This window comes from Anopheles ziemanni, chromosome 2, assembly GCF_943734765.1.
Source record: "Anopheles ziemanni chromosome 2, idAnoZiCoDA_A2_x.2, whole genome shotgun sequence".
Classification (NCBI taxonomy): Eukaryota; Metazoa; Arthropoda; class Insecta; order Diptera; family Culicidae; genus Anopheles; species Anopheles ziemanni.
This window is the reverse complement of record NC_080705.1, coordinates 85043983-85185394: the sequence shown is the minus strand read 5'-3', so window position 1 is coordinate 85185394 and position 141412 is coordinate 85043983. Positions and strand designations below refer to the sequence as shown.

The window sequence follows — 141412 nt, the reverse complement described above, 5'->3', positions numbered from 1 at the left end:
CATATAACTACGGTGACCTTGATATTGAAAACACCAAAAAAGTATACTACTAAGTATACTCATCAAGCTTTATTTAAAATTAGAATACTAAGAACGAAATATCCTTTCTAATGCAGAATAGTCGCGTGAAAAATATATGAAACTCAACTACTTTTTGACAAACGAAAACAAATATGATGATGTACATATATTTTGCTTGGTTAACGAAACCAAGTAAAACCCAAGTAAAATATATCGCATAATATTTGTTTTTGATCATCTTCCTATGCAATTTACTTTCTTTGAATTTGTTACGTTATGTTTAGTTGTCGCACCGGCAGAAAGTGTCTCCATGATCCCATAACGGGGTCGACGGGTTGCGTAACATAATTTATGCTAATAGGAAACACCCGAAAGGGAACCATCCCATGGAAGGGCCACCGGACCGCTTTCTAACGCTATCCAGTGGACCCATCCGAAGGGTGTCAATGTGTAGGTTGCGTATTTTCCTTCAGGTCGATAGTGGATATTTTCTATACACTCCATTTTATTACACTCCTTGATGTAAGGGCTTCCGATTCGAAGGGAACCACCGGTGCAATTGAAAGCAGGGAGACGGGGAACGGACGTTCCGAGCCGGTGTCGCGTGTCGTAACACACTCACGAACATAACGACGACGACGATGTGCATGTGCAACCGGGCCGGGTCCGTTCGCCAGACAAACGTTAGGAAGCGCGCGTTGTCATTCGGAAGAAGGAAGCACTCGAACTGTGCAACCCTTGACAGAGGGTCCAACAAGCGCGAAGGGGCAGGGATTTGTACGCTGACCGGTGGCACATAAACTGAGGAAACCAACGCCGGACGGTGTGGGTGGAGACGGTGGGAAGTGTTGCGCTAACCTATTGAAAAGCGCCCCGAACCTCGCGAAGGTAATTTCCTTCGTTGGCCACCACCCGACCCGACATCCGCCCTTTTGGTTGGAAAATGGGGGTGGGGGGGGAGTCTTCGGCGAGCATAAATTGCAAACATGCACTACCACCGGCGGCACACTTCGGGTCAGGGCATCCCGAGCGCACTGGCGAACCGTGCTTCCTGTCTAATTACGACGTTCCCTAGCCGCTCGGGCGTCGCTTGCGCATGAAAGATTGATTGTGTGCGCACCGTACTGGAAGTGGCCTCCTCCACCCCGGTGGGGGGCTTGTGGGTGAAAGGGGTACCGTGTGTTATGTGCACTATGTTGATGCGAACAATCAAAAATAAAAAAAACAGCGGGAAACTCCGATTGCATAGAACGGTGCAGCACTGCATCTAACCTTCCTCCGCTTAGGTGCATTGTATATTGGACGGGGGAGGGAAAGATCCCTAAACTCCTCCCGACCACCCCCAAGCTGGGAGAACCCACCGCGTGTTGCGAGTGAAATATGAGACAGTGCATTCGGTTGTCGTACGCGTTGAGCCACGGACCGTAAGTTCGTCTCATTGTGGGAATCATTGAGATGAGAATACAATCATCCACTCCATCCTTCTTTGTCTTGTGGGTTCGTTCACTCTGCTTGCGAAAAAGTAGAAAAAGTTCCCAGGGTTCATAGGTTATGCGAACACACTTAGCACTAAACATACTCGATCAAAGTGAGACGTTAGCTACGATAAATATTAAAATAATGCTATATGAAGAAGTACTTACTTTACATTTGATGATTGGTGGTATTCAAATAAAATGCTAAAATAGTTCAATATTTAAAAAAATGTACAAATTTTACAATTTTTTCGTCGACTTCAAAATCAAACAAAGAAAATTAAATATTTCCCAATTGCAGTTTTGTAATTTACGTTCCTGAGGCATCTTCTCTGTCCATTTTGCTCCAATTTCATTTTATCAATATTTTTATTCTATGAATTTTTTTTATGCTATGTGGGTTACGGACTTATAAGTCTATTACAGCTCAACTATTAAGAACCTCAATAAAACATAAACAATATAAACAGCCATGCGATATATAATAGATATAATTACATACAGAAAAATTGAAATCAAATGTATGATAATCCATCCAAACTTACTTGTTCTACTAGTAGTGTTTGACATTTATTTAGTACAGAGGCAAATAGATGAGTACTGATGTGAGTAGTGAGATTAAATTTTGGTAATGACCTTTTTTTCATTTTTAACTAGAAAAAGTGTTCTTTGGAATTGTTGCACGAAAGTAACCTTGTTCCTCTTAACGTTCAAACAACAAACACAAAACAGAAAAAAATATTTAATACACAGCGTTGTTCCCGGCAGCAAAAATCTAAACAAACAGACTTATTATTCGAAATGAAAGCTGTGTGACACAAAAAAAAAAGCTTACCGTACATTAAAATTGATTGAATCTTTAATTGATGTTTTAATCAAAGCACCATCGCATTCACAGGGAATTGCTTCTGCATATTTTCAATCAATGAAGAAAATTAATTGAGGTGTGGAGAAGATTGCATTCTCCGTTTCATTACATCGGCATTGAATCTTTCCGACCATCATTTGGTTGTCTTTTATACGCGGAGAAAGCATTGCCACCGGTGGATGACTGTCCGGCAGTGGAAAGCAATTGATGTAAGGCTTCCCAGATTACAGCATACCTCAAGCACGGGCCTTATCTTGCGCCGCCGTTGACAACAATTTACAAATCTCACGAGCCTGACATCATCGGCGGGGCACACACGTGAAGATGTTGAGCGCTTCCTTTTTCGATCGCTGCATTCCCCGCGATCCTGCAACCGCTCCTCGGAGGTGGAGCTTTCAATTGGCACGTCGGGCCAGCTTTGGCTGGTGGCGATTTTGCGGTTACCACTTCGCACCACGGTCCCAGACGATGACAGATGTTTCCCAAAGCGTGGCTGCGCGCTCCCCCTCGGTACATCTTGACATGGGTCGCGCAGATAGTGACGCAGCCCGTGCGCGGTACGGCAGCTCGTGACATTGCCGGCAGCGGTTTCGGACGTTACGTAAACGACGATCCGCATGCATGAGAAATCCCATCCCGTGGCAAACTTCAAACACGCGAGCCACGGTTTGTCGGGGGCTCTGGGAAGAAAAACGCAGGAAAACAAGCTGTATAAGCCAATGCTTCCATACCGTGCTGCGTGTGAAACGGTTGCGTAAGAAACACGCGCTCGTCGAAGTCTGGAGCGCCGCGCACTGAAACAGGAAAGCATCGCTCTTCGCCATCGTCCATTAGGGCGATCTCGCAGGGGAGAGCTTTAGGAGACAGATTAGGTGATCTCTTGCCATGGCTTGCACAGCCGCCACTTCCTGTACGAAATAGTTGTTTCTTACCATGGCCTGGTCTCGTTGACATGGTGATTAATTTTTAGTGCAACAAATTGAGAGCAGGATTTTTTTCGAGGTACATACAACACAGCAACATAATACGGCGCCCAACTGCAATGGCGGGATTTGTCTTAGAGCAAAGTGAAGCGATAGTATAAAAAAGGTTGAATAATGTTTCCAAGCGTAATCGTACTCTTTTCTCGCATCGGGGGTTGATTGTAATGTGCATTAATTTATTCAAAAGCCGTAAGCGCTACATGGTTGTACATTAACTTTCAATCGACAAACATAACCGATTATGTTTAAAATATGCCTGATTTATTTTACCGCTGCGTTGACGACACATAATTCCCCCGGATTTGATTATTTATCGTTAAATAGTGCATAAATTTACTTCGCTGCCAGGCATGAATTGCACTTCCTCAATTACTAATATTAAACTAAAGTGAAAAAAAAACTGATGAAACATCCAATATTCATTTGCTAGAATATAGAATCTTCTTGAATAATAATCACTGGTACTCGGAGGCATTCAAGGTGAACAACATTTCTGGCCACTGTACAAGCTGCGAACGGATCGATATTTCCGGAGAGCATCTTCTGCGGATGCCATTGGCGCATCCTATTATTTTCAGCACCCACCGACCAAAATCTGCATAATCGCCCGCGGCGTGCAACTGCAACGTGCACAGATTAACACCGCCATCGACGCTGTCGATTAATGATGATGCGCGAAACATATGCCGGTATCGCCGATCGCTTGTATTATAACAAGCTTCCGCCAGGAACGTGATCAAAAGTTCCTACATCGAACGAGAGGATGCTCTTATCATGGGAACTTTGTTGTTTTTTCCTCAAACAAACTGCAAATACTCGGAATTGTAATTTACATCCACTTTACAGGGAACATAAAAGCTGCAATCGTTTGGATTTTAATTGGACCATTGGATACGAAAGGGTTTTAACAATAGTGGTGACCAGAGCAGAGTCCGTCAGGGTTCTTTTTAATAAATATTCATTCAATTTCATAAGCTATCTGCGTTAAATGGCGGCAGATAAACAATTACAAAAGTAATAGTACATTGCAAAAACTTCATGTTTGTGATAGAAGTTAAAATTGACGATTGATGGGTAGTGGAATAAGGCAATGGAATTAGCTCTTCAATTCGTCTGCTCCAAGCTATTTCTCATTGCAATTATTGCCTCATCTGATATATTATATAGTAGCTTAACAGTTTCATAGTTTATTTTTAATGTATCTGAATACTTTGAAGGATAGTCTTAAGTATAGTTTAATGTTTATTCTAACATGTGAACTAACTCAATTAAATCTGGAGATCCTTCTTTCATTAGCCTCTCTTCTGTTGCTAATGCCCTTACGTAAATCATTTACACATTTGTCGGGTTTATCCTTAGACACTAACAAGTTTCTTGAAGCAGTTTCTCATAACAACGACTATCCAACATCCATGATTTCTATTGACCGTTTGACCCAAGAAAAAATCCAATGGGCAGAGATGTTCGAATCCATCGAAATTCCGCCAGTCATCGGACGCAAACTTGTATGGCGCTTGCAGCATCCAAATTATGCTGAGCGTGAGAATGAGCAATTATCAGACGATTGTTTTCGTCCGTTTCTTCGCCGGTTTGGCGAATGAAGAAGCGCCCGCGGGTCGTAGGTCGCCGCTCGCGCGATTCTTACCAACTTCACCCCTGACACCGTTTTTGTGCTGTATTATTTTCCAATTCAGCCATGATACGTCAGCGGATAAAGCGATACGCGCCAAGGGCAGGTTTTAGTTGATTTTGAGCTTCTCCTGTCTGTCGTTTCAAGTTATCCTAAACTCAGCAATCAATAGATAAACCCGGTAGAATAAAGTTATTATTATAACATAAGTCAATTTGTTGCAAGACCATGTTTATGGCGAATCGATTATCTTGAACTCCATAGCCAACTTAACCATACTTGCCTTCGCCTGTTCAATTGCCCAGTTCGATCTTGGGTCAATAAATCAGCGCCAAGGGTTTCGGGGTTAATTGGTCACCTTCCGCAATCGGCGGCGCGTACGATGTCCTCCTTAGCTGTGGCCTTCATGTCGCAATCATCTCTCGATTAGCACCTGCGCTGACGATGTTGACGGATCGTCTCCGTCCAACCAGCACGTACCGAATACCGAGCACTCGAACATTTGCCAATCATTTTACTGCCTTATTTTGACCTGCTCTTGCAAATTACCTCCAACTCCCGATGGTCAGTCGATGCCTGGCCAAGCGTTTCTGGAAGGGGTCATCGGTACGATGGCTTTTGCAGTGCTTCGGTTCGATCTGCTCCACGCGGTCGGTTTGAGTGACAATTTCTTGGCCTGCCCGACCGACCGGGTGAGGAAGTTACCTAATCAACTGCCGTCAGCTGACGAGCCGCAACGTCGTCAACAGCGGCAGCCCCTCCAGGGGTCTCGATGATCGATTCGAATCGCTTTAATCGACCGCGGCGAACCAGCTTGATCGAAGCGCCGAACAGCGATCGATCAATCGATCATACGATCGTCGGACGGTGGATGAAAAATGAACCCCGTCACGGCGGGTGGCAAATGCAAATGGCCCGGACTGGTCCAAGACCGGGGGGGCCGGGGACGGACTGTCGGGATTTGTTAAGCTGTCGAATGTTGGACGTGTGACGGTTGATTGAGGCTCCCTCGGGTCGATTGACTTTTTTCCGCGATTGATCGCAAGCCTCCAACTCCCGTTGGTACCTAATGTCTTATTTTACCATTCGTGGACTATTTTTTCACCATTCTCTCTCTCTCTCCCGCCCTTTCTTTTTGGTTACAGGGACGCAAACCGGCACCACGACTCCGGCGACGATGACCAAGCGAAGGATGACTAATCGGGACAACAAGCTGATGTCGGTGCTGCAGGCACGCCGGACCGCCCTTTCTCGGGATCGCTGGCGGAAGGAGTACCACACGCCTGCGTCCGCTCTGAAGGCTTCCCTACAGCGGCAGCATGCGGCGAGTGTGGCGGGCAATCTCGTCGAGGACAGCAGCACCCCGGAATCGAACCTGATAGCTCCGGTCCAGGGCATGTCGCCGGGTTCCGGCCGGCAGGTGTCGGGTGGCGTCGCCGACGAGTTTCTCGACACGGACGAGTCCATCCACGGTATGTACGTGGTGAATCCACGCACGGGAAAGATCGCGATCCAGCAGACCGGCGCCAGCATTAAGCTAGCCAAAGAGACGAACAATTTCATCGGAGCTGGTCCACTGTCCGGTAACAAATCACTTGAGATCACCAAGCTTACCTCGGCGAAAGCAACTGTCGCGACGAGTCCGGTGCCCTACCAGACACGGGGACATTACGCGGAGTCGCGCGGAAAACGATTGCGGGAGCGGAAAACCTTCGTCCCACTGTCGACCGAGCGCTCCGTGGAGGAGAGTGATCTCATCCCGTACCAGTTCTTTGGCCAGAAGCTACTTCCCGCACACCATAAGGGGCTGGATGCACGCAATCAGGTCATCAACTCACGCCGGACGCATCTGAACAAGCTGAAGGAGGATCCGAGCCTGCTGGAGATGGGTGAACTACCGGTGGCGAAACCGTCGACGGAGAAGAGCAAGTTCTGGTCTAACCGATACCCGTCGAGGAATGGCGTTGCGCTGAACAACTACCTTCGGCGAGGTAGTGGCACGACCACGTCAACTTCGACCACAACCACGACGACTACCAGCACTTACAGTCCACCGGGGGCCGGCATGGTACACTCCGATACCCTAACCAACTCCATGATTGCCCTCAGTAACCTCTCCGATGGGGATGGAGAAGATGAGAAGCAGGTGTTTTCCCGAAGCGCCAACTATACGTCCGCCAAAAAGACTGAAGAAGCTGGTGCTACGACTACGGTCAGTACCACAGGTGTTAAGGAACCAAGTTCCAGCTTAGAACAAGCGAATACGGCAAGTTCCACCACAAGTTCCGAGCTTCCGAGCAATCATAAACCCGAGGTAGAGCAGGAATACTCTTCCCCACCGGGGCTGTACAATTCTGGCATAGCGAAGCTGATCATCAACTACCCCGATGTGGCCACTCCCGAGGAGTTCTATCACCCTCTCCACACCTTTGAAACGCATGCACAGATTGTCAATCTACAGGAGGCCACCGAGGAACCCCTTCCAACGACATCCGCTCCCCCGCAGGCTATCGAACAGGAGGAGGAAGAGGAGGACTACGAAACGCCACGGAATTTGGTGTCCCTGCCAGATATCAACCAGATCTTCCGAAATCTTTCCACACCGACCACCACGGAGATGACGACTACGACAACGAAAGCTACGACGACGACGACGACAAGGAGAGCTTTAACGAGTACCATGGCACCCGCACCGGCGCGGTCGAGGTTAAACACAAGGGTATATGTGCCCGTGAGCCGATCGACAACAACCCGCTCGACAACGACGCCACGCACAACGACGACCAGCACCACCACGACCACAACCACCGAGCGTCCATCGGTCCAGGAAGAGGATATTGATACTCCAACGACGGTATTGATACTAACTTCTAATCCAACGACGACGGAGAGTACCTCCACGACAACTCCAACGATTCCGGTGAGGACCACCACTGATACTCCAGTGAGTTCCGTGGTTCCTTCAGCGACGCCATCGTCGGTTCCAGCGAGATCGACCACCATGAGGAACTTCCAGCGTCCATCTGCTCTTCCCACCATGGCTTCACCACCGAAGTCGACACCATCTTCTAGACCTGTCACTACAACCACCACCACCACAACAACAACCACGACAACGACATCCACCGTGGCTCCACCAGAACGGGGGACGGTTTCGGTCTTCACCGGGCTCCGTCCAAGTCCTCCGGAAGTCAACAGTACCGGTGTGGATGCGGGCTTCAACCCGATCCTGTCGCACATCTTCCCAAAGCTCACCGGACCCGGTCTGCCAACGCGTGCCCTCTCCAACCTGGACCTCTCGCTTGCCTTCACCTCTCCGCCTCCGGCGGATCATAGCTCCGGCACGAAGAAGCCGGCCGTGTCGTTCGACGGTGTCCTACTGCACCACAACAGCGACGTCGTGATCGAAATGCGCAAGATGAACACGGCCACGTTTGTGCTGGCCGGGCTGGGCATGCTCCCGATCGTCATCATCGTGCTGTACGTGATCAAGGCGACCGTGTTCAACCGGGAGAACAAGGTGTCGCACGACCTGGAGCGCTACATCCCGGACGGACAGCCACCGATCAGTCCGGTGGTGCGCCTCGAGCAGTCGGACACCTCGAGCGCGACGGACGAGTCGATCATGACCGAGCACGACTTCAACCGGGGTAACTTGCGGTTCAAGAGTCTCCTTGGGGAGGGCAACTTCGGGCAGGTCTGGAAGGCGGAGGCTGATGATCTTGCCGGGCACCTCGGCACGACGCGTATCGTTGCCGTGAAGACGGAACGGAGTGATAACGGGCACGGAGATCTTAAGGCGGAGGCGGAGATTATGCGAAAGTTAGGGTCGCATCCGAATGTGGTGACGCTTCTTGGTGCCTGCTTGGAACAGGGTAAGGGTACAAAATAGACAACTCGGGGGGGAGTTCTAGGTACTAACTCTTGACCTCTTGTATCTGTTTTAAGATCCACAACTACTCATCATGGAATACGCCATGCGTGGACGTCTTCTATCACTTCTGAGAGCCGCCCGGGGAGCCGTCAACGGGTTGGCGCCCTCGGTGCATAACAACAGGCCACCGATTATGCCTCTTTCACCGCGACGGTTGGCCGGTTTCGCGCACGACATCGCCCGAGGGATGGAGTACATTTCGGAGAAGAAGGTAACATATCTAAAATCCAACAAGATCTCTTGTATAGTTTTAATTACCCTCCGCCTTTCGTTGCAGATCGTACACAGGGATCTCGCCGCTCGGAACGTGCTGCTGGATCACAACGGGATCTGTAAGATCTGTGACTTTGGCATGTCGATCGACCTGGAGAAGGTAAAGTCGACGCACGCCCAAATTCGGCTCCCGAGGGCCCCACACGCGCACAGCGAGTCGCGGTTCAAGTTCGATCTGAGCGCCCGATCGTTCGGCATCGGAAGGCACCACGGCCATGACGCGAGTGGGACTCACGGGCGCCATGGCGATGGCGGAGGTCACAGTAGTCACGGGCACGATACGAAGAGTCGGCCCGCGTTACCGATCCGCTGGATGGCACCGGAGGCCCTGTCCTACCACATATTCTCTCGCGAAACCGACGTTTGGGCGTTCGGGATTGTACTGTGGGAGATCGCCACTTTGGGTAAGCTACAGTTAAACAGTGGAAGATCTCGACAAAACTTCACCTGCAAGATATCTAAACGGTTGCTTTTTCTTTTCCTTCGCCACAGGTTGCACTCCCTACCCGAACCTGTCCGGGCGGGAAGTCGTCCGGAGTGTGCCGAACGGTGCCCGGCCCGAGGTGCCCGCCGACTGTCGGCCGGAGTTGTACGAGCTGATGCAGCGCACCTGGCGCAAGGATCCCCGCCAGCGGCCCACCTTCAGCGAGGCCCGCACCTGCCTGGCGCGGACACTCTGCCAGTGGCAGCTGGAGGATAACGACACCTCGAACACGTCCGAGTACCTCGATGTCAGTGGGTTCAGCGAGGACCTAGAACAGGGCATGGTCTACTTCAACCGGCGGATATCAGAGTTCGAGTGCGAAATCTAGAATTTTCCCGCCGGATGAAAAAAGGGAGAGAGGAGGGGTCCTTCTCCTCCTAATCGTTTTCCTGGCGAAAACGAGCCTTCTTGCGAGTGCGTGATCTAAGCATAACTCGCTACACTTGTCTTATAACGATGCTTACATTAAAGTTTGTACATATTTACGCTCTCTTTCTTCACCCGTTTTGTGTGTTGTCTCTCGAGCTCTATCTGCTACCCTTTTTTAGACAAATGATCATTTTCCATTCCATTCTTTCAATCATCACATCGCATCATCATCTGCATCGATGTCACCGAACTTGGTTAGTGTTTTTTGCCCCATCGGCAAAGGTCCTAGCAAGTACCGGACACATATCGTAAATTATCTTCATCTGTAGAGTATGGCTAGACTGGGATAGTATGTTTTACGGAGAAATACGCATCATGCGATCGCACTGACTCAAAAAAGAAAAACAATACACACAATATATAAAACAAAACGAAATAAACAAAGATAGAAATCGTACAGGAGAGCTCGCTAAACGAAACAAATTAAACTAAAGCTAAGCGGCAAAAGGCACCACAACATGTAGGATGCATTAGAACGACAAAAGCAGGGCGGCTAGTGCAAGTGATAGCGAAGTGCACGGGCAAGTAGTGATTTTTAAGTGGTTTGTCTTCGTTTTCTGTTTGCGGGCCCGATGCTCGACTCGGTTCGGGTGCGAGCATTTGAATCGTGTCCCTTTTCAAAGACAACGGTGATTCCAGTAGCCCGTAAGCGAGCCCACTCATTTTCCCTTCCCCTTAGTGGTACGATTATTTTATTGATATTTTTATACGTTTGCGTTGTACGACGCGGCGGTTGCATCGATGTCGGACAGCCCCGCTGAAGAAGAAGAATAAAAGTTTTGATGTTTTGCGACAATACCAGTAGATGTGTTAAACATTTTCAAGATGGATTGTTTTTATCCGAAAGAAAATTCTTGGAATCTATGAAATATTTGATTAAACTACACGCACTTTTTTCAAGCACAATAATCAGTCATGTTTAAAACATTTGTTTGCCATTTTCTCACCCTTTAAGTATGACAAGTTGGAGTAGAGTGGTTCAATTCCGATACAGTAGTTCAGTAATTTTAAAAGAACAGAAAATCAAAGACCAAACAAAGAAAATATAAAATTAAAGACCCTTTTTGTGTCGCACGATCCACGCCAATGAAAGAATCATGAAGATTCGTGAAAGATCCATGAAAGATTCATAAAGATTCATTAAAGTTTCGACAGAAGATACGATTTTTTTTAATTTGAAAATACGAATCTCAACAGATTCAAAAATTCTTTTGATGAATCTTGCCTCAAGATTCATAAGAAGATAGATTCAACACTACTTCGGAGAGTTTTATCTATTAATCTGCAAACCATGCAGATACATGTTTAAATATGAATACTTAAGAAACACAACACTTCCGATATTGTTGAACAGAAAGTTAACTTTTTCGAAATCATTCTTCAACCCAAGAAATACAATTTGATATAAAAAAAGATTATTTATGTGTTCTACGATGAAAGTTGATGAAAAGAATCCGGTTTAATATCACCATTGAACATAGAAGAACTACTTTTGATATTTTAAATCGATTTATAAAATGCTCCAAAATTTCAAGAAAAAATGGTAAAGCTTTTCCATTTACACTGAAACATTTCCAAGTTTTACAACTAATTATAGTGGCACTTGGTCACCACGATCGATCGTAAGCTTTCATGCTTTCGTTAAGATTTCGTCATGTTTAAAGCATATCGGAAGCTTTTACAAGTCGAAAGCTTTCCGACATACAGTGTTATGCAAAATAAAACGAACAACTTAAATATTAGGAAAAATACAGTAGAACCTGAATCGAACAGGCGTCACCATCTGAGGATTGCGTTGTGTTAATACATGATGGAAATAAAAATACACACGAGTTGAATTTGCAACAATCAAGAAACGATTAACTCCATTTCCTCGTAGGAAAGAAGAAAGTAAATTTATTACAAGGTGAAAAATATTTGATATGTTTTATCAATAATCAAATTCTATATCAATCAATACAGCATAAAGAATTGTATATCGAGGCAGGTAGAAAAATGAAATGCAGAAACAAAAGTACATGATGAAATGAGATGATATACCAAAACAAAACAATGAAGCAAAAGTAAATGCGAAACCGACGCAATAAAGAAATGCTAAAATTTCACGTTGTTTTGCCATGTTGTAAGTCCTTGACCCGCCCACCGCAATTAACATTGACTTTCCAACTGCGGCTTGACATCCTCCTTTCTTTTCCGTTTTCTTTCACTTCAGCATTAACCCTCGCGCAACGACAACGACCACAGGTTGTTCACTCCCCGACCCAATGTATCTTTTTCATGTTTCATTTTCTCCGCCCGCAAGAAACGTTTCCTTTTCAATCGACACCGCTCCTTTTATTTATTTATTTATTTTTTTTTTGTACACCAAGCCTTCCTCGTTCCTTCTCCGCGCGATTGCGCCCGGCCCAACAGCTCAAACCAGCTCCGTCCGGCGGAGCGTACAGGAAGACTGGCGCGTCAAGATCAAAACTGTGTCAATGACCGAGTGAAAAGGAAAAGATTCCAGTTCTCCGGTGTACGCGGGGCGTATGTAGGTGAGTCGGTCTGTCACTTTTCCTTACCGTACGGTTGGGGGCTCGGGTTTCTTGGCTTTCTTCAGAATCCCCGTCGGCACGGTTGCGAGCGTCGGGTGGCTTCAGCGCCCTTTTAGGAACCGGTGGAAGGGATTTAAAAAAGCCATCTGGGAGCCGGTTTTATTTTTCGGGAACATCTTCACCCGACTCACGCCGACTCATCTCTTCCCGATGCTGTCGAACAGAATGGGAGACCCCGTTTTTCTTTACGGTTGTTGCCTTTTGTCCGGTTCTACACTCCCGATCCCGAGGGGGGATGTTTCTTCACAACTCTGAATCCCACCAATCAACCCGCGGGTGCGTTTAATAATCGTGATGGAGTGGTATTTCGAAAATTTCTTAAGCACCAGAGGTGAAGAGAGAACGATAAAGGAGAAGGAAAAAAAACGCTTGTTTGACCAACAATAACCTTGACTGATATTTAAATTATCTTTCTCTCGCTGGAACCGGCTCAGCGCCCAACATCGCAGGCCGCTGTCCTCTCCTGCTACCCGGTCCCTCTCCAGAGCTTCCCGCGAAACAGTAACGATCTCCAATCGAACCGGCATCGTTCGCGATCGTTAGCGTGGCCGCCAAACGGTATGAAAACCGTTTCAGAAAAACATACGGACAGTTTGGCGTTCCCCGTTGGCGGGAATGTGTGAACGGAATGTCTGCCACTGCTACTGCTTCTGGGAGTCCGGAGGAGCGTTTTGGGAGTTTTCGACACCGTTCAGCTATGCTGTGTTTGGAAGCCACCCCTGTGCCACTCGCTGTTGCGTACGGTTAAGCCACCAGCGACCTGCCGGCGATTGTTGGTGTGCAATACCACACGACCGAACTTGGACGATTGCATGACGAAGGAAATGTAGCTGACAGGGAAATGTGTGTTTCAATGAAAAGACAAGGCATTTTAGTTCGAATCAGTTTGGTACGAGGTAAAACTGTTTCAGTTGCTTGTAAGTTAAAAACCGGCCCGAGTGTCGCTTGATTTGATTGACTTGATCAACGTTCGAAAGTATTCACCTAATTAGAGTGTTTCTGTTTAATAGAAGCATTCAGCCAATGCTGTACACCCACCAACCAAAAGCCAACAATTAAACCAAACCAAAAAGTCACCCCACATTAACCCGGGGCTAACCGAAAACGCACCCGTGACACCGATCCATCAGAGACGTCGTAAATAATCTCGACCACAAGGCCTCTCTAGTCAAAGACCCAAACGAACGCCACTCAACAGGCTTACGTTTTGCTAGAAGAGAAAAAAAAGAAGAAAAACGGCTTCTCTAGATATCGCGAAATCATAAAAATCACCAACCAGCTATCCCGGTCCGGCAGACTTTTGCGGTGACCTACAAAGAGGGAAAAAAGCACGTCAACCCGGGAGGAGGCAAGGGAAAAATATTCCTCCAACTCCCAACACCCGCTTTTTCCCGTTCGACAGGCAGAAAAATGGACCAGAAAAAAAAACAGCGAGATAGTGACGCACCGGTACGGTTCCATCGAAGCGTTTGGCGAACTCCCCCAAAATGTTTAACCGTGTGAGTATGAAACCAATCGGCACAAAGGCACAACCATGCGGTAGACTCAAACAGAAGAGTGGAAAACTGGTCACCCGAAACTGAAGCACCCTCGAATTAGTGCGCCATGGTAAATCTCACGCCGCTACTTCTTGCTCCCTTCTTGCCGCCGAAGGGAATTTGGGCAGGAGACGACATCGAGCTGATCCCTCAGAGAAGTGCGGTTCGAATCCAGCACGCAACGGATCCAATTGCAGCGAGTGGTTCGCGTTCCTTTTTTTTTTGCTTCTCTAGGTCACGGACGGCGTATGGAATGACCGCAACCGCGCACTCTCCCCCCGACCACGCAGCCGCTGCTGGCTCGCCGTTTGTGAGGGCAGCTTTCTCAAAACGTACGCGCTCTCGTCGCCGGATTACCTCGCGGAAATATGGTGCGTCAGAGAAAAGGTACGTGTGAAACCTCTCCCGCACGTCGATCGCCGAAGGAAACGAGTTAACACTGGCTGTACCATCGGTGGTTGTTTGAACGATTTCCTTATACAAGTTTAAATGGTCGGAAGACCCGATTTCATCTTTGGTCCTTAGGGTCCTTTTATGTTTTATTGTTAAAAGCTCAATTTTGAAACATGCATTTCCTGCAGTAGAATATTTATTATCCACGGTAGACGTATCTACACGGTATGGTATCCACGGATAAGCCAACTCAGTAAATAATCCGTGACATGTTAAAAAGATCACTAGCCAGTACAAATCAGCTGTTGACATGAAATATTATCGAAAAACTGAGTTAAATAGCTCCTTGATCATAGAAATGATTCATTTTTAAGTAACTTTAACTTGAAGACGGAAGTTGCAATAGAAAAGCATGCGATCTTAGATAACTTGGCAGTGAGTCACTCAGTCTTCTAGGCTGCAACAATCAACTCATCATCTCAGTTGTCTTTTAGATAGTAATAAGCGCCACTACTAGTTATGCTGACTTAAATACATATGTCTGCGCATCACTTTCTTCACAATCCACCGCCAGTCAACACACACAACAGTGAAATAAATAATAAAACCGATACTAAAGCGAATGTAATTATATACAAGCTGCTTTAATAGTTGATACTCTTTTAAATGAGCTAGAAATAATCAATTCTAAGAGAAAATTCATTTTTAAATGAATTCTTATTTCAGTCACTTTATTTAGGTAAGGTTTAAAAGCCTTTAATTTATGTATGTTAAGAAGAAAAGTTTGTACCAAAACCATCTTTGTGATAAGAAAAAAAAAACAATAAAATGGTAATTCGCTACAAAACTACACAATCGTTCACTTGAAACCATCAGTAGACATTCAAATTCAAAACGGATTTATATGATTTACCCAGGAGGGGTCAAAATGATCTCTGCGAGCCAATAATTGTATGTTTTTAATTCAGTTACCGCTACAGTGAAGCGGACGGAATCCCCGCGATCCGGAGAGAAGGAGAGATTTCAAAACCACAACATTGAAAGCTCTCACCGATGCTTCACGATGATCAACCCGAGGATCGGCTCCAGTTCGAGTTCAGTTCAGTGCGAGACGTCGAACCGCTTGGTTCACAGTGCGAGTGTTTCCCGTTCGTTGTACTAAGTTTACCCCTAGTGATTTGCATGTTTCGGTTAGTGTGTTTCTAGTAGTGATGTGTCGTTGGTTAAAGGGACGAAGCTACTCTCCCAAATGAAACATAAATTGTAACCTATCCGTCCTGCGCAGACAGTTTGGTTTACAAAACAACAAGTTAAAAACACCAAACGGAAATGACGACGTTGAACTGGCCAACGGATGAAACGTTCGATTAAAATTTTGCGCTCGAACGGGCTGGACCCGTAATAATGGAAGTACGCGTGCGTGCAGGTGCAGGTGTTGCGTATTGCACTCCCAGTTTTCCCCAAACCACCTAGGGTTTTAATTACAAACGTGAAACGAGTGAAGTTCGACGTACGTGGTGCTCGTGGTGTTTACTGCAGCCGAAGGAAAGCAGTTCCGGTATCGAATCGTCGCTTCGTTCGAATACGCAATCAGATTCAGAAGGGTGGATCAATCCATCTCTCCAATCGTGAACGGTGACATTCCGTGAAGCCACGAAGGGCGATATTGTTGTTGTAGGATGTTGAATCCTCTTTACACGTGCTTACAACACCCGCTCCTTCATCAAACCAAACCAAAAGACAGAGTTTCACAATGTTAAACTGTGCATTTTTTACCATCCAAAAGAGATCAAGGGAAAAAGAAATAATGGAAAAATGAGGTTAATCAAAGCAAAACTGTGCCAAATTGGTGTGTGAACTGTTTGCCTTCTTGTGTCTCTCCATTTCCTCATTTCCCCTGTGGCGGCACATGGCCTTTCCACACAGATGGGCCACGGCATGAAACAAAGCAAGGAATAAAACATTTGAACACACCCATCCACCCACTTTTGCGGTGGGACTCGGATGGGATGCGCATGCGAGCTTCGGCCACCGGTTCGGCCGAAACCGGAACGGACGATGGCTATCTGGGAAGACTGAGGAAAAAACGTGTCAATCACAAGCAGTTTTATGCAATGGAAGATTTCTCTAGCTTTATTCTCTTTGTGGAAATGTTGGTATGTTGCATGGGTTGTAAGCAATAACCTGGATATTTTTTTCAAACGAATTAAAGATGTGCGTCGTAATTGTTGTTTTTTAAGTGGAAATTCACAACCGAACACGCAAAAATGTAACATTCACGAACGAGTTTTTTAACGCAGTGATGCATCATTGGAATAATATTAGCATCTCAAGCACATAAAAAAAAGCATTATGTGATTTAAATATATGCCCGATACAAACGAAAACCAATAGAGTATAAAACGGAAACATTAGCCAACCAACGGCGGGCACAATCTGCACGTGCGGTTTGCAGAGTGCAAGTGTACGCGCGCGTGAGGGTTCGTGTCTTATTTTCCCGTTCAAATCTTGCGTTTGCGCACTTCGCGAACGGCTCGCACAAAGTTTATCCGCTCGCAGCGTGTTTTCTCCCCGTGCAATCCGTCGAACCCCCGTGGTGCCAATGGCTTGGCCTGACACAACCACGCAGCAACCGGCAGGTGGGTTCACCTGCCCGCAGAAACCCAACCGGGATAGCATCGCACTTATGTTGAAGCGGCGGCTAACTATTTTTTTTTTTTCAAGTTCATTGCACCTTACGTTTATTGCCATCGATGCGGTATGTGTGTTTGTACGGGGGTACAAACCGGCGCCGGCTTTGCTCGTGCGGGAAACTCTGGTGAGGCAGCACTCGCACACGCGGCAAACCCTTGGTGGCGGCAATGATCACGTTAAAGGTTAAAGAAAAAGCACCGTTTCTGGTGATCGTTTTTAACCATTTCTCTCAATTACCCGGCCTGCCGGGAGGTTCGAAAGCTATTTTACTAGTTACTAGTTGGCCATGCAGTGATGTTTAGCTATTTTTCTCGTCAAACAACCATTTGTCGGAGCACATTACACTGCCGAACACTAACGACGACATGTTTTTGCTAATTTACTATATGCATTTTGTTTTACACAACAGTTTGAGTGTTTGAGGTGCATCATCATCATCACCTGTGACGAGTTGCAATTGTTGAAGCATGAAAATAGTTTTAATTTTATGTTTGTATTTTAAATTACACTTTTGATTTTATTTTGCAAAATACTGCATTGCAATCGGTTTCATACTACAAGTGAAGCTGGGGAACAATCGTTGTGTTGAAACGTTTTAAATTTCTTTTCTCCTATTTCTTTAACACATTGAAAGTGTCCACATAACTATTTTACACCTTCCCATGTTTGGAACGCAAAATTAATCATATTTAGTGAACTTATGTTGAAATCATGTTCAAGAAATATGGTCCCCTCAAAGCAACTGAACAAGGTCACTGAGAAGAAACGAGCTGGAAAGTTTGCCGGAGGTTAACTGGACTTGTTCGGTCGCGGTTCGTAGCTTCGGTCGCATCTGGTGGAGCAAACCGCTCCGTCGATGTTAAATAGCGCCGCATCGTTTCCCATCTGACCTGACCTGCGCCACAACAAACAATCTTTCGCACATCGAGAGCAACCTCAAAACACCATTACCCAGCGCGACACTGGGTGAATCGGTGCACAACCGACCATTCAAAAACGCCACCCCAAGGGTGGAAGGGTTTTTGCTTTCCTTTCCTCCTTTTGTTTTCACCCCAAAGCACATCATCGGCACGACGTAACCAAGACAACCGCTTTCGTAAAGAAACAAAACACTACACCCATCCGCTTCGGCGCTCCCACGCTGGACGGGCGCTAATCAGAATTGAGCCAGCGAATTACCCAATATGCATTACCTGTACGTGGCGCGTGGTGCTGGCCGAAGCCATTCCGATGCAGCAGCAACAGGAAGTCAAGCCACGACGCTTCGCGTTCGACTTCAGTTATCGCTCCCATTTCCAAGCTGCCCGGTACGTTGCACAGTGCGAAGGAGCAGAAGGTGTTGGCATAATTTTCGATTCCATTCGGCTCCATTTCGGTGCAGCGGGCCGAACTTCCTTAAAACGTGCGCAACGTGACCCACGGAAATTGAAATGGCGGAAGAGGCGCGTTTCGTAACGGCTGCCAACCGTGTGGATGTTTTTTTTTCTGCACCTGCCTTTGCAAGTGTTAACTGCTGCGGACAGCAGTGTTTCTTTTTTTCACTTGTGTTTTATTTTGCAAACCTCCCATGAGCCTACTTTAATCCGCAATAATCCAATCCAATCAGGAATCCACTGTATCACATATTTTTCGTCCTAAACTGCACACTCCAGTTTGTCGTCGTTGGCCAAAGTGGAAAAGTTTCACCGCGACAACGCTTTCGAATCTCGATCCAGACTTTTCCTGACAAATAATTCATCCCGAGCTCATGAACGCAATCGTCCCGGGTATACGCACGTTCGGTGTCGAACCAATTAGAAAGTCAAACAGATGTCAACAGGTCCGGTCTTAGACACTTGTGCGATTGAGAAAACAGCATCGAGAAATTACCATCCCACGGATATCCTCCCCAGCCTCAGTGCGATCCCCCTCCCATCTCACCCGACCTTGCCATTCGGAATTAAAAACCAATCGATGAAAGTTTGTTTAATCTTGCAACGGCGTACAGAAACCGACGGTGGTCGTTTGCAGTCGTGAGTGGAAATCACAGGGTGGCCCCGCGGGCACGTTTCCGGAGCTCCAGTTTCTTAATCATGCCCGTTGTCACACATGATAAATTGTTATCTGCTGCTTGCAGGGAAGCGGTTCCATTTCCGGCCCCTCGGTGAAAACCTTTCTATCGTTAACGAGTGCTGCTTTCCTATAAAATGATTTCTAATTGAAGTCTCCGCTTTTGGAAAGCACTTTCGCTAACACTCACTCTTTCCCTGTCGTAAAAGTGTCACAGATTTTGCTTTCAATTTTATCAATGTAATATTTAGCTGGTAGCCAATATCTTATCACCTTGTGTCCGGTCGCCATTAGCCCATCGCGTCGTGCATTTAATTGAAGATGGCGTTACCCTAACCTCGTTTCTCAACTTTGTATTTTTAATCGTGAAGGTGTTGATATTGATAAACCCGTTTCCAACGTGTCAAACAATGGATAATGCGGAGTAAGTGTGTGTGACAAAAATAGTTGTGAACACTAAAATAAAGCACTATCCAAGAAGCGGCTTGGAAATCGTTTGTGTTCAGTGAATCTATCAAGTATAGACAATGCAATCGCGAGTGAAGTTGACCCTGCTGGTCATCCTGTGGATTGCGGCAGTGTTGCCTTACCACCCGGCATGCGCTACGTCCGATTCCGGCCTTCCCGACTTCGAAATGGACGACGGAAAGGACGAGGCGGACGACTACTACTACGTGAACGATGGTAGCGATCAGCAGATGCAACCGTCGCATAAGATCATCAGCTACGCGAAGCCACCACCACCGCCACCGGAACCGGCAGAGGCGGTGGCACCGGACCACCAGCCCCAGGACACGCTGGAACCGTTCTTGATGGAAGACGACGACACCAGCTTCGAGGTGATGGACGACGTTGAGTTCGTCGAACAAGGTACTATGGACTTCCAGCGGAAGGCTGAGCGCATGAAGCGCATCATGCTGAAGGCGTTCGCCAACCGAGAGTTCCAGCGAAAGTTCGGCGAGGTGCTGCCGCTGCTGAAGGTGATGTCCAAAACGCAGAAGTCTACGCTGGCTGCACTCATTACGGCGCAGGTGAACTCGCGCGAAGGCCACACACTGACGCTGGAGCAGGTTAGTAGATACTTTCTTAAAATTCGTAGTCAATGCAAGAGGATCAAGTCTTAAGTGGAGGCATTTAATAGATCTGGGTTAACCTAATTGAAAAATATTGACGATCATTTTAATCGTTCAAAACATCGTTTCAACCAACTTCATCCCGCAAGCGAAATCATATATTGTACCGCTCTTATCATCCTGTTTTCACCTTCACTCGTTTCTTCAACTTAGAAACCGTCGAAGGAAGCAAACAAAAACTGTTCAACGTATGTGCCATAGAAACGAGACCTTCATTCTTATTTGGCTTTGACACTTTTTCGATACTTGCCATATAATCCTTATCATGTGTCTATATCAAACTACATTGGGATCTGTGACAGCCGAGCGATTACGTTGGTAGGACATCAGCCGCGGTACGAAAGGGTCATCTACGTACTCAAAGGGAAATAGTTGAGTAAGCTCTAAATAAGGCATAACCGAAGACGGACGTTACGCCAACAACGAGATAAAATACAGCCATCTTGAACCAAAACCGCTGACTGCCAACAACACTTATGATGACAGCAATGTGGGGTTTTTATCAAAGGTTGATTTATATTCCATAAACGAGTTGATATCTCTTGATTTCCTTGATTGATACGTACCTAACAGTATGCGAGCTCCAATAATTCCAATTACTATTGTGCGTCCAATTAATGACCCAAAACGAATCATGTGGATAGAAGAAAAGTGTAATTCCTGAAATCATATGTTTGCAATCAGAAAACCCAAATTTCAGTTAGGATTATAAGTGTTTCAATGTATCTTACATGTTTTGTACTATCCAATAATTGATGCCTGTATACTTTTCTCTCACACCTAAAAGCAGCAAATTTGTTTGAGGCTTAGTTGAAGTTTTTTATTCCTTATCACACTTCCCTTCGGCTATGGAAACAGCAAATGATTAGATCAAGGCCCGATTGGATTCTTAAGCTCGATCAATAAATTGTGGATAATCGATACCGATATCTCTCGTTTCCCAGAAACTAACCCAAGATGCTAGGAAATTTGATAAGGTTTATCAAGTGAGGCTTTAATTCCTACAATGTAACGTTCCATTTTTGTCACTAGCATAGACTAAAAGGCAATTGGATACAGCATGTGATCGGTTGAGGCTCGCATTTAGTTGGCTTACGCCTATCAACTGAAACACTGCATTCCACCAACGATGGCCAAGTGTGTTGCATTTGTGCTGGCTCTGTTAGTTGCCGGTGGTTTAGGACAAACTCCCACCACGCTTCGGAACACGGTGCCGGGGGAGTTTCCATCGGTGGTCGTGATAACAACTCCTACACCCCGTCTGTATTGCCTCGGAACCGTGTTAAACGAGTACCACGTGCTTACCGCAGCGCCGTGCGTGCTGACCAACGACAATATGCGCATCTTCCCACCCCGTCTGGTGCATGTGATTGGTGGCGATTTGACCATCATGCCGGTCGGAATCCACCGTCAAACGCGTGCTGTCGAGCATATTTTCGTACACGAAAACTATCGACCGCACACCAATGAGAATAGCTTCGCTGTTATCCGTGTAAGTATCGTGGTGCTATTGCCTTCTTGAAAGCGTTAGTAATTAGATCCGCCATATCTGTAGCTAGCAGAACCGTTCGACCTGCCGAGCAACGTCATCGAGGAGGTGGAGATACAGACGCGAATCCTACCGGACGGCCATCCGTGTGACGTGGTCAGGTGGTTCCGTCCGGGAGGCACAGGAGAACCCACTTCGGTGCCACGGCAACAGGCTTTCAACGTCAACATCCGCAACCGTGATGTCTGCATCTCTCGTCGCCCTTGGGAACTTACCATACGGGAGGATCTGCTCTGCATGGAGCTGACCGTCGCCAACATAAACACCATTGAAGGCGATCTCATGTTTTGCGATGGTCGATTAGCGGCCATATTATCCTTTGTATGGTTCAGAACTGTTGGTGATGTGGAAACCATGCATATAGCGGCCACACAACCTCGATTCCACAGCCACTGGATCAACCAGCAGCTCAATCGCACCCAACCTATGCCGGAAGGATGGAATCCAGTGGAGTTTTAAGCTTGACTGAATGATAAAATAAGCAATGCTAATAACAATATAATAACAATTTATGCCGACAATTAACTGTGTGAGATTTTTCACAGAAACACAGTTCCACAGTTGAAAAAGTTTTGCAAACATTCATGATAGTATCACAATAAATGTTAGGTAACAGCAAACGATGCGTTAGAAACCATCGAAGGAACCTAACAAAAGGATTAAACACTTTTTGTCTGCTTATAATCCTTATTATTTGTCTCAAACTATAATCAACCTACCGTGGGGTTCCGTGACAACTGAGCGGTAACACCCGTTAGAAAATTGACCCAAGAGCTTCAAGGCGCTCCCTAAAGTCTGGTATGCTCTGAATGGACAGGTATGAACGAAGACGGAGAAAGAGATAAAATACAATCACCTTGAACCAAAATCGCAGTATTAGTGGCGTAAATTTGGGGTCTTTTATCAAAGATCGATTTATAATCCACTTCTCCTCCATACACCATTCTCCCTCGAAGACTGCTAGGTCATTGGCGTCTTCCGTGAGCAGAGTCCAGGATTCATGTCCATAGAGAACGACTGGTCCACAATTCGTGCATGGGAGAAGCCATGTGGATCTCAGTAGGTTGTTGAGCCCATAATAGACACGATTCCCCTGAACAATGCGCCTCCGGATTTCGCAGCTTACGTCGTGGTCCGGAGCTACCACAGTGCCGAGGCATCAAAACTCCGCTACTACCTCAAGTTCGTCGCCATCCACAGATACACTGTTCCCCAGCCTGGCTCTGTCACTGTCAGAGCCATCGACGAGCAGGTAGTTTGTTTTCGTCGCATTGATCATTTATCCAATCCTTGCGGCCTCGCGTTTCAGTCGGGTGTACGCCTTGCAAACCATCCTAGTGTTCCACCCCATGGTGTCGATGTCGACTCCAAAACCGAGGAATTAGAGAGAGCGGGTGAAAATCGAAGTCCGCGCTCCTCATGACACCTTCCAGAGCGATGTTGATTAGAAAGCAGGAGAGTCTATCACCTTCCCTCAGACCCCGGTGAGGTGCCAACGGAAGATCTACACTTCTGGAGGATCTGCAGTAGAGTGAAGATCTGGTCGATGGTGGAATCACCTCCAACAAACCCAGGTTGGTAGATTCCGACGAAATCTGTAACAATGGGCGCGAGTCTGCAGAAGAGTTTCTGAGGTAGGATTTTTTAGGCAACATTGAGGACTCAGCGATGGCTTGAAAGTTAGCATAATCCATTCTTGTACAATGAGTGGATGACATTCACTTTCCAGTCTTTAGGTATCCTTTCCTACTCCCAGATTTTCACAATTAGCTGGTGCATGCTGACTCCGTTGAAGTAGCACCTGCACTATTCACCAGTTGTTCATCAGACTCCTCGAAGTGGCGCTTCTTACTCTCGAAGATTCGGGTTTGCGGTGCCCTCAGTCGTTTGTAGTGTTCCACATTCTGACGGGTTTCAAGCTGCAGCATTCGGCCGCATGCGGCGTTCTTATCGGATAGTACCCGCCTGCACCCGTTATCGAACCACTCATTCCTCTGGTTTCGTGGCTTAGGGCCTGGTGTCTGCTCGGCTGTGCTGTTGATGATGTTGTATCGCTCCACCATACGCCAGTGGTCATTGAGGCAACAGCAGGTGTCCTACAGTTCCATGTACCGAGCTTCCAATTCCAAGTAAACAGAGAAAAAGGACTACGTTTACGTCGCGTAAGGTCTGGCACGATTGATCCAAATCGATTCTTCATTATGCTATCTTTTCGTTGCAATGATACAGAGGGTGACTTGCAAGGCCTCTCCCTCGCCTCCTATCTCGTCAGTGGAAAAACGCATCCTAGCCGTTTTACGTCCCGTAGAACACCAGGAGAGAATATAAAGCTGCTCCTAACATGGGCAGCAAACGCTGGTCTGAGTCACTCCTAACATGGAGAACAGACGCTCCTGCATGGACATGCTAACAAGCAGCAGTCCATTCCTCCACTCAATTCAGCCCATACGCCCAAGAGGATGAATTTCCTCGTATACCCAAGCTTGGATATTTAGGCGACAAGTTCGAATTCGAATTTTATTTTTCATTCACACTTCAAACCAGCAAATTAAATGCAGGCTTATTTGAAGTTTGTAATTCCACACCGCGGGGGTCCGCGACAGCCGTGCGGTAGCGCCGGTTAGAAAATCGGTCCATGAGCGCCGGGGCTCACCACCTCGACGGCGTGGGTTCGAATCCCAACCGAGACCGGACCCTCCCCCTGTACGAGAGGACTGACTATCCACGTACACATAGGGTAAAAAGTCTCGTAAGCCCTTGAAGGGCAGGCATGACCAAGAGGTCGTTACGCCAAGAAGAAGAAGAATTCCACACCGCGGCTAATGCTCTCTTCTCCCACGGCTAATGCTTCACATGTAAACAGCAAATGATTAGATCAAGACACGATTGAATTTCTAAGCTCGATGATAAACACATATGGATAATCGATACCGATATCTCTAGTTTCCGAAAAACTACCGCTAGGTGCTAGGGAATTTGATAATATTTATCTAATTAGGATATAATCCTCACAATGTAACGTTCCTTTTTTGTCACTGGACACGGACCAAGAGACAGTTGCATAGCGTTTTAGTTATCCTACACCTGTCAACCGAAACACTACGTTCCACCAACGATGGCCAAGTGTGTTGCATTTGTGCTGGCTCTGTTAGTTGTCGGTGGTTTGGGACAAACTCCCACCACCTTGCGGGACACCGTGCCGGGGGAGTTTCCATCGGTGGTCGTGATAACAACTCCTACACCCCGTCGGTATTGCCTCGGAACCGTGTTAAACGAGTACCACGTGCTTACCGCAGCGCCGTGCGTGCTGACCAACGACAATATGCGCATCTTCCCACCCCGTCTGGTGCATGTGATTGGTGGCGATTTGACCATCATGCCGGTCGGAATCCACCGTCAAACGCGTGCTGTCGAGCATATTTTCGTACACGAAAACTATCGACCGCACACCAATGAGAATAGCTTCGCTGTTATCCGTGTAAGTATCGTGGTGCTATTGCCTTCTTGAAAGCGTTAGTAATTAGATCCGCCACATCTGCAGCTAGCAGAACCGTTCGACCTGCCGAGCAACGTTATCGAGGAGGTGGAGATACAGACGCGAATCCTACCGGACGGCCATCCGTGTGACGTGGTCAGGTGGTTCCGTCCGGGAGGCACAGGAGAACCCACTTCGGTGCCACGGCAACAGGCTTTCAACGTCAACATCCGCAACCGTGATGTCTGCATCTCTCGTCGCCCTTGGGAACTTACCATACGGGAGGATCTGCTCTGCATGGAACTGAGCGCCGCCGGCTTTGCCACCACTGTAGGCGATCTCATGTTTTGCGATGGTCGATTAGCGGCAATATTATCCTTCAGATGGAACTCCAGCCAAATCCCCCATATAGCGGCCACACAACCTCGATTCCACAGCCACTGGATCAACCAGCAGCTCAACAGAACGCAACCTATGCCGGAAGGATGGAATCCAGTGGAGTTTTAGGCTTCACTGAACGATAAAAGAAATCAATTCGAATAACAATCTAACGACGAAGTAGTATGAGTGATCGCAATGGCTTAGTTGAAATAGTTTTGAAAACATTCATGATAGTATCAAAATAAACGTTCGGTATCAGCAAACGATGTGTAAGAACCTTTCCCAACTCAACTTTTCCTGGATTTAGAAGAATACAAATTCAATCCATCTTGTTATTAATACTTTAAGCTCTACGGTCTACGGAAAGCATACTACTCCGCTATGATTTGGGTTGATTCAGTTCAGATGTAGCGCACCGCGTTGAGCTTACCCCAATACGTTCCTAGTGGGTTGTGTGGAATAGATGAAATTCATGACCGGCTTTATCTAGTCCTTCACAGCGCTTAGTCAAGGTGGATGGAGCTATACCTATCTGCAGATACCGTATCTAAGATTAACCGCTAATCCCTCGGTCCGATTCCGATAAAATCGACCGTCAAACGGGTGCAGGTGATGTCGCGTTTAGGTTCCTGCCCTGAGCGAAGGTTCATAAGCTTGGTGTCGATCGAGTGAAGCACACTGGGCACGACTAGTAGTGGTGAACAATGGCAAAGTTTTGTGCATTAACGTTTCTGCTTGTCTGCGTCGCGGGAAGCTTGGCTCAAGTTCCTGACACAGTGCGCGATGCCTTCCCGGGTGAGTTTCCCTCGGTGGTTGTCGTGAAAACACCCGAAGAGGAACGCTTTTGTCTCGGCGAAGTGATTGACGCTACGCATATCCTGACGTCGGCGTTCTGCGTGCTGAATGCGGAGCGCACACGCGTATTCCCCGCCCGTCTGGTGCGTGTCTTTGGCGGTGATATATCCACCAGGGAGATCGCCCTAACGCGCCAGACCCGCGTCGCACAGCACATCTTCGTGCACGAGAACTACCGGTCGCACGCGTTCGAGAACAATCTGGCGGTGATTCGGGTAAGATGAGGAACATTTGGTGCTCCTACCGGGTGACTCACCGTGTCCTGACTCCCTCTTCATTGGACCGGTTTCGGTATTTTTTCGCAGCTCGCTGAACCGTTCCATCTGCCCAGTAACGCCATCGAGCCGGCAGTGATTCGCATGCGGATCGTACCGGACAATCACGCATGTTACGCGTTGAACTGGGTCCGGCCGGAAATTGGAGTAACCGTTACCTTCACACCACGTCTTCAGGCGGTGCCAGTGACGATCCGAAACCGAGATTTGTGCAATACAGACCGTCTCATCGAACCGAACGTGCGCGAGGACAACCTGTGCATGCAGCAGAGCAACACGTTCATAACGCTTCAGGGTGACCCGCTGTTCTGCGATGGCCAACTGACGGCGATCCATTCGTGGCGATGGGATTTGACACAACAGACACCGATTGTATCCAACCTGGTGTCGACGCAAGTGCGGTTCCACATGCACTGGATCCACCAGCAGCTCAACCGCACCCAGCCCATGCCACCAGGATGGAACCCAGTGGAGTTTTAATTCTTATCGACTATCCAGCTCACTTAGCTGAATTCTAGAGTTCCCAAATAAATGAGCGTGTTTCGTTCGAAAATCTGTCGATTTTGATCATCAAGAACCCTAGCTATGAGAAAGATGCTGACTCACAAACTGATTCTGAAGAGTGGTTCCTATTCGATCGGAACTATAGAAGCTTCTTCTAGCATGAACCACCAGAAGTCGTAAGTTCATGTTTAGAATCTGGAACTTCGTTAATGAGTTACCGTTTCTACTCCTGGGAGATGATAAGTCAAATTTCAGTTAGGGAAGATAGGCCATTTAAAAAAAAATCATAGCGCACTCCACGCAACAACAAAGTATACCATAATCTTTTTACACTTTGATCTTTCAGAAATGTGAACAACTGTACATCATCGTTTGTTTTAGCACATTGAACTTCGGAAAGAAAAAACTTAACCTTCAGTCGAATTGTGGAACTGATCGTGTTTACGTTTTATTGACATTCGATAGCGTCAGCACTCTTGAAAACCCTCCTTACAGTGGCTGCGGAGGAACCCAGCCCGGTGGCGGGTTGTCCGTGCGCGTGAACTGCTGCTGGATCCACTGGGCGTACTGTCGCACGTCCATGTAGACGCCAGGTTGGTTAGCGACACCGCAGCCCATTCCGAACGCCAGCACACCGGTCAACCGTCCGTTGCAGTACAGTCCACCACCCATGTTGCCTAGGCACACCGCGTTCGGGTTCTGGGCGAGCGCACCGGCACAGACCATGGTCTGCTGGACGCGATTGTTGTGCACGTTGGCGGCATTACACTGGGCCGTCGTCAGGAGCGGCTGCGTGATGACGTACTGAGCCGGGCGGACGGCGGCCGTCACCTGATTGGCGGTGGCACCCCAGCCTGCGAACTCACACTGCGTGTTGTCGGGCAGCAGCCGCTCGTTCATCAGCGCCGGCTCGATCGTGTTGTGGAACTCCGAGAACGGCAGATCGACGCGCAGCACCGCCAGGTTGTTGCCGTCCGTCAGCCGGTTGTAGTTCGGGTGCACGTAGCTCCGGGAGACGTTACGCACCTCGCGCCGAATCGTCGGCTGCACGATGTTGATGTCACCGGCAATCACCCGCAGCCAGAACGGGTTGATCATGGCGAACGTGGTCGGATTCATGACGCAGCTGGCCGCCGTCAGCACGTGCTGCCGGTTCACCACCGTGCCCATGCAGTTCTGCGCGATGTACGGCGTCTCGATGATGACCGCCGACGGGAACTGGCCCGGGACGGTTAGCGCACCACCCGTCACACGAGGTCCGCCATCCGGAGCGGCCTGGGCTACCGCCAACAGGACACCGATAAGTACTAACTTCTGCATTTCGCTCTCTTCGCTCAAGTCCGAAGCCTACGAGTGCTGGACGTCAACTGAACACAACCTGTAGCTACCCTTGTTTAAGCAAGCTCCCACGACATTAACGAGTGAGGTGTGGTATCCTCCTACAGAACGGAAGAAAAAGACCACGGACTAAACAATGGTAAAAGATTATCTTATCTCGACCTGCCGGAGCCTATGCGCTACCTGATGTTCACTCCCATGCGTGAGTCAGGACTGCGGCATGATAACAGGGAACCTAATCCACTTTACCACCCTCGGGAGGCCTATAGAAAAAAAGAGGCAGGATACCCCCCTCTTGAATACTCTCCATCTAAAGCCAACGTTGGCTTTTACAGCGGACAACCCTGACAGTTCCTATCAGTGTTTGGAAGGTGTTCATCCACATCGCACGAAATGAGAGGAACCGCGTTTGTTGTGCTGGCTTTTGGTAAGGCATCGAACCAAGGGCATACGACCAAATCCTCCTAAATTTAGTTTAACTAATTTCGAACTTCGCTCGACCTACTCTGCATCCGCCCTAGCCCTCGCTTGCAGTGCCCTGGTTAGTGGGCAAAGGTACGCGGAGTTGGAGGAGGAGTTTGGCTACGAACCGTTCCAGCCATTCATTGCCGGCGGCACCAATGCCGTCAACGGTCAGTTCCCGTCGCTCGTCGCCGTCGGACTACCGGCACCCCCGAACAATGCCTTCTGCGGGGGAGTCATCCTGAACGAGAACCACGTCCTCACCTCCGCCCGGTGCGTTCTGACGACAACGAACACACTGCTCTTCCCCAACCAGGTCACCATCCTGTCCGGCGCGTTGCAGCTCAACTTCGGAGCACCACGAATCGGGATCACCGCCATCTACGTGCACCCACAGTACAACCCGTTCACGTTCGAGCACAACGTGGCCGTCCTCCGCACGAGCTCGAACTTCTTCGTACCGATTGTGCCCGTACCGGGCCTGGACTTTGCCACGTTCTACGAGGAGATCCCGTTCGACGGGCAGGCCTGTCAGGTGGCCGGCTGGAACAACGCGACCGCCACGCCCGTGCAGCAGTTCATCGCCGCGCCCATCCTCAACCGGGACACGTGCAACGGACTTGCGGTGCACCTCGGCAACATCCGGGAGACGCAGGTGTGCGCCGGTGGAACCAACGCCGGGCCGGGCGTGTGCGCTAGCAACCTCGGCACGGGTCTGTTCTGCGAAGGCCGGCTGGCCGGTATTCTGTCGACAGGACTGGGCTGCGGACAGGCAAACCAACCGGGTGTGTACGCCCAGATCCGTTACTATCTGCCCTGGATTCGGGAGCAGTTCTCGCGCCAGGACATTCCGCTCGGTGGCAGCATGCCGATACCGACGATGTAAGATAGATCTTCCGGAAAATAAAGCTAACACAAGGAGAGATTTCGATAACTAACACATACTGCCTACGTTCGTGTGAAAGAAATAGTGGTTATGATTAACTTCAGGATATAGTGAGTTCAAATAAACTAGGAAAACATGGATGGATAACTTTGCCGACTTCAACTCAATATATCAAGTCGCAACTTGTACGATCTACCCCTGGTATTGGATCTTTGGGATCGTATCAAATGTTGGAATAGCTATTCAAAGAAGTTCAACAAGGTTTTAGATAGTTCAACTTGGATTAATAAATGCTGTGTAGTAGTCTCCTCGGAGTCTACAAATCTGGACCAAGTAACAGGTACTTAGACCAAGATACTGGCACTTAACATTGGGAGTAATTCGAAAACTAAACGCAAAATAGTACATGGAAGGAATTAGGTCTTTATTGGTGCAAAAGAAGCCTGTGTATCACTCAGATGTCCCTTACAACTGGGCTGGAGTCCAGCCGGCGGGCAGTCCCTGCGTTTGGTTCAGCTGCCGCTCGATCCAGTCGTTGTAGAAGCGCACCTGCGTGAAGACTGGCGGGTTGTTGGCCACACCGCAGTTGATACCAAACGAGAGCGTGCCTACTAGCGCCCGGTCGCAGTAGAGCCCAGTGCCGGCGTTGCCAGCGCACGGAGCCGCATTGTTCGATGCGGCCGTGTTCCCAGCGCACAGCTGGCTCTCCAGGACGCGTCCGGCGTGCATGGTTCCCTGGTTGCACAGCTCGCGATCGTTGACCGTCATCGGCAGGAAGCGCTGCAGCACGTTGACCGGTGCGTTGACCGTTGCCGCCGACGCACCCCAGCCCGCCATCTGACAGTTAGCCCCGTTCCGCACGATCCGGCGCGTCCGGTTAGCCATATTAATAGTGTTCGAGGGAAGATCGTACGGGCGGTCGAGCCTCAGCACGGCCACATCGTGCTCGAGCGTAAGGACGTTGAACTGCGGGTGCACGAAGATCTGCGAGACGCGGCGCGTCTGACGGCGTGCTCCAACCGGTGCCAGAGCAATGTCTCCGGCCCGTACCTCGATCCAGTACGGGTCCAGCAGGCGTCGGTTGGCGTTGAACACACACTGGGCGGCCGTCAGGACGTGCTGCCGGTCAACGACGGCGCCTCCACAATGCAGATTGTGGCTGGTGTTGATCGAAACCGCCGACGGAAACTGTCCCCACGGTGCGTTCGTACCACCGATGAGTCGTGGCGCGCGCTCATCCTCACTCTCGGCCCGGATGCACGGGATGGCTGTGTAGAAAAGGCGAACACAGACAACGTAAACAACTACCTTGCGGCAAACCAACCGAGTACCTACCGACGGCCAAACAAACAACAAACACTGTCCACTGCATTGCTTCCGAAGGTACAATCGATACTAAACGACCGAACGGGGCGCGTTTATCCTTCAACCAAAGACACCGAGACCTCTTATCAGGTCGAACGATCCATCCCCGCTGATAAACGCCGGTTTGATCGATGCACGGCGTCGGTGCGACATCTAAGGGCGGAAATCGGATCAGCCCGTCAGCCACCAATACCGCAAGTTCGTTCCTAATCGCATCAGTTAATCTTCCCCCCATTACGAAACAGCTTTTCGGTGGGTGGATTGCAATTGTTTTTTGTATCCCGAAGGACACAGGGAAGGGAAGAAAATGGCACTGATTTGTGGCTCAGATTGATTGCGAAACTCGCACAACCCCTCGGGAGGTGCGATAAGATAGCCCAGGGTGACTGACAATGGTAGAAGGGACAGATAAGATTTCCGCCGGAACGAGTTTTTGGGGGATGAGGTGGCCGCTTTCATTGATTAAATAAGCCACACCGCCACTCACACACAATTATGCCATTTCGCAACGGTCATAAATCAGATGTTGTTGCCTGATGTGGCCTGCAACCGGTAAATACTTGATTGCTCTTCATCGATCAACGAGCGACGCTAATATTTTTAATTAGTACAATTTGAACGATTTACGATATAGTTATGTATGATGGATGCTACGTGATTTTGACGAAATCATTATATGTGAGCCTTAATGCCACAGTCACTTAACCTGCAAATTCCAGTTGACCATCACCCTCTGTTTTATGCAAATAAGATTCTCACAAAGGCAAACATAAAAATGGAAGAATTTAAAAGTGACGAGAAAAATATTGAATACTGAATATAGAAATTCCGTAACCTTGATCTCATTTGTGCCAATGCGATTGTAGTTCGATTTCCTTTTTGTTGTCTAGCCTAAATTGAAATAAAGGCTGTAATCTTGTGATTGTTTAAGCATGTACTTTTCCTTGTTTTTCCATAAACTGTTACATTAAAAAAAACAGAAAATTTTCATTGTTCCACACTTCTTATTTTTGCTGAATTCAGTTATTGAAAACAAAACATGATTTTACTGCTTCACACATGCCTCGTATGCATACCGATAGGGTAGCTTCAATGTATTTACTATCTGTTTAGCACAATTTACATTTAGCACATTCACGATCTTCATTGCTTTATCAGCTGAACGAACACTTGGTATGATTCAAATAAATCTTATCAATTCGTTTGTGCAGTTATACAAATACTGAACCAAATGGGCAGACAATAACTGACCAAACCCCAGCATCGATAGACGTTGACACAAACTGCCAAAATTAGACATTCACCTCCGACCACCTGTGGCTATATATGCTCATTTGCAATTCAATTGTGGTTCGTTGTAGGTGGCGATAAAGGAAAAACAAGAATGAAACCCCACCCATTAAAGTGATCCGAACCGCGACGTTGATACAGGCTCTGCTTTTCGGTGGATTCACAACATCCAAAATGGGGAAGAGGAAGAGAAACGACATCCTCACGTTTCCCGTGAACGAGGCGCGAGTAGAATTTATTTCTTGGAAATAGGCAACAACGGAAAAATAATGGGTCATTATGGGGCTGGCGAGAAGTTGTTATGGCACTTGTGGCCGTGTGTGTTGCAAATAAAACCAACGCAACGGTAAACGGCACGATTAGCCGAGGCCGAGCTGTAAAGGGAAGAGGAGATGAAGTCAATTTTCGAGCCAGTTCGCTTACGAATCGATCTAATGCCGTTGATTGGAGTAATTTCCCGGAGTAGCACCTCCATTTGGTAGCCTACATTCTGCTCGCTTTCGGTAGAACCTTTCATGGAGCTTCGGGGATAGAAATTGGGTCAGTGCGATTACTAACGCGGCTTTCGCCTTCCGGTTTCCATTCTTCCGTTTCGTGTTTGCAGGTCAAGTCGATGTTTGGCAACCGGCCCGAGCTGATTCTACCCCTCGTGTACGATATCGCCAACATGATCCGGACCGTGGCGAAGAAGGAGAGCCTTCTGTTCGAACAGCAGCAGCAGCAACACCATCTGGAGCTCCCCGGTGAAGACGAAGGTCCGCAGGAAGATGAAGGCGTCCTCTCCAACCATCTGCTACGGCGAAGCTTTAGCATCCGCTCGGAACCGCACGGATTTCGTAGGCATGAGACGCCGGTCGCTTCCAACCTTCAGGACGGTCGGCTGATGGTGGATATGTCGGATGAGGCCCAGGTACGCCCGATCGAAGCCAACAGCTCCGAGTCGAGCAGGGCGGCCCGCAACGAGCCCGTGCCGTTCTTCGAGAAGCTCGTCCAAGCGCTGCCCCGATTCAACATCCAGCGTACGCACGACAAGTCCGACGACCGCATGACGTACCACGAGCGGAAGCTCAACATGACCGCCTTCAACGCGTCCGCCAGCCAAAGGGACCAGCTGGCGATGGCTTCCGACGGGCCGATCCCCGTGACGCTGCCCAAGGTGTCCCCCAAGCAGAACGCACCCGTCTCCCCGGCACCGATCGCAACGACCACCGCCCTCAGTCCAACAACGGCCGAACCTAAGCTGACGCTCGAGCAAATCGAGGACCTTGCGTTCGCCGGCCTGAACGGCACGGAAGTGGACGCTGTCAACGCTGTTGGAGCGGTCCACGGGAATGCATCCTCCACCGGGGGTCCCGTGGCGGAGATGCTGATCGGAAATCGGCAACGGCCTCAGGGAATGCACGCGCTGCTACCGAGTGAAAACTGCGAGCACTTCTCCGGAGGTGTTTGCATCCGGGTCGCCAACTATCCCATGTGAGTAGCCTTACCCATCCCAGTTCGAAGCCGAGAAACTTGATGAAGGCGTTGTAAGACAATCGCGTAATTGGAGAAAGTCCTATCGCTCGGCGAAACTCCTAGAGTTTGAGCTGAACCGAGGTATCAAGTGTAGATCAGCTGCTATCCTCAAAGCCCACCGTGGACTACCTTCCTTGAGACGCATGTTCTGAGACGCTCGGTAAAGTCGAGCAGTTTCGCACATAGCGTCGACTTGATCGACCGGAAACGTGACGATCAGATGTTTTTGCCGTTGCGGCTCATGCGTAACCGGCACTGATTGATCTCGGTCGGTACGCATCGGACGCAAGATTGTTCGCCCGATTGTTTACGAACGCATGAACGCACCTTTTTTTCTCTTATGCTTGCGTGAACGTATTGCGCAAACACACTATCGGAGGTACTCGCCGTGCAACGTTGTTTGGGGTGGTAGTTTTTCTCATGCACGAGACGAAATCGGTTCCATCTCCCATCGGTATGGACGCACATAACCCGAGCAGTAAGCCGTTCGATGGCATATGTTTGCGATAAATCACCGGGCATTTTAAACCTGGGCCATTTCCCCGACGATGACAGATCATTTCCAGACCGGCATGAACCGACCGGATGCTTATTAATCCAATCGACTTTCTCCGACATTGGATGAGATGGTTCTCCTGCGACCGGAACAGAGCAGTTCCGTTCCGGCTGGGGATAACTGGCTCCCAGGGGCTGATTGATCGGTCCAGTAATGAATCACTTATCTGTAGATCATCATACAGCGTCGAGAGACAAGCACAGGCTTTGTAATTGCATTAGGTGAAACCTTAGATGTACAATGATTAGATCAGGTGATTGCTGGTCACGTTTTCTACCGGCATTCTGGACGTCATAGTTTTCGTATTAGCATAGTCGCAAGCTGGAAAACCCCGTCGCGTCATTCCAACTACAGTTCGCGTCGAAAGGAATATGTGGGATTTTTATCTCTAATATTATATAAATTAGAGAAAATATTATATAAATTAGAGGTGAATATTATTCACCCTTTTGATCTCTGTTCAAAGGGGATAAGAAAAGGTTTCTCGACGGACAGAATATGGAAAATGAAACGGGCAACATATCTGTCGCTTTGAGCTTTACGATTAAAATACATCCTTTAAATCTGTGAAATCAATGTCCCTTATTAATTTGTTAGGATATTTATTTATTTATTTCCTAATTGCATGGCACACGCAGGGGCCTCAGCAATGCTTAATACTATGCTTAAATATCACCGAACACGTAACAAAAGCGACAATACTAAACATTTGCAAAAAGACACATCGATTTAAAGACGGCTGACGATACATGGAGGTCAAAAAACTGCGAGAAGGTATTGAAAGCTGAGCACATGGAGGTAAATGGGTCGTTGGCGCCCCTGACCGTTCTCGCTAGATCTAGTTTTAAGAGGTTGTGGCGGGGACGAAGTGCATGGTCCGGAGTATAAAAATTAATTCTAGCTAGTAAATATGGATATAAATAGGTTAGAGGATGAAACAATCCTTTCTAAATTGTTTCTAATTCTAATTTCGAAATTGTTAGGTTATGAATAGGTTAAGAGATGAAAATCCCTTATTCGTTTGTTAGGAACGCTTATTTCGATATTATTTGTTTCTTCCTTTATTCATTTGTTAGGAATAAATTCTCTCGTGAATACATGTGTTGCATTGAACATTTGATAAACCTGAAGGGAGAGTCGTAAGACGAACAGCAAAAGAAAATACAATTTTTAAATAACTCTAATTTGTTATGGAAATTGTAGTCTTATAGCACAGTTTGGAAAACAACTGCATTTATTTAAAACTTGGAAAATCACCCTCGAGTCTTCAACACAGTAGGACTGCATTATGATTTTCATTCTATTTGATTGACATATAAAATTGCATGTAAGCATGCAGAGCACATTCTGCACATTTTATTTCAAATAATTTGTAAAATTCGAGCAACGCTTGTAGTCGTTGTCGATCATCACACCGCTCGGTATCGGCTGAAATGTTTCCGAGCCGTTTTATTTTATCGCAACACGCAAGATAACCTTCCAACATTAATACCACGTTAATGTACCGGTGCCATTCTTGCAAGCGTCTTATCACGTTCGCGGGACGTGTTATCGTATAGTTTATATTTTACGGGAATTTGTTTAAGAATTTAGGAAATGAAATTCCCAGAAAATGTCCCACAAACAGTAGCAACAGCGTGCTCTTAAACTGACCGAACATTGATCGAACGCACCACGGCAAGAAAATAATCGAGAGCCGTTGGAGCGATTTGCCTGAATCGCCCATTTCCGATACTTTCACGCAAAGCATACATAGAAATTCATCATGGCTATCATGCGTTTGTGTGGAGCGTGAAAAAAACATGCGGAATTGCGGCCGCTCGTGAGTGGGAAAACTATTCCAAGCGGCCTGGCGAACGGTAGAAACGCTGTCCGCGGCATTTAAATATTGAAACACTGAAACAACACGCGGTGTGTGTTTATGCGAGCCACGGCTGTTTTACATCTCTCTGCAGATAATGTTCAGAGCAGAGGTGGAAAACTGCTGAAAAAAGCTGCCAACTACGGCAGAAGCAGCAACAACGGACACGCCCTGCCAAGTGTTGATTAATTGCAGCACGGTTTAGCCCTTGTTGCAACGTCCGGCACGAGCTCGGGTGTTAATGATCGATCAAATGTGGTACGTTTTAATTTGTGTACTGATTTTACAACTCCGTCGATATCTCCGACGGTTTCAATTTTCCTCGGGTCTGTTACATCGATCAATAAACTTTAGTGCCTCCGGCTGCACCGGGATTGAATTGGAGGGAGGATTGGTTTTCACTTGTTATTCGGGGGAAGACATTTTTTCGGTTTGGGAAATGTAGCATCTCGGTGAGACTATTTTTCTACTCGTTGTTGTCCACCCGCTTCTTGGCTGTTTAATAAATTGGGCTACCAACGAAAGAAAAGGCCACTTTCCCGCCATCCAACATCAACTTTCACCCGTTTCGATTTTCGCATACGCATATGCCCTCTGACGCTCTGTTTTCCGTTCCTTTCCCCGTTTTTTTCCCGCCCCGTAATCATTCTGGCAGGTCCGAGATCATGTACAGCATCACGCGCCACCGGCACGCGATCGGGGCCCTGCTGGCCGAGTACATCGACAAGGCGAGCGCCCAGGACAGGACCGCTTACGAACCGGACGAGATCGAGCAGGGCATCAACACGAAGCTGAGGTGAGAAAAGTGCCAACTTTCGACCGAGGGGGGCCCGCTTTCTAAGTTTTTTTTTTGTGTTTCCTTCCTTCCCGTCCCGCGTTGCGCTGCGTGCAGAAAGCGAGAGGATGACCCGTCCAAGTCGGGCGGCAGCATGTGCCCGAGCATCATCCGGTACGCGCGACCCCAGAAGGCCCGCTCGGCGACGGGCGAGTGGAAGTACATCGTCAACACCGGCGAGCACACGCAGACGCTCCGACTCGAGAAGTGCAGGTGGGTGAAGTGCGAAACGTGGAGTCGGTGTCGGTGTCGTGTAACGTTTGCGTTTTTTTTTCGTTTTTTGCATCCTCTTCAGCACTCCGCAAGACTCGTGCACCTACCTGACGGACAACTTCCGGTCGCGGTGCGTGCAGATATACAACTACCATCGGCTGCTGAGCTGGGACGCGGCCCGCGGACTGCATGTCGACATCTTCAAGGTGCCCACCTGCTGCTCGTGCCACATCGATGGCTACCGGGAGACGTTCCCGCCGCTCACCAGCTACAACGACTTCAAGTCCAAGATCCACGAGGACCCGCACGAGTCGGCGTCGACGTTGATCCGAGCGAATACGCCGCACCATCACCAGCACCATGGCGCGAACCATCACGGCCACTACTCGACGCTTCAGTTCGATCAGGTCGACGACGACGAGCCGGACGACAACATCGCCTACCAGTTCTCCAACGGGTTCCAGCGCGTTAAGCCCCCCAAGTACGAGAGTGCGCTGCATCTCCCAGCGGCCGTACCACCACCTCCGGCACCCTCGAAGACTCGCTTCGAGCGACCACCTGCCAAGCATCCGGCGGGTCCGGCGAAACCGAAGCATCCGCACTTCATCCCACCGCCCACGCTTGACACGTACCTAAGCCCTCCGCCGAACGATCTCGCCTACGGCATCCCCTTCAAGCGCAGCGGCCCGCACTACAATCCGACGGAAAATGCGCTGAAGCGGGCGGGCAACGTTGGTGGAGGCAATCGGCGTCCGCTGCGGAAAACGCTCCCCGGCGTCCACTCGTCACTCGACCAGAACATCGCCGAGACGGATTCGCGCATCAATCAGGTCGCCGTACTGCCACCCAAGCTGACCGACCAGCTTTCCCAGACGCAGGCACAGACCATCATCGATCGGCATCGGCGGCGGCAGCAAACGACACCACAGACGCCACTCACCACCATGCAGCAGCAGCAGTACATCTACCGGGTATCGCACCAGCAGGTAACGCCCGCCCTGGCCACCATCATCCCCACGGTGCCACTGTCCACCGTTCCCGAGCCCCAGCCACCGCAGAGCACGATCAGCACGAGCACAACGACGGCGGCGGCGACCAACGGCCATCAGCGCATCAACTACAACTACCACCCGATCATCGACTTCTTCGAGGAGGCGCGCGAGGAGCAGGAGGAGGACGAGCAGACGATCGGTGACTCCACGCAGGAGCAGATCGATCGGATCGGGCTCAACAGCCACACGTCGCTGAACAGCTGGAAACCCGTCATCAACGGGAGGACCACGCGGTTTCACTAGCGCGCACAGTACGATCAGCGCCTAGCGCGTATGCAACACGCACGACGTGAGCTTGCGAAGCTTCGCTATGGCGGCTAAAAATGCACTCAGAGGATGAAAAGTTGGTTCACTCAAGCCATTTCAAGACCTCACGTCAATTTTCTACGTGAGCAGAGAATACTCATACAGTTATTTGAACAACACAATAAGCTCCGTAAACTTAGAGAAATTCGTCAGAAAGTTTTCATTGCCGATTTAATTGTAGGTAGCTACAAAATGTCTGCCAAGTAAACTTCCGGAAAGTGCAGCTCGGCCGCGCATAATGTAAACGGCCCTTGCAAGCTTGACCAACAGAGACACGGTTAAAACTAAACCCACTAGATTATGTCAATGCTGAAGAAATGACACTGAATCGGGACTTTACCTTTTTTGTTTCAATTTGGCCAATTTCCGGTAAGCCAAATGTTGTTCCAACCTATTGTTTGTTGTATCGCTCCTGTATACCACATCATCTGCCAGAGAGGAATCGAAACACCAACCGGAAATCTTGCAAATCGAACGCAGCAACACTCGATTTCAGACTAGCGAATAGAATAATTTATACTAATTGTAGTGCCTAAGTAAGTGTAGCTTTTAGTTTTGCGGTCCATTATGAGGTAAGCGCATAGACCAGAGAAGGTGAACGGTAAACGAGCGAGTGAGAAAGATCGTCCAATACTGAGGATCGATTTCCTAACGAAATTGATGTACCTAGCTAATGTACCGGATTATGCTGAACGATTTGCCAATCTGCACAAGAAACTGTACATACTTTGACTTCCCTTTCGTCAGACAGGCGGACGAAGTAGTGTAGCCAATGGTTTAATAAACAGTTTCGCTGTGATTCCAAAAAGTCTGTGTTTTCTTTATACATTGCACATTTTATAATTAAGGGGGGTGTACATATATTTTTCAAGTTTACTAATTAGTAATAACTAAAATAGGAAGTATTTGAAAATCTTATCAAATATAGTCTTCACTTTGAAGTAACGTGTCTTTTGAAAACCTTTTAAAATACACATTTGTTTATCTAAATCTAAATAAATCAAAACTAGATCTTATCTATGTATAAACGATTTTGTATAAGAAAAATGGCTCTACCCGACGATCAGTTGCATCTATTTTCATTATTTTTATGCAACAATACGTATTAGCAAATTTTGCGATGTACATAATGATCGTGAAAAAAGCGTAGCCGTCTCAAACAGTTAAAATTTAGTTCAAACAACCAAGAAATTTTCACATTACCTAGGGTAAGTGCTCCTATAGTGGTGCTAGTGGTTGTAGTGGAGTGGTTGTAGTGGAACAAAATTGCAGCTCTACGACGAAATAAATACAATTGAGATGTTTGTTCTTCTATGAAATGTTCTTTAATCTTCTGCGGAGTGTTCAAAAGATAAACCTTCTCATTCCGTAATAAATTAAGGCTCCAAAATTAATATTTCCCGAACAGATTGTACTAATATGTTGGATTTCTGAAGAATTTATCAGGTACAAGCTGACCCAACGAACTTCGCCTCGTCCAATATTAATAATTCTAAAATTCCAGTAATGTTTTTATTTTCAATTCGATTAATCAATTCATATGAGAGCAATGATCCAGTCGCTGCTGCAAGTTGGAATCATGTATCTTATGTTTTTTTTTGCTTGCTGTACTCCTGACTCAAGATTTCTTGGTGAATTCCTTAACCATTCTTCAAATAAACTAAATATTGAAATAAAAAACAAAACCTGTGGAATGCACAACAACGTATCGGCTCATTTGATACTTATTTCATCTCCTTCAATACCAAAAACCGCCATATTCCTTCCGGCGATGTACTTGCAAGCTTGTTTGATAGATTTCCCCGAACTTAAATACTTAATATTCATATGTGTTTAGCATGCGTTACACAATAAAGGCCAATATGATATGAAGTTGGTGTTTTCGAAAATAATGCACATGGAGAGCTTTTAGAAAATTCATCGGACAAAACATACTAACGAAGTGGGATTGTAAAGTCCGCAGGCTCAATGCACCATTGGATCAAAAATGTTCGCCTTCGGAATGAATCTTGTTCACCTTCCATAGAAAAATGTGTACGTGCAACAAAGCTCTTTTTTGCCACTCAACAAAATACATTCAACACCTATCAAAACCAAATACACGTGATCTAGGCGATCGCTTGTTGATTAACCGAGATGAAATAATTCGATTATCTGTGAATTCGGACTCGGTGAATTTTAATCGCTGGGTAAGGAAGAAAAAATCATCCCAAAACTTTGTTACGGTTGACCAAGTGGTTTCTTAGTTTTAGTTTTAAATCGTATATTTGATTTGATTGTATGGGAAATTTTCCGACTTTTCCTTAGGGAATTTAAAAGTTTTCTTTACTTCGAACCTTCAGTGAATAAAAACGAACAAATACCGATTACATTATCAAGATTGGCACAGCCGATTTCGAGTTTCAGCGTTAAAAACAAACACTCATTTTTTTAAGTTTCCATTTTTGTATGGTAAAAATCCTTTATCAAGTTTTCTGGTTTTCTGGCTTTTCCTGGGGAATTTTCTAACTTTTCATTGTTTTTATTGGGATAAAAGAAACAAATCATCAGAAAACTTTGTAGAGATGAGCTCAACCGTTTTTTAGTTTTCGTTAGAGAAGGTAAATTTTAGTTGTTAATATAAAAAAAGCCATTTTTACCGGATTTTAGAATTTTACGGCTTTTCCTTGGGAATTTTGACGTTCTCCTTTTTCCTAAACCTTCCTTGGGTAAAAAGGAACAAACCATACGAAGCCGTCATCAAGATTGGTCCAGCCGATTTTGAGTTTTAGCATCACGAACATACAAACATCCATTTTTATAGATCTAGAGAAGAAGAGATGCCATGATTTCCTTAAGGCTATGAATCGCTGCAAAATGCATTGGTATTTGACCAAGACAATGCATTGGCTTATGAGTATTTTGGCTATTCATTTTTAAATATGCTTCAAAAATAAGTCACAGCCTATATAGCCTTTTTTCGTTAATTTTAAATATTTTACGGTTAAAATACATTACATTACTAAGTGCACCACTATTGGTACCGTTACCCTAGCTGAAAATAGAGATGAAAAGTGACGAAGTGAAAAGAAGTTTTAAATGATTTCTTTATCCAACTAAAATATTCAATAATATGATTTTACTGAAACGTTAAAATATGTTGCAAATGCATACATTGGCAAAGGAAGGGGAAGACTGCCTCACAATATAAAGAGTGAGTCAACGGCTACAAGCTGTACACTAACCTTCCCTGGTGCTCCTCTCGAGAACAGCAGCCTTCACCTTGTACTCGACCATAGCGGAAGAGACATTGGACGGGCATTGGAAACATAAAGCATAACCATCCCTCCGGAACTCCCCATCTGCTGATTGCCCGATGTCGCAATGTGCGGCTCTCCCAGGTGTCAATTCAATGCCGCCGCCTTGGATGGGTGCGTAGCAATTCATTCATCCGCAGGCCGGCCGATCCGAAGCCGACCGATTAGTGTCATCCATGGGCAAGGTCTCGGTACCGCCAATATCGTCGAGGTGACCGACAGGGGTGCACCAAACGGCCACGCTCGAACCCGATTGCTCCGATAGTTTGGCAAACGCTCGGCCACGGCTGACCTAGTAAGGGTAGAGGAGGTATTGCTTTTTTCCGCTGTTGTTTAGCTGTGCACATTATTTTTTCACCCACACATCGGGCGAATCTGCATCGCACACCCGGGAACGAGCGCTGGTGAACGGACGATCGTGATTGAAATAAATTAACCATGCATCACATCACCTTGGCGATGGAAAGCGGTGACCGATCGGTATTACGATTACGAACAGAGTGGACCTCGACATTCTGCCGATGACCACCGAAGGATAAAATTATGGAAGGTTCTGATAATAATATGCTACCGATTACTCGTGAGATTTATTGAGACGGATCAATATCAGAGCGCATGTGCATCCAATAAATCAAAATCACACAATGAATCACTGGAAACACCATCAATCAGTGTGTTATTGCATATTAAAATAATTTCCCTATCGCGTTCAAATGATCGAGGGCACAATCATAAGCCGGCAAAACCTCGTGACCAACAGGCAGCGGTAATGGTTGGGTCCGTTTCTAATACTAACCTAAATTTGCCTGTCCCATTGCCTTTCTGCTATGCTTATCACAGTAACGTTGCACCACATTGCAGTACAGAACAGTCCCGAAAACCACCAAAACCTCCACCACAAATGCAAACCCAATCAAGCGAATAGCGGAACCATCGGCAGTCCCCTTCGATGGGCGTTACGTAATTCCACCCCGTTTGTACTGTAATCAGTCCGCAGGGAAAATCGTGTGACTGTTTTGTTTACAGAACAACAGGACGTAATGACAAATCGCAACGTGCATATTATCTAATAAACTGCTAATTTGTCAAATCACTTCTGATTCGTCTCGCCGACGGGAAGGGTTGCGTGATCGATTTAGTGGCCAAATGGAAATATATGGTTGAAGTATTTGTTGAATGCATTGAGGGTTTGTCGTTGGAAAAATGAGCTTCGTAGCATTTTTCTTATGATAAACAAAAGTAAAAACTAGTTTTCCAAATTATAAAACCTACAAAACATGAAATGTATTTTGTTTCGCTAAACAATAACAAATGTAGTGAACTGAAAAGATAAACGAGCAAAAACAAAATTGTATTTTATTTGGTTAAACAATGAAACTTCCCATTTGAGTATTAGTGAACTGAAGATGTTAGTTTAACAAGAAACTAAGTTTCATGAAATTTTGCTAATTGAAATGTGGCTGGACTCATTTCAGTATTTTCCAACAAATTAAATTTGCAACTTGAATGTTATTTAAATAAATTAACATAATATGACTTTAAACCATCGAAGAAGAGCTGAAAGGTATAAAACAGCTCAAAGCATAAACAAAATTTAACACCTGTTGGCAATTTAAATAACAGTAGGGTTACAAATCGGCCAGCTATCCGAGCAAATGCTTTAGTTATGGTTTTTTACAGTGTACAAACACTACTTCCTGCTCGCGGGGTGGCAGGTTGCTTGTTTTAACACATTTCTCCCTTTTCGGCACTGCCGACTGTTTAACTACCGAACTTTCCTCCAACGATGTCACGTCAACCGTGTGACCAACCCGTTCGTTGTTTTTTTCTACATTCCACCAGATGCGCTCACGCGTCATGACAATTTACTAATTACACCCAATTGTTTGGTGATCAACTGTTTGATGAACTTTCTTCGAGCGTTTGGCACACCCCGAAGTGCCGTGCAGTGCTGGTAGGGCATGGGTGTGTTTTTGTATGTTCCAAACAAAATTGAGCTCTCATTAAACGATTGAGCGAAACCGTGCACGATCGTATCGGACTTCTTCCGTTTACCTTTGCGTTGTTAAAGATGCTGAGGACATGGTGGTGTGCGGTCTAGGAAGCTGCAGTTCGGTAAATTATCTGCCATCAAATAAATCGATCGTTTATGTAACGCGAATAGTTTTTTTGTTGTTGCATTTTTATTGCAAAACAAACAATTTTGATGGTTCACATGTTTCAACACATGTTTGCAATATTATGAAGTAATATTACGAAAACACGTGTAATATTAAACGCAATAAAACATCCATCTAAGTTTTCCCAAAAGTTACATGGTAAGTAAGCGGCTCCAAGCAACGACCGAATTTAGATCCATAATAATTTAGTACATCTAGTTTATCAAACGAACCTGGATCAACTCGTCCCAAGAGCGTTGCGCCGGAAATGGTTCCGATTTTCCGCAGCGTTAGCAGCAAATGTTCCTTCGACGCGTGCCGTTGTCTCACGAGGCACCCTTTTGCAACGTCACGCAAAACATTCTCCCCTCTCCCAGTGACTTCCTCATCCTGGGAAATCGGTTGCGATCGTAGCACCAGGCAGGTGTCACGAAAGATTCGAAAGATGTTTCCACGCTTCCAACCGGCCCGATTCTCTTCACAGGGCTTTTCCTGCAAGGTGACGTTGAGCTGACACAACCACCGATCGGTGCGTTCCCAAAAATCGATTGTCAGCTGGTGAGGGTTTTCTGCCGAACCGGAGAAATACGCGTCTATTTTTCCGCACTGTCGAAGGTTGCTGTGCACCGCTGCTTGCTTCCGTAGCAACCGATCAAGTAGTTTTCGATTTTCACACTCGACCAGGCGTGCCGAGCGCGTTCGTGCTTCGGAATTGAGACTTTGGTGGACACGGTAGCTGTAGTTGACGTTCAGGAAACCCTGATGAGGACAATAAAAATAAATTAATTTTCACTCAAACAACGTTTTTGGTTTCTAGCAAGAACGTACTCGACTCCGGCAGATTTGATTAATTTTCTTCAGCAACTCCCGATTTTCGCACGCCACCGTCCGCAACCGTTCGATGTCACCGACCAATTTTCCCGTTTTGAGCACGTGTTCCACGTGTAACAAAGGGGCGCTGGTGTCCACACGAGGACGTGGGCTTGGTGCCATTTTGTGCGCAATTTGGTAAACAGTTTCGATGGCTTTGCTTTAACAAATGAAACTTAAACAGATTGCTTCGATGGGTTTCCTATTCGATGTAATTTTTCTATTTACAACAAGCACCCTTGAATGGTTTTGTAAGTAACGACCGGACGATTACTAAGCCTTTTTCATTATACCATTTGAAGCGATTTGATTTATGATCTTCGCTCTGATATCGATGCTAATTCCGAGCGGAGATCGCATGTGTGTCCGTGTATCGATTATGAAATCTGTTCAGAAACAGATAAAAATCGTGCCCACCCGTTGTCTCAGCCGGAGCATGAAAACGGCCCATTTAAACACTACACACAAATGGTAATCGCGACGACGCATGTGATAGTGGACGCGTGAAGAGATCCAACACGCAGATGAAAACCCATTGCCAGAAGCGGCGCGTGATCGATTGGGCGCGATTCGACGAGGAAACGCCCCAATGTAATCACAACCGCTCGCCCCACTCGCCAACAAAAGATGTGATGAGAGAAAAATGGGCAGACAAACTGCCGATATCATTTTCACGGAAACCGGTCGATCCGGCGGAAGAAATGAGCGGAAAATTGACGCCCGAGAAAACCAAAGCCCAAATGCGAAGCAAATGCGAACCAAAACAATGGTTCCGCCGGTGTTCCGAATTGTTGCACAATCGATCGCTGGAAGATCCCGTGTGGTCCCCTCCCCTCCCCTTGTTGCACTCCCATCACACCCCGGGGTAGGGTAGGTCAGTCTGATCAGCAATCAAATTAATTCCCATTTCCGAACTCCGCCAAGGGAAATTATTGAACAACGAAGCGCACACATAAAACCCCAACCCGGCGCGATGCATTTCGTTGGCGCAGGGAAAACTGAGGCCCAGCTTTGGGCCGGATGAAAATGGTGCTCCGAAAGTGAATGGTCCTATGGCGAAAGAAATGAAAAACGGGCTCATGATGCTGACGCTGGGAAGTGGAATGCAACACAAACAGATTTCGCCTCATTTTCCCAACTTTCTTCCGAGCGGATGAACGTATACGTTCCGGGGTTGACATTTTTGTTTGCTTCCCTCGCACACCAGCACGGTGTCCAGTTGGTTGGGGAGCGGAAAATCGAAAGCCAGCTGGACATCTTCCCGGCCGGTGTCCGATTGTGCGGCACGCGAAAGGTGGCCCCGACGCTGGCCCGACCTCTTATCAACGATTTTCCCTCGGGCCCTCGGGTGGAGCGCAAACCACCATTATTGCAGAAAATGCTGGTGAAGGTGTGAAAAGTTATAATGAACCATTATCTATCCACCGACGATCTTTTTGCCTCGTAATCTTTCCATCAGCGAGGTTTTGTTTTTGCAGGAAAAAAATACGCACACAACTGCGCAACCAATTTTAGAGGATGTTTTTGTTTTCGGTGCAAATTTTGTTCAACGACCTCGTGGGAGGAATTTGACGCTCGGAGCTGGAAAACGGCCGGCATCGAACTGGCGGAGCTGAATGTCGATTAATCATTCGGTAATTTTGCAGTTTCCAACTACCGATTGTTGAAGGATGATTAATTTTTATTAATCGGTGGCCAAAATAAACCGATTTGCTGTTTTACACTAAAACAACCCCTTGAATCTCACATACACATCAAGCTTCCGGACTTCCTTGTTCGAAACATCCCCATCCCTTCATCCACACACCGATGGAGGTACGATCGAGGCGCGCAAATAAACCTGTACAGCCGGCGCCCCGGTACGAGATTGAATCCGGTGCATAATTTCCCTACACATACGAATGTTGCCTCTCACCGAGAGCAGCCGGTTCCACGCGGCGGACTGGCAGGAAAAAGGAAACCCATCGGCCAATGAGCCGTGCGGTCGATTTTAAGACGGTATGATGATAAACATAAAGTCCCTCGTCCACCTTTAAAGCCTCCACCAAGCCGCCCTAACGATCGATCGTCCTACCAAATGACCAGCGCGATCTCGAGTCATTCCGGGCCGGCCGCCAGGGCGGGAAATTAATGTTCATCCCCGGACATAAGCAGCTCGCGCCCCTCGCGCTCGGTTAACTAATGGCCCGTGAAACGCCAATAGGTTTATTTTGTTCAATAGTTCTGGTTTTTTTTCCTTGCGCGAACGAATGACTTCATTGTCTTCGGCCACTTCCGATTGCCTCTTGTCCTTTGGATTTGATGAACAGTTTTTGTGAGACAATTTTTAATTTTGTGGCTAATCTTGATTGATACGTACTGTCCGATGTTTTGCGTTTAAGTTATGCTCCAAGAGTGATGTCGTCATTATTTTGAATAAAAGGTATATAAGACACTCGTCTAATGTCCCAATGCTAATCTTTTATTGGGTGCCAGCACTTTTTTTATTCGAAATGTCTTATTTTACGCTATGAGGCTAAGGATTTCTATTTTCTCTAATATCGCCTTAGAAAATTAACTTTTTGAAGAAAGATACTCTATTTTTTATTCCGTGAAATGCTGTAAAAATGTCCATTTCTCTAACACCTCGCGCATCATTTTCTTTGCACAATTTTTGTTAGTGCAGGAATAATTTTAATAAAGAATAAGACCAAAAATATTGTTAAATTTTTTAACACATTGACAATTTCACATATCCCCTTCAATTTTTTTCCAAATCACCTAATAAGAAAGCAAAACATTATGAAGATTTTTTTTTTTTTTTTTTTTTTTTTTTTTTTTTTTTTTTATTAAAGAGATTTTGCGCCTTAACGGCGACATTCATCTCTAGAAGCATTATGAAGATGCTATAACAGCTATAAACATTCAAACAAAATAAACATAAATCAATTATTCCCAAATCCAAAATGATTTACATATAATTCATATTCTTTTATTACTAAATCTGAACTCAAAATGAACATTTTATGATACTAAATGAACAAAAATTCCATCATCAGAAAATTTTTATAAATAAAATACTGATGATTTCAAATTCAAAAGGTTTTATCTAGGTACAGCCTCATTTTTATTTAGTGATAAAATGCAACGAAATTGTTTTAGAAAAAATCATTAGCTCGTATAAATTATTTGTTATGTTTTTTTTTAGCCAAACTATGGTGCTTTAATTGCCAGTAAGGCACTGTATAACAATGTAATATCATTCGAGCCATATTACAACACCCTTTACAGGAGCGTATTTTTGCTTTCTTGATATTTGATTTACAATCAATCGGATTTTAGAAACAATCACTACCCGTTGCACAATCAAATAATCTCCATTTCGTTTGTTGATGGCCAAAACCCGAGGCACATAAACAAAAAGAAAACACAATCGAAACACAACAAAAAAAATCAAATGACAAACTGGGTGCGAAATATTTGGGTTTCTTTTTTTGTGGTTTAATATTGTCGTCTTCGGGAAACAAACAAGTGTTGAGGCCTCCCGGCGTCTTACGGGATGAAAACGAAAGTGGCCAAGCGAGAAGAAAGAGACGATGGGCGTCGCGAAAACAGACGAGCAACTGCACGGTCTTTCCGATATGTTGTGTTTTGCGTGTACCGGGGAAAGGTGGACACATGTGTGTTTCTGTGTGCATATACGGTGACGTTTCTTAGCACGCGCGCATAAACTGATCATCACCATCCAACCTTCCATCCTCCCGAGCGCCCGGATTGCATTGGAACCGGAAAGCACCAGTTCCGCCACCCGCTGGTAGTAATCGTCTATGCGCCACCACCGGCAAAAACAAACCCCCCTCGACTCGAAGTGCGTGCAAAAGGGAAAGAGTGAAGAAAACGAAAGAAATGGTGCACCCTTGTGATCGGGCGAGTTTTCCCTCTCCTACGGAGCGGGCCCACCGAGGAGTCACGTTAATCCGGTGTCGGTAGGTAGGAACTGGGTGCCACTGGTGCCCGACTTGGGTCGTAAACGAACGTCCGCGGGCGCAAAGGCGGTGGAAAATTTTATTAAAACAAAAACGAACAAGAGGAAAGAAGAAAACTAATTCCCCAACCCCGGCGTCGGCTCCGAATAGTGGAGTCGGTGGGAGAGAGGGTAGATGTTACGCAGAAGAAAATCTATAAAACCCGCCCGGTTTCGGCGAAATGCAGCACACTTTTCCGTGGCCTTCAGCGCGCTCGAGAGTACTTCACGGTGAAGCGGGTGTTGTTCGTGATCGGAGAAAACCCTCGACTTGGTGTTTGTGCGGTTCGCTGTGGAAGAAAGTGAAAAAGGACTTTGCGAACGTTCCAGAAATATAACGGAGTGCATTCGGTGCATTTACTGTGCGAGGACTTTTGAAAGGATATTATGGAATAATGAACAGAAGCGTTAAAATGGTGAACTCCAGCTGTAAAATGTCACAAGCGGCGCTGTTGATCGTCGGTACGTTCGTGTTGGGATCGTTGGCGGGCCTTACGCCGTTGGGTAAAGAGAGACCGCGAACCCTGCAGATGATCGGTGCGACGAACCCTCGCATGCTGCATCGGATCAGTGCCGACCTGCAGCCGGACACGTCCAAGGTGGTGCACATCCAGGTGCCGTACTACATCGATCGGCCGAAAGTACGCACGAAAAAGTTCAAACCATGGATCCCCCGTGGACACCGGTTCGCGACTTCCGGTGGCCATCTGCCGGTGCAACAACTATCGATAGGTACAGCCACTTTTGGTTCACCGTTCCCTCGAGAGATTCCGCTCAAGGGTATTCCGATCGGTGCAACCGGTGAGTTCCTGCAGACGGGGGGAGCGGCTGGTGGTAGCAGTGGTCCCGGACCTTACGATACTCCCTTCGTGCCGGTGATGAAACCGAGCCCCGTCAACCCACTGCACCCACCGGAACGGCCGACACCGGAGATTATGTTCGAACCGATCAGCATCCTCCCGCTGGAAGCGCCCTCGTTCGAGACGCTACGCAATCACGTCAACTTCCTCAAGCAAAAACAACAGGCTTTCTTCGAGGGGCAAGGTCGGGAGTTCGGGTTCAGCGGTGCCATCGTTCCGGAAGAACTGGACTACTTCGGAAAGCACCATGGAGGTGCCATACACAACGGGGATGTAGGCGATGGTGTGGAGGAAGGCGAGCGCAACACCCTTTCGGAGGATGACTTTGGCCAGAACGATCGGAAGTACGATCGGCGGGGAAAGGTTCTGGTGGGCAGCGAGGAAGCGCAGTCGGGTGAGGCCGACTTCTATGACTCCGATGGCAAGCAGTACAGTGACGACGATTTTGAGGATTCGCGCGAAGAAGCGGACCGGGTGGCGGCGTTTGAGCCGAAGAAGGTCTACACTCAGGTGCGCCATCAGGAGACGATACGCCACGTGCCGAGGCGTGAGCAACCGGAGGAGGAAGAGGAAGACTATAACGACGACGGTGCACGAGACAATGAGGATGAGGAAGAGGATGATGAAGGCGAGGAGGGAAGAGAAGAGGACGGTGATGATGACGATGAGGAGGAAGACGACGAGGGCGGCGGCAATCGGGCGTACGCTCTGTCGAAAGGATCGGACCATCACCAACCGATCAAGGAGCGGGTGAAAGAGCATCGGAAAAATATCGTCTACAGCGAGAAGGGACGTGAGGCGCAAAAGTTTGACCACGGTTCGGAGGAGCGATTCGGTGAGTTCGAGCAGAACCAGACGAGCAAACCGAGGCGCGACTCAAAAAAGTCCAAACGAAACCGAATCAAGCGATCAGAACCGGAAGGGGCTAAAACCCCGTCCGACGCTGAGGAACGCTTGCGAAGTGAGGTAGTGGACGTGCTTGCTTATATTATCTTAGGGAATGCTTCCAACATAACCTCACTTCCCCAACCGGAAGCGCTGACCGATCCTCGGGAGCTGCAGGGCGAAGAGTTACTGCGGTTTTTGGATGAGGCGATCCAGAACACAACCCAGTATCTTCCTGAGCCAGCTCTGGAGGGTGGCGAAGTGATAAGCATCGTGTCGCCACCGAGGAACGTCGTGAAGTTCCCGTACTACAACCGACCGGCGTCCGAGATCGACGTCGATTCCGCCCTCCGGTATGCCGAGAACCTGACCACCTTCAGCGGGGGACTGTACGGTAGCAAAGCCGGAGGAGTCGAGTGCAACGAGGTGGATGTGGAGCTGGAGGACGAACCGGAACCGATTGCCGAGGGTGGGTCGGACAATGGTTTCCGACCAATCAAGCGCCTCAAAGGACTGGGTGACAAAATTGACTGTTTGAAGGCGAAACACTTTGGGCGCGAACCGCTTGACAATCCTCTGTTTAGGGAGGAGTTTGTGGGAAGTCCGAGGAAAGCGGGATCCAGTGTGGTGACGCTGCCGCAACAACCCAACCCGGCCGTCGCAGTGTACAATGACGTGATACGACACATCAAGAAGCACCTGGCCAGTCAGCAGCGTAACAAGAACTCCAAGTCGGACACGGACCAGGACACGGTGATGATTGCCGTGCCGAGGGTACTGAACCTGGATGCCGACGGGGACAGCTCGGACGATCGGTTTACGATCGACGTCGGGCGGAGACGGGAACCACGGCTTGCCTTTCCCCAGGCAAACCCGCTTCCAGTCTCGAATCACATCAGCGTTCCCATCTTCGATATCAGCAAGTATGTGCCTCGGTTTATGATGCGCGCGAACGACGATCTCTTCGCCGATGACCTCGAAGACGCCAAGCTGATTCCGCTCCGCCCCCGGCCTACTACACCAGCGCCGTTCGTACCGGTCACGCCACGTCTCAGCACACCGAAGGTGCGTCTTCAGACGTTGGTCAAGACGGCCGAACAGCTGGCCGAAGGGGCAGTCGCCGTAGAGGAGGGAGTGGAGCGGCAACTCACCACGGCACAACCCGTACGGGACGACATTGCCGATGCGTTCGATGATGTGATTACGAAGCGACCGGAACCACCCGCCCCATTGCCACCGATTCATCAGTACAGTGTGGTGGAGCAGGATCCAAAAGATGGCGATCCAGAGCCCACGTTCAACAAGTCGGGACCTCCGTATGCGGCGCTAGCCCTGGAACCGCCGGTAGCGCAGAGCATTCTCAAGCAGCGGATTGCCCCGATCGAGCGGAACCAGCTCGATTTCCACAAGGGCAAGAAGCGATCGCCAAAGATTCCGGCACGCAAGTCCCGAAGGCCTACCGGGGTGACGCGCAAGAAGGTGCTGGTATTCTACCACTGAGCATCCCGCTTGGTATTATGATTTAGTGTATTTATTACTGTTACCTGTAACCCATTACATGTTCAAATGGCTAGTTCCTATTGCAAACTCTTTCAGAGCCTGAATACAAGGAGCTGGTAAAATGAACCGAGCGCCTATACTACCTGATGAGATGTGACGCGCACAGATGCATCTAGAAACTTCCTTAGTGGTAAAGCTAGTAGTGAGGGGAAGTTTTGTTTGGCCAGCGAAAACGTGCCGACTTACTTTCACACCAGCATATAACTAACATTCGGTGTGACGCGTTGACAGGAGGTGTACTATGAGATATTGCCAGCTGTCAAACTGTTGATTGGTAGTGGACTTTCCAATTGAGAATGGTTGAAAGAAAGTGATAGCTGAGCCGGATGATGCTGGCCGACTAACAATCCCAATAGGATGGTAGGAAACTGTAAACAGATAGAGGGAGAAAAGAACTCAAAGGAGAGTTCGCGAGGAAGTCAAGAAAAAAAACAAAGCGCGTTAAGTCGATAGAGAGCTGTAATTTAGTTTTAATTGCGTCGGAACAGAAACAAAATCGAAACCACGCCAATAACCAGGGAGGTAGGAAGGCAAACCCATCACCCGCTAATTGAAGAGAGTCAGATTTCACCCCGCGCGCACCGACCTCGAGGGAATAGACACGGGGAGTGTATCGGATTAATTGAAAGTGAGCCACATACACTCACTCGTTATTGGGCGTTGGGAGGATTCGGCGTCCGAAAAACCCCCTTCTTGCTGTGGGCACACCGTATGGGAGCTGCTTAATAGTACCCAACAACGGCCAGCACGTTTTCCACCTACATTTCCGATTGCACTTTCATGTACCCCAGCGACCCTTACTCCCGGTCCCAATGAAGGTGAATGCAACATTAAAGCTTGATGGACGGGCTTCTATTACGGCCCCCTAAAGGGAAGGTTTAGTGAGAAAGCTCGAGTACAGACTGCATCGTTGACAGATGAAAGGGAAGATAGCTTCGTGCTGGTGAAGAAATCGGTGTTTGTACCCACATGGGCTGGACGATGAGCTTAGCTACCAATTACACACGTTATGCAACAAAATGTATGCAAAAAGAGCCCTGTGAACTAACAGTAAGTTTCGATTAATTGATTATTTGACCCAAGCTGCTGGAGGTTGCAGAGAGAAATTAAACTACGCAATAAGTTAAAGTTAATTTGTATGATGGTCCTCAGTGACCGGATGTAAAGCTTCTTTAATTTTAATAAATACCACCAAACCATTAAGATATCCAAACTACATTGATCAGTTTTTTTCTCTTAAGTCGATCCGAAAACGCTAGTTAGTAATCCAAAAAAATTGCTTTTATACATCTAACGCCGAGAAATAATAAGTATATATTCACATTAATAAATGATGAATGCGCGAACGACTTCTATGAAACGATAAATAAATAAACAAAAGCTAAGAAAGAAGATATTGACGAATGTGCTTAGTGGAGGCTCCATTTTGAGCAAAGTACACCTGCTGGAGTAGCTTGTCTCGGACTTTGCTCTTCGTGGAAGAAAAGACAAAGTTTCCAGCAGTTTGCCCCTGTTGTTGGATTACGAAAACGAGCAACATATTGAAGTATTAAAAGTGAAAATGTATTAGCATTATGATGCCAAGATAAAAACTTCTACACAACAATTACTAAATGAGAATGAAAAATGAAAAACTTACGAATCTTTTTTTTATCCTTGGATAAAATTAAATGATGGGTTGTTTGCTCTTTTGAGTGCATAATAGTCAGTTCAATTGGGTCATATATTGGGGGTTCAATGGATCATATTGGACCAACTGTATGTGCACGTAGAAGGGCTCTTTTACTGTCACAATCATTTGATTGATACCCCCATTTTAAAACAGCTTGTTTCAGTTTTACTCGATTCATACTAAAATTGTTTTTACCTACGAATACAGCGAGTAAAACATCCGGTTTACTATTGAGATGTATTCAATTAGAAAAACTTTGACCTTGGATCGGTTGATGTGTCTATACCATGGTTTACCAAACAGTGTTAAATAACAGATATGAAAGATGAATGGATGCCTTAGAGTCGCATAATGACGTTCTTTTTTGTATGGTTACACGAAAGTGAAGTGAGATAAGTTCCGATGTAAGTAATATGTTTGCCTTGTAATGGAAATTTACTCCCTCGTCTGTGGCATAACATATATGCAGACACGACCAAATGTTTTAAGAAAATCGGTTAGTATTCTTCTTCTTCTTGGCGTAACGACCTCTTGGTCATGACTACCCATTAAGGGTTTACGAGACTTGTTTCCCTGTTGTACGTGGATAGTCAGTCCTCTCGTACAGGGGAGGGTCCGGTCTCGGTTGGGATTCGAACCCACGCCATCGAGGTGGTTGGCCCCGGCGCTCATGGTCCGATTTTCTAACCGGCGCTACCACTCGGCTGTCGCGGACCCCCGGTTAGTCTTATGATCACATTTTAGCACTCAAAAATATAAAGATTCGAATCATAAATATGGCCAACACAAGCATTGACACATCAATTTGAAGAAAGGTAACGAAACATGAAAAAAAACATTGGGGATGCCCATGGCGTAGCGAGGAAACATCACGTCACAGGTATGAGAATCAAATCTCGAGTCTGGCACCCCCCGGTATTATGAACGGCCGCCCACCGATCTATAATATACTGTCTTTCGGTCACAGAAACTCTCTTTGGAGGGAGGCCTTGTCCCACTGGGGGATGTCGTGCCACATCATAATAATGACGAAACATGAAGTGCATAAAAATTACACACGCTATAAAAACAAATGTATGCGAATAGAGTCCCATAAAGAGCAAGTTTTAATTAATTGATTATTTGATCACAAGATATTGGAGGTTACTAGCGTTCGTTAATGCCGCGAAAGATTAAACTACGCAATCAGTTACCATAAGCGTGCTTGGTGGTTTTCAGTGAAACAATATAAAGTTTCTTTAATTTTAATAAATGCTACCAAACCATTAAGATATCCAATTCAAAATCAAATAGTCTTCCTTTATGTCATCAGTTCATCCGAAAACGCTAGTTACTAATCAAAATAATGTTGTTTAATACACCCAAAACCAAGTAATTATTCACATTGATAAATCATTAGAGCACCAACGAATTCTTTAAAGTAAAACACTAAAACAATACATAATATTTAATATCATTTATGTCAATATTCCAACGCAGATAGTTTTATTTACATTCGATTCATGACGAGTTTGTTTTTGAACCATCGAAAACTACTGAAGAACGAAGAAGGAAAGAAGAAACCATTTTCCTGTACAGTACGGTTTGAACTCAGCATCCGGAAACGATATCAACAACACTTTTATTCACGAGCATTATAATAAGCTATTTGTCGTAAACAATATTTGTGAGTTGAACAAGTTATAAACACAAAAAGCGTAGTGTATATACTTCCTCGAAGTTTGCAATACGTTCTACAGTGTTCAGGCCAACAAGTTCGCTTTATGCTTCCATAGCTATCATTCAACATAACAATCTAACGCATTTGTTAAAACGGCGCCATTAAAACTCACGAAACCTGCTGAGCAAACAAATAGCTTTTATTAACAACGTATAAAACCGGGTCGAAAACTGCTCATTTATAAGTTATACCTCATCTGCGTTGTACTAAAAACAAAGTCATAATGAAGTTTGTCATCGTCCTTCTAGCTTTCTTTGCGTTGGCCAGCATCCAGGCACGCCCTCAGCGAGTAGATGATTCAACGGGGCTTACCTTTGGAGAGGAGACTATTGGCGACTTAAAAATTGGCGAGGAGAACATTGGCGACATGCGTGAACTATTGGACACCAACCAAGAAGCAAGCAAGATTCCCGTGAAACAAGTTGTAAAAATTGTTGTAAAAGTAGTAAAATTGCTCATGGATTTCTTCGAAGATGATTGAATGAAGGTACACCAAATACAACCATTGAATTGAATATTCCATTAAACAATATAAAAAGTATAGTTTCGACTAGTATAGTTTTAATGTTTCGAATAATGTTAAAAGGTGAGCCACTTTCCATTGGATGCCGATCTACAGCGTATAAATCTGGTATCGACAAAAGTCTATTATGGGTTATAGTGTTGTCCATAAACACATATTCAATCTGAAATCTATCTATCCTGCGAGAATCAGTCCAGCTTAGACTTTAAAGCTAAGAGAGCATCACCGTAGCACAGTGAGGCAGGCTTGTGCGACATTGTCCTTGGTTTTTTTTGTATATACTAGCTTATTTGCCCGGTTACACGGGCACTATGATTTTTTTATGTGGAAACTATCTTCTAGGAAGTGGAATATGAAATTTTAGTCAAATTCAACATTTTATTTCAAGTCCAGTTATCACTTGTTCACTTGTCGTCCAAGTCACTTGCCGAACCATTTAAATCGATATTGTACGACTTCATATTTATCTTAGCAAGATTTGAAATATTTATTGCTAAGAAATGTGGATCAATTAAATCCTTCAGTTTCCTCGTGTTTGTCCATCGGAGTGAGCTCTGGATTTCGTTCTGGTTGATTTGTAAATCATGGCGATATTTTTGTTTTGTGTGTGACTGTATTTTATATGAATTTGTGTTTTGTATGTGTTTCGAAGCACTTGAAGATTCGTGTATTGGAGAAAACATTTCTAAGGAAATTCGCCATCACTTCTGTTGGTGGTGCATTTTGTTTTTCTTTGTTTTTTGTTAAATTATACGAAGACCATTGCTAGTTACCCGGTGTTGAGTATTTACTTGACTTTTTTTTACTTGACTCTATTGAACGTATTTCATAAGGCTCTTGCCTGATGCCGCGCGAAAATTTTAAATTGCTTCAAAACTCACTTTCAACATGAAAAGTTTTTTTGTTAATCCAAGTATCTTTACTCTATCCTAAATCAAGCTAGTTGCTATGGCAATCAATGCTATGTAACTGTCGGTACTTTTTGTCAGAAGTAAATACGCTTCGATATTTTTGTTCATGCTTCATATTTGTGGAAAAACTGAAAATACTCAACATTCGTGGCAAGTTAGTGACTTCAAACCGAGAACCAAGCGCATCAGGACCGATCATGAAGACGCTAATTCAGTTATTCTGTTGCGAGATTGTTGGTTTGGATAGTTTTCCCTATTCCAGGTTACTGGTTGGATAGCACACTTGCATGCAAATTGAGATTGCGTGCAACATGAGATTGTACAACTTGTAAGCGCACTTTGCTAAATTTTATAATTTATAGATAGAAGATAGAAGAAGATAGATATAGATAGATATAGAAGATAGATAGATAGATAGATAGATAGATAGAAGATATACGGTGTCCAGAATACTTCCATACACTCATTCCATCGAGCCGTAGTGGCCTAGATCTTTAAAAGCACGCATTCTCGCACTACTTCGAAGATTGTTTATTATTGGGGAACCTTACGTAATTTTTGTATCGAACCTGTAGAAAGTTCAGGAAGATTTATTGGTTTGATAACCGAAGTAGAACCAGCCCAAGTCGCTGTATTAGCCATGAATGAGTAATTAAAGCCATTAAGGAACGAACATGACAAAAATCAAAAAGTTGTTTACGTAAAATGGCCCCTGGTGGCTCAAAAACACCACGTGCAATGTACTTATACAAGACCAACGCCAAGCTGTCTAAAAAGCGTCGTATTCGACGGAATTTTACAATTTTTTTTTTTTTAAGTATTAACCGAGAAAGCCCGGGATAAGGCCTAATTAGGGAGGAAATGCCCTAAGAACAAAAAAGTCACTAAGAACAGGTTGGCTCTAACAATACGGCAACGTCCGTCATACCTTAATAAATAAATAAATAAATAAAATTTTGTAAAAGCAACTACCTAGCATAGTTTCGCTACACACTGACAGTGCGTTTGCCTCTTCTAACGCAATCTACTCGTCCTGTAGCATTCTCAGTGTGTGAAATCGAGCTTTCGCGTACTCTTACAATTGGAGTCTGTCTAACTTATTGTCACCAATAGATCGTGATAAACTACTATGATGATGTAAGGGGGTCCTTTTTGCGTCTAGGTAAGCTCAGAGCTCCCTCCGTCCTGCATATTTTATAAAAGATAGTTTATGCCACAACAACATTTTGAAAAAAACCTAATGTAAAAACTCATTAGCATCGTGACATCAAGACAAAAATAGCTGTAATTATTTTCCAAAAACATCTGCTTATCCTCAAAGACATACAATTTACATCTAACAGTCATTCCATCTCGAATGAGTTAATCCGGTCAAATGGAAGTAGTGTCATACATAAATGAAAATACCAAATATAAAAGAACAATTTAACGAATATGTACTAAAGACTGTAAAATATTGAGTCTTAGAAGATAGTTTTTCGTGATAGAGAAAGAAGTGAGATAAGTTCCGATGTAAGTAAGATGTTTGCCTTGTAATTGAAATTTACTCCCTCGTCTGTGGGATAACAATTCTTGCTCTTACTCAATCAATCAATTCAATTCATAGAACAATTCTACAGCATCTTAACACACGTCATCAGATGCTTATGTTGTGCCATCTCTGAGATATTGCGGTATCTCAGTAGGGGGGAAGATGTGTGGTATTGTTCTTTCAATATTCATAACAAAGGCAATATTTAATGCAATGGTTGTATTTGGTGTACTTTCATTCACTTATTTGTCCAAGAGGGATTTTACTACATGTACAACAAGTTCTGCAAGTTTTTTCAAGGAAATTTTGCTTGCTTCCTGGTTAGTTCCCAATAGTTCACGCAACTGGCCGATGTTTAAGTCATCAATAGTCTCCTCTCCAATGACAAGCCCCTTCGAATCCTCTTCTTGCTGAGGGCGTGCCTGGATGCTGGCCAACGCAAAGAAAGCTAGAAGGACGATTGCAAACTTCATTATGACTTGGTTTTTAGTACAATGCAGATTAGGTACAACTTGTAAATGAGCTGCTTTCGACCCGGTTTTATATGTTGTTAATAAAAGCCATCCCATTTGTTTGCTCAGCAGGTTTCGTGAGTTTTATTGGCGCCGTTTTAACAAATGCGTTAGATTGTTATGTTGAATGGTAGCTTTTTAGCGTAAAGCACATGTGCTGGTCGGAACGCTGTCGAACCTATTGAAAACCTCGTGGAAGTATATAGATTACGCTTATTTTATAATGTTTAACTCACAAATATTGTGCACGACAAATAGTTTATTGTACTGCTCGGGGATAAAAAAATGTTGATATCGCTTCCGGATGCTGGGTTCAAACCGTACTGTACAGGAAAATGGTTTCTTTTTACCTTCGTCGGTCTCCAGTCCGGCGGATGTTTTATTCAGTTTCCAAGTTATCGTACTAATAAAGGTGTGTTCTTATAAAGTCATTCATTCAGTTTATGCATAATTGAAACGCGTTTGGTAAAACAAATGACGAAGGTATAAAAAGCAGATGCCTATACTCGTGGTTTTCGATGGTACAAAAACAAATTCGTCATGGATCGAATGGAAAAAAGATCTTCTAGCTGCGTTGGAATATTGGCATAAATGATATTATTGTCATAGCAGCATGTTTTACCCTGCACCCAGTTGGATAGCCTCGACCCAACTGGCCGAGGCGGTCTTGCCTGCTGGGTAGTGTAGAATTGCAGGCCCGGAGTCACCTTCGCCTGGTTCCCAGCAGCTGCGACCGCACTAAAACGTTCCCTGCCTATATTCCGCTCCCTGGAGACCTTCTTTAGAAAGACTGCTCCAAGATATCCTTGCTGCGGTGCGCTGGCGCGGGCGGGGAAGCTACGCGGTTGGGCATCTCGCCGTTACCCTCACGCCTGCTCCTACTGTGTTCCTGATGGGGGTTGCGACGATATCCCGACGACGTTTGACGATCGTCTGCATGTTGGAGCGGTCCGCCAACGTTGGGCATCAGTGCAATCAGGACGTTGGTTGTACGATACGCCTTGTTGCAGATCTGATCCAGGTGTTCAACGTGGTACTGTTTTCGACTACTCTACGCCAAGATACTTAAACGACTTCATCGATCGGATCACTTGATCCCCAGTACGCAACCTTCCAATCTTCATCTGGTGGTGGCTGCTGAAGATGAGGTATCCGATCTTGTTGTGTGCCACCTCGAGATCGAATCCCTTCATCCACTCCTCTATTGGCGACATATTTCTGCTGACCGTTGTGTTCACTTGGAAGACTGTCCGCCCCATCACTGTTAAGGTGATGTCGTCCGCAAATCCGATAATATCCGGTTGGAGGCCAACTAGTGGCAGCCGCAGGAGGTCATCGTACATAACGTTCCACGCGGTTGGTCCTAGAACCAAACCCTGCGGCACGCCTGTAGACACCATACGCGTCTCTCGTCCGTTGCCTGTCTCGTAAATAAGTTGACGGTCCCGGAAGTATGAACGAATCCGGAGAAGAAGATACGGTGGTACTCCTCTCCTTTCCAGTGTTCCTCCGACGGCTGTCCAGCTTGGCGTGTTGAAGGCATTCCGATCGACCACCGTTACCATGTACTTTGCCCAGAGTATTGAGGAGCCAAATCGGTAGCTAAGGGGACGGCTTACCACTCTTCGGTATCAACACCAGACGCTGCTCCTTCCGCTTCGCCGGAATTGTCCCTGCATCGAAGTAGTGCTGATACATTCGCTTGAAGATTTCCGGAAAGACTTTAATTGCCGCCGAAACTGCAACGTTTGGAATGTTGTTTTCTCCCGGTGCGCTCTCCGGATAAAGGTGTTTGGCGATGTTGATCCACTCCTCGTCGGTAACCGGTCATTCCATTGGCGAACGCTGTGGGAACAATTCGTCGACTATTGCTCTTAGTTTATCCGAGTCCCGCTCCTATAGTTGACTTGCTCCTATAGTTGACTGCGCCACGACATCACCAGCCGATAAGTAGCTCCCTAAGGGTTGCTGTCCACAGCCTCCCGTTTTTCCTCAAAGCATTGTCACATGCTTTGCCGAATGGCTAGCAGCATAGCCGTCTTTGCTGCTCGGTATGCTGGTCGTCGTTCATTACTCAGCTGCTGGCAACAAATCTTGTGTATAACTGTACAAAAGAAAAATACTTGTAATTTTTTTATGCTTTTATTATGGATTCCAGGCCTTTTTAATCTGTCCACCGGCGCTCCAGCTGTTTGTGTGGATTCATTTTTGGTCATTCAATTTCAATTGTACGGCATTTCGCGAAAAAAATAGTAAAGATCTGAAACTTTCACAACTTGATTGTTACTATTTACTAAAACTACTAAAAGTTTTAGTTTCCGGCTGACACCACTAGAGGCGTCACAGTAGCGCGCTTTCTTTGGTATAATTTAGTTATGGTCAGACTTTAACTAGCGTATTCGGATTAACTTGGGACAGAGAAAAATACTATTCGATTTAAAATGGATATATTAATAACTTGGTAGCATTTATTAAAATTAAAGAAACATTACATCGTTTCACTGAAAAACATCATGCAGGCTTAATTTAACTTATTTAACCCGTTTAACCCTTATCAAGAAAGCCCAATTTTCTCTCTAGAGTTAATTTTTATGCTCCTGATCATGAGATTGGTCCTAGCCGTAAGCTATGGAGATATATTTAAGCTAAATAAATCTTTTTTTTTCTTTTTCCATATGAACACGGCAGTTTTTTATTTTTCCATATTAACACGACATCCGAGCGTTTACACCGGTTAGATAATCAACCCACGAGCTCCAAGGCGCTTCCCCCCTCGGAGTCGGATCCAATCCCAACCGAAACAGGGAGGACCCAACAAACCCGGATCGTACCACGTACAATTAAGAAAAAAATAAAGTAAGCCCTTAGTGGTGTAGGTATGACCGAAGATGATAATTACACCAAGGAAAAAAAACGAAGATAGATTAAAATATGCAGAATATGACAAGGTTCGGTTATGAGGTTCGGAAGTTCAAATTTTCTAAGCCAATCAAATTATAGTAGTGATTACTACTACATGACTCATTATCATGCACTGGATGTATAAATTTGAATACTCTAACTTGAACAACAAACTGACGAACGTACTTAGTGGATACAAATTATTAACGTATTGCATAATTTTATTACTATCCTTACTCTATTTCTAAGCCTGATATCTTGCAATGGTTTTCATGTTAATTAGACAATTCTTGCCGAAAAAATGGAAAACCCCATCCAAAGGAGATACATAGGAACACCTAGGGAGAAACATTACACAAACAAACTGTGTAGCGTTTGACAATATGACAATACGTCTGCTGATGAGAACCGGAGGCGGTACATTGGCAAACAGATTTGTTCAACTAAGTGTGTCACTCGGTCGAAAACAACTTGCAAAACATAAGGGTCATTGGACTGACTAGACCTGCTGAACAAACAAATGAAAAAATTGGCCGTATTAGGTTAGATTTAGACTTTTCGGGATTTGGATATATTGGGGGTATAAAAGCAGCCTCAAATGCAACCGATCTGCAAGTTGAAGTTGAACAAATTGAAGCTGCATATAAGCTATTTTGAATAAATTGTCATCATGAAGTTTACAATCGTCCTTGTAGTCCTCTTTGCGGTTGCCTGCATCGAAGCTCGCCCTCATCCGGCCGAAGAAAACGATGCTGCAACGCAGACCAGCGCCGAGGAAAGTGATGCCGCTGTGAAGACTGAAGCAAAGGCTTCAGGAGAAGTAAAAATCGACCCGGCAGCCTTTGATGAGCTAATTTCAGAGCTCGAAAAGACCCCTGGAGGTCGTAGGTTTCCCTGGGCACAAGTATTGGGAGGTGTTGCACAGGTGGTATTTGACGCAATTTTTGGTTAAGAAAATTCTGTACTGTTACCATAATTATACTCCGAAGATCGAGTAGTGCATCAAATAAAAGAGTTGAATTGAATATTTTAAATAACACAGGAATAATATTTTAGAATATTGCATGAAATGCTGATTTTGTTGTGGGATTTTGAAAGAAATTATTCAGTCCCGATACAGTTTCAGAATAGGATACAGTTACCGGCACGGTAAAGTACCCACCTCGAAAGTTTTTTATTTTGCTCAATAGTAATTTAATGTTTATTCTGTATACAAATGCAAGACGATTTAAATTTTATTCTGCTGTATGTTGTTGTAAGAATTTCAGTAAAATATTCCATAATTTCAACGATATTTTAGGTATAGCACCTGTTTCTGTAGATTTTTCGCCATCATCTTTCATGTCCATACCAACACTAGCCATTGGAAGCGTTTCAACTTTATCATCTGTCAAGCTACTACCACCGTTAGATTATTATATTTGAAAACGCCTCGAAAAAGTTTTCTTTTATATACTAAGGCTAGTAGAAGAGCATTTTACCATGTCGATTGTTTCGCATGTACCAACAAACCGCATTGCTTTGCAATGTTACAACTGTTTGTTTATGCATGTGTCTTTTCCAGCATTTATCACCGCTATTGGCAAATTAAACGCCAGTTTGACACAATCATGTCTCTTGCACACTGGCTCACTGTAACCAGTTTGCCAATGTTACAGTGGAAGGAAATTTCTAGAATGTTTACTATGAATATCTCAGTAGATTTTTCCCTTTGCATACGTGCATCTCCTACATCTGCAGATAAATCACTCTGATTGCGTACCTTCAGTATATTCTGTTAAAAAGGAGAACTGCAACTGGTGATACTAGAATACTAGACTACTTGTTAGATAAACATTGAAATCAAATTGTGGATCCAGGAAGTTTAATCCAGCAATGTGATGTTTGAACTTTGAAAACGTTTGGGCAAGTGTTCAGATAGTTTCCTGTTCATATACACTCACTTCCTTCGTAGACACAATCAAGCGACCATTCTTTTAGCTAGAAATTACGCAACAGTTTCTCGACGTTATGAATAAAGGTATTTTCGCAAGATTTGCGAAACCCGCTGCGTAAACAAACGATCCGGGCGTCCCGATTCTGTCTGGTTCGATTCAAACTCTCTGCTTTTCTCTCTTGTCTTTTGGGATATAACAGCGGTAACGAATGTAGCTGAGCCTACAAGTTTGGCCTGATCCTAGCTGCATCATACAACAAGACAAACATGAAGTTTGCGATCATCCTTCTTGCCTTGTTTGCGGTTGCCAGCATTGAGGCCCGCCCTCATTCAGCTGAAGGAACGGGATCCAGCGCTGAGTCACCGAAGAGAATGGCGCTGCTGTGAAAGCAGAAGCAGAGACATCCGCCGAGGTTACTATTGACGCTAAGGTCTTCAATCGTGAGGGAAGGGCATTCCCATGGAAACCAATTTTGGATTCCATTCGTAACATGACACCAGACCAGATCCATTTTTAGGAAGTATTCGAAAACCATAAAGAAAGTCGGAAGGTTGTTAGGAAAAATTAGTATGCTCGAAGATACTACTGTGTCCAAAAAGTAAGGTGCAATTGGTGCTCAAACTGGGCGCGTCAAAGGTATTGGTGGATTGTTATTTTTTTATTGTTGCTATATGTGTTTTTGATTTTTACAGCAAGTTTCATGTAAAAATATTCATCCATATTTGGACAGTATACAGAACATCACACTGATCGTTAAATAAAGATTCCCGAAAATGGAAATTCCTCCACCAAACACAAGAATATGTTGGACGAAAGAAACTTTTTCAAAGTAAATTTCACCAGTGCTAACATTTAACGTGCATTAAAATAAAATGGATAAACCTACTTCGTTGATAAGATAAAATTTATCCATGATAATGGAATTAAGTAAATTGTATTGTAAATACACATCAGATTAGTGCTTCAACAAAATTGCTGGTACTTGATAAACATAGAAAGGGTTAGCAGAAGTAGATGTAATAATGATATTTGAACAGTCTAACTCTTCCGATGAAATTTGGACATGACTTACTACAGCTACAATCCAAAACACTGGATCGTACTCTATATGATGATTTCTGATAAATTTGCTTACTTCCGGAAGTCTTGACAGAAAGAACAGCAACTTTGGCATAATCTCTTCACTGATTTTGAGGCAAGGTATTGCATTCTATGGAAGTTTAGGGACCTTAAAACAATTGAAATATACTGTAATATGCTTCAAAACGAAATAAAGTACTCGTCGGCGGCCAGCTTCAAATGAGCTAAAACATCCATAGTTGGTCACGATATCGCGATTGCCCGAAAACATATTTTACAGGAGCTTTGAACCGTTGCGTTTAAAAGACTGGCCACGATCGACGATTTTGTATAACAATGTGTTTTTTTCTAAGTTTACTTAACTATAGGACCAGTTGAAGCTAACTTCTACTCAAAAAGAACGGATTGATTACACCATTTTTCCTTCTACTTGTCGTTACGGTCTCTATTGCAATGTGGGGTCCCGCCGTACGGGCCGTGGCCAGACCAAGGCTTCCAAATGGTATTTATCATTTCTCCCACAAACAAAAAAAGTCAAAAATTCAAATCAGCTTAGTTCGGTGGATAGGAAATGTCTCACAACATCAAACAAGTTCGTTCCGCGATGAACCTGAGAGAACGAACAAATAACCAAGCGTAGTTGTGTACTATTTTGGCAACGATGGATTTAATCTAATTGATAAACCTATCAAACTTGTCTGCACACAAAAGAAACTGCTCTTGTTGTTTTCAACAGAAAGTTGCATGAAAAAGCGTTAATGGTGATTGACGCAGTTTTTGGTTAAGAAATTTCTGTACTGATACCATAATTTAAGCACCAAAGAACCAAAAGTACATCGAATAAAAATGTTCAATTGAATATTCTTGATTTGCTATTGGTGAAAGATGGAAGAAATTACTACAATTGTCTTTCGGCTGTATCCTTAAACGTGAATGTTATCGCTGCAACTCATGTAAATGCAATTCACAAGTGTGAGTCACCTTGCACGGCGTGGCAATCCCTAACCATGGTCGGACTCTCTCCTATACGAAAGAACCGACTGCCCTCGTACGCAAATGGAAAAAGTGTAGATAGTTTCTACAGCATTCAAAATATCTATCTTCTGATCTAATTCAAAATATCCAAAGCTTGTCCAATTTAGCAAGCATTTACTTATTTCCCTTAATATAAACGTTGGTATAGAATGATTCTTCTAACCATAAGTACTATATGCGATACTCAAAAATGCCTATCTAGCGGCGGATAAATTATCAGCTACATGGATTTTGGGGAAAACAATCTTTTTGAACACAGACACTAAATGCAAAAAATAGAGTTTTGGAGATGTATGCGTGGACGGCAGGTTCCAGAATGGCTGGCTGCAAAATTTGTTGTGTTTGTAACCAAGACTCCCAATAACTGCTGAGCAAAGTTTCTTTGGCTAGATTTCCTATCTTTACTTCAAGTTTAGCGATCATACTCCTAGCACTCATTGCAATTGCCTGTATCTAGGCCCGGCCTCAATCGGTAGAAGAAGAAGCTGCCGTGGCAGAGGTTAGTACCGAGTCAGCCGAAGAAAGTGATGCTGCCGTGTAGGATGAAACACAGGCTTCAGCAGAAGTCAAATTTGACATGGTGGCTTTAGGCAATATGGTTACAGAATTCGAAAACAATGACGAAGATAAACTGAAGGACGGAGATTCTCCTGAGACAATCTTATAAAATCCGTTGCAGTTTATGTTTATGTTATTAGATGAAGATCATGGAATACACTTGGAATAAATGCAATGTGAAGTAATGAATGAAATGTCAATTTGGTTATTGGATGCTGAAAGAAATTATATAACTCTTCTAGAATTAGTTCCCAGTTTAGAACTATTTGCTGAAGACGAGTAATGATTTTTGTTGATTAGTAAGACTTCACTCGAAATGTAACGTGTTTTAAGTTATAATTTCCAATAAAATTTGCAATAGTATTTTATAAGCTTTACATATCAAGACACATTGGAATTATGCTTAGGTAGGTGAAAAGATGAAATACTCCTGCTAATCTGCTAGCGGAGGCAAGCATCCTAACTAGTCAGCAACAGCTGTTCGTTGCTGCCTGCTCCAGTTAAAAGCCGTTCCTCAGTTGTGTGATTTAATACTTTCGATTAGCATAAAACATTGGCTAGAATTGTAATCCGGGATCGACGTAGTAATACCGCGATTGGCGTTCGACATTCTACAAATTAAAATAATCGGCGAATAATTGACGGCCAGGAACAGAGGTCGTCATGATCCGCTCGCGGTTGACGTTGTTAGGTATGAAAATGGGTCGCCTTTGAAACGAAACTGCATGCGAAACCACTTCCAGACTGCTATAAACGGGAATGCGGGATAAAAACATCACCAGTCCACAGGTGTGACCGCGTATGTCATTTCAAATGCTAATCTTTTGTGTTTTTTTTTTTTTACTTTTCGCCATCCGCTCGATTAGTGAACGATTTCCCATCATCTCAAGTTCCACTCAATAATGTTATGATTGCGATCAGTTTGTCTTCCATCTTTTTCTTCCACAACACCCCTATTGTTGATAATAACCACGGAACGCGACCACGATGCGGCGTGTTTCAATGATCACGACGACGCATATGATGATGATTGTGGTGAAGGAGGAGGTGGTGGTGGTGATCGCTCGCATACCTTGATCGATGAATATTGTTTTCAATCCGATTAATCGCCATCGGAATTGTTACGCGATTTATTCATAAAAAAGCAGCTGTTCACACTGCGGCCGTCCCGTTCCGTTCGGTTCAGTTCCGACGTTATGCAATCCTAATTTCCTATCATTTTACTTCCACCCATCGGATCGTGGCTGTACGGGTGAGAGTGTATGTGTATGTTACAGTTGGTGTTACAATGGGTGTTACAATGCAACGTCGCACTAACCAACTCACCTTAAAAGTCACCACCAGCCAAAGTGCCGACATTGCGGGTCGTAAAGCACGCGTCTTAAAAATAATCATTCGCAATTGTAGAGCAATTTTTGAGTCTTTCTGTACCTTTTGCGCGAGCAAATACACCTATATGCGCACATAACGGAACGACGCAAAGCACGTGCGCGTGATTTTTCTTTTCTTCGCACGCCTTGTTTTCCTTCCGCCAGCTTTTACTTTAGTCCCAAATTTTATGTCATCGATAAACTTTCTTCGCCACAGGGAAAATCGATGGTCATAGTATTCTTCAAATGTCGTTGTAATCATGATCCATCACCGGAGGTGGCTTCCTTGATTACGCCCGTTTCCAAAGTGATCAGCTTTGTTGCAAAGTTTATTAATTTTTTTTTTTTTTGAATAAAAATGCGTGTTTATTTAATATAGTTCAAATCATTCCACATTTTGAACAATTTTAGTTACAAAAGATACCTACACGTAATTTAAAAAAATGTATCTTATGGCTAAAAAAAAAATTTGACAGAAAATATAGACCAGCTTGACTTCCTTATTTGAGTTTTTAGTTATTTAAAGAGGTTATGTCTTGAATAAACAAGTTTTGGAGCAACAAATATATGCTCTAATCATTTTCACCTTCACCAACAGTGGCAACCGCTGATCCAAACATTTTTTTATGGAGGAGTAAAAATGCGGAAAAGCCTATGAACTTCCCGCCAAGCCGAGAAAACAATCCCGAGCACGAAACAGTTCGGAGACGTTTAAGTAACTACAAAAAAATGCCGCCAGGTTTATCGGATCCGATCGTTCCATCTCACGGACAGGCGGATGTGCAAAACCGACATCGGCGACCAATCCTCCACGCAAACGCAAACATCGCACGGCGGCGCGCTCCGGAAAGGAGCACCCGAAGCCAGGGCACGCTTTGGCAGGGGCTACTAATTATAAATGCACATCACCGAGAGATCGAAGCCGTTACAGCGGCACCCCACGTGCCGTTCGCCTTTTTGTCCCCCTCCCAAAGCTGTCATCGAGTCCATGTTATCTGACCAAACGGTGGCATTCCTATCAGCGGTGCTTATATATCCCGAGGCACAAACTCCTTTCTGTGCACGAAATAGTTCTCAAGGTCGGCTTCGTCGATCGCGAAACAATACTCTCGATCATGACACAATCCGGTGGCAGTCGAACGGGATCGAACGTGAGTTCCTTGCCGACAAACTGCTCATCACCTCATCGCTCCCAGAAAGGGAAAGTTCTTGCGCACAAGTGCAGGATATGCATCACACAGTTGCATAATATGGCATCGTGTGCATCAAACACCCGCGAGAAATACCGTCAGACTCATCACGGAGTTGGAGGTCTGTGCTGCACTTCATTAAACTGTCGCTAACGGCTCAATTCGAGCAGGTTTTCCACTGGCCTCAGCAAGACAAACCCGAGAGACACGAGCTGTGGCACGTTTAATTGAATTACAATAATTGATTCCGGCCGCGGGACGCTCAATCGTTGATAGGTCAGAACGGAACACGGATGGGTTATCATCTGATCGGTTAGGTTGCCAACGAATCAAATGCATAGGAAGGAACAATTACTAGCATAGCTTCCGGGAGCTGTATTCTTCAATCTTTATCTACTTTGCAAACGTAACAAACACAACCGATGTTCAGACATGTTATGTTTGCTAGCAAATCAGATACAATTTAAAACTATTTGAACGAATCTGAACTGAGTTTTAAACGTTCCTAGTAAACTGCAAACATTTTGGAGTTTTTTTTTTCATGTAGTAACTGTGGAGTAGAAAAATCTACTAGAAAAAAAAAATTAGAATAAGTATTGATAAGAAAAAAAAATTAGGGAAATTGCGAAGAAAGGATAACAATTAAACCCAATTAATTTTTCTACCACTTAGGGTTCGTCGCTTGCTTTTCCAACGGCTTTATTGAAGTCTTTTGTTTTAAAATTCATATGTCATATACCGGTTGAATTGTAGATATTTTCTTATTGTTTGATAAAGATAATAGTTTTATCGGAAAAGTTTATAAGCTAATAAAGTCTCAAAAAAAAAAATACTATAAATACCCCAACTTCTTTTTATCCACTCCACTAAAGTTTACTTCGTTTGTATATTAACTTCGTTCAAAACTCTGCGTAATCGCTAAAAGAAACCATGTCATTTCCTGACCTTCCTTCTCCTTACGCCCCGCCAGCTAATGCTACACCTGATTGAGAAGTCATGGTCAACCAAACACATATCTAGTAAAAACCGGGAGGGGAAGGGAAAACGGTGGCCAAGTCCCACTGACCCAATGTTTACTCAGATGCGTGGGATTTTTTCCCCGAAGACGAGGGAGCTGTAAAGAAAAACTGCCCCATCATGTGGTTACGCGGGTATGCAAATCATCGGAAAGCGACAGTGTGGTCCGGGCCGTCGTAGAAGAGTCGGAAAAACGGACCAGCGGCAGGGGAATCTGGTAGACAGGGATAGACGAACGGCGTGTGTACGGCTCGATGAAGACAATAAATATTAATTAATAATCGACCATGTCCAACATTTGCCAGCATATCATTTTCCTTTCCACCGCACCGGTAAAACGGTTGTCCGGAAAATTAGCAACGCCATGAAAAACACACGCGCACCCAACTACAACGATGGCAAAAAATACATCTAAATTGTCATTGGCGCTGTAACCGCCAGGCGGCAATGCACCATGCACTTCGACCCTTCTCGAAGCATATACCAGTGGATGCAGCATATGGGAAACACCACGAAAAACAATAAACCGCTTGCTTGCGACGAGCTGCGGCGTTTAATGACCAAATACATCTTAATAGAAGCTTCACCAACGACCAGCATGAAATTACCCGTTTAACTCACGGGGAAGAAAACACATACGTAAAATGCACCACCCCGTATATACACAGCACCCAAGAAGACATCCCCGATGCTAACGATCTTGTGGATCCGATAAAGAATGGACCATGGAAAGCCACGGAACCAAGGGAAAATCCCACTTCGTGCATCAGCTACACACAAGAATGTGCAAAGAATGAAAATGAAGTCATCGGTGGAAAAGAGCTAACAAGAACCATTTTGGTTAACTGCAAAAAAGAAACCCCGAGACGCGCCTTCGGTTTTTAGAGATCATGTTGGGTGGTGGAAAATGGTGGAAAATTGTGTACCCCCCGCTACCGTCGATACGGCAATCGAAGCGTCGGTTCCGAAACACCGTTTGCGATAGTGCGGTGCGTACAGCCGGCTGGTGCATCATTAATGGGCACTTTGGATAAACACCGACCTATCAAATCATCCACCCTTCCTCTACTCTCATCTCTACCAACCCGCTGTAAACAAGGGTGAGACAAGATTGAAGACGCGGGTGGTGAACGCATCCCCTCGCTGGCGTCCAAATGGTGATACGGACGCGTGCGCTCCCTCGAAACCTTGGTGACGGTTTCGGACTGTAGTACTGGGTAGGTACAGGGTTTGTCTCTCCCCCACTCCGGCCAGGCAGTGCGATAAGCAGTCGCCCGGTAATGGAGCGCCTAGAATACGGTGGCATTGGGTTTAGCCGGAGATCGCACCCAGTGTGCGCGGCTGTATATAAGCACGCCGGACGCCACTTCTCGTCAGTCAGTTCTCAAGCGTCCCCAAGCAACGGTTTACCGTACAGGAGTGTGTGATTCCAACGCGTTCTTCAGCGCACGAATCGAATAAATCTTTAAGTTCAACCAAAGCCAAAACCAAACCATCTAAAACTTCCTAGCAACAATGGCTTCGTTCAAAGCTGTAAGTGTTCGGAAACTGTAAAAGGTGTTCAATCGAGAGGTGTTAGTGAAAAATAGATAGAGAAAAGGGAATCGTTTGAGTAGAACTTGCTTGCAACAGAATTGTTCAAAATGTGGGGTTCGTCGCTTTGCAGTTATATGGCGAAGATGAAGTCTTTTGAATTGAAACCAGAGTTTTGACGGTTTAGAATATTTCCGTTAGAGGTTGCAAATTGGCCTCTACTGTAATTTTCTATGAATGAGAATGTAAAAAAGCGTAAGGATACCATTTTATAGAAATAAGCGTTCGTCGCTTATGGTTCGTATGACATCGGAGAAATCTTTTGTATTGAAATCTGTGCTTAGCAGATTGAATGATCGCCTCAATGTCGTTCTGGAAAGTAAATTGTAACACAATTCATCTGCCGGAAAGAATAGGAATTGTTTCTTTTGGAATCAGTTTTAGAAAAATAATTATTCTCAGACATAACGATTGCTAGAAACCTGTTTTAAAATAATAAAACTATACCCAAAACTGTTCATTTTGCCGCTTTAGACCCTCTTCTTCGCCCTCGTCGCCCTGGTCGCGATCGTATCGGCAATCCCCGCTCCGCAGCAGCCGGCCGCAGCCCGGCAGGCGATCGAACCGCGGCCAGCACCGGCCGCCGACGCCGCCGACGAGCTGGAAGCTGGTGCGGACGACAAGGACCTGAAGGGTGCATCCTCGTTCGGCTACGGATACTACGGCGGCTACCCCGGTTATTACGGATACGGCTACCCGGGCTACGCCTACTCCTACGGTTGGGGTCGTGAGTTCTCGGAAGTAGTGTTTGCAGCAGGATTGTGTTAATGTGCTCCTTTCCACTCTTTCCAACAGGCTACCCATACTACCGCTACGGTGGACTGTACGGAGGCTACTGGTACTAGGCGAGCTCGTCCCCAAACCGTGCCCTCTTCATCCCTTCGTAACCCGATAAGCAACCCACGCATCGATCTGTCTCACCGGAACACCCCCTGCTATCCTTACCGTCTTCGTCCTTGTTCACCGCACAGTCTCGTCTAGCTCGGATCTTTCCAGTTCGGAAAGACTGTGCTAGGTTACGGCTAGGAGCCAGTGAACTTTCACTTCCATATCTCATATCACAAACTTGACTCAACCCTTATTTAAGCAGTACCGTACGTACAGTACGTTGTTATCATTTGTATCGTTTTCAATGCCGCGTGTTTTTTTTTATTTACCCTGTTTGTTTTTCCACGCTCAAGCCATGCTGCGATCTTCAGCCGTTTCGGTGATATTGTTGTTCATAAACTCTGTTCTTAGAATGTAAATCAAACGCAACCAAACGCTGCCGTTGGATAAAGCGAAATGAAACAAAACGAAAGCAACAAAAAAAAATAAAACCTTTTTGTATATAATGGTTAATCTTTTTCTAATAAAAAACAAGCCGCATAACAGTATAAGAAAATATTGTTTTCGTTTCTACTATAGCTCTACCAGAGAAAGAAATGCTCGTCGTATCATGTGACTTTCGTGTGAATTTATCAATTTTTGCTCATTTTAATGCTGCATGCTGATCTTCCATAGCCATCCCGAGAACGCAATTATCCGTAACGGAACTTTTTAATAGGTCCTGCCTCCACGTTTCGCAAAACGCATCCCCCACCGAGTAACGGAAAATGCTTCCATTCACTGCCCGGACAACCCTCCAGTGGCCGTTTGCACCGGATCTTGATTACGCGGAAAAGGTGAAAATCGGTTTAATGGGGGCAAATTTCCCTAATCAGTTCCCATTGCGTACCGTTTGCGAAAATGCGGCTCGTACAGAACACACTTCGTCTCGTAGCCGGAGAGTCGGAGAGTTAATTGCGATGCGTTAATTGCGTAACCAAACGGACGTAATAAACGATTTCCACATGTTTGGTTTTCGTGCTGGTCCATTTTCTGCGAACTGCGAAACACCTTGTAAGGCATTTGAACAATTTTAACAAGCCGTTTGTTCTAATAATAGTTTGTACACGTTTCGTTACATAACTTTCTCTTGTGAAAATGCTGGAAAAAATACACATACACAGTGGAAAAGGGCAGTATAACTATTAACCTGCATCGTTAGTCAGCATCCGCATAGTTGGAATGTTTGGCCGGAGTGCATGGAGGTGTCTCAGAACTTCCCATTCCGGCCATCGACGACGGCCCACGTGTGTCGCTGCATATCATTTACATGCTACTTTGTAACACCATTCACCAGGACCGGCAGCAATGTGTATATCTTTAGCCGCATGATGGTAAACGCAATTCATTATCGATTCTTCACTCGATCACACTGCTGCTCGCGCTGCTGGTGTACTAATTAGGCGTCTAATTCAACCATGTTCTTCATTGATGTCCGTTAGAAGAGTTGCCATCGCATTGTGTGGGTTAATTTAGGCACGTTTTACCTAATGGTACCCTGCTAATGCTACCTGCTGATCAAAGAAGGTACCGACACCGTATAGGGTGTGGACAGCTGCGTACGGTCAAGTTCAACCGGACCGGAGGTCATCGGTGCCCTAGTTTCGATGCACAATGCAGAAAAACAAACAACCCTGCAGGTTTGTCTCATCAGCGTGTGGAATGGGTTTGACCAATTCGATACAAAAACCAATACACATACTCGTGGATGTTACAAAACGGAAAACGAACCTATTTTCAAATAAAACAAAACAGGGTGAAAATAAACGAAACAAGCATGGAAAAGCTGCTAAACATAATTTACGCACCACAAGTTCATTGGCGAGTCTAATCCATCATATGTGAATAAGATTTTACAAAGTTATTAGTCTACCTTGCATTGGAATTGCAATTATTCAAAAAGTATCTCTATAAATAGCTCTGATTAAATAATTATTCCCGAGGATCGTTCTGGCCTACCCCTATCTGGGCCATTTTGCCACACAATTTTAATTGACTTTTAAAAAAGATAACTTTAAAATATCTTCGTTTCAATAACAATTTTAGAGTTTTAATATCGTTTTATTTTATTTTTTTTTTTTTTTTGTGGTGGAATAGCGGATCGTTTTTCTACGATCTGAGAAAACTTGTGGTATTTTTCTTGAATGAGCTGTGAACAATGAATAGTTTTCGCTTAGTTATATTTCAGTTTCCGTTCTATGACGATATTTTAAACAAATAAAAAAATTTAAAAAAAAAACATCACTACTTAAAAAGAAGAATGACAAAATTAATTTAAAACAAACACGTCGATGAGCAACTTTCTCGGAAGCGTTAGGTACAAATAAATTGTCTTTATTTGCCATGATAGCCCTGTATTTATTGAGTACGATTCTACGATGGAACGACGTTATGGTATAACTGATAAATGCAGCTGCGGGCCGTTCTTCCAAGAACCCTCGAATGAAGCCTTGTTTTGTTGCATACGACAAAGTTCAACAAAGTGGGTGGAACCTTCCAACAACAAAGAGAAAAGTCCAATTACAAATTATTGTTTCTTTTCCATTGCTCTTCATTAAGTTTTCTTTTAAGGCGCTAACAACTAACAACCGCTAACGATAGGGAGACCTGTACTTCTAGTGTTCTAGTTCATGTATAATTTACTACTACGATATCCTTCTGGTAGCGGATACAGGCATAATTGTCTTAGCGATACAATACTATGTAAATATAACATCATCATCATCATCAACCGTTCGTAAGTACGTATGCTCTAGTCCCTTGGTTGGTGCAGGTGGTGCACACAATCACGCGAAATTACTCGAAACCCGATGCTTCCCAAAGCCGTTTTTGCGATGATGTATTGAAAATTGATGTTTTCGAGACACCTTAATTTCTACTCCTGCCTTGTTCCTGCCTTAAACCATCTCACATGAGCAACTATGATAACAACAAAGGATAGGTCCCGAGTTCTCGACAAACTCTACTGGGCCAATGGAATGAATATCAACGGTCAACATCATTCTCCATCCATCAACCAGTTTTCTTCTCCCATAACGAGGCACACGCGTTTCCAATTAGTCCAAGAAATGTTAGTCCCAACCCCGATTCTTCACAGTTCATCATTATTAAACGTAACAAAAATCTATTAACATATCATGCGTGCGGAGAGCGCCGCAATCGGGAATGATGATTGATTAGCGAGAAAAAACCAATTGCACTTCATTCAGGTATGTTTCCGTAGTTCACTAACAAATGGTACCCACCTTCTGACGCCGGTATCCAATATGATGTAACAATCTTAACCGTAGTTTAGCGTAAACTGAGCCCTACGCGATACGCTTCCTATATTTCTTCTACTTTTACTAACCGAGCTTAGGAAAATGGAGGCGAAAGCCTTTAAATCATGGTCACTAGTCCCTCGAGGTTCAGCTCGGGTGGTATTTCGATCTCCTCCAAGTTGATCTCGCTATACTTAAACACGACGACCAGTGGGCTGACGATCTCTTCGTCCATCATGTACGTGTCGGATTCGCGCTGCTCGGAGCGAAGGTTCAACTGCTGCGTCAACCGCTCGATGAAAGCCGGTTTGATCTGGTCCTCGCAATCGTCCGGTTTGTAGGATTTAATGATCTGTCGGATAGAAAGGGGATACCAAATAGTGTATCATTGAGATTTTTTTTAAGTATCACCGCTATCACCCGGACGAGGGCATTACCTTCAAAACCTGCGCGGTGGAAAGTAACGTGCATTGCTCCAGCAGCGTTTGTACGTCCTCCTCGGTTTTGCGCAGCTGCAGTATCGAGGAGATCTGATTCAACGGCTGAAACGGTTTCATCACGTCGGACGTGCTCATGTTTTTCGTGCGCACCCAACCCTCCAGGCAGCCCATATTGAAGCGCAGCTTCATGCCCGTCTTCCACATGCACAGATCACCGCGCAGCATCAGGTTGTTGACCGAGACGGCGCAGATGAAGTACATGAGCTGCTTGAAAATCTGCTCGATGTAGCAACCGTCCAGCCCGAAGCTGGCCAGATGGTTGTACACACACTCGAGCTGCTGGACCAACAGTTCCGGCTCGGATCGGCCCTGCTGTTCGGGTGACATGTCGAGCGACATGGTACGCCGGCTCTTGCCCCGGGCCGTCTCGTCGTGGTGCAGAATCGCCGGCACGACGTACTGCTTGAGGCTTTCCTGTATCTGCCGTATCAGCACGCCGTGGATGGAGACGATCGTCTCGTGTATCACCTGCCGGTATTCGGCCAAATCAAAGTTCTTCAGCTGCTGCGCGTTCTGTGCGTCCGTGTTGTACTTCTTGTACTCCGGATAGCCGCCGAACTGTTTCATCAGATTGTGTAGACTAAAATGAGGAAGAAAAAAACCAAAATTATTTGTTAGTGAAGCAACGCTCTACAAACAAACTGCTTCGTTAACGGTCTTACGTAAGGGTATTGGCCAGCCACATGACGCGCACTTCCACCGAATTTGCGCCCTTGTATAGTCGCTTGATCATCTGCACGAAGCGAGTCAGCAGCGAGCGCACGTGTTGGTCCATATTGACTAGATCCGTGTACCGGATGCACATAAACACCATGTACGCCGGCAAGCTCGGCGCAAGTGTAACCGCCACCCGTGGTTTCAGGTCCGTCACGAGACGCTGCATAATCTTGCTCTCGTCCTCCTGGCGGTACTTTAGGATGCCCTGCGAGGATTGCGTTTGTTTCTTCACCACCGCCACCATGTTGTGGAACTCATCGTTCATGAGGATCGAATCGTTTAGCCCGTGATCGCGCAATCGGTTCGCCAGGATGTTGTTCTTCTTCAGCAGCTCGTTGTTCTTTGCCAGCAGCTCGTTCAGTTGCTCCTGCAGTCCCACATACTCGCCCGTTGACTTGCGTAGCTCGTGCCGCAGGTACTGCTCGGTCTGTCGCAGCGTATCCACGTCCACCGGCGGTTCTTGTGCGTCGTTCTCCTCGACGTGCTGCTGCAGGATCGCCTGCAGTTCACCATTTTCCGCCTTCAACCCGTCGATGATGCGGTTGCTTTCGACTAGCGATTCATTATTCGCATCCGTGATGGCACGCAGCTCCGACTCGAGCTGCCGGTTGACCAGTTTCTGCGCCTGGAACGCCTCCATCAGCTCACCCTCGTCGTGTATCCGTAGGCTCGTCTCCCCGTTGACGGCCTGGCCGAGCGAACGTAACGATTGGCTCTGCTGTGCCAGGACAGCCTTGAGCGAGATACATTCCTCCCGGCGCCGCTTCAGCTCCTCCTGCAGGGCACCGTACTGTGCCTCCATCTCGCGCGATTCCACACCCCGCTTGATGCTGTTCCGTAGTAGATTGTAATCCTGCCGGAGCTTCTCGTTCTCCACCTCGAGCTCGGACGCACGGATCGAATCCTCGGTGCTGACGGTGGATGATTTCTTCAGCCGCGTCAACTCCTTCCGAAGCTGTTCGCTCTTGGATTTTTCCTCCTCGAACAGCTTACGCATCCGGAGAATGATGGCAGTCTGGTCTTTTTCCGGGGAATCGCCTACATGCGAATCAGAAGGATCTAAAAGCACCAATGTGAGAGTTTGTCAAATGTTTGCAAAATGGTGGTCAGATTTTCCAAGCGGTTAGTGAAATTATTAGCGTTAGTAATAACAATTTATATGTATAATTTTGTTTTGCCATTTGATGTTGGCACATATTAAATTTCAGTAAAAAATTTGGTTAGTTCGTACTAAAAACCAAAAAAAGATGTTTTTTATCGTGTAGACTACTACCGTTTCCCGTTGTGTTAGTTGCACCACATCGTGTGCACATTCTACACGATGTCCAATATATTCTCATACAAATTCAAACATCAATTATTTCATAACACTAGGACGGATTTTCATGGGCCTGATTTTTGATTGAAAGTTTAATTTTTCATAGACCAATTACAGCATATATATGATATTTGAGTATAATACTGCAAGCATCTTTTTACCAGCTTCAAACGTTTCTCAAACCCGTTTCATGCGACACGCACGACTTCCATCGGGCTTTTTTTCAATTTGAAGCATTGCGACATTATACAGGACCAAAGTGGACATGTTTTACATGTTCATATTTGATAGTATGTATGGCCACTAAAACCAATTCATTGAATTGAGATCTGGTAAACTAAGGAGCCCATCAACCTTGTCAGTCAAATTTGTTCGTTATCAGTTTTTGCTAACCGTTTATGGATAAAAACAAGCCGTATTGTAGGCCATTTTCGAATCTGCTATCCTACCTTTGAAATGGTTCTATTTGGAAACCTTGGATTTTTTTTCTATTTTATGATAATATATTGGACACCGTTTACATAAACAAAATTAAAAGTGTAAAAATTATGGCTCTATTGCTCAAAAACTGTAGTAGAAAATGAGAGCATATTTTCAAAGCCTTAGATAAATTGACAGGGTGATTCTTATATGAAAATCAACTAAAACATTTCCAGTGCAGAATTAGCCTGTGCTCAGCTGTAACACTCCGTGCATTCCATTGTTAGGACCTTGCCTTGGCCGTGCTTAGTGATGTTAGTGGTGAACCAATGGACAAAACTAGCGATCACGCGCCCTACCTTTCAGCAGTCCGATCGACTCCGGCGGAATCCGGTGTACCCGATCATAATCGATGAAAGGATGCTTTTTCTCACCCCTTCGCTCACCGTGACTAGCGACAATTGTACTACTAACGCTATAATTACCACCAACAGACCCACTGGGGCCGCGGTGAGCCCCGCGCACAGTGCCACCCCCGACATCACCTTCGTACGGATGCGGCGAGGCGTGCCGGATGTCCAGCGTGTTGCGCCCGGAGGTGTAGCCGTAGTCCTCCTCGTTCGTGCTGGACGCATTGCTGACGGAGCGTGAATGAGTTTTCAGCTCATGCGAGTCCGCCATAATGCGCTGCAGCCGGCGCACCTCCTGCCGGAGCGCCACGTTTTCGTTCTCCAGCGTGTCCTTGTCCTTCACCGTGCGCTGGTAGGCGGCATGGATCTCGTCGGTGTCCGCCTGCGATACCAACCGGGCCCGTTCGACCTGCTGGACGGCCGTAATCTCCGTCACCTGTTGGCGCACCTTTTTCAACTCCTGCTCGAACGCATCTCGCTCGCGCAGGCGCTCTTCCTCCTCCCGTTGCTTCTCCTCGAGCAGCTGCATCTTTTCATCCCGTTCACCCTCCAGCTGGCGGATGGAGAGTACCAGCTTTTCGTCCCGTTCGACCAGCTGCAGTTGGAGAAGCTTTAACTCAGCCTCCAGCCGCTTCATGCCTTCGAGCTTCTGGCGCAACTCCAGCACCTCAGCGTTCTGCTTCCGGAGGCCGGCGTTCTCCTTCGACAGCCCGTCGTACCGCTGCTGCAACTCGATAATCTTGTTCTCCAGGCCCTTGTACATCTTCTGGATATGCGCCACGGTGCGTGCCTCAGCCTTCAGCTTCTTAAACGCACGTCGCGCCAGGAATCGCCGAACCGCAGCCTGACACTTGATGATGTGCGCCAACCGCTCGCGGTAACGCCGACGCGCCAGGTAACCACGACAGAACCGTTGGATCTGGGTAGCCTTGTAGTTGTCCAGCACTGCACGGAACGTGCGTCGTGCCATAAAGCCGCGAGCGCGCGTTTGTATCCCGAGCACAGCCCGACGGATCTGCACGTACTTTTTGCGCTGCAACCAACCACGGGTGTACCGCTGGATCGTAATCGCTGCACGGTTTTTCCGTAAGTTATCCGCTCGCCTGGAAGGAGGGACGAGAACGAGAACGTTAGAAAGCGGTGCTCCACCGGGGTAGAAATTAGCTTACTTTCTTGCCAACATTCCACGGGCGTGACGCTGCAGCCCGAGTGCGGTCTGCTTGAGCCGCAGGTAGCGCCTTCGACAGACGAACCGCCTGATCAGCGACTGCACGATGACGATGTACTTCTTTCGGGTGTCGCTACGGACCTGCTCCAGATAGGCCACCTGGCCCGCGCGAAAGAACAGCTGCGTCTTACCCAACCGGTACTTGTCCGCGTCGACCAACCAGCGCTGCACGATGCTGGCACACGTGTCCTTCACGTTCAGCTCGCCACCGTTCGACGCCGATTGGCACAGCAACCGGTAGCGATCGTAGAAGTCTTCGTACTTCCAGCGCGACGGGAAGCCGGCGGCCGAAATGCGGACTGTTTCGAGCACCCCGCAAGCGCGCAGCTGCTGCACGATTTTCGGTGCTTCCCATTTGAACGGTGCTTTGTCATCGTTGGGCTGAGGGGCGGGGAAGGTGAGAAATAATTAAACCAGTTCGGTGCGCAAACATGCTAGCAAAATTGCCTAAACTTCCGGCGGCGCAAGAAACGTACCTTTATGCATCGAACGTAATGTGGCGTCGTGTTGTGGAGCGTCGTTATAAGCTGCGTCAAGCTTTCACGGAACTGTGAACCAACCGTTTTTCTCTGCTGCTTCTGAGTCATCGGCTAGACGTCGCATTAGAATAGGAAAGCATATTAATGCATCGGAACCAACCGGTATAAAGAATGAACAAACGGTGATAGATTTGCTTATCGCCATTCCTGTCAAAGATCTTTTTTTAGATCACATCAGAACTGCCAAAATCGGATTTCAAAATTTAATAGCTAGCAGATCATTAAAACATACTAAGAAAATGTGTTCTTCACTAATCGTTACGGGTCCTTAACCCGTGTATTCCAAACCATCCCGAAAAATAAAAGCTCATAACGAAAATGTAAAAATAATATTGACTTATCTAATTAAATGGGATTATTTTAATCAAGGATTGAAGTTACGTTATAAACTAAAATAAATTATTTTTCCTCTTATTGCTATAAGGTTTTTGACGATACTCGAATGAATCTAGTGAATGATATAATAATGACACAGTAAAAGAGCAAATACATTGCGTTGAACGATCTAGCCCCATTTTAAACCGAATTCCCGTGCGAACAAACTAACCTTTTTCTTTTTCTCCAACGATTGCTGTAATGAAACGAGTACAAAAAGCCACGTATCCACAAACACACACAAACACACAAGCGAGAAATAGCACATTAGAAATACAAACGACATACAACACAGGATGAATCGTATGAAACAGAATCCAATCGAATCTCCCCCTTCTGCAACACTCCGCTCCCGCTAACATACCTGAGCTCGTGCCGCACTGACCATAATCTTCACCCCGGCCACCGGTTGGGTCACGTCCTGGTGACCCTCCTCCTGTGCAACCATAAGCCGCTGGCACAATCGCATCCCGGACGCCTTCAGCACACTTACCAGCTCCCGCGAGACGGTATCACGGTTCTTCTCGAGGAAGCCGCACGATTCGTACTGCACCGTGTCGGAGAAGTGGCGTATCAAGAACGCACTGTTGCCGAAGCGCGGCCTCTCGAAGTGCTTGTACTTGCCGGCGCACTTCTCCATCAGCTTGCCGACCCACGATTCGTCGCTGCCGCGCGGCATCCGGCACTCCTCGTCCAGCAGGTCCAGTATGCCGAGCTTCGCCTCGATCAGATCGATGCACGGCTGGTTGTCGTAGAAGTCGATCATCTTCCACTCGATGCCCTCGCGCAGATACTGCTCCTGTTCCAGCTTGAACACGTGCTGGTTGAACTGCTGCTGGAGCTTCTCGTTGGCGTAGTTGATGCAGAACTGCTCGAACGAGTTTATGTCGAACGTTTCGAAGCCGTAGATATCGAGCACACCTAGAACAAATTGGAAGAAAATGGTGTTAAATCGGCTTCTATCGAAAGCGCACTGGATGCGTCCTCCGGTACTCACCAATAAAGCAACAGGTTTGTTTCTTGCTCCCGGCCAGATTGCGGTTGATCTTCTGCACGATGTGCTGGAACAGCTCGGCGTAGATGTGCTTTGCCAATGCGTCCCTCGTTGCCTCCGCCGTCTGCTTGTTCATCGGTATCAGCACACTGTCGTTCATCGATTCGATCTGGCGTGTCACAAGCCACTTGCGCAGCTCCGCCCGGTCCAGCTGCAGAATGTCACAGAACACGTTCAGATGCAGATCGTTGCTCGCAATCGAACACGCCTCGCTGTCCACCTCCTGGCTCGTTTGGCTCTTCTGCCGGTGGCTGAACACCACATTGCCCAGGTGCAGCACCGAGGCGACCACCTTCAAGATATCCCCCAGCTCGCCGTCATCGAAGCCGAGCGTGCGCAGCGCGTTCAGCGTATCGTCGAACTGGTCCCGATCGGACAGCTTGCTAATGTTGGGCGACGCGCCCTGGTTGAGAAAGTGAAACTTGTCCTGATGGTCCAGCATCAGTTCCGGCCACCGGTCCCGCCCGGCGCACAGCTGGTAGAAGATGTGATAGTTCCGCTCGCCCGGCGCTTGAAAGACAACGCGCGACTTCTCCAGTAGGTACGTCTGCATCGTGCCCCCCGTCAGCGCCTTCGTGTGGTTGTCCAGGAACAGCAGTTTGGTAAACTTGCCGAACCGGGAGCTGTTGTCGTTGCGGGTCGTTTTCGCGTTCCCGATCGCCTCCATGATCGGGCTGCTCGCCAGCACCTTCTTTTCGATCTGCGTCTCCGACTCGCTGCCACCAACGGCGGCAAAGTAGCGCATGGCGTACTTGGCCGACACCGTTTTGCCCGCCCCCGACTCGCCGCTAACGATGATGCTGATGTCGCACTTCTCGCGCTCCAGCTTGGCGTACGCCTCCTCCGACACGGCGAAGATGTGCGGCTCCAGCTCGCCCATGGCATGCCCCCGGTACGCCCGTATCAGGTCGGCACCGTACAGGGGCAGCTCGGCGTACGGATTGATGGCCACCAGCACGATGCCGCAGTAGGTGTAGATGGCCTGGCGGTCGCAAAACCGCACCTCCAGATTGTACAGCACGTCCGGCTCGTGCAGATAGGACAGCGCGGTGAGATCATTCTGGCCGATCAGGATGGCCGGATTGCGCAGCGGTGGCAAGTCGTCGGCACTCTTCAGCTGCACCGTGTGCGGTACACCCCGGTCGGTGACTAGCTGGAGCTGTTTGTCGTTTGTGTTGTAATCCTGCGCCACCACGGCCCCCTCCCAGACCGTTTCTGGGTGCGGTATCCATACTCGGGCGTCCTAAAACGATGGAGAATAAATTCAATTAGAACTATGGGTTAGGGTTGTGTAATTCCGATTCAGATTCATGAATCCGAATGACTCTTTGCTTGGTTTTCAAGATTGATTAATCTTTTAATGAGAGATACATGAATCCCAAAGATCCATTAATGTTAAAAGAACAGAAAAGTGAAGCCCAAAAAATGATGATGAAAGGATGAGACACGCTCTTTTTTTTTGTCGCGTAATCCACGTCATTAACATAATCAAGAAGATTCGTAAAAGATTAATGAAAAATTCATAAAGATTCATTAAGGTGTCGAAAGATTCACCTATGTTTCAAGTTTCAAATCTCAAAAGATTCATGAATCACTCTGAATAAATCCATGGCCAATGAGTCATATGAATGAATCTCGTCTAAAGATTCATAAAGCACAACAAAACTTTGGACTTACAAATCAAGTTTCTAAATAATAGAGTTGTTTAATTCAGATGCATGAATCTGAATGATTCTTTGCATTTTAGAGATTCATGAATCTTTCGATGAGAAATTCATGAATCCCAAAGATATATGCTGCCGAAAATTGATGTGTAAAAAATGGGTAAAGGGACGCCTTATTTTGTCGCATCATCCACGCCAATGAAAGAATCGTTTGATCGAAAACGTTTGAATATTCGAATCCCAAAAGATTCGTGAATCCATCTGAAGGATTCTTTGGTGCCAACAACTACCGGGTTAACCCGGGTTAAGATTACAGAGCTATGGTTAGCTGGAGGAAATGCCACGCTACAATTAATTTTAAGCATTACGTTAAGAAAAATGTAATGTTTTTGGAAGTACAAGTACAATACGGCCTGGTCGACTAAATATTAAAAAAAATCTTAGATGAAAGATTCATATGAATGAATCTCGCCAAAACATTCATATGGCACAACACTGCTAAATATGAGTTAGGTTTCAACGAACAACCCTGTATTAGTAGGTAATTCCTTAGCATTGATAAAGACGAATATTTTCTATTAAATTCTGAAAGACCAATCAACGTAATTTTAACAAATAAAATCCACTGTACACTTTCAATATTTGAGGAAAATTATTGGACAAAATAATCACAAGGTTATTAACAAATAAGAGTGGAGAAAAGATGAGATAAATGTAGCTCACAAACTCAGTCTATATCCATTGCGCCAATATCCATTCCGTTCAAAGAAAGCACAAGAGAGAAAAAAAAATTACCATTTCTCAACGTATTTTAAATATTTTTGGAAAGTGATAATGTTTTCAAAAACATATAAATCTGACAATAGGGCCCGATCAATACACGCACAATGATGCGTGAAAATAAGCTTTTTTATGTTTATTTATTTATGGCAAAAACCTTCTCGAATCGATTGCAATTAAATTACGCAAAATAGAAAATATTTAAGGTCAAAAGGTTTTGAACCTATTTTGCCTGCTCGAGGTATTTTTTAGAACATTGCTTGCAATGTCTATTAACACCTTTTCACACGAATTGTTTCAAGAAAGTGATAGTTTCAACGGTTCGGCCTAAAGAGTATCAATGCTCTTACTTTGTCGTTTGAAGAGCTTTCAATATGGGCTCTACGTTAAGGTATGATTGTTACAGAATGTTTGAAATATTAAACAACTTATTTTAGCAAAAATGCGAAACAAGTATAAGGGCTGGAAAAAGAACCGAAAATTAAATTAATAAGGTGTAGGTTCATAAATTCAGTCAGGCCGTGAATCAAGAAACTAGTTGCATCATATCTGTTTTCATGTGTTCGTCGTTCTGTTATCTTTATCCATAGATCATACATGTCACCATTTTCACTTAGTTTTTTTTTATTAAATTCCTTAAAACCCGTCTTCGATGCCTTCGAACCGGCGCCAGAGAAAACTGCCAACGTGTGACATCATTTCCTTTTGGGCAAGGACTTCAACATATGGCGACGCATCAGTCTCGCTCGGATAACTTCCATGGCATGGACCAACAAACATACGCCACATCCAAAATACGCTGGACCAGTCGTTTCATCCACTACGGCATTCCTTCGCCACCGTAACGTACTCCTCCTATTTGGGCTTCACCAGAAATGGGCTTGTTTTCTTCGGACAAAATTGTGTTTTGGCTTTTTTATTCATAAAAAGAAAACTCCAACGCCGTTATCCGCCAGTGGACTGTCCACCTCGAGATGCCTCGACCGGTGCTGCGACTTGTGGCACACACCGGCGGCCGGTATCGGTTTTCCTCCGTGCTCAATCAGCATGGAGCGAAAACTCATTGATCCGTTGCTGTTTGCCAGGGCAAGTTATAGACTTTGGTGGAGCACTTCTAGGGGGGACGACTACACATTTCATGCCATGCTCGGCTGACTGAGAACTGGACCACTAACGAAACCGACGAGTGAGGGAGAAAGCGAAACCCTAAGACGCCGGACCAGCTGCACATCTTCTACACCTTCAGCCGTCCCCACCAAAGGAACTTGTGGGACGAGGGAATTTGTCACGTCCTGGAGCCGCCACCGTGAAATATACGGCGTCACGCTTTTCTTCTTTAGTTTTCATTCCCTCCATCACTCTCTCTCTCTCTCTCTCTCTCTCTCTCTCTCTCTCTCTCTCTCTCTGTCTCGGTCTCCCGGAATAGGCTATGTAATTACCCTATCCCTTGACCACAGAGCACAATACGCTGCCAACGTGAGCTGCTCGAGGGAAGAACGAATCATTGAACTGTGCAAATGCTACCGTGAGGTTCCTATTACCGACGCTGGCCTCTACTGTCTTGGAATCTAGTCGGCGTCTTACCGCTAACGAGTAGCGCAAAAAAAACAGAAGCACCTCCGGCTTGGACTGACCATGGGGCGGGGAGGTGCGGTCGGAAAAGCGGTCAGGGATAAGATCAAATTTCACCGACAATGAAAACATGGACATGGAGTGTTGTTACAGAACAGTAGGAGTTACGTATGGAAAGCAGGAGGAATAATCCCACCCATCGACATCGTTCTTGCTGGTGAACATCTGTAAAGTATGGTAAAATCTGAGAGTGTGTCCCTGGGAAAAGGGCATTCAACGGTTTTCGGCAACCTTCCCATATGGAATCGAAATCCATACTTGAACCTTTCCAATCCAGACGCATATTGGATGAACAGCCTTACGGTTACGTAATTCCCTAACTAAAGCGAATACAGCTGTACATCAACACTATCGGCGTTTATCGTCGTAATTATCCCTTATTCCATATGGAACCAGAGTGGAGGATATCCGTGACATAAGAGCGTCATACAGTCTGTCTGGAGCGATGCCCAACTATTCGCGAAACTCGGAACCATTTCTTTCCATACAAAATCAACCCTGTTCTCTCAGGAAAAATAGCTGCTCTCTTCATCCTGGAGGAAATGCATCCAACGGGTTTTTCCATCCAACGGGAACGCGCAGGAAGAGAGGATGAAAATTATCCACACCACGAAGCACACCCACCCGTTTCACATCCCCTCGGGAAATCGGGGCGAGAAATATCGATCCGCACCGCGGTGCTGCAGTGGAAATGGGTTCGCTTTTCCTTTTCCCACTCCCCGTGGTCAATGTCAAGTTCACGGTTATGCATTAACCACGGAGGTTGCATCTCACTTTCCGCTCTCACGTATCACCGGGGGAAGCGGTCCTGTTATTTTATACTCGCTCTCGTTTGGCGAAAGCGAACGCGAGATAAAAATAGTACCGTTCAGTTATGTTTGCCTTGATTATCAAACACCTGCCACCGGGTAGTTTTGGGGAAAAAAAACCCCGATCGTACAATATTTACCCCTCCTAAACATGCCCGTCCCGTGAAGGGTGATTTGGCTATAAAAGGATCAATTTGCTCCCCAAACGGGATGATAACAGAGGCACTGAATTTAGAGCCGGATTTGAAACATCGAATTTGCCTCCGAACACCTTCGGTTCATCGGGTGCCACGAAGACAAAACGGTCTACGCGAGAAAGCTGATTCTGGTGATTGCTGAATTGTACGTTGTTTATTCGCTGATAAGAAGGGGACGTCGACCACGTCGCGTCGGTTCGAAGGTAAACTCATGCTTGCGGGACGGCGATAAAAGCTACACGACATACGCATTCGATACGGCGTGGTGCAGGTGATGCAGGCTCATGGCACATGGGTCTTCGAGATAACAGCTCGTAACATCGTATAAAGTGGAATTTTTTCTGCTTTTCGATATACCAACTAGAAGGTGAGTAAATGGATACTTATTCCGTGAGTGATGACTAAACAGGGGGAAGCCTAATTAGAGACTTCGGTGGCCTACATACTATTTGAAGTGATGTGGTGAAATTCGTAAAATTTAGAAAAAAAGCAAACCAATAGATAGTAGAGACCCTTGTTTGCGTAAACTGAACAGAGCATAACTGTGTGGCTAATTGATATCAATGTTAGGATATGCTTGATTTAAATAAATCCTTTTGTTTATTAATTAAAAATTAATCTATATTATTTGCGTTTTAGTATAGTCGTTTTATAGTAGCTGGAAAGAACATTTTCGAAAAATGTTTAGAACTCTTATTGAACATGTTGAGACAACAAACCTCAACAAAATGAACAACGTTTCTGCATCAATAATAAGTTGTTAGTACTGACCTCATTGCAAAAACTAATGTTTTGCATATTTAAAAAAAACCTTCTGATCTATTAATCACAAATATATTATCAATAACAAATCTATATTATTTGCTTTTTTGTAATGTTGTCAAAACGACAGGGCTGCATGCGAGCGTGAGAAGTGAGGAAAGAGACCAGGAACGCTATACACTCGGGACTAATAGTTCAAAAGTTTGAACCGGAGCCCACAGGGGTTCACGGGAGGCATTATAAAAGGGAAACCCGAAAGGGACTGGGGGTTTTTGGATCTGGAAAACGAGTGAATAAACCGAATTTTGACCAGTCAGTGGACTAAGTCTAAAATAGTTATTCGCCTCGAACCTTTATACTATCCGAAAGTTGTAGTTACAACAATTCAAAATTCGTTTTCGCAAACTTAAATTCGTTTTCGCGAGTGAAATTTGCCAAGAAATCGCGCGCGGTTGTGAAAAAATGTTGAGTGACCGTCCCATCCTGGAAACGTGCTCCGGACAGCGGGAAGCGACCGAACACGAACCCACTGAACAGCGGCAAGCGGCGGTGGAACAGCAGGAGGACCGGATAGTCGAGCTACCCATGGCCAACTCGACTATATTCCAACCGAACGAGCGGATGAACGATCGTTCCGTAGCGCAGCTCACGGATGCCGGAATCGATCGAAGGGCGATCGAGTTCGATCGACTACGTGAAATTACTCTCGAGCTGCAACGCCTCGAGAGGGAAAGGGCGTCCATCGTGTCGGGAGCGGGGTGGAACCCCGAAAGCCTCGAAATGCAAGCGAGATTTTGCCCACCGGCATCATCAGCACAGGCGCCCCGCGCTACGGGTAGCGTGGCCAACGTCGTCCCGGCCGCACCCGCGTTCACTTCTAGTGCTCCGTACGCGTTAAGTGCATCGCACACACAGCTGATGCCGAGGGCAATGGCCGAACAGCTGACGCCGGGAGCATCGTACGCGCACATGATGGCCGGCACACCAGCAGCCGAAAGCACGATGGCGTCTGCACCCACACTAGTACGACCGATAGATGCAGCTACAAGGATGACCGGGCGCTCGACGACCTATGGTGGTCAGGGAGCTGCGGCACCTTTCCCGGCGGCTGGGCCTTCGGCGAGCCGTATGATGACCGGTCTTTCGTTGGACCCGGCATTTGCGTACGATAGGGCAGGGCCGTCAGCGACGCAAATGATGGCTGGACTATCGTTAAATCCAGCAATGGCGAACCCGACGATGGCGGATGCGGCAACGTACGCGGCAATGGCGACGCCACAAGTGCTAGCCCAACCTTTCACTGCACATCCCGGGACCAACGGAACACCAAATTTCCACACTTCACCTCAGCAGGCACACACGTTGCACGACACATGGGCACAGCAAACGACCTTGGCGGCAAGTCGGCTGACGGCTCGTCAAGGTTTAACTCGCGAGCTCCCGACCTTTTCCGGCGACCCGGAAGAGTGGCCGGTTTTCATCTCAAGCTACACGAGGTCAACGGAATTGTGCGGATACACTCCGGAAGAGAACCTCCTGCGGCTTCAAAAGGCGCTGAAGGGCAAGGCATTGGAAGCAGTTAGGTACCGCTTGCTGCTGCCCTCGTGCCTTGACGGGGCGATTAACATGCTCCGGACGCTGTTTGGACGACCGGAGGTCATAGCGAACTCCCTCGTCCAAAAACTACGAAGGATGCCATCACCGGACGCAACCCGACCCGAGACGCTGGTGGATTTCGGGGTAGCAGTCTTGAATATGTGTGCTACCGTGAAGGCGTGCGGCTTGTGGGAGTATCAATGCAACGCGACACTGCTCCACGAGATCGTTGAAAGGCTCCCACCGACGGAACGACTGCGCTGGAACGATCACCGCCTGGACCTACCACAAGCTACGCTCACGGACCTCGAGCACTGGCTGGAACGACTCGTACAGGCGTCGAGTTTGTCGGTGGTCTTTCACGACGACAAGGCATCACAACACAACCGTCGCAACCAGGTGAGCCGCATTAACACGCACACTATTGCAGGAACACTAGAACCGACACCTCATGACGCGCAAAAGAAAGGCAAAGCACTATGCGCTGCGTGCAACCAGCCGAACCATAAGCTCGCTGATTGCAGCACATTTGGGCAGCTGGACGTTGAAGGACGCTGGTTGATCGTGAAGAACCGGAAGCTCTGCAGACGGTGCTTAGGTCGTCACCCGGGACAGTGCCGGTCTCGAAAGCTATGCGAGAAGGACGGTTGCAACTCCACACACCACGACTTACTACATGACGACGCAGTCGAGCCCGCGCCAACCCGGACAAATGTTAGCTGCAATGCCCACGTGATGGACGGCGGAAACGTTATCTTCCGCTACATCCCGGTAACGGTACATGGCCCTGGAGGAACGGTAGACACGTACGCCTTTTTCGACGACGGATCGTCATCGACGTTCGTGGAACGAGAGCTGGTGGATGATCTCGGTCTTATCGGGACACCCAATCCGTTATGTATACAAATGACCGGGGAGACCACACGTGACGAGAAGGATTCGGTGCAGCTTTCCTTGAGGTTGTCGGGACTGGGAGAGCGCCAATCTTACCTGCTCCCGAAGGTGCATACCCTGCGCAGTCTGGCGTTGCCCGAACAGAGTGTCCTGGTGCCAGAACTTTCGAAGCGGTTCCAGCATCTCAAGGGACTGCCTTTGGCGTCCTACGAGAAAGTGAGGCCCAGGATACTGATCGGCATCGACAACTGTCACCTAGGGCAACCACTTCGCAGCGCCGAAGGCTACGAGAACGAACCAGTGGCAACAAAGACGCGTCTTGGCTGGACCGTGTTCGGTCCGTGTCCGGGAAAGCGTACGCACACCAACGTGTACCACAGTTACCACATTTGCGCCTGCGGATCCGGAGGAGACGATGCCCTCGACCTTGCGGTAAGGAACTTTTTTACCATTGATTCAATTGGCATATCTGCTCCGAAGGAGATGCTTTCGACCGAAGACCAACGTGCGTTAAAGCTTCTGACCGAGGAAACCAAACAGTGTGGGAAGCGGTACGAGACAGGCCTCCTCTGGAAGTTCGACGACGTCAAACTTCCGTGCAACCGCGACATGGCCCTCCGAAGATACGCGTGCCTACGGAAAAGAATGGAGAAGGATGAGAAATTGGCGGCAGCGGTCAAACAAAAGATGCGGGAATACACGGAAAAGGGATACATCAGACGACTAACAACGGAAGAACTTACCCGGAAGGGTCCGAGGGACTGGTTCCTGCCGATATTTCCTGTTGTTAACGTCAACAAACCCGGGAAGATTCGTATGGTCTTCGACGCAGCTGCAGCGGTTAGCGGGGTGAGCCTTAACTCGAATCTCCTTACAGGCCCACAGTTGTTGACAAGCCTCCTAGCTGTGTTATATAAGTTCCGCGAGTTTCGCATCGCTGTAACGGGTGACATCCGCGAGATGTTTCACCAAGTGATGATCAAGCTCGAAGATCAGCGGTCGCAGCTTATACTTTGGGCGGAGGAAGACGGCAAACCTCTCGTATACGCGGTCACCGTCATGACCTTTGGCGCAGCGTGTTCTCCCAGTTGCGCCCAGTATGTGAAAAACCATAATGCCGAGCGCTTCGCTCAGGAATTTCCGCGCGCCGTAGAGTGCATCATACAGGAACACTACGTTGACGATATGCTTGCCAGCGTCGAGACGGAAGAGCAAGCAATTAGGCTAGCCGAAGAGGTGCGCTACATCCACAGTCAAGGAGGTTTCGAAATTAGAAACTGGATGTCCAATTCCTCGAAGGTCGTGGCGCGTATCCGGGGAGACCCGCCAACCGGCGAGTTTGATGTCAACATGGACCTAGAGGGCAAAATCGAAAAGGTGTTGGGCATGTGGTGGGACATGGCCACGGACACATTCACGTTTCGCCTGTCCCCCAAGCACGACGAATCTTTACTCTCCGGAAGTCGTCTACCCTCCAAGCGGGAGGTTTTGCGTACCCTGATGGCTATCTATGATCCGCTAGGATTGATTGGTCACCTTTTAGTTTACCTGAAGATCCTCCTTCAGGAAATCTGGCGGGCCAGAATCGATTGGGACCACCGCATCGCCGGGACCCTCGCTGAAGGTTGGAACCGATGGCTGGCAGTGCTTCCGGAGGTGACCAAGGTACGAGTGCCGCGCTGCTATCGCCTCCTTACATCAGAGCGTGCCTACACCGCCCAACTTCACATTTTTTGTGATGCGAGTGAATCTGCGATGGCGGCCGTCGCGTACATAAGGTTCGAAGAAGGTCAAGTAATCGAATGTGCTCTTGTTGGATCCAAGACACGCGTGGCTAACTTGAAACATACTTCGATTCCACGCCTGGAATTGCAGGCTGCAGTCATCGGATCAAGACTAGGCAACAGCATCAGACAGGCGCATAGACTACGTATCGAACGAGTCATATACTGGACGGACTCTCGTAACGTTATTGCCTGGGTACGTTCCGACCACCGGCGGTACAGCCAATTCGTAGCTTGTCGTGTAGGAGAACTGATTGAGAACACCATGGTGAAAGACTGGCACTGGATATCAACCAAAATCAACGTCGCAGACCTCGGAACGAAATGGCATCGGGAACCAGACTTAAGCCCTTCCAGTCCGTGGTTTCGCGGTCCTGAATTTCTGTGGGAACCGATAAGTGAATGGCCCGTGCAGGAATCCGACCATGGGGAGACGACCGAAGAAATGCGAGCCACGTTGTTACACCACGTCGTCAAGCAGCAACTAATTTGCTTCGATCGGTTCTCTAAGTGGACCGGACTTCTCAGAACCGTAGGGTACCTCGTAAAATTTATCTTTAGGCTGGGGGCTAAAAAGACACTGAAAAATTTAGAGCCACTTACCCAGGAAGAATACCAGAGAGCAGAGCGAGTAATCTTTCGACTGGTACAGAGTGAAGGCTTTCCCGAAGAAGTGGCGCAACTTAGACATCACGGCGAAAAGGGAGGCCTTAGACGAGTGGTACAGAAAGACAGCCCCATATACCAACTTTCCCCGGAGATGGACGAACACGATGTGATGAGATCACGGGGACGGTTAATGAACTGCCCGTGGATCAGTGAGGACACTAAGCGTCCCATTATCCTGCCGAGAGGACATCGGGTCACCACACTACTGCTGGAACGTTACCACCAACGATACCATCATCTTAACCACCAGGCAGCACTTAACGCGATTCGAGAGAGGTTCCAAATACCTCGCTTGCGTTCCGAATTCGATCGAATGCGCCGTTCGTGTCAGCTATGCAAGGTTCGTACTGCAATGCCCATGCCACCAGAAATGGGAAATATTCCAGAGGAAAGGCTAGCAGCTCACCAACGTGCCTTCACGTTCACCGGAGTAGATTACTTCGGACCCATGGCTGTAGCGGTGGGTCGGCGAGTCGAGAAAAGATGGGGTGTTCTCTTCACCTGCTTAACTACGCGCGCTATCCATCTTGAAGTGGCGCACACGTTGTCCACATCATCCTGTATCCTCGCAGTCCGCAGATTCATCGCCAAGCGTGGAGCGCCAGTAGAAATACTGTCTGACTGCGGGACGAACTTTGTCGGAGCGGCTCGTGAGCTGAAAGAAGCGATGTTGAACGTTAGCCTCGACAAATTAGCGGAAGAGTTCACTTCGCCATCGCTTACGTGGAAATTTAATCCACCCGCAGCACCGCACTTCGGAGGGTGTTGGGAACGGCTGGTGCAGTCGGTCAAGAAGAACATCTGCGAACTTCGTCTTCCACGGCATCCCACGGATGAGATACTGATCACGGCACTAGCAGAGATAGAAATGATCATCAACTCACGTCCACTAACGTACTTACCATTGGATGATTTTTCAGAGCCACCACTAACTCCCAACCACTTTCTACTCGGGAGCCCCACGGGAGACAAACCACCAACAAAGTACGATGACAACGCAGCCGCCCTGAAAGCATCCTGGAGAACGGCGCAGTTGATGGCCGATATTTTCTGGCGCAAATGGATAGCAGAGTATTTGCCGACACTGACTCGCCGTACCAAGTGGTTCAAGCCGGTGAAACCGATCGCCGAAGGAGATATCGTGTTGATTGTGGACGCCAACCTTCCCCGAAATACGTGGCCCAGAGGACGAGTAGTGGGGGTGACTAGGTCGAAAGATGGTCAGGTGAGACGAGCGAGTGTGCGGACGTCCAGCGGTGTTTGGGAGCGACCAGCTACGAAGCTGGCAGTTTTGGACGTGGCGGTATCCAACAGTCAGGACGCTGCAAATAAGTTATAGGTATAGTGTAGGATCCAACGTAAATAGTCCCTCACCTGTTCCAGTTCAGGAAGCAACACGAGGTCCGCATGACAGCCGAGACAGGGAAATAAGTCGAGCAATACATTGATCGATTATTCGGGGAGACGATGTCAAAACGACAGGGCTGCATGCGAGCGTGAGAAGTGAGGAAAGAGACCAGGAACGCTATACACTCGGGACTAATAGTTCAAAAGTTTGAACCGGAGCCCACAGGGGTTCACGGGAGGCATTATAAAAGGGAAACCCGAAAGGGACTGGGGGTTTTTGGATCTGGAAAACGAGTGAATAAACCGAATTTTGACCAGTCAGTGGACTAAGTCTAAAATAGTTATTCGCCTCGAACCTTTATACTATCCGAAAGTTGTAGTTACAACAAATGTCGTTTAAAAGAAGCTTCAAAGAAAATTTTCGCGTTTAGAACTCTTAAAAAAAAAGCGTTTAGAACTCTCATTCAACATGTTGAGATAACAAATCTCAATAAAATGAACAAAAAGTTTCTGCATCAATAATTAGTTATTAGTACTGACTTCATAGGAATACTAACTTCTTTAAAGGAAGTTTTACATATTTTAAGGAATTGTCTTGTCTATTAATTAAAAACATTATTTAAAGCAGTTTAATAGTAGCTTGAAAGAATTAACAATTTTCAAAAAAATGTTTAGAACTCTTATTCAAGAAGTGTAGACAACAAACCTCAACAAAATGAACAATGTTTCTGCATCATTTATTAGTGACCTTAATAGAAAAACAATTTTATTGAAACGAAGCTTAGCATATGTAAGCTCTTCTTTTTCCATTATTGAAAGCTTCAATAAAACAAGCGCAATTTACTGACAGGGACGAAACTAAATGTTGTTCGTATCACTTACAATTTAAACACTAGGTTTAGAAACTAAAATTGTTTAACAGTGTTATATTGGCTTTGGAAAACTATGCCTCGTTTTTTTTAAAAGATTATTGTAAATTTTACACGTTGGTGCTGGTTGGCTCGGTCCGAAGGAAAAACACACCCCATTGCCCAACCCGAACAAGTTTTTCCGGATGATAAAATACCCGCATAAACATATAAATGAGTTGTTGCACTACCAGTTATCATCAGATCAACATTGTTAACATAGTTTTGCAACAAAGAAAAATGAAACTGATCTTGTATACGAAAACATCATCCCTACTCGCTCGCTTCGCACTATTTAATATCTCACCGCAATAGTGCCGAGTGCGCCGTGCCGGTTTTGGGGTGGGTCATTGCATTTTAGCAGCCCAAAGGGGATGGAGTTGGGTATTTTCTTCAGCCGACCAACTGACCGGAGGCGTCGCCATTATCATGCAGTCTTCTGCAATCCTCAGTCAACCGTGTTCGAATGTGCTATTGCAGAACTCTTTCACGATCGTCGGTCACCACCGTTGCACGCCACCAACTTGACCCTCCTAGAGGGGAAGAGGATGGAGGGTCGCCCATCTCGTTAAAGAGAGCGATGGCTGTGTTTTTCATCTTGCTTTGTTCGTTCGTTTATTTTCTTACTTCCAATCGGGGGCTTGTGGTCTTGCAATGTTTCAAGGTGAATGCTGCGCGGTGCAAGACGTGATCGTGATTGTGCCATAAGAGACGACGCTAACGTTGAGGTGCCCGGAACAAAACAAAGGGTAACCCAGTCCGCGCACGCTGAGCCCCCAACGACCGGGGCCACCCTTATCCACAAGGGGTGGGCACTTTCGAAGCCATCTCAAGTGGCTTTAAACCGACGTAAACAGAAACCCGGAGAGGTCTCTTCGGCGGGGGGCAAGGGCAATTTAAACCCACCCACTTCAAAGCCGGGTGGTGTGGATTCCTTCCTCCTACATCCCATTTTTCCATCTTCATCCCAAAAAAAACCCCCATCGAGCTAACCGGAGAGAAGGGCTTCGGAATTGGAAGACGTTTTTCTTCAGCCCGGGAAGCCACCGGAAAGAAAATAGGTCACTCGACATGGAGGCTCGATTTCTGTTCGCTCGAAGTTTCCCACACACACACACACACACACCGGAGTGCTTCAGCAAATCGGCTGACCTGCTTTTACCACGTCGCCAGGTCACGATCTTTCGGTCTTCTACCGTCTGACGATCGAAGCCGTCGGGAGGAGGTTTTGACAACGCGACCGGCCAACCCCCTTTCGCATCGACCGAAATCGATGCGGCCGTCTCCGTAGGAAAAGATGCATTCCTTCCTGTGAGCCCACTTTTTCCACTCGCATGATCCCGTCCCTCGGTTTGACTCATCGGAGCGGAGGAAATAATAATAGAATAGACACACAGGAACGCCTCGAAGGAACACACCCGTGACTCATTAGCGTTGAATGATGGTTTCTGTTTCAGGTGGGAAAGGTACTGATTGTGTCCAAAACTGGATGGGCAGGAAGTTAACTAGAGTTTTGGGAAATTAGTTGTACGGTTTTTAGCACAATAAAAATCGAAATAATCCAAATGAATCAGTAGGTCTAATCTCTAATAATAATGCTTTCAATATATCCATATGCTTCGTGTATTTTTAGTTTTTAACTCAAGACTCACCTTTTTATGGTAGAAAAATTTGTTTTAGGTTTTAAAATGATTTACATGAAAAATTAGCATTAGGAAAACTCATCTTTAGAAAATGTACGATGTGGTTAAAAAATTCGCAATTTAACAAAACTACCCCAAACTCAATGAAATGAGAGTGTGTTTTTCCATCTTTAGGTCAGGTTTGTTATAATAGTCTCGCTGTTTCGAGTACGTTATATTGTTAAATTATAAAAACACTCCTTGATGACTACAAGTACTTGATAGGTTTTTTTTGTCAACCTCGAAAAGAACAAACCCGGGACTGTTCTTCCCTTGCACTTCATCTGACTTCTCCATTCCCGCAAGTAACTCTTATCAATCGCGCGGTTTCATTCCACTGATTACTCATCGCTGCTAGTGACATTGATGATAGTAAGCATAGAAAAAAAGACCATGTTGATAGACTATGGCAGAAACCGAAGCAAAACATGCGTGATGATAAGTGATAAAAAATAAATTACGAGAAGTGTTCGATGTCAGTCAAGCTGGAGACTTGCCGCATAGTGATAGGCAGAGAGTATTTCCGACAGAAGACTCTCCACCCTGATTTATTTTCCCAATGCATTCGAGTGCCCTTTTTCCCGTCGATTGGAGACGGAATTAAAGAAAAGAATTAAATTAACGCAGCGTGGAAAACATTTAATGGAAGCCGTAAATAGCGTCCAAAACATGAAAGAATGCACAATTCGACCTTCGATTGTTGGGAACGGCTCACGGTGCCTAAATTGAGCCATTAAATTGGTGGTAAGAAGGGAAGTTCAGGAACACAAAGCGTACCATTATCACGAAACGAACTAGGTTAAGGCTCCCCTCCTTTTATGTTCCGGGAAAACAGTGTTATCATGTTCTCACGCCTAGTTATGCTTTCTTGGCGCTAGCTTGGGATCTTGGGTGTAGCTCGTATTGCCATATCAGATCTAATGTTCCAAACAGTTATTCGCAGCTTTGAGAAAATAAGTACAAATAATTGCCGTTTATGTGCAATCTTTGTTTATTTCTTGTGAAAGATAATTAAGATCCAGAATTTATGCTACAAAAAGTTGCAAATAGTTGAACAATATTGATTTTAAAAATTTTAAAGCGTAATTTTTTTTAATACTTTCCGGTCCCATCCAATAACTCTTTGCTTTGAATTGGTTTTTAAGCTACGTCTTCATTTCCATTCCACGAGGTAATTTTGCCAGCTTACTGGTAACGACCAAAAAGCACCGTTTTCCGGATGTGCTGTATGGTGGCCGTCCCAAAAAGCGAACCGCTCCGCCGTAAGCCATGCGGACGCGAGTCACGACACAAGAACCCGATACCGACGTCGGACTGGACCAGTCAAGAAAGAGGAGGGCAAATGGACAATCCAATGTTGGGGAAACCATATAAGCACCGTCTCCCTTTGAAAGCAAATACCCTTCAGGTGTGAGCGTGAAACAAACGTTAGTGGAGAATTAATAGTTAATAAGGGTACGCCGGACAAAGTGTTCCGTTGTGACTACAAGTCCTACAAAAAAAAAACCCAAAAAATCCACATAAACTACCCACTTACCTTTACGTAAAGCTCCTTCGATGACATGGTCGATGTGTAGTACCCTCGCTAAAGCAGGGGGTCCTGAGTTAGAGGTCCAGAAAGGATGTAAGATATTATTGACGAAAACTTTCGAACAATAGATATGAATATTTTCAAAACATATTAGAAATTCGTTGAAAAGAGTTCGTTTCTGTTTCTGTTCTGTTAGTAAATTAGACGGATAATTGAATCAAATTAATGAGAAGTAAACAATCATTTGAAAGCAATGCTATTGCTTATTTAAAAGCTCGTTAAAGGGATTTTTTACTACTGCTTTCTCTCGGTTTTGAAAGACATAAATTACAAAATATAAATCTTAGTTGGCTGGTTTCTTTTAGTTCCAGTTCTCGACCATCTAATTCAGAACATTAATCAGTGCAAGTTAGCACCTGGATGCGATTATCCTAATTTGAAACTCTTCTCCTGGAGAACAGCCGCATCTTCGGTGCATATCCAATTTTCCACCACTGAAGGTTTGAACTCCGCTGGCGTGACGTCAGTGCGCCAACCAGCATAATAATTGAAGCCCGCAAAGGGAAGGCGGTTGGTGCAGGAATGGGGAGGTCGAAAGCACTGTTTTCCGTTTCTTTTTCCTTCTGTGACCGAATTACAACATTCTCACACCAGAACGGGCGCAACCAAACCAAGGCAGGTATTTCGCACTTATTTCGTTCCCACTATTTATCGATAGGAAAAGGCAGTCGCAGTGGGCTCCACACGACTTTCGAACGCGATATTCTTCGGTGCGTCGAGCGCACACCAACACAACACGCGAGCCTGCGAAGAAGCCAACGGGGCCGTAATTCTTTTCTTCACAATTACCACCCAGGTGACCTGTGGCTGTGGCTTACACGGCTGGGAAATTCCACGCCACTGAACACGATTTTATTTACTTTTTTGCCGCTTCTATTTGTTTTCATTTACTTCGTGTGCACTACGGCACTTTAGCTCGAAACGCACTGGGTCACGCCGCATGGATGAGATCGATAGTGAATCTGAACATGAGCGAAACGAAACACACATTAATATCGCTTCAACGACGACTGCATCCATTTTTTCCCGCTTTCTTTGATCCGCGGATCGAAATTCTCACACGCACTCGCACGCCGCCAACAAAACAGCCCTTTTTTTACCTGCAACACACACTAGAGCAGCCCGCGCGGGCCAAGACGCCACCAAAAACCTAACCTCGCGGAAAAACGGGGCTCCACCAAACACCGCGAGTCACACCAGCTGAGCCCCCGCGGGGAGCAAGAATGTGCACCTAAAGCCCTTTTTGGTGTGTAGTCTCGTTGAGACCAGCTGTCGCACGGTTTACTTGACACTTTTACAAGCCACTTGTGTTTTGTGAAGGTTTTACATTTCCGTAATCTTACGCCACTAAACAAATATTCTAATTCTTCGAACGAAAAACAAAAACGAAACAGACGGAAGCTAACAACCAACCGGAACTTGGGCTTGTGTATCCGACTGGTATTGCATCTGTGTGCCACACTCTTACCTGACTGGCCACAAAAGGGGTCGCGGACACTTGCGGACCGAACCGACCAACAGACACGTCTCAACTAAGAACCTGTCACGATCGCTACTTGTCTCCAACTGCGCGTCTTAACGCCGGGGCCGCAAAGTGCATCAACAACAAGGGACTTCAAAAACCTTGGTCGCAACTGTAAATAATGGCTAAAGCAACTAATTTCTCAATAACTTTTTAGTGGCTTGGCCAATTTTAGCGCCAGACCCCTCAAATGAAAGGTCTTTTAAAGACTGATAACTCTGTGCAACAAAGACTCTTCCGTAATTCTTAGTTTATGAAATTCTGAGGCGTAGGTGCAGAAACCTTGGTTGGTATTTTTTGCTGAAATAACTAATTTGTTAATAACTTTACAATTGCTGAACCGATTTGTACATGTGACCCCTTAAATGAAAGGTCTGCTCAAGACACACAACTTTGTCTTACAATAGATCTACTCATATTTTCTAGTTTTTGAGAAAACTAATTGTGTGGAAAAGAGACAGCACTCTACCGGGAACAAGGTGAATAAGCTTCGATTACTAAAAAGCCAAAATCTGCCTATTTGTTAATAACTATTGATTCTTTCAACCGATTTTCACGATTAACCCCTTAAATGAAAGGTCTTTTCAAGACGCGTATTTGTGTTGAAGGTAGATGTTACCGTTCTTTCTTGTTTTTGATAAAAACCACACCTGGAAAGTGTTCGCCCGAAGGGGCGAAAAGGTAAATCAGGTTGGTTGGCAATTTGGGTTAAAAAAGCCAATTCGCGCATAACTTGTTAGTTCCTTGACCGATTTCCACAAATGACCTCTCAAATGAAAGGTCTTTGCAAAACGCGTAATTTTGTCTCAAGAAACATATTACATTTTATCCATCTTTTCTAGTTTTTCTACCAGCTCACGTCGAGAGAAGAGAGGACAATTTCCTCTCCGCGAGACCGAATTTGGTCACGCACACATTTGCATTTGTTGCACCAACACATGCGCGGTGCGTGTACAGACACAACGTGTCGCCCGAACCGGTTTACCGGTTCAGCGTTTGAAGGTCATTCGCTAGAACAAGACCCGGTTGGCAAGGTCGTGAGCATATTTCGCCCAGATCTCTCAAAATTTTGGGAGAGAATTCGCCTTTTCGCGCCAAAAACGAGCGGCGAAAAAAGTGAGCTAGTGGTGGGTCAAGCTTGAACCTGTGAATAAAACAGCTCATTTGGGCAACCAAGGGCCCAGCGGATGTAGGAATTGAATATCTCAAATACGTTAGATATATTGTAATGAATGCAAAGCACCAGTTTACTTACCTGCCGCTGCAATCTAGCTTAAAATACATGATATCAGCCATGTCTGAGGCGCTATTTGGGAAGAATGTTATCAGAACCTCAAACATGTACGTTCCGTGATAAAGTCCCCGCCGGGAAAGTGCGGAAAAACATGAAAAGGACTTGCTTCACACACACTTTATGATCACTTAACCTTTACATTTGACCCCTCAATTGAAAATTGCTTTCAAGACACTCAACTTTGTCCAATAAAAGACCTTTCCGTCTTTTCTAGATTTTGAAAAAATTAATTGTATTAAAAAGAGAGAGCACTCTACAGGACCAAGGTAGATAGACCTCGATTAGCAATTTAAACAACACTTTTTCACGCACACGAGCCACTCAGCGATCTGACAGCTGACACAAGTGAGTGCCTTTGTTTACAAGAACTGTCAAAGTCAAATGCGGTTATGTTGAATGTTATGTGATTTTCTAATTGCACGAGCCGCTGGTTTTGTAATTTCGTTGAATTTGGAAAAGAGTTATTAATTTTTAGCTGTTAAAAGTAGTGCACTAAGCTAAACCATGTTTCGCAAAAGTATTCAACCGATCATTGCATTTACCAAAGCGTGTAAGTGAAACCGTGACCAAACCGGCGAAATGGTTCCTTTCCGTAAACATAAACCATTCCGTGTCCTTTTAGTTCCCACCGGCAGCACTACTACGTACCGAAATCTGTACGCCCCTGCTGCCCTCGGGATCGATGGTTATGCGGCGTACCGCGACAAAACCCGCACACAGCATCTGCACAACGTGGATAATTTCAAGCGCAAGATGCGTGAATTCGTGTCCGGCTCGGCCACGAACATGATCTTCACGGAGGATCTGAAGAACATCATCCATCTGATCGACAACAACCCAGAGGACAAGCAGCTGCTGAAGGACACGGTCGAGCGGTACAACCAGCAGGGCAAGGAGCTCCGTTTCGGTAACTACGTGTTCGGTCCGGTCATCATGCGTGCCTGCTATCATCTGCAGGATGCCGATTTGGCACTGGACCTGTTCAAGGGCGCCGGTACGGATGGGTTTTTCGATCAGCTTTCCAGCTATCAGATCCTAGCAGATCTGCTGTATGAGAATGGACGCTATCAAAAAGTGCGTGAGCTGTACGATTCGATCAAAAGCCGCCAGATACAGGGTGGTCGCTTTCCGAAGCACTGCATTACACTGACGTTGGCCGCTTGCTACAAAGAAAACACACCCGCCGCGTACCAGTACGCGATGGATCTGTGGAAGGAGCTGAACTCGGTTGGTCACGTCCCGATGCGAAAGGCAACGTCGTTCGCAGCGGCGTTGGCGTTGAACAACGGCAAACCGGAGATTGCGATGGAAATCTTGAGCACGGCAAACAAGGGCAACTACGTAACGATTCGGCAGCTGAAAACGTTGGCGCTGTGCTCGCTCAATCGCCTAGACGATGTGGTGCCCATCTTCCGTACCGTGCTGGAGGTGAAGGGGCCTTTCGAAAAACAGCAAACTTTCTGTCGAGAGGTGATCGAGCGAGTGCAGGAAGCTGTGAAAAAGGCCAAGGAAACGAATGCTTCCGCGATGGTGATGGATTTGGAACGGATGATCGATTATCTACAAACGAACGGGCAGGTTGTGGACCAAACGATGGACAGCATTCTTTGCTCCGTTATCGAATCGACCGCCCAGCGAAAGGACTTCAATACTAATCTGGCCGAAAGCTACAACACGCGTGGTGGGCGGCAACAGCAGCGACCGTTTCGACCGGCAAAAAAATTCGATCAACGTAGGCCGGGATTATCCGACATGAACTAAAGGTCGAAAGTCGGAAGTGCGAAATAAACCTCGTAGGATACAGTGAACAAATACCGTTTTTTCTATGTTTTATTCTGCTTTCCTTTCGGCTGCATTCCTTCAACAAACTCCGTGTACCAGCTGGGGAGAAATTCATCGGAATGTCCTTCATCTAGCACACGATATCGTACGAGCCGGCTGTCCGTCGAGCTATACTCGAACTGGTACACCGTTCGACAGCTGTCCACCTGGTGCATAATGTCCGCTACCTCCCGCAGGAATTCCGCACAAAAATTCATACAAACTGCCGCAGACCAATGCTGCCGGGATTCACGGTCAATGTCTTTCAAGTGCATTTCCGTGATCTCACGCACAATTCCATCGTCATCCCGCAGGCCCACGATCAACCGTTGCACGTTCACGAGGAAACTTTGGCACCACCAGTTTTTCGTCTTGAAACGATAGAAGTTATCCCTCTGCCGTTGGGTTGTTTCCTTCCGCTTCACTTTGACCTCCACAAACTCCTGCCGGCGCAGATCATCCACGCACAACCGTTCCCGATCGAGGGGTGAATCCGTCACGATGCCATCCATTTCCGCCCCGTAAAGAATCCTGCTGCCTCCCAGCGTGCTGTCGAACATGGAGCAAAACTCTTCACCGATCACCACCGGTTCGGATGTGTCCGGTTTTTCATTCGGTTCGTCCGTCAGGATGTGCTGCTCGAATTTGAAACCATAGTAGAAGACCGTTTCTGCTGCTCAGTTTCGTTCCGTTCCGCCTCCAGCTTTTCCACGGTCGGTTTTTCGCACAGATAGATTGTGTCACGGTACCGTATCGCCTGTATGATCCAGCCCGTTTTCCACTCGTACGGTGTGCAGGCGATCAGTCGGAGTAAACCTCGGAAGCACACAAAATCGTACCGCAACCGCCGGAGCATGTTTCCATCGGCTAGCTCATCATCCGGCAGCCTCCGAGTCCACAGGTTCGCGATTTCGTTTTGCTGAATGAATTTTAGCAACATGTCGATTCGTTCCCCTTTGGCGCTGTCCGGTTTGAGACGGCGGATTTCAAATCCTTCGTTCAGATCGAGACGTAAGTTGGTTCTCGATTCGGGTGGCAAGGAGAGATACTTCAGCTGCACTGCGGAACCATCATATTGCCGATCGGCATCGAGACTAAAAAAACCAACGAGATTAGGTTTCGTAAACGATGGAAATGGTTTAGATTTACGATGGCGAGGAGCAGGATCAAGCGAGGTTGTAGAAAACATCCTTTCTAGGAGAAGTGCTTCGAACTTTTTCGTTTTGTTTACAAACAATTTTTTTATGCATGAGCAAATCAAAATACAGTAGACCCTCCATGATGTACAAACTGCTTGATAGAGGAACATTTTGCTTGTCAAAAAGATCATTAATTCAATTTGGAATTAAACTCTCGTTTTACAATCGCTCAACCACTGGAGAGCAAAAACCGCAATAATTCCAGCCTAAGCAAATGGCATTTGTTTTAGTATGGTATGATATGTACTGACTTTCGTGGTATAGTGTATCTATTGAAACAGTTCCAAAACAATCCACAAACACTTATTTCTATAAGCTTTTTTTTTAGCCACTATTGCAAAGACTCATTCAAATAGCCTCCCCACTAGTCTTCACATGTACGTTTCGTTTTCTTCAATTTTAATTTAGATACGTTCATTTTAAAACGACAAAAACACATGTTCTCCCAAACGGATTTCATTCTTTTGCCTTCTCTTTTATTTGAAGATATATATTACAGATTTTAGCTAAATTTACGAACTTACTTTTGTTTTCATAAGCCTTTTGTTCACTCATTTCTTCTGTTTCCTCTCCGGACAAATAGATTTTATTTTAATCATTTTACCTCGGGATAAGGGAATTATCTTTATCTGGGAACTAGAAGGTAATCCCGTGTTTGCTTCAATGATCAACTACGGGCCATTACGGAATAGCAACCACTGCTGCTTGGGTGTGTGAAACTTTGGGGGGAAAAAATAAGAAAGCTACGGGCTGGGACCCACGGGAAGCCAACATAAAGGGATTCGTTGTTTACTAGCAACGGATGAGGGGGGCGCTATTGCAACCAACATGGAAGAAGGAACATCCCCTTCTAGCAAACGGTACCAGAAAGCAGATGGATCGGATGTTGGTTGGCTCTCTATCACAAGATGGATAAATAATGGTAAACTAATCCTATCAACAACGTGCCCCCGCGACGCATTCGATAACAAGTTTCGCTCGGTTTTTGGGTGAAGCAAATTTCCGTGGCCGTTGGAATTGGCAATTTTTAATCGAATCGGGAATTGAAAAGGTTCCCTAGAAAGTGATCTCACCCCAGTTACTAAACTAAATAATAAAGAAGAAGACGAAGGAAGAAAGTAAAGTAAATGAAATGTGCCAATAAAAACAAACATCACCTAGTTTAATTTAAAATTATATCAGTAACATGTCGAATGATTGTTGGCTACTACTGTACAGCTTCTTCCATCATTACCGGACCGTCCACACTGGCGGCATCAGCTCTTGGTTCTCGCTCGTTCCCATCGTCGACAACAGCTTCCGCTGCTGCTGCTGCTGCTTCACTATTTTCTTCCGTTTCGGTATTCGTGGTCGATGTGGGACCACTGCTGGAGCCTTCCTCCGTGGCTCCAGAGGGTCGTCGCTTTTTGCGTTGATGATCGTAGTTCACTAACCGCTGGCCTACCAAGTACTTGTCGTTCTTGATCGCCACGTACAGCTTCTTGAACTGGCGCACCTGCAGCACCACGATCCCGATCACGAACGCGATCAGCAGGAAGAACGGGTAGATCTCCCGTGCGATCAACGTGCGCGTCATTTGGTTGGTGAAAAACACGGGCAGGATCGAGTGAGCGATCACGTACGGTATCGCCAGTGCCAGCCCGAAGCACGTGATCACCGGTATGCCGAGCTCGCGGATGATAAAGCGCAAGTTCATATCCCGCAGTCCGTCGGCGTAGGCCTGCTCGATCGCCCGCTTCAGCGCCCAGTCGGGGCCCATGAGCGTCAGGGCGCAGGCTATTTTGGTGTACAGTACACCGAGCGCCCAATCCTGCCACAGGAACAGAACCGGCGTCTGGTCGGGCGGGACACGCAGCGGAATCACCACCACCAGCTCGAGCAGCAGCCCAAACATGAGCGGTATAACGCCGAGCATGTGCACGAACACGATCGCGGCCATTGCGTACGACGTCGCCACCGACATCCAGTGTTTGACACGCTCGATGACGGCCGCCCGGCCCTGCGGGAACAGATTGACCGCGACGGCGATACCGCGCGAAATGATCCAACACAGGTAGGTACCGATGGCGGTGGTGTAGAGCTCGTGCGGTCGAGCCGGCGTTTCCGTACCGGCGGCGACCGCGTTCGGAGGCGGCGTAATGTTTGAGCCCATCGACCCGAGCGCCATTCCGTGCCGCCCGATCCAAACCGGTATCGTGAGGATGGCCAGCGAACCGACGGACAGTGAGATGCACATCAGCATCAGCAGGCCAATCAGGCGGACGGCGAAGAACGGTGGCCGCTCGTACGGCTGGAAGCCGATCGGAACGTCCCGGTGCATGATTGCCTGGTGGGCGGCCGCAAGACCGGCACCGACTTCTGGCTGCTGTCTGGGCGGGGCCGCATCGTCCTCGTTCGGGCGGACTTCGGCGCCGAGCAGGTAACTTTTAATGCCGAGAACCCGGGCCACCACGTTACACCAAATGCGCACCAGCCCTTTCAGCCAGATTCGGGTGTGCGATTGCTCGAAAAAGCCCGGCAGCACAAACTGTAACGGTAAAGAAAAGGGCTCACGTTAAAAGAGATCCTCAATTTAAAATATTGATGAGTGATGTGAAAACAAATCTTATTAGAGAATAAAATCAGATCACGATGATACGAATCTTTTAGTTGCTCTTATGTGATTTAAAACGCAAAAAATTAGTGTTTTTTTTCGCCAAGGAGATGAGCATTTTTAACAAGGATTAGAATCCCAATAGTGAGAAAAAAAGAGTTGCTAGTCACCACAACGATTCGAATCTCAAGTATAAATTCGAACCCCTAGAGTGCGCAAAAGAGTTACTAGTCGACACAGAGATTAGAATGCGTAACAAGAAATTGGAATCCCAACCAGATGCAAAAACACGTTCTCTCTAGATTATTTACTCTTATGGGATTCGAGTCCGTGTTTGAGATACGAATCCCTGATTGGAATTTGAATTACTAATTGGGATTTAATTCATTGTAGGGATTCAAATCTATGTGGTGGAAAATAACCCTTTAGGCTGGTAATCCCCCTTTCTGATTCGCGAATCACTGTAGCGGTTAGCAATTCTTTTGTTAAATCATTCATACTTTTGGGATCCGAATCCCTGTTAAGAATGCAAATCAAAAAAGACTTACAAAAACTATCTGTGAGGATTTAAATCAATCAATTCAATAGTATGATTCTCCTCATTAACTCATTCATACTCAGTACGCATCTTACTGATATCAATTATCGATAGTACAAAACATCTCCAAAAAAGATTATTGATTTGCCCTTCAAAAAGTTACAGTTGAGACGGAATATTACCAACAACAAATCCCAGTCCAGAACCATATGTCCAGATCCATATTTAAAGTTAGTAATTAAATAATGAGTTAAATTAGTTAGTATTTTTATCTACTACATATTTTAGCTTTTTTTTATGTATGGAGTTCTGTGTACACTAAAAACTCAACCAATACTGACCCGTCGCTTCTGAAACTTTTCTCACATTAAGTTTAAGTACTACAGATGTTGTTGAAGGTTTGTTTGATCACAATTTTGTAATAAAATCATCTAAATTTTACAATTGAAACTCAGTTTTACTAACACAGACAAAACAAGCATGTAAACAAATGTCAAGGTGTATCCAACATAGTTACCCTAAGGTTTATACATCAAGGGGAATTTGATGAAATATCAAACATTTCAAATATGTTGTTATTGTAACTATTAAATTCAAACATATCTTTCAAGTATTAGTCAAAGCCATAATACTTTTCTCAATCCCTTCGTCGCCGAGCAACGCCGGGGCGTCAAGCTAGTAATTAATATTTGTTGAATTGAATGTCAATCATTTTGAGCTTTTAGATCAAGAAGCATAAAAGAATATGAAAACTTATTCGGACCGATAATTGCTCAATCAAGCATCAAGCCTGGTATTCGTTTAAAAAGGTCCTCTGGGATTTGAATCTTTCAGTTTTAAACTGAGGGACAATCCGTCGCCTACTAGCAGAAAGTCGACGTCCTTACTGTATAAATAATTGTGGGTTGAAATCAAATCTTAAACTGATCAAAAAGGGTATGAAATAACGGGCGGTGAATTTAAAATATTGCAAACAATAGGTTAATGATTTAACTTGGAGTTTCTTTAAAACAAAATATCTTTTCTACCATGTAAGCATCACTTTGCTTGTGTACACATTTTTGGAATAATTTAGGAATATTGTAACTCAATCGTAAAACATGGCAAACATCTGACGGAGAAATGTTGAAAGCCTCCCTGCATATCAAAAGCGTTATTGAGAATTACCGATCGAATGAAAGCATTGCACTCTGGTAGCAAGTGTCTGGCAATGTTCGCGTCAAGGTTGACCACCGGAATCGAAAACCATACCTGTAACAGCAGCAGTTGAAGGCTAAGTTCGTTCACCTCCGAATCGCCCGACAGCGTGTATGGTAAGAATGTGGGCCAGAAGGACTTGAGGATCTGGATAGGAGCCCAGAGCATCAGCAGCACGGCCGAGCCGAAGATAATGACCGACGAAATCAGGCGGCGCATGTGGCGCGGTATGGAGAGATGAATCATTTCCTACAATAGCGGAAGTAGCGGATTGGTAAAGAAAAATGTTTACCGTACACATGAAATATGCAACCTTTTAACATACCTGTATCGGGCTAAAATCGGGATCGTTGAGGTTGCGCAGAAACCATAGCACTCCCGGCCGCAGAACCTCCCGCAGCAACACGATGAAGGACGCAAAGTAGTACACGTATACCATGCCGAACATCCAGTGAATGAACAGGGACGTGCCCGGGGCGGCCTTAAAGCTCGCTTTACGATCCTTGAGCGTGGCGTCGAACATTGGCAGCGAACAGATGTCCAGCCACCAGCCGCACACCAGCGGCAGCACACCGATTTCCACCACGGACAGCAGTGACACCTTCACGACGATGTAGCACAAACCGAGGATGCGCCGTTGGCGGCGCCACCGGAGAAACCGGGCGATGGCGTGCAGCTTTACGAGCGTGATCCCGATGACACAGTACCCGAGGAGCGTCGTTAACAGCCCGTGGAAGTGCATCAACGGTTTGCCGGGTGTGATGATGCCGAGAAAGGAGATGAGAAAGTTCCCGATCGAGTACGGACAGAACGCAAAGATGACGATGAACGCGGTGTTGAGGGAAACGACCCAAAAGACGTGCTCGAGAAACACCATCGAACCGTCGAGCCCGAGCAGCCGCTCCCAGGTCAGCTCTTCCGCAGCCCGGTCCCACTCCATCGGGTTCCAGTTGGCCTCTTCGGCTGCCGCTTCCGGCTCATTGATGGCCGCCTCCGGTGGTTCGTCTGCACCGTCGGCCGGTGGAGCGGGCGGTTCTGCCGGATCGATTGGCACATTATCGGCGGGCGGGTCGGGGAAGTTCGCCAGAGGGCGACGCGGTGCCGGTTCCGGAGCGGCCGGTTCTTCCCTTGCCATTTCCGCTTCTGCCATCGCTGGCGCTTCGCGCTGTTCGGGTCCTTCCTGTCCGTGCAGGATTGGACCATCGGCGCGGTTGTTGAGCAGATTATTATCAAGAAAATTGTTATTGTTGTTATTATTATGCTCCTCCTCGTTGTTGTTATCGTCATTGTTGTTGTTGTTGTTGTTGTTGTTGTTTGCTTCGGCCTCATTCTCATTCGCACCCGCTTCCGGCTGGCGTACGTTCGCCGGTCCATTGCCAGCAGCGGCGGCGGCCGCCTCCGGTGCCTGCTCATCGTCTCGTTCGAGCCACTCGGGTCCCCCACCGTGGATGATCTGCTCACGTAACCACACTAGCCCGATAAAGGTAAACAAGGTGCAGGTCACCACGAAGCAGCCCCGAAACACGTCTATCGTGATGTTCTCGGTCGAGAACATTTCGATTGGCAGCGTGAGGAACATCTCGATCGAGCCGGAAAAGAGGAACCGATAGGTGCGATACGATGTTAGTGGCACGACGCCGAGCCATGCGACCGCCACGAGCGTGTAGTGGATCCAGTACTTGACGGCCGTCCCGACGGAACTCAGCAACCCCTTGGCGACGTACTTCAGGGGCAGTACCCGGGGCATGTCGGGCGAGTAGATTGGCGTGAAGGAGAACCGATGGCCGCACAGCTCGCAGTACTCCTTGCGCGAGTAGCGCATCCATTGCATAAGACAGTCCTGATGGATCCACTTGATGCTACCGGTGCAGATGCAAGGATGGAACAGGGGCCGATCCGATTGCGCCTCGCAGCGGCACACCCGGCAGATGTCGCCCTCCATCTTGCGGTGCGATCTACAATATGTGTGCTGAGTGTGGGTATGCTCACCCTTCGTTGGTAGTTTCGGCTTCCAGTTCGCTATCGGATCCGGTGCGAAAACACTTTACTGCCGTACGGGGCGACTTCGTTCGGCGGATGCTTGCTTGGTACAGCACGGACCGACCCGTAACGGTGCCAGCATCGTTCTGGTACGGATTCGCACTATCTAGCCTCGTTATTGAACCAGACGGACAACAGCAGCCACAAAAAACCGCACGGTTTCGAGTTCGCTCAAATTGCCCAATCAACCAGGTTGTTGTTACAACAGCCGCTTTCTGTTAGCTTACTCCATGCGACCTTCACGCAAATTTCCCCTGCTACACAAGCTTGATATTGTGGTGAGGTTTTTAGCTTACTAAAGTCCACTACGGAATATGTTTCCTGTTCTCTATCTACGCAAAAACAAAGTCCCTACATTACTTTTTCATCCCCTCTCGGAGGTGATGAGAATGCTGATGCGCTGCCGTAGATCTGATGTTTAAACAAATGATTACTCTGTTATGAACTGCTCTTGGTGTGGCTTAGAAACATGCACGATAATGTTTTAATTTTTGATCGTCCTTCACGGACACGAATGTTTCGAAATGTTGGATCTGCAAAAAATTATTCTTCTACGTTTTCCTGCTGTCACCTGGTGTGTTGCAAAATGGCCCCGAAACTGACACCTGTCACATACCTAGGGGGTATACCCAATGAGTTCAACGCACGGTTAATCCGTTCCATTTTATTAGACCCACAGTTCTTCGTTTGCAGGCAGTTAAATTATTCGCAAAATATTTGAAAGACCACTATAAATTGTTAAAAAAATATTTAAAAAGTTATTTTAAAAACTCTCCATCTAGGTTGCTCTCATGTATCGTCGTTTTCCGCAGACACGGGATTTAAAAGAAGGGAGCAACGGATCTAACTCTCGGAGTCCGACTTTTTTCAGAATGATCTAGATGCCTGTCAGTTTGATGTCAAACTGAAAAACCACATTTAATGAAAACAAATTCATAACCGCGTGCTTCGCTTTGAATTAGGAAAAGTGTTCGTGCTAAAATGGTTAAAAAAGTTAAAACTAAGAATGTCGCAGATGCTGCGGAGGCAAAGGTCGCAGCTGTTCCGATTAGTAAGTATAAAATCGGGTTGATCGTGTCAAATTCCGGGTGAATCGTGTCAATAAACTATAGCTATGCCGCACTACTTACAGAAAAAAAGATCGTGAAACCGGTACCATCGACTAAAGTGAGCCCTGAGGATAAAAAAGTAAAACCAGTAAAGAACGGAGCAGATGCCAACACAAACGGCACTGCAAAAGGTCTTAAAAAAGCGCAAAAGCTTAAAGAGAAGGTCGAGGGAGACGGTGTAGTTCCTCAGAATGAAGAACACGTTGCCGTGAAGAACCGAACCTCAAAAACTCCTGTGACCGAAGGTGCCAAGGAATCTGTTGTCTCGGGTAAGGTCATTTACAAGCACACTCTATCTGAATACGTAATTATTATGTCTTTTCAAAAATTTACAGCTGAGAAGGTACAATCGGTAGCTGAAGAAAAGCCTGAAACACCTGGCTCTAATAGAAAGAAGAATAAACTAAAACGTAAAAACGAAGTAAGAGTGCAAGAAAATGGGGTTGGCGAAGCTGCGCCGGTAAAGAAAGCAAGAAAAGCGAATAAGAATAAGAAGAAGCCAGCCTCCGACCATGAAATACAATTAAAACATTTGGCAAATCGAATTAAGATAGAAAAGATAAAGAAAAATCAAGTTATCATCAACTATTTGAATGCCTGGAAGGATCGCCGGGAGAACTGGAAGTTTGAAAAGAAAAAGCAAATCTATATCCAGGCCAATATTTTCGATGAACAGATTATCGACGCTACCATGTTCCCAATAGCTGTGGAATACTTAAGCGCGGCGAAAGGGAAAAGTCTAACGGATCTGCTGGTTGCAGCTAGATTTGTTGTCCAAGACATCGATGCTGCGCCCGACGCTGATGCCAGCGCGAAGGAGAGCAGCAGGTACCAACGTGCAAGAGAAGTTTTGCAATCTTTGGGATAAATAGTTTACAATAAAGTTACATTGAAACACATAACCTTAAATGAATTGTTGTAACAACTTTATTCCATTCCATGGAAAATCATAGTTTCTAACTAACACACTTTACACTTGATCGAAATTAAAATTTCGGAGACATTTTCCTAATGAAAATGTTAAACGTGATCCATCTAATGGATGATAAGCATGAGCGTACATAATGAAAGTCTCCTCGCGTGTGATGGTAATGGGTTCATTTCTTTTCCACCACGTTTTGCACCCACGTTCGGAGTTTGTCTGTATCCTGCAACCCTACCAGGCGCTGCTCAACCTTTCCGTTTCGTATTGCTAGTAGCACCGGGACGGACGCCACTTCGTAATCCAACGCAAGATCAGTGTGCTCATCAATATCAACCTAAAGCGGAAGAGAAGCCTTTTAGTGTGTTATCATGTAATAACAAAGCGCGTTACATAATGACAACAAACTGTACCTTTGCCAGTTTCACTTTTCCGGCGTTCTCTCCAATTATTGTTTCGATTCTGGGAGTTAACATGCGGCAAGGGGCACACCAGCTGGAATGAACAAAAACTAAATTAGAACCAGTGAGGAAAGCAACGAAATCGTGTTGCCCTCATTACGTTGCGAAAAAGTCCACTATCACAGGATCCTTGCTTTTACGAACTTTCTCGTCGAATTCCTCTGGAGACTGTACTTTGAAGATATCAAACCGTGGAACACCGGTGCTGATGCTTCGAACAAAGCTGCCAACTGGCCCTCTGAAGATCGTGAGTTTCTGTAGCGACGCCATCGTGAAAATGCTGGTTGTTGTAAAATCGATCGAATTGTTTAATATACACAAATAATAAATTAAATCGTCGGCTCTTTGCTAGTGAAAACAAAGTTGTGATTTGATAGCGTGTTATGCAAGGTGTTTGCCAAGGTTGGGTCAAGTAAAGGAATTTGACAGCAAAACATAGCGCCATCTTTATGTTCGTGATACCAAAAATAGTATTCATACATAAAGTTTCAGTTCAATTCTGTAGCATGGAAATAATAAAGCTATAGCACATTTGAATTTTCCAGTTTCTACTAACTATATGATTCTACTTAAAATGTACTTCATCGAACAAACTCAACAAAATGCCTACCAAGAAATAATAAAGTATAATCCAAGATTAAAATTTAGAAAACTTATACATTTATTCAATCAAATTGATGTTGGTAAATCGGTTTGATTATAATTTTAAGTGCATTGGAAAAAGTAATAATTGCAACATTTTTGGGCCTGCCCTAATCAGAAGTGTCAAGTTCCAGTAACCTTGGTTACAACTTGCAAGAAAGATATTTTAGCCAAATTTTGAATAACTTTTTAATCCAACAAACGATTTGTTCTTGTGACGCCTCAAATAAAAGGTCTTAAGACAATTGTTAAGACAAACAATTTTGTCAAAATAAATAATTCACCATCTTGTTGTCTGGTTGTTGCACAAGTTCATCTGATTTTGTTGCAACTTTTCATTTGTTTTAAATTTAAATTAGAAAGAATAACGATCAACTTCGTTATTATTCGATCCTTGTTTCTGCTCCTTCGTTCGTACAAGTTCTGCTCCTTCGAGCTTCAAGCTGATCTTTATTATCGAACCGAATTCGAAAATAAACATTGCGTTGGCGGAGTTAAATAAGTGAGCGGTTCCGATTGTTTTGTTTACCTAGTGCCGGCATCCACATTGCTATTACAGTTTTGCTTCATCCGGCTTGATTCTGCGCATTCGGGATGTGTTCTGGCGGTGTAATAACTTAGTGAATTGGTTATTTATCTCATGATGGATCGTGTGCATGGGATCGGGCATTTTACTGCCAGTGCATTAAACGGGAACGATCGTGATCTGTTCCTGAAGCTAAGTGACCCGCGAAAGCGAATGTTGTTCTGCGTGTCAAGAGGATGATGTAGTAGTGCCTTCGTTAAACTCTTTCCGCACGATAGTCCGGAATGGTACTTGTCGACGAGTTTTTAAAAATATATATTTCGACATCGATTATGTTCCCCATACTACACTTCCCCCTTTGTTTCGATCGACCTCCTAAAGATTTTCCATATCCTCAGCGTTGGTATGCTAAGGGTTTTCCCTAACCCCGCCTCTTACTTCCCAGATCCTAGGGGCGGTTGCCTTGGCTCGGGTGTTTGTTTATAACTTTTGTGTTAACCTTGTTGATCTTAGATTATTGTTTCAACGCCTCACGAAATGCCTTTTATTACGAAAAACACCTCGTTCTACTGATACGATCGGAAAATTAAGCCTGAGGAAGGCTGTGTTTTCCCCCATCCATTGGTTATCCGAATTTCGGTACGCAATCGACATCGTTGGCGAAAAAGAGAGAACAAGGCCAGTGATCCAAGAAGTGGAACAGGAAAAACTCACCGCCGGTGCGCCGATCGTCGACGCATTTTCCACCCGTTGGCGCACCAGGACGGCGTAGACCGTGTGTATGTATGGGTGCGGAAAAATGTGCCGGGTTTGTTCTAGTTTCCCGAAAGTGAAAATTTCATTTCGGTATCTCGGCGGATGGCGACGCATTCGTGTAGCCGCGAGTTTGTCGCGATCGTAGTTGCAGAGAGCCGTTGCGACCGAGCGATCGATGAAAATTTCGAGTGAAACAGAAGTCCCGTGTGGTGACGCGTGCGAGAGAGCATACATGGTGTTTTCCGTTTTCCCGCAGCCGCGTGCGGCTTGATCAAAGTTTTCCAATCGAGCCGGATCGAGTGAGTGTTGTACGTGTCTTCTGGGAACCGATAGGAAGAAAATCGGGATCCCCTTTGTGCAAATGCTTGTGCTGGAAGATCTACTATCGGATAACGACCGACATGCGCGTTATTTCTATCAGCTTATCGTCCATTCTTAATCAAACATATTTTAAATTTATCTTTGGTATTTTTTCCTTCCTCTTATCGCAATGCTCCCGGGGTGGTCAATGTACGGAACGCAATTTACTGCCTCGGTTCCATTTCCTCCTGCATTCCGCCGACCCTCGCGCCTTCCGCCACGACGTACGATATTGTTCGTCCGATGGGTAATTCTAATTTTAAAACCACAATCTGTTTGCTCGCGTTGTTGGTCTGTTTTGTTGTCAGAAGGATTTGCTCTGGCCGCACGCGGATATTTTCCATCTTCTTGCCTGGGTTCCCGTTTCGAACCCAACATGACTGCACTTGTTAACGATGCGGTCATTTCTGGTAATATGTGAGGAATGATTTAAATTTTTTCCTTTCGGCCGTTCGACACCGAAAAATGGGTCGTTTAAAAAAGAAAAAATGCTAAATCAGGCCTATGTAGGATGCAGCCGAGGGAATTGTCAGCAACAATTTAAAAATAAAAGAAAAAAAAATCATATGCATCAAATCTCCCCGAGTATGTTATGTTCAAGAATATGTTTACATAAATAGTGCATTTGAAAAGGCGCGTACAAGTTCACGCAGCTATGCAGCCGGTTCAAGTGCAGGTGGAAAAGTGCAGTGCAGTGCATCGGTTCGTGCCGGAAAAATTCGATTAAAATAGAATAAAGAGGAAAATGGGTGGGTAAAGAAAAAAATGTCTCGATGTGTCCATTATTGGCCCACAACGTGCGTGTGTGTCGGTGAAGTTGGTGTATGTGTGTAATGTGTGTTTTCCCTCCCCCGGACACCTTCCGGGCGTCGTGTGCGTTGTTTTTCAAGTGATTTTTCTCCGCGTTTTCCAAATCCATCGAGGATCGTCTCGAAAAAGGCCGTTAACTGCGAGAGCGCATTACGACCGGACAACGTGACTCGTTTCGTGAGTGCGTGTTTGTGTGGTGTAGTTATTTTTTTTCGTCATTTCGTGCGTGTCGCCATCGGGCATCCTCTGCTCATCCCGTTTCGACCGAGCAGTATTAACCTGACATGTGAGTAGCATAACTGTCTGGCAGCGTTTATGTCACGAGCTATATTTTGCCCCCGCGCACATAGGTCAGTTGCCGCCAGGAAGGAAGGGAAGATTTACGCATGTTCACCCCGATTTGTACTGATCTAGGACAGGCCTTTTTTTGTGACAGTTTCAGCGAAGAGTTCTCGCTTCCTATACTAGCTAGTAGCGATGAGGGATATTTTGTAAAAGGGAGTTCAGCTCGTACCAAACAGAAAATAAAGGAAAAAAAGCAGTAACTACTCCTATTTAAACAATGGTCATGTGCTCTCGGTTACATATAATTATGCAAAAAATATGTTAGCAACCCAATAACCGTTAACTGTGTCATCTAAATCAACGAAAATAGAAGATAGTAAATCATTTAGTACCTGTTTTTGTGGTACTACGGCTTAAATTGTTCTTAGAAAAAAGTCTTAATTTTGTTATTATTTAGAATTAAACTGGGAAAACTGCATAACTAATCAAATCAGTTGGGACAATTTGACGGATCTGTTTTTATTAATTGTTTAATTTTTCGAAACGAGGTTTTAATGCATCATTTCTACTCTTTAAAATGATGTATCATTGCATTATTTGTCTCTACGACTTTTTATGACGACGCTAGCTCAATGTAAAGAAAAAACGAATTAGAGGAAATTTGATTTTCGAGGAGGAAAAAATATTAGTTTCGAAAGAAAGTGTGCTCCGCATAACTTATATAAAAAAATCAAAAGGAAAGTCATTATTTTACAAAATTATGAATAGCGAATAAATTACGAAACGCTTTTGAAAAACTACAAATTCATCATTCCAAAACGTTGTAATATTAAACCAACCATGGCTTATGGATTTTTTAAATTCTTTTTTTACATTTCAAACTGTTACGGTGATATTACAATAAAAAGATATACGACAAATTGACGCGTCTGTATCATTCGTATCAAATTTTAGCTCTTTATGCATTCTTATAGTCTAGCATTCTTGTTTTACCATTACAAATGTAATAATCCACATGTATTTTTTAAATTATGATCCTTCCCGTTCCCGTATGAATTGTAACTTCCTGTTCTATCATCCCATTAAAAGGTTCCAGTAATTTCACAAGTGACAAGTTATGTTCACAAGTTTTGTTATGAAACAGTTCATGAATAATTCCGAAACTGTGTTAAGATCAATCTCCGCTCCCCCGAATACATGGCTTATGGCGGACATTCAGATCATTCCGTCGGGAACAATCGTGTCGAGATAGATTAGACGATTAGAAAGGTGCCAATGAAGGTGTTAAGCTCGTGTCGCCAGAATCCCGTCCCCAAAACCGCCAGCAGCCTATCCGTTTGGCCCCTTCCGGATGCCGGGCCACTAATTGTCATAAATAAACGGCTAACGTGACCAACATCAACCGTCGTTCGGGCTCCGGTAACGGACAGACGGACGCAGCACAGTTTTAAACCGCTGGCAATATCCATCGGGTGGTACATTACGCATTCTAGCGTCGGCAAGGCGGTGAAAATCTACGAAGATCTCACGTGTCACGCATCGGTAAGATTGGACCAGCCCTGTCCCTTCGCTTAACGTTGCTTTTTCTTCTTGGAGTGCGCTTTTGGGTGACTCGTTTGCTTCGCCACTTACGCACAACAGCGACAATCACGGTCGGGCAACGAAACCGACGATCGAATGTCAGGGTTTGGCTGATAAGAAAGTCAGCAGAAGACCATCGGCCAGATGGACCGATGAAACGGTTCAGTCCGCCACATTAGCATTCTGCCCAGCGCGAACCACGTTTGGGCACGTTCCGCGGGCTCGGTATGGTACCATAGCAGAAAAGGCTGCTCTCCGGGTCGATAGATGTGACCATTGTTAGAAATAGGCAGAAAATGTGCGGCTGAAAAGGTAAACGGGAGGTGGGTGGACAACAAATCTAACCGTCCACTGACGGCTTGCTGCCGCGCAGACAATAAACTCATTGACACCGTTGGCATTTTTTAAAACGCCGCTGGCGGAAACCGTTGGAACGCGGCAACATAATTTTTCTACGACCGGTAAAACAAATCGTGCGCAAACCATGTTTCTAGCTCTTGCCGGCCTCCGAAGCTACCGTGGAGAGTGTTTTTACAGACTTCTCGGTGACTAATAAATTTGCAATTTTTGTTTTTGTTTGCCGGCTCCTCCCCGGATGGGCTCTTTGTGTGGGGATGGGTGGTGGTAGAGGGATTTATGTTGACCGTGTCTTAGAAATCCGGTAGTCTCTGTTTATGACAATTTGGACCGACGCAGCACCGTACCGTCGTGCCTACGAGGGCCACCGATGGCTCCTACGTGACATTCAAGAAATGGAAATAAGAAAACAGCTTCATCAAACAATCGTTTCGTGGAAAAATGTACGTTGCGTTGGTTGTGGCGCGTGGAGCACTTTATCCATGCGTGTGCCAATGGCCTGATTGGGGGGTTGTTTGTGTTTTGCTACGCATGTGTTTTTGGATGTTTTTAAAACTATACCAATCGTCAAACAATTGACGATATCAAGCAATGGTTTTACGATTCAATTCAGTCTAAAATTGTTTTTCAATTTTGTTGGGTTTTGTCTCAAACAGTCCTAGTTTTGGTTTAGATTTTACATTAAAGAAGTAAATGTTTGTTTACCTTTATTGAATATCGTAACCTTGTTAAAATATTCTGTGACTACACAATTCTTCTGGATTGAATTTTGGTAATGAACGACAATTTATTTAATAGAGCACTTCATAAGAAGAGTTTGTTTTTCAAAACATTTTCTATATCTTTGATTACGGAGAATAGGTATTAACAGTATGGTAAAATTAAGTCATGTTTTATCTACTGTATTTGTTTTTAGGTACATGATTTCGAAAATGTCTGAAATACATTCCACAAGCCACCTCTAACTCTTGTTCGTAGGAACTAACAATAATATTAAGAAACGAACAATACTATTTCTATATCTCATGACCTACCTTTACTCAACAGTTAAATTTAAGTTAACAATGATGTTTAACAAACTCTTTTTATATTATCCGTCAGCCAGTATTGATGAGTATACGAAAATTTCATTGTTGATCTAATGCTCTGCTCTAGGATTTTTAATGGTGGACCCATATTTGTGGATTATTTGCTTGACCAATGCAACGGTTATAATATAAGTAATAACACAAAAAAAGTTATTTCTTTAGCTAGTTTTTAGTCTATTTTGATATATTTTGAAAACATATTTCCTGCATATTTTTACTTGATCTTTTTCCACATTATTAACGTGTTAAAATTGTTACTATATGAGGGTTGACCTGAGATACAAATGAATTTCAATTAAACACTAGTGCACTCTAAGAAGCAAACAAAACAGCAGAAAAAAAGTAAAGAAAAGTAATTCATCCAAGGTCTGTAAATCGGGAGATATTTGAGCTACTGACACGCATAGGGGCGATTGTGTTATGCTGGATATGGTTAATTAATTATTGTTTTAATATTTACTTTCACTGTCGGTGTAAATCGGTGTTACATGTAAAATGTACGTTGCGTTTTGTGCCGATGGTGCAAGGAATTACACCCCGGCTGAAGGTTCGCATTTACCGCATACATGCATTTATCGGCTGTTGCTCGGCTTAATCGATACATCGATTGGCGCGTTCGGGAGGGTGCAAATCGGATGGTGGTAGGAGTTAGAAAGTTTATACATGCTCCAGCCATCGACACCACCCGCCAGAGTCAAACAAAATTTCGTTAATGACGCCCCCGTGCGCGCGCGTCCTACCTATGCGATCCTCTATGCTGCGACGCGTCGAAGGAAGTTATGTAAAACAACGCCTACCTGCGCCTACCAACCTTGCCGAGGTGCCGGTGCCGGTGTGTGCAAGCAGCCATTTTGTCACACTCCGCAGCCTCCTATGGGAAGGGATTTTGGACGCGCTGCGATCGAATAAGGAAGTGATTTACGGGCGAATGATGGGTTGTGGAAGTCTGGTGTTTCCCCCACAGGCATCGGAAGGTGGCGCTGAGTTTCCTTCCCTCCCACCTTCACCCGCTCTGGAGTCTGTTTTCTAAATGTTGCTCGGGCGGCGTCCCTTTCGGTGGCAAATCCGACTGGTTGGATAACGATTTCTGGATTAATGAGCAAAACGCGCGGAGAGAACGTTCGATTCGGGGAAAATCTTTCCCGAAGAAAAAGAATGGTGATAAACAAACGGTTAAGGCTTCGCGCCGATCGAGGCAAGGTGAGACAAACAAAATACAGCCTTTGCCACTAAACTTTAGTTCGAAAGCAGGTGGTGTTGTCTCTAATGCACCAAGCTTTGAAATAGTTCCTCAGACTCTACCTCTGATGCATCTGACTTTGTCTCCAACTCATCAGTTTTTGTCTATTGCCGAACACACGAAAATAAGGATAATTCTGGGTTTTATATATTAGATGACACTGTATCAACAATAAATATTAATTAATTTATGCCTTCAAACTAACTTGTGCTTGTTAGCATAATTGTTTTTACTGATTTTGCCATTAGAAGCCATTAATTCGGGGATATAAAATTATTTTCATGGGGGTGCCCATGGCGCAGCGGTAGCGCGAGGAAACACCACACCATAGGTGTGGGATCGAATCTCGAGTCAGGCACCCTCCGATATTACGAACGGCTGACCACCGATCTATAATATACCGTCTTTCGGTCACACAAACTCTCTTCGGAGAGAGGCCTTGTCCCACTAGGGGATGTCGTGCCACATAAAAAAAAAAAATTATTTTCATAGCTGCTAAACGACACTTGTTTGGTTTGTTTGTATATCTACAATCATTCTAAACCACTTAAAATTTAGATAGAGATAAAACTGAAATCAAGAGACAAAACCAGATAAGCACGAGACAAAAACTGTTAAATTAGAGACAAAGTCTGCTGCGATTAGACACAGAGTCTGATGAACAATTTCAATCATGGAGTGCGTTAGAGGCAAAGATAGGTGGCAACAACTGTAACACCCAAAACGGTGAAAGGCATAAATCAGCCGGGGTCGGTTTTAGGAAGGTGTTTTGTTACCTCACCACCAAAATATCGACACAGGTTGTTTATTTTTTCTTCATAAAACCAATCCGACGAAGAAACGACAGTTACTATTAATGAGGTGTTAGATTTACGCACGAAAAGTTCATCGAATATTCGATAAGATATTGTTCGGAAATTTTTCCCGAACACGATCACCGTCAGTCCTTTTGGGGTCCGCAGAGCTAAAACGGTACCCGAATGATTTAGAAGTTGGATAGAAGTGGAACGAATTTAAATGTTAAATGATGCTGCTGTGATGCTACAATTTGTCATTTGAAATAAAGTGCTTAATCTATAATTGAACCGTTAGTTATAACTTTCATAGTCTTTTGTAAAAATACAATTTCCTACTGCATATATTTATGAACAAATATAGAGTGAAAACAACAACAATATAATTTAACGATGAATAAAAATGTCGTATTTCTACAGAACTCTAAGGTATGGTAGAACGGAATCCTACATACATTTTAATGAATATCCGTATATATCATAGTTATCTTAGGTCCATAATTTTCTCACCCCATTTGTGATACGGGGCATAATGAGATAAAAGTTAGCCGAATGATTAAGTTTGATTTGGAATCGGACCAGCGATCATTGGAAATCGTTCTCCTGTAGCATTCAAGATTTCAGGTTCAAGGAAAAAAAATTGAAGAAAGTGTTCAAACTAATCTTCCCCGCCGAAGACGTAGCCATCGATTCTGGTTCTTGAAGCTATGGCCCAAATTATAGGGCTTGCTGAGCATGCTCCAGCGAACCGGCAGCTTATGCTCCACTTTTCCTCACCCGTTTCAACGCACACGGGACGTACACACAATTACTTTCCGTGCAGGGGATTTACATAAGCGGCCGATCGGGAAGATCAGGCAGCAGCAGGCTTTGGAAGAGGAAAGTAACACGAAACGAAGGATGCAATCGGTCGGATAAGGGTAGGACGCAAGAATCCGTAGCGGATCGAGGAGCCGGCGAATGAAATCGAAATTGGAAAATCAGGTATCGAAGGTACGAGCCCTACTCCACTTGCTTTCCAACTAGCCCAGTTCTTCGGCGAATGCGTAACGGTGGCGTGAAGATGCTGCCGGACTGTAAGCCGCACCTTTCCGAGAGCCACCATAATAAACTTAATTGCTGAGGTTCGGTCGGATTCTTCGGACTGCCGACAGCGACTCACGCTGCGGTAATCCGCCGATAATTGGATTGTTTGTTCTGATTCCCGCGTGCGCGCTCGACAACTGTGGTGCTAACTTGCGCAGGAGGTAAACTGGTTCTGCTTCTAAACTCCTGTTTTGTCGGTTTGCTCGTTCTCTTCGGCACGAGCTAAGCCTGATTGCTGTGGATTCCTCATCATCTTGTTGTGGAGTTTCGTTTTCTACGATCGTGTTCCTACGGACCTGAAACGTTGTCTATCAAAGGGAATAGATTATTTCATTGTTTGAATTGTTTTCCATATTGCTTCATTTGCTGCTTTTATATCGAGTAAACCACCAATCGGTTTAAAACATAAATAAATTTGAGTTTAATCGGTATTCACTCGTATTCGGTATTGAATTTTGATAGTAAATTGGAATGATTTATATATCTGTCCGGATCACCTTGGTTGATTCCGCTCCATTGCAGAACATACAACGCATAACTTAAGGTTTACACTTCCGAAGCGTTAACCGCACCTTCTTCTGCAGGGCATCGTTTATCATAAAAGCAAATTTTTACTGAATTTGATGACAATATCCTTGATTTTTGATAACCGTCAATCGAGTCAGGAACTCAAAAAGTGTTGTGAAAATCATATTGCTTTGTGGAAACAGTGGTATCATTTAACTGACAACCTGCTATCGTTTTTGATTATCGCTGTTCCGTTGAATGCGTTCGTTTGTACTGGGACAGATCTAGATAGGCAAAAAAACTACCTACTAGAAACTGTTGTTAAAACTCAGTTAGCAATTTTTGGCTAAAATGTTTTCCAAAATTCATAAATCGTTATCGAAATGAAAATGGAAGAAAGAAAACGTCAGTGTTCTATTATGCGCAGCTTGTAGAATGACAAAACTTATAAAGTTACTATAGACAAAATCATTACTCGAACTCATATAACTGGTTCGGTCGCAACAAATATTTAGATTTAATAGGAAAAATCAATCCGCAATGTGAGCTTCATGTTAAAAACAAAATAAAAGCCGCATGGTTAACGCGAGATGCCATTTTATGACTCAAAGAAGCAACTAAGAATGTTGGAATTTGAATATACTTGCCCTAAGTTAAAATATCTTGACAATTAAGTAGGCTTTGAAGGAAATACAAAAGCAACTGAGAGCACTAATTTGCTTTGGTTTACAGTACCAATAAGTTTAATTTACAGAATGAGAAAACGCATAGTGTAAGACTTAAGAGAAGCTTGGATTGAGCAAGGTTAGTTGAATTTACTTCGCAGCTAATTACGGTTTCGAAATTATATCCTGAAAACCAAAGTAAGATGTGCATTTGTCGATAATAAACAAGAACAAGAAAATTCCACCTAAAGACACTTGAAATGCTCGGACGTTCCGTTTACCGATGCTCTGGGCGTCGTAAAACATCGTTTCCCTGCCTGACCCATTGTCGATCGTGTTGCGATAAACGTGCCACATACGGTTTGAGATCGACCTGGCTTATTTTGTGCATTAATTTACGATGTGAGCAATTAATAAATTTATCGTACTAATGAACGATCCTTGGCTTCCCGGTCCAGCGTCGCCGACGGAACGGGCCGATCGATTTGGGCGGTCTGGCATATGTTTCGGACAGCAACTCGGGCGTTCATTCTCTTTGTTGCGATGCGCTCGGTTTCCGGAACTATAAATATAATCCAGGATGATCTGAACCGTTCCCAGGGAATGTCTTATGACCCCGAGTGGATCGCTTGACGCGTCCATATGGCGGCGTGGACGCACGTTACCGGACGACCGTTAATCGTTACGGAAGGCTAACTGTGAATCTCGTGCAGAATTAGCAGAATCATAACAGATTTCACTGCCATCAGCGATGGGCGTCGTTAGGCGTTCTTGAGGAGATCTTGGCTTCCAGACCACACGCACACTTCGTTGGGGATGATCGCGGGTGGTAGAATCTGTGGGGTTGATTTAGTGTGAAATAGATGTATCCGCTCGATTTCCAGCATTCCCAGCATGACTTCGTTGCGTTAGTGATAGTGTTGTCGCTAATGATCGTGATAGACCATTTTATCGCACTGCTAATCTCACTGTTCTAAATTGTATCATTTAGATCAGTGATGTCAAACTCGTTTCTCCTCGCAGGCCGCATTTCCTTCCAAAATAGATTCGCGGGCCGCATTTCCTCCCAAAATAGGTTCGCGGGCCAAACCATATAATTGATTGGATTGATAAAAATATGTTCTTATCAATGTGGTTTTATCTTAACAGACAATCATGTTTTACATTTTCACATTTTTTCATATTAAATTACTTCTTATAAAATCTACTAATTTTGAGTAAAAGAGAGGGTTTGTCGCTCAATCGTTTTCCAAATTTTAACGAATTCAAATCAAGTTTATTGATATATGTGTTGCAGTTCAACACTATTGTGTATTTCGGTAAAGATTTTAGAAAAGTAAAGGTATATGATTACAAAAGCTAACTTATTGCTCCACATATGTTATTTTGTTTGGAATGGTCTTGTGGTTCATTACGTTTGTTTTCTATAAACACTATTTCTCCACTTGTTTAGAAAAATCTGCGTAAAACCTTTGCTGTTGTCAACCGCTATATGTCGGCGTGATGTGGATCAAAGTTGCATATCACTTTCTTATTGAAATTGTTTAAATTGACAATCGTTCAGTTCACTTGCAATTCGCAGTTCGTGATACGATTTACATTAAATATTTTGCTATTGAAAGGAAAGCCAATACTCAAGGATCCAAACTTTCGATGTATTGTTTCAAAGGGGTCGCGGGCCGCACCCAATGTTCTTGCGGGCCGCATGTGGCCCGCGGGCCGCATGTTTGACATCCCTGATTTAGATCGATAAAGAATGTTTTTATGCAAACAACACATTCGACTATCATCAATACGGTTTAGTAAACATGTCAGATTGACCTTAGATCATTTGGCGTCCCTGCATTTGAAGCGCTCTACAGCCGTTTCGTTTCGGAGTCTTTCCCCATTTTTCAAGTCATTGGTTTCCAACGGACGGTGTTGATTTTTCTATAATAATCGTTTTCCGTTTTTATTACATTATCGTTCGAATTAGTCATCGACGTTCTAGATACCTCAGATCAACACCTTATATGTCAAGCTAAACTTTTTTTTTTGAAAAAGACACAGCGTCAGGGTTTGGATTTGTTTATGTCGGTAGATATTTGTCTGTCTTTTTCGAATGCTGTTTGTTTAGTTGGTCCACGTCGGCCATCGTTATCAAACAACGGCAGAGCAAGTCGAAAACAAAATCTTGCAGCACGAGGGTAAAAAAGCGTGAGGCAATTTGAAGTAAGTAAGAACCCAGTGGCAGTGGAACAAAACTGAACGCCATCGAAATATCATAAGTAAAATCAGTTCAGGTGAGGTAAATTTGAGTTGAGGTAAACTGTAAAGAAATAAAATAATTTTTAAAGTTAGTTTTACCACGTGAAGCTAAGCGTTGCATGTGAGAAAATGCGTTGATCGATGGATGGGATTGGATAGGCTCACTCTCTAGGCATGCAGGAAGTCATTCCACATGCAAGAAATAATTTATGTGGAGTTAATTGGAATTGGATGGATAGAAAGTAGAAACAATTCCATAATTGGTGTAAGAGAAGATATCTATTTGTTGCAATAGTTCCGTAACCTAAATTAATATTTTAAATATTTCTACTGAACAATTGCATTGAAAGAATATCGATCTTTTCTGCAAGAGCAATAAACTAACAACTAAAACATGTCCATTTATGTTTATACCGGTGAAAATGCTTTGCAAAAATACTTCAGTAAATTAACCATCCTAATCCTAACAGATTAGAGCGGGATCTATCGGAATGCAGCAAAGTGAAGATATTGTGCAGAAATTGTACCCAAGCTCGGTCCCACACACTTGTACTGCTTTCATCGGATCATTTCGGTACAATTTATTCCCCCACGATCGTTGCATCTAATGTCAACCAGATGTCTGCAGCAGTGCACTGCCGGGCTTCCTTCTCTTCTGGTATGCTGGGAATGTGTTTTACGAAAATTTATTGCGAATTCGAATCGAGCCGGGCGTAACCGTCCAAATTTATCTCGTGCTAGCGTCATCCTACGAGACACTGAAATTGTTGGAGCTCCTACGCCTCCACGCGAAGGGTGTGAAGGGAAGAATTTAATTGTTGCACATGATGATCTAAGCCTAAGCTGTCTTGGTGGGAGTGAATTCGGATGCTTTTTTGCGCAACCAATGCTTGGCAGGTTTACGTTTGCAGTTGTAGGTTGAGGTCCATTACCTGTGGCGTGAAATGGTTGGCAAGAAAAGCAAAAGGATTTCCTTGAAGCGATCTCACACGAAACCTTTCACAGTCCGGTGCGGAACCCCACGGCTTTTAAGGAAGCCGTTGGATACATTTGTACTTTTGACGTGCACCCATTTTGAAGAGGTTAGCGCGAGCTACAGCCTTCCTTGATTTCGGCCCCTCGGGAAGTCCATGACCCCACGCGTTTGATGGAAACGAGGGCACCTTTCAGACTCACGCCCGACAGTACGTCAGGTGAGGGCACATTTCGACCGCACCCGATCGAAAGTGGCACTTTCTTCCGTTCCGACGGTCGCGTGGCAGTTCACCAAAGGGACGGACGGGGTCGGCCATCGATAACCGTCGGTTTGAAGAAGGGTTTTCTCCGCCTTTACTTTCCCTTGCACCTTGTGGCTCTGGGTTGAGGTTGGCGGATAATTGAACAAATGATGCGTTTCCGATGTGGTCGGCGGTTAACAAACAATGATCAATTACCGATAATTGAGCAATAAGGGTGCGCGCAAACTCAGACGCTTTTGCTTGTCCACTCAGATCGCTGTTTGATCTGGTTCGAGGGAGGCTAGCGTCGAGATAGGCTGCTTTGAATATTTCGTGACTAAAAACTAAAAAAAATAAAAGTATAAATTTTAAATAAAATATAATTCTTGTGTCACGGTGTTAGTGTTCAAACTCCTCCTAAACGACTGCACCATTTAAACTCAAACTTTGCACACACGTTCCTTAGGTATGAGAATAGGTTTTTAACTATATCTCATAACTGAAAATGTTATACTTTTTTAATTAATTACAATTTTCTATCGTCATACATTGGTTTGTTTGTTTTGTTTACATTCAGGAATGACACGTAAAGTGAACTACAACCAGTATAAACGGACACAGCAACATGCCTTTTGACAGACTGTGGTGGTGAGTTTAATACGTAGGTGGTGAGTTTAATTCAAACAAGTCGTTTCATATAAGTGACGATATTAAAATCTTTGTTAATTTTTGGTAATAATAACTAATGTTGTTAATTGGTGGTAATAAAATATGTGTGCAAATTATTGATGCTTAGAGCAGTGAGAAAACCTTCTCATTTACCAGTGTTGTGAAAACGAATTTCAGTATCGCTACTACAGCGAGGCTATGAACTCGCGAATAGGGACGAGCATGCTTATTCGTCACGTTTACATGTAATCCAACGTGGCGTAAGTTTTACTGTTACCAGGACAAAATGCGGTGCATAGTCATGATATAACAAAACGTGTGTTCAAACATTTATGTAGCTGATAAATTTTATTACAAAACTACATGTATTTAGTCCAACACGCTATGATTAGTATCGAGGATCTTTGCATGGTAATTGAAAATTTGCCGCTAAGTTATTATTATGTTTTAAGTTCGGCGAATCGAAGTGCATCTAATTTGATGGACACTGAAATAAGTCGTGAACTGCAGCATAAATAGTCATGTTGGATATCAGTCCGAACTGGCAAAACATTTCTCATATCGCTCTTGCTTTCCAAAATACGAGCAAACAATGACATTGCAATACCAGTTGCTTCATCTGGAATTGTAGCTGGAAATGGAGGTAGAACGATGCATTCATCATTTAGGCTACTTCTAAACATCAATAGGAACCCAAAAGCCGTTTGAAACATCAAAAATCAATCACTCATGGCCTAGGTCATTCAACAGCAAAAAATAATTATCTGGGAAGAATGCACCATGGCAAGAAGCATTCTCTTGAGGCGCTGTACAGAACACTCAAATACGTGAAGTGTAATAAAGATTGTTCCAGTAATACAGTGGGTCCCTGCAGTACGCTATTCTCGATATACGCGAATTCGCAATACACGATTTTTTACAACTGACAGCTCATAGGGTTGCTCGACTTCTGGTTAGTCAATTTTACTTTGTTTTGGTAGAATGAAGTTTTTAACATGCACTTTTTAACAGAGATATAATGATACAATCGAAAAAATGGAACACTTATTAGTGATTTGGATTGAGGATATGTTAAATAAGCGATTCCTCTCAGTGTCAACTCTTCAATACGAAGTATAAACGATATGGCAGAGGAAATCCGCAATACGCGAAAATTCGATATACGCTATTGCGTTCGGCCCAAAACACTCGCGTACTGCGGAGACCAACTGTACTGTGTTTCTCCTCTCAGGTGATTTCAGGCAAACTCTTCCCGTAGTGCCACGATCCACCTATGCTGATAAGATCACCTGAACTTGCCTTACTCATCGGTGTTGTGGAGCAATTTTGAAAAGCTTTAGCTCAGCATAAACAGGCACGTCCAAATGCTACAGGATCCATCAGCTTCTACTTTCTCCAAACAGTTACTAGACATCGGCAATACACCTTAGCAGATTCTTAAAAAGCTCTAATAGAAACCCGATTTAGAAAACTAACATGTACGTCATACATGGCTTACCAGGCGTACATAAAACATCGTTCAATCAATTAGTCTGCTTGATTAATAACAAAATAAGGATGATAATCATTAGCAGCCTCACTATAAGCTTACTACGACGTAAAAAGTGTGAATACAATGAAATTAATGTACTTAAGAAATATAATGTGACCTTTAAACAAATTTTTAACAACATCAAGCGGGTCAGCTAGTTTTAAATAAAATTGTACAAGTTTTTGAAACGTTGGTCTAGATGACACATTTCTTCGAAATAAACTGATGTAAACGAAAAATCTGTAAAATAACAATCTTTAAGATCAATTCAACTAACTTAGGTTTAGAAGCGTGCAAATAAGATTAAAATCGTTAGAGTTGCAAGCGGTAGTAAATAAAATTGGCATCGATTGTTTAGTGTCATACCTTGGTCATATTTTCTTTTACGGTAATTGTTATCACTATTGACCATTTTTCTCATTACCATTTAATGTGATCCCTCATCACTAAAGAGTTTTGCAGCATAACTGATGGTTTTGAAACTGTCATTTCGCAACTTTTTGGTTAGGTTAGCAAGACTTTCTAATGTATACAAGGCCTGAAGCAAAAGTATTCTTTAGCCCACAGTTGATGGTCTTGTATTTAAATTCGATTCTGAATTTTGAATCATCGAGGTTGTGACTTAAGATTTTTTTTTATCGATAATTATGCATGTCGATCTTCCACCGGAGCATTATTCAGATTAATTCATGCATCTTTGAGGATTCTAATAAAAAATTAAAACTCAATCTCAACACATTGATTAATCTTGCAAAATTTCAATGAATCTTAGTCAATCTCTTACGAATCTTGAATGAATCTTCAATGAATCTGTAATGGGTATGAGTTGTTCGACCCAGAAACAAACCGAGGGTGTCAACCCTTCCCGTTTTAGTCACTTTTGGGCACCATCAATAGGTTTTTCAAACAATAAAGAACCTCTACTCTAAAATGTATCAATCAATAGTTCTGATTCTTTAAAACTTTGTGCTTCAATGGAATACGTTTGGCAAGTCTTTAAATTTATTTCTTTGAATTCGCAACTTCAAAATATTGTGATAATTATTCGAAATCCTTTGCCTTTTGTTTCACAGTACATTAATTTTAAATTAAACATATTAGAAGCATCCGTCTCCTAAAGTGAACTCCATTTTTTATCATGATAATCTACTTTTAAACAATATGCTGCATTCATTCATTCATTCATTAAACACTTTCAACAACTCAGATCGGCGATAGTATATATTACTGGCTGCGAATGAAAATTAACCTGTATCATTATCGAGCGAATTACTGCAAGCCGGTCCGACATTCGATGCCGAAGATCCGTTTACATGAAACCGGGTGTACTAAGCAAGCGAACTTGTTCGGTTGTTTAGATTCCATCTGGTGACTTCTGCGTTATCTCATACCTTTCATCGGCATTACCATTCGGTATTAGACGTTTCTCGCTGGCGGATCGCATGCCCATCCATGATGTTCCATTCCATGTACCCCTCGGTGGCCTCTGGGAAGTCGCTGCTGCGTGTATGGAGACATTCGCTTGTTGCACACTTGCTGCCCGCCTTTATACCTACCTCCAACGACGTCTAACTTTCGCTCGTTCGGATGTGCGGAGTTTGATTTCGTGTAATTTACACCTAGGCCAGATACACCGGGTTGGTGCATGTTGCAGCCGACCGTTTAACACGCTGCACTAAACAGCACTTTCGGTGGCACGGCGTGCATGGCATGTACACGTATACGACGGCTGGAACGTGGTGCGAATCTGGTGACCGAGGTTCCAGTTCCCGGTAGTTCGTCCGTGTTAGGAACCGTCGGTTCAATTATGACGGCGTTTAATTAATGAACCACCGTTCGCCATTGCGCAAGCGGTGCGTGGCAGGAGCGCTACCCCGGCGGTGGTACTTGTTGTGTAATTTAATTATTTCTTAACCGGTCGCCCTTCAGAGTGAAATCTCAGGGGACGTGAGCCTCTGAGGCCGTCCGAAGAAGGACACAATTAGCCTCACCCTGGTGGTATTGAGAGTGACGCGTACGGTGGCACTTTAAAGCCGACTTGGACGATAAAAGTCGCGGAAGGATTACGATCCACCAGACGGCAGAGGTTAATGAACGTTTTAAGGTATTTTTTCTGACTGGTTGGACTAGGGGTCGGCTCACGGGGGAAATGTGGCACATCAGCTTATTTTACCCCGCCAGAAGAAAATTTAGGTAAAATTTACGAAACACATTCCACATTCATATTGGCTTTATCCATGATGCCGTTTCCATACATGAAAGTTAAATCTAATATTAGGAATCTTCCTCGTAGACTTTTAGTTTTACTTCTTTTATTTTTTCGACTACTTTCAGTACGCCAACTATAAAATAAAACATTTATTTTACAATGACGCAATACCTGCATTCAAAGAATACAATGTTCAACGTTATGTTGAACATAAGAATGGTTCACAATATTCAAAACATTCCATCACTAAGTGATTTTAATTACTGATTGTATGCAAAACTGTGCGTTGATTTTTAGATATGATTTCATGAATAAGAATAGAAATAAGTTTTAATTCTACGATCGGAGAATTGAATATTATACCATTACTAACCATAATGGAATGGGCGTAAACATCAATGATTAAGTCAAACTTTAAATTATTTTATCTTTTAACACTGTTTTGTGTTAGTTTTCTGTTAAAATGTTGATAAACTTTATTTCAAAGTAGTTTCATATCCTTTTCAAAGCATTTAAACATTGTTTTTGGGTGTCTGAGTTTTTTTAATCATCTTCCTCTTACTGGAAACGCCTGTCGACCTCTGGTTTAAAGAAACCTATTTCTTTTTTTTATGAAGTAATAGCAATAAATTACCAGTTGTTATTTCAGTGCTTTGGTGTTTGCGATGGATTATTCTATAAGTCGTGTAAGGTAATGAAGAGAATCATTATACAACCATTTACGTTTTTTAAGGAACTAATTTCAAACGACACGAACTATCACTTTCGTCGCGACTCTTTAACACATCTTCTTTCGTATTTAAAACCATTATCTTCCCATCCCACGCATTATGTTCCACGTTAAATCTGGTTTATGTAGTTTTTTTTTGCGAGTCTCTTCTTACAAAACTTTACCAACGTCTGCTCGCCTGCGCCCTTCTCATGTTCATGCTCGCGTGCCATTAATCTTGCGCACTTCCAGACATTTTCGGCTCCTGTGCAGGCAGCTAACGATGAACGTACATCGCTTGGGACACACCTCGACCATGGTTTTGGGAAAGATTTGTGCAAGCATTAAGAGCACGATTAAAAACCGGGCGCTCTTGCAGGGTCTGCATGCTCCGACTAAGGTCCTCGAATGCCGTATTAATCGATGCTGCAGCAGGACCGACCGTGATTTGTAGCACCGGACTTAGCCTCCCTTCGGTTGGACCATTGAATGGTGTAGTTAATTGGATTTGATGTCAGCAGTAATTTACTATCAATCATAAATTGAGCGCTGTCAAACTTCCCTCCCGTGTGGTTTGTGCAAAATGATGCAGAATCAGGAAGGTTCGGATTGAAACACGGTTTTAATTTATTTTTCAAAATAAATTTCGGCGCATGAGACAAAACTCGTCGCCTTGGGTTTTCTCCCAGATAAGCAATCTTGTTTGGAGATAAAACATAAGTAATTAGGGCTCTTTAGGGGTTCCCTTTTTGCCTGCGGTTGATTTGCGGGCACGATCGCAATCTCGCAGATGAGCGAATGCTGATTCAGGAAGCTCTTCTGGTTGCGATGCCACCGTTCGCTTCTATCTAAGCCCAAAATGACGGAAGAGAAATAGAGAACAATTATGCTAAAGTCAGGGTGAGCCAAAAGGATCGTGTTTCATTTCGGTCCAGGGTTCTTTGACATAGAACGTCGTGACCGGGCATTTGATGAGATTCTCATTCACTGCGAGATTTTTTTGGATTTGTGATTTTGTTCTTTTATTTGAATGATTAGATATGATAGGGTTTTTTTTAGAGTTTTTTCCTTCTATTTTTTTGTATTCTCTTCCCTATTTGTTGGATATTTTACAGTTTCTGCCAACGGTAATAATCCATGTCATATAATTACAGATATAAGGGGGTCCGCGACAGCCGAGCGGTAGCGCCGGTTAGAAAATCGGCCCATGAGCGCCGGGGCTCACCACCTCGACGGCGTGGGTTCGAATGCCAACCGAGACCGGACCCTCCCCTGTACGAGAGGACTGACTATCCACGTACAACAGGAAAACAAGTCTCGTAAGCCCTTAACGGGCAGGCATGACCAAGGGGTCGTTACGCCAATAAGAAGTAGAAGATAATTACAGATCGACAATGTCGTCGTTCTACCACTTATATAGATATATTGCATTGAGGTTTTAATAGCAAATATTGATAATTACCATTACGCAACATGCAGAAATTATCATTGACAATTCTCACTTCTACCTCATGATAATGCTTTTGGGATATGGAATGTATGAATCTTTGAGGACTCGAATCTCAAAACATTGTTTAATCTTTCGCAATTTTAATAAATCTTTATGAATATTTGACGAATTTTCAATTAATCTTGATTCTTTTCATGATTCATGGTGGGTGTGGTTTTCAAAAAATCATGAATATTTGGGATTCATGAATCTCTCATTCAAAGATTTATGAATCTCAAAATCGAAGCAAAGAACCATTCTTAACTTCTTCAACCATAACCAGAACTTACTGTTTTTCTTATCGTTTTTCTATATTCGTTTTAAATTAACGATACATTATAAAAGTTATTTCTTCTACATTATACATACCTTTCAAAGACTTCCCTGACACTCTCCGTCTTTGCTTCATTTAATTAATTGTCGATGGAAACGTAACTATTCTTCATTTTTCCAACAGGACCACTAAAGCTAGACATATTTTCCCTACACACTCTCCACCCGATACCAAAATCTCCTCATCTAGATGGAGAAATCTTTTACCGCTCTTTTTTGCTTTAAATGCCGCTGGCGCAGTTGCCCCTGAACTTCGGTTTCGTTTGGAATTTCAGACGTAGCTTTTCTCGTTTTCTCATTTTTCTAATCTGATTTTTTCGTTTCTCTCGTTGCAGGTAAGTACAGCAGTAGCCCCCGGAGTGCTTCGCGGGTCAGCTCCATTACGGTTTCGGGTAAGGGCGACGTCACGGGGCAACTTCCTCCTGACTCCGTCCGGTTCGAACGAGCGGAACGAGTCCCCAGCAACCTTACGGTGGCACAATCGGTCGGTCCAGTCGAGATAACAATTATTATTGCGCTTTCGATACGCTTTTCCCGTCGATTGTCGAACGTCGAGCCGTCCGCCGCCTCGCAAGGTCTCTCGCAAGATCGAGTGGGTGAGGCTATAGCCGGTGAGGGTTAATGGGTACTGCTAATTGGAAATTTTATAGACCCTTAAAAGTGGTCTTGGAAGGTGGAGGGACCTCCGGTAAGATGCCCTCAGTCGACTTGCTTCCCGAAGAGCCAGGTAATCCCGGACACATTCCTTATCCTTCGCAAACGGATGTTCCTCTTTCCTTCCGGGTTGTGTCGCCACCGGATGCGGACATATGGAGGATGAAAAACAAAAAAAAAACATCTCTGGTCTGCGGATAGCAGAAATGGGCACTAAAACTGTCAAGGACATAAAAATTCCATTAGCCTCATCTGCACGCAAAACCTTTGGTGCGTTGATATCTTCACCCCGGGCTGTTTTTTACAGGCCAGTTTGGAGTTTGGGGTAGAGTGTCCATGTTTAAAGTGGACATAATTCGAACTAGTTGCTGCCAACTCGCTCAAGGGAAGCGACGGGCATATTTGTAACGGTCTTGCTAGTTCATACTGTCGGCAGAAAGGTGGTCATTGCTTGGGAGAAGGAATAGTTTTCTCCATCGAATGTTTTCGATGCTTAATCGAGCTATATCTGGCAACGTATGATTTGGCCCTGGACACCCGTCCGGCGAGAAACATTATAAGTATGGGCACGATTGGCGCAAAGGCCACGGTGTGATGGCTTACGGTTTACCTTCAACGTCGCGGTGCGGGTCCAACGTACCTTTACCCTTGGCCCTTTGCGCCAGACCGCCTCGAAGGTTCCAATGGTCCCCGCTGGAACGCTGGAACGTGTGTGTGTATTTACAACCCAATGTGTTTATTGTTATATCTTGTCCGGATGGACGGTGCAGTTTGTTTGCCGCCTTAAACCGACCGACCGACGACGACGACGACAATCATTACGGGTTAAGGGAAGGGAAGGCAGTCGTTGTTTGGCGCAACAATGTCAATAAATACTATTTTCATAAATTACGAACAAAACGCTCAATCTGCCCTGCCTGCCCGCAAGGGCTTTCGGGGGTTGGGCGTCGAAAAAAAAAACGCTTTGCGGAAAAAGTCGCCTGACCATGGACAGGCCGTATAGGGCCGCAGCAACGTTTGTGGCTTCGGTGACGCCGGCCGAAGAAAGTTTTCGTCATAACGACTTTCTGTTTTTGGACGCTCGCCAAACGGTCCAACCCGGGGACGGTCGGTCGGTAAACAGCGCCATTGCCGGTGGTTCGTGCATTTGCCGGTCTCTTCAGCGCGTATCTAATCCACGTATGGCATGGCGGTCGCCGATGGTTGGTTCGGTTCCTTTCACTATCGACGGAGCCATATCATGATACGGTTCGCAATGGCACGTAGAAATCGATTTGAAGATTACGAAATCGCAAAGAATCCGACAGCCATCCTGCCGATGGAATCTCCTCCGTTCCGCTTCGGTGAGCTACCGGTTGAAAGTGGGAAGTGCTGGAAGGAAAGACGTCGTCGAGCTTCCGCCACGCTGGAACCAGCTTCTCCACATGTCAAAGTTCTTCCAACGCCTTTCCAAGAGAGAGAGCGAACGAAAAAGCCCTTCGCGCCCGGCTGCGAGTCCCCGGGCGGGAAGTTGTTCTTTTTTTTTATTGTTGTTCACCATATTACCGATTATTGAACCCACGGTCGGTATTGATTTATGGGAGCCTTGTCTTGTTTTTTTTCCTCTCAGCTTCAGCCGAGTTGTCTTTTCCCTTTTCGGTGCCAACTTTCGATTTCACTCAACCAAACTCGTGTCAAAAGTGACAGCACCGGTTACCGCGTCCCGGCGGGTGCGTATTTGGAAAAAAACAGCACGTTTGTTTCTGAGCTGAGGCTCCCCAATTGCTCCCCCTCCGCTTCCTAGTTTTAAGGCTGTCAATTTTCGGCATTTACAAGCTGTCCGCAGGGCGACGGAACTGTAAATATATTATTTATTCGACGCCCATAGCTACCGCTTGAAGGAACTGTTAGATGATAGAGTCCGATTCGATAACGTAATCGATTCGATCAGCACCGGTAGACATTTGTTTTTTTACGTACTTGCGTGGCAATTTCTCATACATAACATTTTTCAATGCAAGCAAGGGTGTGTCATACGCAAATAATGGGCGAAATAAGACTGTAATGATATATTTAAAACATAGTGATTTGCAGGTGAAATAATGTGAAACACATTGGTTATATAATTTCTAAATTATTTATTCAATTTTTGTATTCTACCTTTGGTACCTGCGAATCTACTTTACTGCAGAACCAGTAATTTCTCGTACTTATCAAGTTCATCGTCCAATGTTTTTTTATAATGATTAACTGTTAGAGACAGCATATGCCTTAAAATAAAAAGCTTGTGCTTTTAGATGTTCAAAGTTAATCATTCATGCATATTTGAACTTGCACAACGTACCATTCAAAAAAGATAATATCTTTTATCTGCTCATGCGACCAAGCTTAGCTAGAATTGTACTCTTTCAACTGGTTCTAAAATTCTACAATTTATTTCCGAAAACAAATGTGCATCGTCCCACTGTTGCATCCAAAGAACAGTCAATGGGATCGTAAAAATACGTCGTTTATCGTTATCATATTTGCTACAACTTTTCGATATAAAATGGGCGATCTTTTGAGTTAGAATTTTCGCCAGTATTGAAATTGTTTCAAGATTATTTTTTGTGCACTCAACTGGTAAGTGTATATGTATGATTTAATATCGATTTTATGAAAAATTACGTTTTTAGTATGTTCTTTATGCCAAAGATTTGTCGTTCAGCTTGGCGACTGGTTGAACCTGACTGCCTTCTAAGTGGTATACAAAAACCATATAACAAATATGCTAATTTGTTTTATGAATTTATGTGCAATTTTTGTCGCCTACCTATCAATTCCACATGATTGAGGACATGTTAATGACGACAAAAGCTTTAGCCAGTCAATTTCCAAAAGTTTAAATTGAAGCAAGATGAGTCAGCCTGTGACATGATCTTTGCAATCTGACAAAAAAAAAATGATTATCTTTACGCAACACATCTCGATTAAAGCACTAATTGTACGTTGCACCCGGCAGGGTAATTATGGGCCAGAGCATAACCCCGGGTTGCATACTATGTTGACCTAGCCGATTTCACAACCCAAGATACCCGCGAGTTGCCTCGCATCATCATAATCGTCATCGTGATCTTTTCGCATCGCTTCTTCCCAGGACAACACGTCCGGCGGTCCAGCTTGTTTCACTTAATCGTGGATGCTGTAAGACTCCCAAGGGCTCCCGGTTTGGTACAGCCGAGCGAAAAAAAAAGTATCATATGTGCAAAGGAGCAAACAAAAACAAAACAAGCGGAAATAATAACCGCCAGCCAAAACTCAACTCTCTCTTTCGGTGAATCACGCCACCAGGGCCCGATAACAGTACGAGGGCGCGGTTCAACCACGTTTCACTCCACGCCGGTCCGAGCAAATAGACGAATAGTCGGGAGGTTCTGGGGGATGGGAGGCTTAAAAATTTCATTTGAAACAAAACGCCCGGTCTGCGCCGGTATCGAATGTCTTGCGTCCCGGCAAGCCAACGCTCGATCCCGGCCCGTGAACTCCATGAACTCCCATGGTCGCCTACCTTTTGCCTCCATGCGGCATGCGTGAGCATAGCTACACGCGGCCACGACGTCGTATGCTCACCTACGACGACAACCGGCGGCGCTTGGAAGTGAAGTCAATGTATCGTTATGTATGATATGGCCCGAGGCGGAGAAATGCCGCGTAAAAAGTTACAAAATACTCCAATGTCGTTCGTTCCACCGTTGGACGAAGGAGACGCGGGGTCGCTGGATGGCCAGAAAAGAGGACTCTGTGACTTCATGATCGGGGTGAGTTTATCATACGGATTGCGGAAATCGTCCGGAATAAAACCGAAACGCAACAGAAACAAAACAAAGGGGAACTCCGGGAGAAGCTGGACCACAACGTCTGTGTGCTGAAACACAAGGCGCGTATGCTGCCCGAGTCGTTTACTTTGTCTATATTTTACCGGTCGTGCGAGACCTCACCATGGAGCCTTTTTTTTGGCGAGAATGGGCGGAATAATTTCGGAAGCCTCCGCTGGGAACATATCGTATGCTGTTTGCGGAATGGTTTATGCTTTTTCCTGGGAAAACGCCAAACTTTCCGTCTGCAACGGGTTACAGAGGTTGGTCGCTGGTCATACGCGTGAGCTACTTTTGTTATATATTGCCCTGTTTTTTTTTTGTTGGCCGAAAAGGGTCAATGTACAAAGGTTGCGAATGTTTCACTGTTTTGAGGATTTTATTGTCGGATTAATTGTATTAGCTAAGGTATCTGAATGTATTCGGATTTAAGGTAAAATTTGAAAGCACCATGAATAGAGACGGATCTACCTATGAACAGACTGAGGGGCCGCGGGGGTCCCCGAGCTTAAGGGGGCCTGAGGAGAAAACTAAACCACTGATATTGTTTGTCACTTATATTTTTCACTTTTGGATATGGATAGCGAGCGAGAACAAATAGGGTAACTGTACCAATAGTGGTGCATTTAGTAATGTAAATACCAATTAGGTGTAATTTATGAGAGTTAAGAACACAATATTAAACATAATTGAATCAATTATGATCGAAACATGACTTTTCTTCTGAAAAACATCTATTTTCACCGTAAACCATACAAAATACATGAAAAAAAGCGTATTTTTCTTCCTAGTCGGTTGCTCCTATTATGGTGGTATGGTTCCTATAGTTGTGGTATCGTGTTCCTATAGTGGTGATAGTACGAAAAACTTGAATATATTTTGACTATTACTTATTTTTTAAGCATTTTTCAAATAGAACGGTAAAATACTCCTTGACCAATGCGTTGTCATTGAAAAAACTGTATTGTTTTACCGAAATATGTCCAATTTTAATTCATAAAAAATGCTCTGAATATTACAGCTAAAACTATAGTATATGCTTTATAGCGTATCCTTCGCCCGCTTTCTTTATTCTTTTCTCTGCTTCTTCTGCTGAGCTTTCTCTCCAGTTCCACTTTGTGTATTTTGTAGAAACAGAATAAAATCACTAAATTTACATGATTATATTGGCCAAAACCAGAATAAAACTAAAATATACTTGTGAAAAAATCTATGGCTACTATAGGAACAACTGGGGTTTTTGTGCCTATAGTGGCACTATAGTAAACACTATGAAAATATAATAAAATTATGCTAAAATGCACTAAGTTCGTATAAATCAATTATATTGGGGTATGTCAGAAGCGAAATCATATAGTTTTAATGATTTTGCAGTGATTTATAGCCTTAAGCAAATCACGATATTCGTTATAGATTCTTAAGGAATGCAGCATGTTGGGACAACCTGTTTTGAAAATATGAATTTTGGAGCTTCCTTATTACGGAATGAGATGGTTCATCTTTTTAACACTCCGCAGAAGATTAAAGAACATTTCATAGAAGAACAAATAACTCCATTGTATATATATCGGCGTAGAGCTAGGATTTTATTCCACTACAACCACTATTGGTACTAGCTCCACTATGGGTGCACTTACCCTATATATTGGTATCCTTTGATGTTGCTTCATCATTGTTAATTTTCAGCTTTAAAGCCTTAGTAGGATAGTTAGTTAGTTAGTTAGTA

General features: G+C 45.1%; 16 protein-coding genes across 16 annotated transcripts; 9 read left to right on the top strand and 7 right to left on the bottom strand.

Moving 5' to 3' along the window:
* Positions 1–6154: 6154 nt before the first annotated feature.
* Positions 6155–9996, top strand: LOC131294587 (mucin-17). Its single transcript, XM_058322633.1, has 4 exons — positions 6155–8852; positions 8926–9122; positions 9189–9588; positions 9677–9996. Exons 1-4 carry the CDS (start codon positions 6155–6157, stop codon positions 9994–9996), a joined length of 3615 nt encoding a protein of 1204 aa, XP_058178616.1.
* A 9896-nt stretch (positions 9997–19892) lies between these two features.
* On the top strand, positions 19893–39153 carry LOC131283840 (neurotrophin 1). Its single transcript, XM_058312799.1, has 5 exons — positions 19893–20435; positions 33483–34351; positions 37466–37606; positions 37703–37858; positions 37941–39153. Exons 1-5 carry the CDS (start codon positions 19893–19895, stop codon positions 39151–39153), a joined length of 2922 nt encoding a protein of 973 aa, XP_058168782.1.
* Positions 21628–22506, top strand: LOC131283889 (chymotrypsin-C-like). The gene is made up of 2 exons (XM_058312802.1): positions 21628–21990; positions 22054–22506. The coding sequence occupies exons 1-2, from the start codon at positions 21628–21630 to the stop codon at positions 22504–22506; spliced, it is 816 nt and encodes a 271-aa protein (XP_058168785.1).
* LOC131283921 (chymotrypsin-C-like) lies at positions 25163–26029 on the top strand. Its single transcript, XM_058312805.1, has 2 exons — positions 25163–25525; positions 25589–26029. Exons 1-2 carry the CDS (start codon positions 25163–25165, stop codon positions 26027–26029), a joined length of 804 nt encoding a protein of 267 aa, XP_058168788.1.
* On the top strand, positions 26608–27513 carry LOC131283905 (chymotrypsin-C-like). The gene is made up of 2 exons (XM_058312803.1): positions 26608–26973; positions 27064–27513. The coding sequence occupies exons 1-2, from the start codon at positions 26608–26610 to the stop codon at positions 27511–27513; spliced, it is 816 nt and encodes a 271-aa protein (XP_058168786.1).
* LOC131283873 (anionic trypsin-2-like) lies at positions 28027–28857 on the bottom strand. Its single transcript, XM_058312801.1, has one exon. It carries the CDS (start codon positions 28855–28857, stop codon positions 28027–28029), a length of 831 nt encoding a protein of 276 aa, XP_058168784.1.
* LOC131283856 (trypsin I-P38-like) lies at positions 30689–31595 on the bottom strand. Its single transcript, XM_058312800.1, has 2 exons — positions 31559–31595; positions 30689–31491 (listed from the first exon to the last, which is right to left on the bottom strand). The coding sequence occupies exons 1-2, from the start codon at positions 31593–31595 to the stop codon at positions 30689–30691; spliced, it is 840 nt and encodes a 279-aa protein (XP_058168783.1).
* A 5653-nt stretch (positions 39154–44806) lies between the features above and the next one.
* LOC131294586 (uncharacterized) lies at positions 44807–45664 on the bottom strand. Its single transcript, XM_058322631.1, has 2 exons — positions 45500–45664; positions 44807–45430 (listed from the first exon to the last, which is right to left on the bottom strand). Exons 1-2 carry the CDS (start codon positions 45662–45664, stop codon positions 44807–44809), a joined length of 789 nt encoding a protein of 262 aa, XP_058178614.1.
* Positions 45665–49957: 4293 nt separating this feature from the next.
* LOC131294585 (uncharacterized) lies at positions 49958–52789 on the top strand. The gene has a single exon (XM_058322630.1). It carries the CDS (start codon positions 49958–49960, stop codon positions 52787–52789), a length of 2832 nt encoding a protein of 943 aa, XP_058178613.1.
* Positions 52790–72321: 19532 nt separating this feature from the next.
* On the top strand, positions 72322–73244 carry LOC131282227 (shematrin-like protein 1). Its single transcript, XM_058311637.1, has 3 exons — positions 72322–72339; positions 72874–73126; positions 73195–73244. The coding sequence occupies exons 1-3, from the start codon at positions 72322–72324 to the stop codon at positions 73242–73244; spliced, it is 321 nt and encodes a 106-aa protein (XP_058167620.1).
* A 3363-nt stretch (positions 73245–76607) lies between these two features.
* Positions 76608–86580, bottom strand: LOC131294584 (unconventional myosin-Va). The gene is made up of 10 exons (XM_058322629.1): positions 86473–86580; positions 83031–84330; positions 82398–82954; positions 82206–82229; positions 81596–81709; positions 81061–81500; positions 79841–80994; positions 77689–78802; positions 76964–77606; positions 76608–76878 (listed from the first exon to the last, which is right to left on the bottom strand). The coding sequence occupies exons 1-10, from the start codon at positions 86578–86580 to the stop codon at positions 76645–76647; spliced, it is 5688 nt and encodes a 1895-aa protein (XP_058178612.1). The 3' UTR covers positions 76608–76644.
* A 16027-nt stretch (positions 86581–102607) lies between these two features.
* LOC131282659 (pentatricopeptide repeat-containing protein 2, mitochondrial-like) lies at positions 102608–104021 on the top strand. Its single transcript, XM_058312182.1, has 2 exons — positions 102608–102768; positions 102841–104021. Exons 1-2 carry the CDS (start codon positions 102723–102725, stop codon positions 103977–103979), a joined length of 1185 nt encoding a protein of 394 aa, XP_058168165.1. The 5' UTR covers positions 102608–102722; the 3' UTR covers positions 103980–104021.
* LOC131282658 (decapping and exoribonuclease protein-like) lies at positions 103935–105242 on the bottom strand. Its single transcript, XM_058312181.1, is given in 2 exon segments — positions 103935–104703; positions 104706–105242. Coding segments are annotated over 2 exon segments (1185 nt in total). The 5' UTR covers positions 105229–105242; the 3' UTR covers positions 103935–104041.
* On the bottom strand, positions 104254–111853 carry LOC131282657 (E3 ubiquitin-protein ligase MARCHF6). The gene is made up of 4 exons (XM_058312180.1): positions 109892–111853; positions 109621–109815; positions 106533–107765; positions 104254–104301 (listed from the first exon to the last, which is right to left on the bottom strand). Exons 1-4 carry the CDS (start codon positions 111506–111508, stop codon positions 104254–104256), a joined length of 3093 nt encoding a protein of 1030 aa, XP_058168163.1. The 5' UTR covers positions 111509–111853.
* Positions 111854–112587: 734 nt separating this feature from the next.
* On the top strand, positions 112588–113624 carry LOC131294582 (uncharacterized protein C7orf50 homolog). The gene is made up of 3 exons (XM_058322628.1): positions 112588–112657; positions 112739–112984; positions 113051–113624. Exons 1-3 carry the CDS (start codon positions 112588–112590, stop codon positions 113581–113583), a joined length of 849 nt encoding a protein of 282 aa, XP_058178611.1. The 3' UTR covers positions 113584–113624.
* A 12-nt stretch (positions 113625–113636) lies between these two features.
* LOC131294111 (thioredoxin, mitochondrial) lies at positions 113637–114473 on the bottom strand. The gene is made up of 3 exons (XM_058322159.1): positions 114199–114473; positions 114051–114132; positions 113637–113974 (listed from the first exon to the last, which is right to left on the bottom strand). The coding sequence occupies exons 1-3, from the start codon at positions 114366–114368 to the stop codon at positions 113813–113815; spliced, it is 414 nt and encodes a 137-aa protein (XP_058178142.1). The 5' UTR covers positions 114369–114473; the 3' UTR covers positions 113637–113812.
* Positions 114474–141412: the final 26939 nt, after the last annotated feature.

Excerpts from the sequence above, each read along its gene's own strand:
- LOC131294586 (XM_058322631.1), bottom strand. The coding sequence starts at position 45,664 with ATGGCACCAAGCCCACGTCCTCGTGTGGACACCAGCGCCCCTTTGTTA. Across the intron at positions 45,431-45,499 it reads ATCAAATCTGCCGGAGTCGA|GGTTTCCTGAACGTCAACTA; the intron begins GTACGTTCTTGC and ends TGTCCTCATCAG.
- LOC131294111 (XM_058322159.1), bottom strand. The coding sequence starts at position 114,368 with ATGGCGTCGCTACAGAAACTCACGATCTTCAGAGGGCCAGTTGGCAGC. Across the intron at positions 114,133-114,198 it reads ATAGTGGACTTTTTCGCAAC|CTGGTGTGCCCCTTGCCGCA; the intron begins GTAATGAGGGCA and ends TGTTCATTCCAG. Across the intron at positions 113,975-114,050 it reads GAAAAGTGAAACTGGCAAAG|GTTGATATTGATGAGCACAC; the intron begins GTACAGTTTGTT and ends CTTCCGCTTTAG.
- LOC131283889 (XM_058312802.1), top strand. The coding sequence starts at position 21,628 with ATGGCCAAGTGTGTTGCATTTGTGCTGGCTCTGTTAGTTGCCGGTGGT. Across the intron at positions 21,991-22,053 it reads ATAGCTTCGCTGTTATCCGT|CTAGCAGAACCGTTCGACCT; the intron begins GTAAGTATCGTG and ends CCATATCTGTAG.
- LOC131294587 (XM_058322633.1), top strand. The coding sequence starts at position 6,155 with ATGACCAAGCGAAGGATGACTAATCGGGACAACAAGCTGATGTCGGTG. Across the intron at positions 8,853-8,925 it reads TGGTGCCTGCTTGGAACAGG|ATCCACAACTACTCATCATG; the intron begins GTAAGGGTACAA and ends ATCTGTTTTAAG. Across the intron at positions 9,123-9,188 it reads AGTACATTTCGGAGAAGAAG|ATCGTACACAGGGATCTCGC; the intron begins GTAACATATCTA and ends CTTTCGTTGCAG.
- LOC131294584 (XM_058322629.1), bottom strand. The coding sequence starts at position 86,580 with ATGCTGATTGAGCACGGAGGAAAACCGATACCGGCCGCCGGTGTGTGC. Across the intron at positions 78,803-79,840 it reads GTCGATCGGACTGCTGAAAG|ATCCTTCTGATTCGCATGTA; the intron begins GTAGGGCGCGTG and ends TGGTGCTTTTAG. Across the intron at positions 77,607-77,688 it reads TGGCTGGCCAATACCCTTAC|TCTACACAATCTGATGAAAC; the intron begins GTAAGACCGTTA and ends TCCTCATTTTAG.
- LOC131282227 (XM_058311637.1), top strand. Across the intron at positions 73,127-73,194 it reads CTACTCCTACGGTTGGGGTC|GCTACCCATACTACCGCTAC; the intron begins GTGAGTTCTCGG and ends TCTTTCCAACAG.
- LOC131294585 (XM_058322630.1), top strand. The coding sequence starts at position 49,958 with ATGGTGAACTCCAGCTGTAAAATGTCACAAGCGGCGCTGTTGATCGTC.
- LOC131283840 (XM_058312799.1), top strand. The coding sequence starts at position 19,893 with ATGCAATCGCGAGTGAAGTTGACCCTGCTGGTCATCCTGTGGATTGCG. Across the intron at positions 20,436-33,482 it reads ACACACTGACGCTGGAGCAG|GTCAAGTCGATGTTTGGCAA; the intron begins GTTAGTAGATAC and ends TCGTGTTTGCAG. Across the intron at positions 37,859-37,940 it reads CTCCGACTCGAGAAGTGCAG|CACTCCGCAAGACTCGTGCA; the intron begins GTGGGTGAAGTG and ends CATCCTCTTCAG.
- LOC131283921 (XM_058312805.1), top strand. The coding sequence starts at position 25,163 with ATGGCCAAGTGTGTTGCATTTGTGCTGGCTCTGTTAGTTGTCGGTGGT. Across the intron at positions 25,526-25,588 it reads ATAGCTTCGCTGTTATCCGT|CTAGCAGAACCGTTCGACCT; the intron begins GTAAGTATCGTG and ends CCACATCTGCAG.
- LOC131282659 (XM_058312182.1), top strand. The coding sequence starts at position 102,723 with ATGTTTCGCAAAAGTATTCAACCGATCATTGCATTTACCAAAGCGT. Across the intron at positions 102,769-102,840 it reads CATTGCATTTACCAAAGCGT|TTCCCACCGGCAGCACTACT; the intron begins GTAAGTGAAACC and ends GTGTCCTTTTAG.
- LOC131283873 (XM_058312801.1), bottom strand. The coding sequence starts at position 28,857 with ATGCAGAAGTTAGTACTTATCGGTGTCCTGTTGGCGGTAGCCCAGGCC.
- LOC131282657 (XM_058312180.1), bottom strand. The coding sequence starts at position 111,508 with ATGGAGGGCGACATCTGCCGGGTGTGCCGCTGCGAGGCGCAATCGGAT. Across the intron at positions 109,816-109,891 it reads CCGATTTTAGCCCGATACAG|GAAATGATTCATCTCTCCAT; the intron begins GTATGTTAAAAG and ends CCGCTATTGTAG. Across the intron at positions 107,766-109,620 it reads TTCAACTGCTGCTGTTACAG|TTTGTGCTGCCGGGCTTTTT; the intron begins GTATGGTTTTCG and ends TTACCGTTACAG.
- LOC131283905 (XM_058312803.1), top strand. The coding sequence starts at position 26,608 with ATGGCAAAGTTTTGTGCATTAACGTTTCTGCTTGTCTGCGTCGCGGGA. Across the intron at positions 26,974-27,063 it reads ACAATCTGGCGGTGATTCGG|CTCGCTGAACCGTTCCATCT; the intron begins GTAAGATGAGGA and ends ATTTTTTCGCAG.
- LOC131294582 (XM_058322628.1), top strand. The coding sequence starts at position 112,588 with ATGGTTAAAAAAGTTAAAACTAAGAATGTCGCAGATGCTGCGGAGGCA. Across the intron at positions 112,658-112,738 it reads GGTCGCAGCTGTTCCGATTA|AAAAAAAGATCGTGAAACCG; the intron begins GTAAGTATAAAA and ends CACTACTTACAG. Across the intron at positions 112,985-113,050 it reads CAAGGAATCTGTTGTCTCGG|CTGAGAAGGTACAATCGGTA; the intron begins GTAAGGTCATTT and ends AAAAATTTACAG.
- LOC131283856 (XM_058312800.1), bottom strand. The coding sequence starts at position 31,595 with ATGCAGTGGACAGTGTTTGTTGTTTGTTTGGCCGTCG. Across the intron at positions 31,492-31,558 it reads TGTTGTTTGTTTGGCCGTCG|CCATCCCGTGCATCCGGGCC; the intron begins GTAGGTACTCGG and ends TTTTCTACACAG.